The 144,179-nt window shown below is 45.6% G+C and overlaps 2 protein-coding genes and 2 long non-coding RNA genes across 7 annotated transcripts; 1 reads left to right on the forward strand and 3 right to left on the reverse strand.

Moving 5' to 3' along the window:
• Positions 1-3,850: 3,850 nt before the first annotated feature.
• On the reverse strand, positions 3,851-37,199 carry LOC126526374 (F-box only protein 6-like). 4 transcript variants are annotated; one of them, XR_011895979.1, is made up of 7 exons: positions 36,790-37,199; positions 33,024-33,113; positions 27,633-27,759; positions 24,921-25,056; positions 20,250-20,470; positions 13,410-13,575; positions 3,851-6,711 (listed from the first exon to the last, which is right to left on the reverse strand). XR_011895979.1 is itself a non-coding variant. In XM_072289669.1 (6 exons), the coding sequence occupies exons 1-5, from the start codon at positions 37,130-37,132 to the stop codon at positions 20,297-20,299; spliced, it is 870 nt and encodes a 289-aa protein (XP_072145770.1). In that variant the 5' UTR covers positions 37,133-37,199; the 3' UTR covers positions 3,851-6,711; positions 20,250-20,296. The 4 variants fall into 4 exon arrangements, 2 of the variants coding, with proteins under 2 accessions (XP_072145770.1, XP_072145769.1); XR_011895978.1 differs by having other exon boundaries at positions 3,851-11,618; XM_072289669.1 differs by lacking the exon at positions 13,410-13,575.
• Positions 37,200-41,367: 4,168 nt separating this feature from the next.
• On the reverse strand, positions 41,368-94,600 carry LOC129383470 (uncharacterized). Its single transcript, XM_072289670.1, has 7 exons — positions 94,052-94,600; positions 93,576-93,947; positions 75,840-75,965; positions 69,175-69,477; positions 68,910-69,006; positions 64,625-64,770; positions 41,368-45,020 (listed from the first exon to the last, which is right to left on the reverse strand). The coding sequence occupies exons 2-7, from the start codon at positions 93,589-93,591 to the stop codon at positions 44,953-44,955; spliced, it is 756 nt and encodes a 251-aa protein (XP_072145771.1). The 5' UTR covers positions 93,592-93,947; positions 94,052-94,600; the 3' UTR covers positions 41,368-44,952.
• A 2,210-nt stretch (positions 94,601-96,810) lies between these two features.
• LOC140219796 (uncharacterized) lies at positions 96,811-100,252 on the reverse strand. Its single transcript, XR_011895981.1, has 2 exons — positions 99,818-100,252; positions 96,811-97,012 (listed from the first exon to the last, which is right to left on the reverse strand). It is a non-coding gene; the product is annotated as an uncharacterized lncRNA (long non-coding RNA).
• On the forward strand, positions 97,019-98,781 carry LOC140219795 (uncharacterized). Its single transcript, XR_011895980.1, has 2 exons — positions 97,019-98,332; positions 98,401-98,781. It is a non-coding gene; the product is annotated as an uncharacterized lncRNA (long non-coding RNA).
• Positions 100,253-144,179: the final 43,927 nt, after the last annotated feature.

A 144,179-nucleotide genomic window follows, 5' to 3' on the forward strand; every position in this document is an offset into this window, starting at 1 on the left:
ACAGCCAATATACGTATAGTATAAAACAAGCCAAGCAGCACTGTACGCAACTGCAAGTAGGTGGGTAGCCCAGCATAAATCTCACTGTCTGAAGTATTGCTCTCTCTGCTGTACCGGCAGGCCAAACAAGATGAGAAAGCTTCGCTGGATTTTAGCTTTCAGTTCCATTAAATAGATGGTTATCTGTGTTTCTGTAGGTTGTAAACTTAGTGACCGACAGCATTCAGTCCACCTGACCTGTACAAAAACTGCGAGCATGTACTGCTTCATTCACCATTAACAATCAACAATGTAAGCTTACTTGTTTCAAGTGTTTTCTTTTTGCCAGTTGAGGCCTCTAGGTAACCTGGCGACATAATAAGGATAACTGCAGTCATGTTAGGGTACCGTACGCACGAATACCCCCCCAAAAGCGGTAACAATATGCCCAAAGCCAGCAGGCGAGCAGTGCGACAAGCCCCACCAGCCCCTACCGCAGCAGCCATATTGCTCATTACGTAATGATGATGATATTGGTTTTGGTTTTACCAGCACCATCTCTTGGTCGTACACTTTAGTTCACAACGCCACCACTACTCTTATTTTCGTTGCATTGTGGAAGGTACAGTTTCCCTTCTCCAAGTTTATATAGGTATTCTGTGGCTTCATCAGCTTGAGTTTATGCCTTCACCAGCCCGTCGAAACACTCAGCTTGCCTGTGGTTACCGGAATACCAGACACGTTCGTCGCTGTGACAGAATGCTCGCAATGCACACTGCTTCGATAGCTCTCGCTTGGGGTCCACTGCCAAGCAGCTGCCGGAGAGGTTGGAGATGCTGCGCGCGCGCGTTCCGAGAACCAGAAGTAGACGACATGACGTGCCATCATGACACAGAGCCAGTGAAGGCAGAGCTTAGCCCTGATCACTCGGCAAACGAATTGAGGAGAAAATGCATTGCTATAGAGGAGAGTAACTTGTAATCGTCCGTAGCTCTCTTAATATGAGACGCTTCAGACAAATTGTGGTGCGAATGATTAACTTGAGCTGTACCCTACACGTCTACAAAATTTGTCCGAACTGTTTCGGAGGCCCTTTAAGTTTCACTGTCAACGGGCTGCATACAGCCGGTCTCTTGCTTTGTGTGTTGAAGGTTTATTCATTGTTTTATTTTGGTGTTCAGCTATCGGAAAAGCACCTCCATTTGCCTAGAGTAGCCTGTGAATCATATCGTCGAGAGTGCGCGCAGCTTTAGGTTAACCATGAAAAATGAGTTGTCACTCATGGAGCATGCGAATGACTACTTTTTAGGAGAAAAATGCCACACAGAAATTTACAGGACCTAAAGGAATTCCTGATGGTGAAGCGGCCCACATAATTAAACGATAGTTCATATAAAGCAGTTGAAACTGTTTCAGAACACGCTGCTGAGAAAACAAGTGAAAGAAAGTGGTTCGACTGACCTGGCACAGCGAGTCAGTTGTGGCAATAAGATAGGGGACTGTACATAAAAAGTGGTGTTTTAACAGCCATTGTCACATATCTTACTGTGAACAAATGAATGACAACAAACGAAACTGTTGCTGCAGTGTCGTTCTTTCTCCGAATACTGCGCGTCAGCTCTAAGGCTACAGACACTCACAGTATTAACTCATTGCCATGTCTGGAAATGCACTTTTGCGGCATCAGCACGCTTGTGGCTGGCAGTTTCAGCGTCAACACATATCATAGCCGGTCAAAGTGAGTCGATGTGCTAATCCCAGCAGCTTATTATATCAGTTTGATTAGTTAACCAATTCATTGTTATTGGGCCACGGTTCTGAGTTGGTGCTCGTGCTGAAGCGAACAGACACATATTGCAGAAGCCTGCTGTTGCAGCTTGGCACTGCGTGACTTGAGCAGCACACGCATTAAAGCGGCAGCGCACCGAAATGGCGTCTGCGATTTCTCGTGCACAGTGCATGCATTCGGCATAGTGCTTTACTTCCTCAGCGACAGAAGGCATGCTACAAAACCTCCCATGCACGAAATTCTCCAAAATTCCCACCTCAGTGGAGCTGAGAAGAGCAGATATACAGCGGCACCATGCATTCACCAGCAGGGCATCGCATTTGAACTACCTGAAACTTATATGCGCACCATGGAGGGCTCTGTTGACCGGCATTTCCACAGCGCCACCTGGGCAGCTAGTCAGGCCCATCTTCCGTGCGTTGACAGACAGGAAGCGCGTTGACCAAGCCTACGTCATCAGCCATTTGATGTGTGCACAGGCATACGTACATTCTTCTGTCGAGCATTGTTCACTCTTGTACCTCTCCGCCAAGCTTCACTTCCCTGAGCCCTTAGAGTACACAGATATCTGCGGTAAGGAGGGCTCGTCCCTTAATCACGCACCTTGAAAGGGCAGCGCAATACGACAAAGACAGAAGGCAGGAAAGAAACAGGTCAGTGCTGTCCTGTGTCTTTCCTGCCTTCTGTCTTTGTCGTCTTGCGCTGCCCCTTGAAGATGTTCAACCAGTACCAAGTTGCCTAAATGTCGTCTTCTACAGTTAATTACACACAGCCGCCGCTTCTTTCCCATCGTTCTACATGGCTGTTTACATGCCACAAATGCATCATCCGCTGTCAAAAGCAGGAATACTGCACATAGCACTGACCTGTGAGGCGTTTGTCATACATATTCTGATGCCCAGAGGTTTCAGTCAGTGGTGACACGTTAGCATGAATCCACCGAAGACAGGAAATATATTTCCAGATTGCAGTGGAACAAAGCATGAACGTACGCTATCCTGCACACGTGAAGCCTCTGCCATGGTACGAGACCTACAGGGCAACACACGCATGAGCACACCCACCATAGAACAGCACACCGCCATACAAAATTGTTATTGTGCCCCAAGAACAGCGTAAAATATTATGCAACTTCCTCTACACTTTTCTCCCAGCAGATGGAGGGGGTAGGGCCTCTTCAGTTTTCTTTCCTTCCTCCATGTTCCGTGGTTGCAACTCGTCGCCCATAGCTCTACGAAACTTAAGATGGTTGTAAAACAATGTCGCAGATTTTTTGTAGTACCCACAATATTGCATGAACGTTAAATCGCACAACATTTTTAACCAGTCATCATAGCAGCACTCTCTTTCGTCACATCCTGTTTACGAAATACATAAGACCGCTGCATCAAGGCGATGTCATCGTTGCTGCTCAACCAAGCTTTCCTGTAAAACTTTTTTTTTTCGGCAATACAATATTCGCAGCAGTGTGCATCATGGATTGCATGATAAACTAAAGGCTTTGTTAATTTGGCTCGTATGTATTTGAGAACTGGAGCCAGTAAGTGCTTATGGGGTGTCACCACACCGGATACATTTGTCCCAAAGACCTGCGACGGAATATGGTTGAACGTTCCCCATCTTATCGCACAGCATGTGGATGGCTCTGTGGCAAAATGATTTGTGCAAGATCAATGTTCTCAGGCCAAATATTGGGCGTGAATGTCGGGTATCATAGTCTCAGGATTACTCTAGCACGTCCTTCCATCTCTGAAAATACAGTAGACACTGAGGAAACCCAGTGTAGGTACTTGTCCGATCAAAAGAATATCTGGTAAAATTCTAAATCCAGTAATTATTTTACAAAGTTGCTATGAAACTTCGATGCCATTTGTAAATTCTTGCGGCCGGCACTTTAGGCTTTCACTCACAGGTGACAACGATTAGGCTTTTGTGAAAGTTTCATTTTGAGAACTCCATCAACAGTCAGGCATCGTTACCACTGCATACTCTACCCATTGCATTTGTCCATTCAAAATATTGCACCAGGCTTAGGGTCCTTTCAAATGACAGTGTCGCATAAACACATACGGAAACAACAAATGCAAGCAGCAACAGCTTTATTTCATTCTTTGCAAAGCCAACATGTTTACTGAATAAGAGGTTCAGTATCTCTGTGACACAGATAAACAGGTACAGGTTCCTAGCACACTGAAAAATTTGCGCGGCTAGTGCTTTTTTTTACAAAGCCACATGGATTTTTTTATTGCAGGCTCTATAGAGTGGCTTGGATATACCTTTACACTTCAATAAGTCAACTGCTACATATTTACGGCTGCTTTGTTGAGAAGATTTAAAGCCACACTGTGAGTGACAAGAACTCGCAGCAAGACCTGTGGCAGGCCTCCTGTAGTAGTTTTTTACCTTCCAAAGCTGGACTGGTCTGTCTGGCTAATGCAGAAAATTGTGAGGGAAAACGTCTTACTTTTTTAAAGGACAACAGCACTGTCCCACTGTCGTGGAAATGATCTAGCAGAAAAAAAGGAAAAGATCTGGAAAAGCAAAAATTACTTAACATGCAGAGCGTCAAAAGCTTTGCAGGGGCTTCAGTATGCAGCCAGAAGAGCGCTGTGGTCAGGCACACAGAGACTTAAAAGCTATTTGAGTAGAGTTCCTTCTAGAGACATATCAGCACTTTTAACATTTCCTATCTTATCAGCTGCCAAAATGAACTCCTAAAGCAACAATACGATATATTTACAGGCCCACTGGAGCAAATAAACAATCCACGCGTACAGATGATTAGGCAAATCAGCAGTAATGACATTTTTTACTGAGGTTGGTTATATGCTGTTATGATGGCCATTAGATTCCGTGTCAGCCGAGTCAAGCCGAGACAGGCCAAGAATGCAGGTCCACAAATGTGCGCTACTCCTGCTCCTCACAGCATGGACACAAGCATGGAGAAGTAGCACTCGCGACAAGTACACCATGGTCACACCCAAACATCACAAAGTGTGGTACACAGTAGGTAGTGCGCCCCATGAAAGAATGCATCCAACCATTGACTACAACTCTCAATCTTCTATAAAGTCCCAGGCATTTGCGGACACGCATATCAACATTAGGGCGCACCGAGAATGTATCTCGCTTTCCACAAAAGCCTTATTTTCATAGCTAATGCCAGTGGACTACATTGCAATGTTCATGTTGACTCATTGACCCTTCATCATATTCTTGTGCACGTGGAGTCACATCTGTGATGGAGAGCCAGTTTCTTATCCTGTAGATGTCCCTCCTCAAATGCCTCTCAAGGTTCTCTGCATACAGAATCAATCTCAATGTGCTACTTAAGGTCCAACCACAAAGAACAAGTTTCCGATGAATTTTCATTGTTGGCACCGTTTAGCCCATGCCAGATCACAGCACCAATGCCTGAAGTGGCTAGAAAAGCGTAAAAGCTGCCCAACAGTGGCCGGTATCGACGAAAAAAATTTGTTGGAAACGTCTTCCTTGTGGTTCGGCCTTTAGAGCAACACACGGTAAAGGGAATAACTTGTGCTACTTAAATATGTGTTTCTTACAATAAGAAGAGAGACATTTAGGAAGACAATCACAATAGTATGCCCAAGCTCTCAATAAGTGTCAAAAAACCCAAATTGAACAAGACCTACCACATGTGCCAGAGCAACATTCAAATTGTCTCACACGTATCCCACAACTGAGAAGCAAGGAAAACTGCACAGGCAACGGGGATACGGTGGCTTCTGGTTGGGTCAATGTGCATTGCTTATGAACATGTGTGTTGACACTGCTTCCTACATACATTTTAAATCAAGGTGGCAGACTTTTGCCACATCACTCAAACGTGACAGTACATTGTATGGGCCAATGTATCTTGACAGAAATGTTGTGTACGCTCTTTTTTCCATGCAGGTGCCCAAAGCCAAACAAAGTTCCCAGAAGCAAATGTGACGAGCATGGTCTTGAGAGGAGAGGGTCCCGAGGTGGGCCAGTCAAAGTGCTTCTTTGGCACAACAAAGTCTGCCCATTGAAGAGTTATCATGTAGGACCAGAGAAGGATGATATCGATAAAGGTTTAAGGGCGGCAAGCATAGAGAAGAAGGAAAGGTGCAGACCCTGTGACTTAGTGCTTGGCAGTATTGTAAGCTTACGTGATGAATGGTAAAATAAAATCCCAATTTTTGTGGTTTGTGGAGCATGCATGGTAAGCATGTTGGTAAAAGCATTCATGCACTCAGTGAAGTCGTTTGTCTGCAGGTGATACGGTGTTGAGTGGCAGTAATCAGATACACAAAGATGTAGTAGTTCTTCAACAATACCTGCCGTAAACTGCCATCTACAATCACTAATCACAATGCGTGGAGCACCGTGACAGAGGATGACAGAGTACAGCAGGAAAGATTACACATCAGCTGCTGTAGCCAAAGCAAGCACCGCTGTCTCAGTATAGCAGTTCAAATAGTCTACACACAAAATAATACAGTGACACGCTGTACTAGACTTGGGGAAGGGACCTAGTAAGTCAATACCAACTTATTCGAAGGGCAAAGTCAGCGGCTTAACTGGCTGCAAGGCGCCCACAGGAGGTGCCGATGGCTGCTTATGGCACTGGCAAATGGCACTACTGGCAACCTGTTCCTTGGCCGTCTTCCAGAGCTTGGGCCAATACAAACACTGGTGCATTCGGTGCAGTGTCCGAGCAAAGCCGATGTGGTCTGACATGATGTCATCGTGCATGGTGCAAAGGAGAGAAGGCCTCAATGTCTGGGGTGCCACGTGGAGAAGTGAAGCGCCTTCAGCAGAATAATTTTTCTTATACAATAAATCGTCAAAAATAATAAAAGGTGAGCCCTGTGCTGACCACCTAGGGTCGTCAAGAATAGTTATAATAGAAGGGTCATGCTGTTGCTCGTGCTTGAAGGCGATGGCATCGGGAAACTCTGCGGAGATGGCAAGAAGGCATTCATCTAGATATAATGTGGTTGAGCGGAAATACGGGTGGGAAGAAATGGTATGGATAGGACCAACACTCACTTATAACTGATGAGTTGTTTTTAGCAGTCCATGATGCGATTGACTTTCATGGAGTAGCGCCTTTTCAAAACACCTCGTTAATAAATGTGGACAAATTTTTAGGGTTGTTGAAGTGTTATTTGTGCTCCACGATTGTAAGCTATGATAACAATACCTATGTGCAAAAGAGGGGCATATGCATTGGCTTTTGTGTTGCACCTGTGCTTTGCAAGATTTTTTTAGCCAAATTGGACCACCAGTTGCAACCAGAACTTGTAGAAAGGCACGTTTTAAAAGTGTATCAATACGTTGATGACTTTCGTGTGTTTTTTAAGTATACCAAGTGACCAAATGCCCCTATCAGAAGCCAATGGCATGTTAGATATTTTTAGTAATACTTCATGTTCCTTGTATTTTACCCTTGAACTTCCCGCCAGTGGCGTGTTGCACTTTTTAGACCTTGCTTTGTATATTAAATGGAACGACCATTTTTGTTGGGAATATTTACCATGTTCCAAGAAAAGCCTACTACATGTACCTTATGACTCCTCACACACTAAGCTCATCAAATGAGGGATTGCTTCATTGAGCCTGAATTCGGCTTTGAGAAAGTCCTATATGCACAAGGTCAAGCACAGCTTCAGTTTGCAGGTGTAACGGCTCAAAAGCTCGGGCATTCCCTTCAGCCTTTTGGTGGCCGTGGGAGGTTCGATTTTAAAGAAGCTCAAAATGGGAACCGCTGCAACCGCACAGGAAAAGCGGAAACCAAAAACGGTCGTGGTGGTGCCGTACATACATGCAGTATTGCACAACATGAAGAAAGTAGGATGCAAGCATGAGGTGGATGTAGCTTTCATAGCCCCCTGTAAGCTCACGAGGTTGTGCTCTCTAATACGTAATCGGAGCAAAAAGAAAAGTGCAAAAAAATGCATGCAAGAAGAGACATGTAAACCCCTTTGTGACTTGCGCCACTAAGGTCGTTTACCAGATTCCGCTCCGCTGCGGTGAAGTTTACATTGGCCAAACGGGTCGATGTATAAACGACCGACTCGGAGAGCACTCAGCGCCTTTAAAGGCTGTTGCGGGTGGTATGCACCTACCTGCACACATAAAAGATTCTGGTTGCACTCCGCTGTTTAGAAATGCCACCATTTTAAAAAAGTCTAACGACAGACTGGCAAGAGAAATTATTGAAGCTGGCCAGATATACGCACAATCTGCCAGATATGTCAGTGCCCCGTCAGTTGCCTTGATAGATAAAGAAATTACGTATCTCCTCGGGTGTTAGCATTTTCTACAATTTTTTGCATGTCACTACGCATGAGCTTGGTATCAGCCTTTTGACTGTGCGTGTGCAGCCCTCCACTCCACACCATTTCTTCTCGCCCGTATTTCCGCTCAACGACACATCATGCACCAACTGGCCCAACAGTCTATGCTTCTGAAATTCATCTAGATCATTGTCCATATCTTGCGTACTTGCTGATGGAAAGCAAGATAAATAGTCAGCATTGGTATAACAGTGACCACTCTTCTATGTGATAGAAAAGTCGTATTCTTCAAGCCGTAATGACCACCAAACTAATCAGCTAGATGGGTCGCATGGTCCAAACAACCAGCAAAGTGAATGGTAGTCTGTCACTATCCTGAAGTGGTGGCCGTACAAGTATGGTCGAAACTTGTGGGTGGAAAATATTACCACGAGGCATTCCAGTTTGGTTATATAGTATAATTCCGCTGTCTTGGTAAGAGTACGGCTTGCCTAGGCGATGACTTGCTGGCGTACGCCATGTACCTGTACGAGTATTGCTCCAATTACCCAGACCACTACCATCAGTGTGAAGCTCAGTAGGGGCCTCAGGATCAAAGTGATGCAAAATTGGAGCTGAGGTGAGCAGAAATTTTAGTTGGGAGAATGCAGACTCGCACTCAGTAGTCCTTGTGGACAGTGTGTCCTTGTGAAGGAGTGACATGAGCGGATGAGCTAGGCATTCAAAGTCCTTGATGAAACGGCCCAAGTACAAACATAGTCTCAGGAAGCTGTGGAGGTCTTTTGACATTTCCAGCTGGTTCATCCTGAATCACTGCAAGCTTTTCGGGGTCTGGGGGAATGCCTTCTTTGTCAACGAGGAAACCAGAAACAAATGTTTGACACTCACTAAAGTGGCACTTTTTGGAGCTTAGAATCAGTCCAGCTCGTCAAATGCAGTCAAGAACAACTTCGAGTTGTTGGTTGTGCTCATGAAATGTCTTGCCATAAATAATGTCGTCCAGGTAATACATGCATATTTCCCATCGTGTTCAAGAATCGTTCAGATGTTGCCGGAGCATTACACAAACTGAAAGGCATTATTTTAATTAAACTTGGAGTCCATCTGGCATTATGGAGGCAGTCTCCTCCTTGTCTGGCGGTTGCATCAGTATCTGCCAGTAGCCTGAGCGCAGGTCGACAGAGGAGAAGTACAAAGCAGAATGTAAACAGTCAATGGCATCATCTGTTATCTATGTGGGAGAAGATACACATCTTTCTCTGTCAATGCAATTAAGCATCTGTAGTCAACACAGAATCGCCATGAATCATCTTCCTTCATGACCAATATAACTGAAGCCGCCCAGAGACTACTGGATGATGCCTTTCTGCAGTATGTCTGTAGCTTGTTCAGCAATCACTTTTCACTCGGCAGGAGAAACGTGGTACGGCTTCTGTTGTATGGACAGCGCTGTTCCAGTATTGATGTGGTGGCGTACAATGGAGCGAGGTGGTGAAGATAGACGCTCTTGTGCAAAGTCGAACACTGACGCATAGCAGGCAAGGAGCTCTTGGAGCACTTGTTGGTAGGAAGAGGGGAGCAATTTGTTAATCATGCTCCTGAATTTGGAAGAGTGGTCACTGAGTGGTAAGCTTGAGTTCGTAGAATTACCAACCGCACAAATGCTGACAACGCCATCTTTCTCAAGGCGTGCTACCTTCAGTCTGGCAGGCAAAATAACTGGCTCAGACATATTAACCGTCCACATGCGAGCACAACCATCTCCGACTTCGACAAGTGACTGAGGGACAAGTACATTCTTTTTTAGTGTTGACATATTCGAGTTCAATTAATCCATGGCAGAAACCAGCGTGGAAGTGCAACGAGGTCACTGGGATGAACATTGCCATCTGCGCAAGCAAAAGTATATTAGCTGACAAGGAAAATACCTCCTGGTGGAATGTTGTCAAGGCGTCAATATTTAGCATAGGTCAACAGGTGATTGGATATTGCTGCTGAGTAAAATTTCATCAGCCCTGCAGTCTAATGTTGCTCCACACTCTTGTAAGAATTAAATATAAAGAATTACGGCATGCGTGCTAGTACAGTAAGTTCAGTTCGAAATGCCTTTCCACCAACGGTTATCACAATGGAACATACTCCCACAGGACGTAACAGTTCACCACCAACTCTGTGAAATGTGGCATTTCCCTCCCAAGCAAACGTCACTTTCAGTCCGAGGTAGTTCTTGAAAGAGAGACACATCAATGACATGGAAGCACCAGTACCTACCAAAGCCACAGTATTTACACCATTGACACAAGCGCACACTTTGTTCTTTAATATGACGACAGACGGAGGCAATTGCAAAGGTGACCATCCCACAACTTCACCACCACTGGCCGCACCAGCCCGTTTTCCAGTGGGGGTGGCGTAGGCAAGCAGAGACGTGGAGATGGTGATTGATTTGTCCGAGTCAGAAGTGGAGTCAGGCTGCAGGCCAGTCAGGCTGAGGAGTCATTCCTTGGTGTGTACGTGTCTTCCCTAGGTAGCTGGCGAAAAGATACAAATGGTTGCCAGGACAGCTTCTTGGATGCGAAGTGGATATGCGGGATCTCACGGAGCACATTGTAGGCAACGGCAGCAATACCTGGCGATGTGTCCCTGAGGCCCGCAGCTGTAGAACACAGGTGTGCTGCGATTTTCATTGAAGTTGGGCACAGATCTCGAATGTGTACTGTAGATGGGAGACCCACACCGAAGTTGCCTGTCACGTCAACATTCAAATCTTGTAGATTGTGGCTTGTTCATGGTATTCTGGCCATAAGTGCTGTAAGTGTGGCAGTCAATGTTAGAAGGTCGTGACGAGGTCGCTGGTGGCTCCATGTAGCGCTCATCAACAGAGCATTGGTGGCACACGTGGTTGGCATCTGCACCTTGAAAATCAGCAAGTTCATCTTTAACAACTCTCTGTACTAAAACAGCAAACCTGTTAGAGGCAGATATCTACACACTTGCTATGGCAGTCATGTTGCCCAGCTGACCAGACTGGAAGAATGTGGCATGTTTTAAGAGCCTCGAACGTACGACAGTCGGACGTGGCATTTAGGTCTTCCTTAGAGATAAAAAAAAAAGTACACATGTTGGGCAATTCCCTTGAGTAGGTGCCCAACCTTGTCCACATCCAACATTTTTGCGTTCAGGATTCCACGAAGCTTCAGGATTTCCTCAATATAAGTAGTACACATCTCTCCTGGTAACTGCGCTCGTAATGAATGTGTCTGCTCAGTCTTTCTTTTTCGAAAGTGAATTACCAAAGCACTTCTTGATCTCTTGGACGAACCTGTACCAAGTTGTGAGCACGCCCTCATTCTTGTTGAACCACATAAGGGCTGTTCCGGCAAGGAAAAGACAATCTTAGAGAGCTGCGCAAATGTGCTCCGTTAATTGTGGTGGCTCACCCTCTGGTAGCGTCTCAACCAGTCTCTGACGTCCCCATTCTCTTTGCCTGAGAATGTGTGTGCTTCTCGATGTTGGCCTTGGAGCTCGTCTGCAATCTCGCTTTCTCTTCCAGAGGTCAGTTCCTGCAGGAGACTGTTTACAGCCGTAGTGGATGTCTTCTCTTCATGTTGTAACATGAACATTCAGAGAAGCCAATAATAAAAAAAGAACATACTTTGCAGTGCCGATAAAAGACCCATGTACAGCATAACTACAAGGAAAGCCTGTTGCAATAAAGCTATGTTCCAATGGAATTTTGTGTTTTGTAAAACAGACAACCAATGAAATCAGCAGTCTAAATGTGACAGTTATTTTTCCTCTGGGCCCATATTCTGCAACGCTTCGGTTTTCGAATTCAGTTTGGCGTTGGGGTCATGTTTGGGTGGTTCCCTGACATAATGAAAACAAGAGGAAGCACAGAGGCCAATCGGCGCGCAGGTATTTTCAGGATGAGAACGTTGCAAATTAAAGGAAAATATAGCAAATTATGAATGTTTCTTGAGAAAGAAAAAATAATACATTCATGTTATTGATGAGGTTTATGTTTTTCATTATGAAATGTGTGTGTCACATACTGGCGGTGAGTGATTTGGCATATTTTGATTACTGCGGTTGACCTATTTATGCCGCATGGTGGGACATTGTGCGGTGGCTTGCCACTTTCAAGGAACCTTTGCTTGACCACCACCTTTTCGTACGTCGTCCTTGGAAACTGCACCAACTCCTTTTCTTGAAGCCATGATTTTTATGGCTTCAGCAAAAAAAAAAAGGCTGACTGACGGCTGGAACAGGGCGAAAGTTTGCATGTTGGCCACGCACTGTTGGAAACTTCCAGTCGCAAAAAAGTGCAATATGCGCAGCATTCTGGCCGCAGTATCAATGCCGCTAGTGCGTTGCGGTCCCAAACCAACCCCAAGCTCCTCGCACAGGCAGTGAACTGTCCCTTTTGAGAGCCTCAATTGCCTCCTGAATTCTTCGTCTCCCATATGAAACGTGCCTTGTTGATGTCAAGGTCGTCATTGTCTCTCACGGACGCTCGCTAAAAGCACCAACCCAGGCGCCACAAAGATCACCATCTATGCCATTTTGCTTGGAACAACGACCTCACCAGAGCACACGGCACGCACAGGCTCTGCAAACGGCGCTTCGGATCACACCGAAGCACCTTGCGTCACTTTGCTTCATAGCAGACGACAAATTCGGTTTTCGCATGATTGATAAGTGCGTGACATCACCATAATATGTGTGCGTGCCCCGAGGCGACGGCGTCCCCCAGGTGGCGACCAATTGCTGCTCACAAAGCGAATTTTTCGGAAACAGGAGCACTACAGAATATGGGCCCTGGCCAGCAGAACAGCCTTCCCTATAGCACTGAAGCCTCAACACTTGTAGCACATACAAGAAATGCAGTGAATTGAAGGAACTGCCAAAGTTGAAATTCAAGCTATTTCTAGTTGCAGCCATTCACTGATAACACCATCACAACACACTACAGTAGTTTTCAGTGGAACCCTTATGCCGCAGTGTTCCCAAATTGCATGTTGTGCAGAGGATTCACATTGATGAAGACAAAAAGACTTTGTCACAATTAGGGCCTATTAAACTATTCATTTAGTTTTATAATAGTCCTGCATACCACTATACAAGGTTCAATATGACTGCAGTAAGCATCTGGCGCAGTCTGGAGTGATTTACTATAAAGTGGATCTGTGTACCACAGAATTAGCAACAGTATAGTGTCCCAGAAAAGGAATATTACAGACAAGTATATTAAGTGGGTGACGGTTGCATTTCGGGGCAGGGTGGGAGGGGCTAAGGTTCCATTATTCTCTGTTAAGTTTCCCATGCTTGGTGCATAATAATACAATTATTACCTTGAGCAGGCCCTTGGTTTCCCTGAAGGCGTGTACCATCCTGGACTCATCACCTGAGGCAGGCGCTCAAAGGATATGCGCCTTTGTTCATAGGCAGGTCGCCAGCCGGAAAAACTGGGAGCGGGGAGTGCTGAAGCCCACTCAGCAAGCTAAGGCTTCCCACCTGCTGTAAGTTCAGGCAGCTAGGTGTATGTTTGGCTTCAAGGTGTTGACACTTGAGCAATATCGTCACAGTTATAGTAAGAATATACAAATTTGTTAGATAAAGGGCCTAGTAACACTCATTCTCAAAGATCTTTTTACTGTGAAATGTGCACGAGGGTTTTGGAAGGAATCACATTTCCATAGCCTTAGCATAGACCACAAGCCCAGTCGAAATATCTGCATCAATCCCATACTGTTAGATCACATTTGAGTGGACCGCCATGACTACAGTATGCTGCATGAATACTGCAAGACCTGAATGCACTCCATAGAAATGGATATAAGGACTGTGCACAACATCGATTTCAAAGCAGAGCGCCTCCAGATGTCAAGAAAAAAGCCCAAAATCATGTCGTTACAAGTGCACGCTGCAAATGGATGTTTCACTTCATTGCCACATTATTCGGAAAGTGAATGCATAATGCACATCCGCACTGTTGTGCTGGACACTGCAGAGCATGCTAGAAGATAATGAAGAGAAAGTCGTGCAAAAAGATGGGTCCATCTTGTGAACCGATGCAACTGCTAGAAAGTATCAGCTCTAAGCAGGCTCCAAATGATAAAGACAGAAAGGTCAACTTTTAATACTCATGGTGCATGTTTCTTTGCCAAAATGGTTGTTCTCAACATAACAAGCCACTCCAAAGTTACATTGTGGCAACCCCCTGACAACATGTGCTAATGCAAAATACGTTGAAAATTGGCACTAAGACACAAGTGTGATTTTGCATTTCAGCCAGAGAATTTATATTTCACAAACACATGACAACATCTATTACAGAAAGAAATCACACCAGCATTGCAAGGGTACTGTTACAAACAACACAGGGTAGCATTTACCTAGCTGTCCAGCCTTTCACATTTCACACAGCAGAATTACACTTGCTGGAGTGTGCTTTGTGTGTGTCCATCAAGAATACTGCCATGGTTGCCCTCATCAAGAATGTGCAAGCTATTTGAGGATTTCCCCAAAGTTGTGCACCAGATGAAAACGTCCTGCACTAAAACAGAGGTACACAAGCTCATAGCATGTAATGTGCACAAAGTCTAACATTTCTTTCACTAAAATGTCATTAAAATATTAATAAAGGCACAGTTATTAAGAAGTTGACCTTACCTCATGCCCAGCACATCATACATTAATTTTACAAGTGTGACTCACTGCGAGCACTTCCTTCTGTTATATTGCAAATGTGTGTAAGAATCCTTTTCTCTCAAACTAGTTTCTAGTTTACGCATACACATGCATCAGCATGAAGTGTCAATTAGGAATAAAGCGAGTGGGCACTTTCCTACTCGTTGCTTGGCCTGCCCGGGTAAGCCGATCCTGAAAGAAGTTAAGACATTGTGCCAGTGCCGAGATAGCCGGGCATGAGAGTTACGCGAGGCATATCATATAAGAAAGAAGGGAGATGATGGTGTCGGTGACACCTCAGTTTATCTGTACAACAATGAGATGAGGTTGTGTGTTGCTTGAATAGAAAGTTTTTGGGTGGTTATGCTTTATCTGCGCACGCGCAGTGGTATATTTCTGGGATGTACTTATATGTGGTCTTTGTGGAATAAAGATTAGTTGCAAGTCTGCGCCTGTCCTTGTGTGCTCTCTCTTTGTGGTCTTTTGTTTGCACATTTAAAATATTGTTTGCTAATATGCACCAACTAGCCCAACAGGAAGTTCTTCTCAGCTAGTTTCTAACAGTGCAGTGAAAAGATGGGTTTCAAGAATATCTGTCTACAGCTGTAAAGACACATTGAAGGCACTGGCAGAAATCTCTGGAGGGAATCATCATTTATGATGGCCAATAAGAAACAGACAAAAGGAATGGCACTCACAAAATGATGAAACATAAATACTGAAACTCTTCCATGGTCCACTGCATAGCCAGACAGAAATTGCATGAAACTGCCCTCTCTCAAACACACCATGCATACCTCTACCTGCTGCTGGCAGCCATGGGTCGTGAATGCCCTCTTTTATTCCTCTTTATGTCGCCAAGGCACTCAGCCGTGCTCCCTAAAGCACCTCTCCTTCTCCTCAGTCACTCTCTATCAAGCTCATCTTAAGTACTGCCTCTGGCCTCTGGCCCCACCAGCGAAATTTTGCAACAGGATGAAATAAAATGTAGCTCATCGCACCAGAAACTATTATTCCAGACTGAAAAATATGCAATTAAAGGCAGCACTATGTCCCAACATAAACAAAGAAGTATGTAAACTGTAGTTGTTGCAAAAAAGAAAAATCTGAAATTTATGGAGACCCAAGCACATAATGTAATGAGTGCACTATGGTGTTGCCAATTTCAGACTATACTTCTTAATTACTGCCTTAGGCTGCGAGTAATTCAGCTTTGTCATGGCAACTGTAATCCATATTCTTCCATTCATGGGGTTTACATGCGTAAAGTATGTACAGCCAAACTCTATTGCAGCAAACCTACTACAGGCTGAATATTTTACAAACAAAAAAGGTAATCGTCCAAAGCAAAACCTTAAACAGTTTTGTTACGAATTCATTAGACCCACATTAGCTAAACTTTATATAATCATGCTATTTGATCTGCATTTCTATATAGGCTTCAATTATGCCAGAGTGAATAATATGTAATCAAAGACAAGATTATGTCCCAATATTGAATGCACTATACTCTTTTTCTGCATGTTTCTACAGAGCCTCAACACTAAATATATGTACATAAAGATAGTAAAAGCTTGTCTGCAAGGTTGTCCACAGGCTTTGTCAACATGTGAAACTTAAATATGCTAAATCAGTTTAGACTGGTAAAAAAAATTCTTTAAAAACCTTCTTTTCATTAATTTGGTGGGAAAATGTTTATAATTACTGAAGAAAATGAGAGACACCTCCCTTTTATGAATTCTGAGCAAAAACATAATGAAAGCGATAATGGCAAGCAGGTTTCCCTTACTCATGACAAACTGCAAATTGATAACACCTACTACATGTGAGATGATGCATCGAGTACACACGCGCCAGCACCTATTAGCACAGGTGATAGTTCTGAAAGATAGCGGTTGCAGGACCAAGCACAAGAACTATGCCTGTTGGCTCTAAATGCCAGAAGTATTAAGAATAAAACTAACGCCCTTGAACTACTACTCGTTTCCTATGACCCGCACATTCTTGTTCTTTCAGAAACCTGGTTACATGATCAAATAAGTAATGATGAAATTATTCCCCCTGGCTATCATGTTTTTACAAGGGATCGTGGTTCAAGGGGCGGGAGTGTCGCAGTTATTGTGAAGTCCTTTGTCCAGGTCACTGTCCTTGACAAAATTCCAGATCACGAAAGCCTGTTTTTAAATGTGTCATGTTGGGCTTGACCTTCTTATTATGTGCGGTTTATCGCGCTCCTGATTCTCAATTAAAATTTCTGGAAAGCTTATATGATCACTGCTTAACCAAGCTTGAAAACAATGTGATTATGACGGGGGATTTCAATCTACCAGGCTTTAACTGGAGGAGTTTAGCTCACGAGAGCTGTGCTTCTGGTGACTGAATTGTGGACCCCATGTTAGCTTTACACCTTAAGCAAATTGTGCGTGACTGTAGCCATAAAAATGCTCTTAGATTTGTTCTTTGTCGGTGAATTGTTCTCTAACGGTGAACTCAGAGTTGAGCCTCATGTTTCTGATCACCATTTGCTTTTTTTTTTTCTTGTCCTACTGATCGCATTGAGAGTACTCGAAATTTTTCTGTTGCCTACGTCCAGGATTTTGACCGCGCTGACGACGCTTCTATTATTGATTATTTGGATGATGTACTGCTGCGTACTAATGAGGGTGATGTACACAGTTTATGGGAATGCCTCAAGGAAGGCACCTTATTTTCTATCACAAATTTTGTACCTCGACGAAGAGTGAGAAATAAGTGTCGAAACCCTCGGGTGAGTCGCGATATTATTCATTTGAAGCGGAGACTTCAACGTCTTAGGCGACATCATTCTATATCTTCTTAGCATTTGCAGAATTTAAAACAAGAATCAGCACAGAAACTGTCCACTTCAAAATCAGACTATTTTAAGGTTACTCTTCCATCATTCATAAAAACAGATCCCAGCAAATTTTGGAGTTACCTTGGTCATCAAAATGAGGTCATAAAAGAGAAATTAAAAGTGATAATAGGAACCTTGTTACCGATGAGAAGGAAATAGCTCAGCTCTTTAATGGATACTTTCAAACTGTTTTTGGGGGCCTTTCAGATATGGTATTTGATGCACCGAAACGATCCATCGATCCTAGCGAGGTTCCTGTCATTACCACAGAAGGGGTTTTGTCTTTGCTTCGTAAAATAAACATTCAGAAAGGTCATGGTCTTGACGGCATTCCAAGTGCTCTTTTAAAGCATTATCCGGACCAGATCTCGGAGCATCTTGCTAAAATTTTCACTTTTCTCTACAAACCGGTGAGTTGCCTAAGGATTGGAGGAAGGCTTGTGTTGTACAAATCCATAAAAAAGGGGATCAGTTACTCGTGACTAATTACCGACCGGTATCAATTATTTCTACATCCTGCTAACTCCTAGAGCACAGCATGGCCCGCTTTATAAATTACCTTTTAAAGGAAAAGAACATCCTACCACCTTTTCAACATGGATTCAGGAAGGGCATGTCAACCACTACTCAACTAGTTACGACGGTTCATGACTTTCTCAGCGTACTGGGTAACTCTGGACAGATCGATGTTCTTTTTCTGGATATGGCGAAAGCTTTTGACAAGGTACCACATTCAAAGCTTCTTTATAAATTGCAGTTGATTGGTCTTCCACTGTATCTTGTAGAATGAGTCGGAGCATACTTAAATAGTAGAACGCAGTCTGTTGATGTGAATGGCACCCTTTCTGAATCGCTTGCAGTTACTTCCGGTGTTCCTCAAGGTAGTGTGTTAGGACCTTTGCTGTTTTTAATATATGTAAATTATTTAATAAATGTCATTCCATGGTCAGTGTCAATAAGAATGTTTGCAGATGACTGCGTTGCATATAAAGAAATAGCATAAATAGCAGACCATCAATTGCTTCAACAATCTTTGCTCAAAATATGTCTCTGGTGTGAAGAATGGAATATGGGCTTAAACATTGTAAGATTGTGCTTCTCTGAGTTACGCGAAGAAGAAATGTTAGCCGTTACCAGTATTGCCTCCACAACGGTCACATTAGCGAGGTCTCACAATATAAGTATCTAGGATAACTTCACAACCGATTAACCTGGGGCACTCATATCTCCGAGATCTTTTCAACTGCATTCTCGAAGCTCTGTTTTTTGAGACGAAAATTAAAGCATACTCCTAGTCATATTAAGCTCTTCGCTTATAAAACTTTCATCAGGTCCAAACTTGAATACTCCGCCGTAATTTGGGACCCGCACAAGGAAGACATCTATCAATTAGAGCTTGTTCAGAGAAAGGCAGCACTTTTCATTTTTCATAAATACAGAGGGTCAGACTCCCCAACACAGCTTATGAAGGACAATAATATCCCATTGCTTAATACACGTACAAAACTGAACCACATTTTTTCCCTTCATAAAATTTTGGCAGGGAAAGCTTAGCATTGCTCCCCCTTCATTCCTCAGGCACTCCACTACTCGAAGGACCCGCCATAATAGGGAACATTCATTACAGCCTATTTTTGCGAAAACAAACTCATTTAAGCACAGTTTCTTCCCTCAAACAGTAGCTGATTGGAACACGCGTCCTGAATCGGTTTTTCGCTCCCCTGAAGTGGAACAGGCCCTTCAAACTTTGTCTCTTCAGTAGAAAGGAAACAACTTTCTTATGACGAATTTCAATATTCATTACTTTTCGTTTCTGCTCTGTCATCTTTTAATTATTTATTCTGTTGTATGTCGCATGCAATGTAACTTTCTTTTCTTTTTTTGCATGTACGTGCTGTTATTATTTGTGCTTTCATGGCCCTCCTGCTTGGGCCAATCTGGCGTGCAATATTGTGAAATAAATAAATAAATAAAAAATAAATAATACTTCATTGTCACTACATCAGTTGGACATCATGAATTCTACATTATTTTCTCGCGTTCTGACTGTTTTGGAGCAGGAAGTGTTCTCAAAAAATTTATGTGGAGTCCTTGCCTTCTATGAAATGAAATATGGTCTTTCTCTACAAAAAAGCACACAAGTAGACATCATTGCAATTGATTACATAATGTGAGAGCTTCACGATGATAGCACCACTTTTCTTCCATATTTTAATATTTTCTGGGTTACGAAGCTACCTCCTGCAATTAAGAGAGGCTAGATTGATATTTCAGAAGTGTTGTCCAATAACGCAGCTTCTGCAAGCTAAGTTTTGATTATTAGACTTTATGAATAACTTCTTTTCATTTGCTTTTTGCCATAGAAGCCCCATTAATTTGTTGATATAAGCAAGAGGTTCAATTTAACTCACAATGTTATTTAAATAACATGGTCATAAACTCTACAATTGTACAAGGGACATATTCAAAAGGTTCATGCAAATTAGAAAGTAGAACAATAAACTAATCAAGTCTGATATTACCAATCAAGTGTGTTTAAGCCAGGCTCATTACTCGTATAAATCTGTACATAAGAGAATATCACTAATGGAGGAGTACACCCACACAAAACAGCAGATACACATACATGAGCGGGTACTTGCAAGCAGCTTCAGACGGGAGAACCAGGAAAGATTACGCAGTGATGATTTCAGCAGCTACAGGTTCCTGCTTGTTTCCACGAACACGAACCACACCTCCTGCCATCTTGGATCCATAGTTGCCTGCCCAAAATTGAGTGTCACAACCATAGTGCTGGAACTTAACAAAGCGCACCCCTGATGGGTAGTCGCGAAACACATGTGTGACCTGCAAATAAACAAAGTAAATTAATAAGCAAAGAGAAGGATCCCTGCGACTGGTTATAAGTTGAAGTTAAAAAAAAATGCAATGCTTTTAACAATGTTTTTCATAGTAACTATATTTGTTACAACCACTTTGGCAGTACAATGTGTTAAAATAAAGTGTGGGACATAATCAACATTATACATCTAATCTTAACAAGGTGATGAGCCAGGCACATTTCTATTTGCATGAGCTTCAATTAAAATTATTCAATATGTGTAGAAACTACAAACTGATAATGTCTGTGTCATTTAAAATTTTCACATTAGTCGCTCAATGCAGTACATCCCTTTCATAGGCCACATCTGTCCATGAAACACCTCTGACGCATTTCTTGCTTCTTCAATATTGCCACGTAGCCTGCATTCAAGGACCACACAGATCACTTTGGACACTGGAAGCGTTGCAACAAAGCGAAACGCCACCAGTGTCCGCCACGACACGCGGAGTGCGCCTGCCTGCCAGCCTGCGTGTGCACGAGCTCCCACCGAACTGCTGTCCCACAAATGGGACACGACCGCACGTGGTTTCATCAAGAGAGGCCTGCAAACGGTGTTCAAGGCCAGTGGCTCATGGCAGAGGATGTTTTTCATCTGCCTTCGCTGCGCAGGCGACAGAGTGATCATCTTTAGCTCTGGGCACAAGTTCGCCCCTTAATAAGTAGTTAATTTTTATAAACCTGTGTTGACTAATGTCGCTACAATATCATTAAAAAAATTAATGAAAGTAGCATACCAAGTATAATGTTTTAAATTCTTCTGCAAGTTTCATTTTGCACTATGAATTAACGAATTAACATTAAGAATATTTTTGGTACAGGAACACATTTCGTGTGCAGTGTGTTTTGAAAACACCCAGGCGCTGTGTCAAACACGCAGAACAAGAGTAGTGCACCACACGAGTACATACTCAAGCTTTTAGAAGCACTTTTTTTCCTAACCAGCTTCACAGGTATAGTATTTGCATTTTCAACACAGGCCTAAAAAATATTTATTAACCACATTGTTATTTCTTTTTTTCTTTCTGGCTTGCTCTAGAACTACTAGTACGTGCAGGGAGAGCCCCCAAAGCTAGTTTCAGACCATTTGCTATCCAAAGGTAAAACTTGCAGGTTTGTTATGTCAACCTGAAATAGGTGCCCAGCATAAAAGAATGCCAATGTAAGTGCATGTTTTCTATGCCCAAGTCATTTGACTTGAAACGCAAAGCACCATGCATCTGTAAAGCCATTTGGTATTGCAGAGATGACAACTGCGACTGGTGCACCTCATGGGATGTAGCCATGCGAGTTTCAGAGCCTCATTAGCACTATTCATACGCTGACACTTGTAACACAGCTAAGATATTTGCCCACCCTTAGCGGAAACGTCCTGTATTAGGATAGTAGTGAAGACAAATGCCGCAGTTTCCGCAGCATGCCCGCCATGTGTTTCTATGTCACTGGCAGCTACGCGCACCCATCTCTGTTTCTGTCCAGACTCGCCGATATTAACGTTATTATTCATAACTGATACAGAAGAAACTGTTTCAATGCACACAATGTACTCATAATAACAAAAATCGCATTCAGCACGTTCGGCTTGCTCCGCCGGCCACCATATTCGGCAGCCGCCTGCTTGTCATAGAGTTTCATACAATAATTATTGTATGAAACTCTATGCTGCTTGTTGACCTGGCAAACGCGGGATGAAAAAAATATATATACTTTCGCGGGAAATTTAACCAGCATAATGACCATACCCCTGAATTTGCGTCAATTTTTTTAACAAGAAAGTGTGATAATTATGCAAGTAAATATGGTACATGAGCAGCCTGATAGGCCTACATGGTCCAGCCACCTGGTGGCACAGAGCTTCACCAGCCAAACGGGGAGATAATATAGGTGGTGTGCGAAAGGCCACCTTTCTGACATGTTTCCGACTCCCGAAATCGCTTCTGGCACGTTCAACTAGCAAAAGCATAGCCTTTAATATTCGCTTTTTAAATCCAGAGGGCGCCACCCTATAGGACGTAGATTTGGACACCACCTACTGCTGTAAGCAAGTGTAAAATATTTTAAACACTTAAAAAGACGTGTTTATGGTTATACTCCTGACAAAAATTTACGCCAGCAGCTAAGTAGAATACACATGGTTACTGTTATATTCGTGTTTGGTTGAGCTCTGTGCCACCAGGTGGCCGCTCCATGCAGGCCGTTCACGTCTGCACCTCCGCTCATCCCATGAAATGCCCAGTCCATTTGCACTTGCGTTTATCCGAATAGCAGACATGTTAAGCTCTATTGTGGTAGTAATACCACAATAGAGTTGTATACAGTTGCCGACCGTTTATTCGGACCTCGCGGGGACTGCGGAAATGTCCGAATAAACAGGTGTCCGAAAAAGCAGATTGAGAAAAAAAATGAAATCTTATTTCCACGCACTTATTCGGGCTCGGCAGTAGGCTTGAAATCGTGAGTGCGCCATTGCACGCTATGCCGTTTACGCGCAATCAGATAAGCCTGAATCTCGGAGAGGGTCGAACGGTCACTATAGGCGGCTGAAAGCACAGTCACTGCTTGTGCACGCTCCGCCTGCGACGGCAGCGTAGCACATGGTGCGTCATCTTCCGACTCGGAGTCGTCGTCCGGCGGTGCAGCAGAAACCTGATGAATGATCTCGCCGTCGTCGAGTTCTGCGCATGTCAGTACAGCAGTGTCAGCACCTGTGAAACTGTCAAATGAGACGGTGTCCGGAGTCGCAATGCAACCACTGCGCAGGTCTCGGCAGAACATTTTCCGCGTCAGTAGGGAGCACATCGGAAGGCGACAAATCTTAGGCCTCCCAGCACCCGCTTGCCGGCATTCCCCAGCGCACTCTGCGCTGGCACTGTCGGCGCCATTAGACACTTGACGCGATGTTTCCGTACGCCGCGTTGGATCACCGAAATCTCGACACAGCACACAAAGCAAACACGACCGTGCCGACACCAGTCGCACAAACGAAAAACGTGGCCTGCTCGCAGCGTCGTGCGCGAAAGAAACAAATCAGCTGCTGGATTGTCTTGACATGGCTTACTAAGCTGAAACCGGAACTGCTGTACGGCCACTCTATCGAACCAGGCAGAAACGATGGTGATGAGCGGGGATATTCAGTAGCGCCACTTCGTGGGGCAGCAAGGAGGCTCCGTTCAAAACAAAAATGGCGTTCAGCAAGTCGAACTATGCGCCGGTCAGAGTCGGTGCATGATGCCCTCGATCGAGTTGGCTCAAGAAGTGTCCGAAAACTCAGACGAGAGGTTGTAAGGTGTCCGAACTTTCGGCAGTTGTTATACATTATGGTCTATGGGGAGAATGGCGGTGCCGCGAAGCTGACCGAATAATCGGTTGGCGACTGTACTACATTGGGCTGTTGTGGTAGTAATACCACAACAGCCCGATGCACTGCATCCACTCTGCTTGCATGTTGCCTTGCGGAGGGAGAAAATGGAGAAGTTGCAGCTTGACATGTCAGCAATTGCTAGATTTGCAGCCCACAACGTAACATGGCCGATCTATGGTGCTCGTGAAAAGAAAGCTCAAGATCATCGACCATGAAGCTCACGTTAACATGGAGAACGTTATAACACAAGTAGACACTTATTGTGTGCCAAAAGTGCTTGAGTGTATGTAGTGATAAACTGCCATTGCGCATTCTTTCTGTTACTTATTTTTTTATTTAAACAAGTTTGTCCACCATAAGCCTAGAAAAGCTATCAATGATGTGACCTGGGTAGCCAATTGCATCCCTCGCCCAAGTGATCTCACTTGGGTCAAACACGTCAGTCGGAATGGGGCGGCTGAAAACTCAAAGGAGCAGCATTGCTGCGATCGGTAGCAACGCAGATCTTTAAAACAGTATAATAAATGACACACTTCATGTGGAGCGCTTAAATGTGTCGCTCAATGAGCAGAAGGACCTACTCTAACGACTCAGTAGGTCTGTACAAAATAGTCAAAATTGTTTCAGGGTCCCTTCAAAGGTAACTTAGACACAGTAGAGTGGCGACAGCCACTCAATTTCACTCACAATTATTTAAGAGCATAAATAGTAAACTGCGAGATAAATTTTATGTCTTCATGTGAGTAAAGTATGCACCCGAAAATTCAGGTTGGGCTTTTCCGTGTCACCTGCTCTTGACGTATTGGAGCCTGAGGATAGATGGCAGCACATGGGGGTAACGGATGTGTTAGTTGAAAGCCAGACGGACACTCTTGCAAAGTAATTACTGAAAAAGTCAATGAAAGGTTCTGAATGAGTTCTATAAACTTAAAGTGGTGGTAAAGTTGCACTGTAGCCCAATCTATGGGATATTGAAAGCTGTTTCACACGAGTAGAGGTCCTCTTTGTGGAATAAGCTTTTTGTTCCGAGACATTTCTGAATGCCAAGCACTTGCCTGACTCCATTCACGGCCAAGCCACTGTTCAGTCACAATAGGGCCAGTAGTGAACTCGTGCAGCACTTTCCTTTTTTCATTGAGGAGTGAGACTGTCAACGTGTACGCACAGCCACAATCAAATCGAGCTGCATGCCTATAAAAGAATGCAAAACACAAAAAGTTAATTAAGCACGTTAAACAACAGGTATTTAACAATAAACTGTTTGCCAAGTGCATGCTGTCACGAGACCTAATTACTCATGAATGATGTGTCCAAACACTGATTTTAATAGTAAATGTGCGAGAAGGCATGTGCCAGTGTGTGCTGCCAGTACAACACTTCATCCAGCACTGAAATGAACAGTGTAATGAAGAGTTCAACAGAAGCTCATCTGGTCGGGATGAAGCATGACAAAGAAAGACATACACCAACGAAATAAAACTTTAAAAGCAAGACATTTCGGATTCCATACGGAAGCCTTGTTCATACGGAAGCCACATTGTGTACAAGGCTTCCAAATGGAAGCCGAAAAGTCTTGCTTTTAATGTTTTATTCGGTTGGTGCCTGGAACGGACTTATCTAAACTCTGCCCCTTTGGCGGTGCATAACCTCCAGCTTTCTTATCTTAAAGGGCTCCTCAACAGGCCACACAGCAAACTTCGGTTACATGCTGATAGTTGTAGCATGTCCTTTAAGGAGCATTCTGCTGCAAAAAGATTTTCATATCGGCTCATTAATAGCCGAGATAGTAATATTTCAGTGCCACGGACCCATGATTTCAGGAGGTGAGCTACACTGCCAAGCGAGAAACTCTCTCCACTGGCCTCGTCTAGCCTTCGCAAGTGAAATTCCTTCCCTGCGTTCTCCCATACCGGACCTCGAGGATCACATGATGCATACATCATGGGTCCTGCGTTCATTTTTTTTTTTCCTCCGCACTTTTTGTGGCATGGAGCCACTTCAAATGACAGCGTCCTGTGTGAGCTGTTGTGATTGTCTCATTTCGCGCAGTGCACAATTTTGCGCGCTGTGCTGAAGGTGTGAGTCAGTGCTACACGAATACCGAGACAGACACAAGTGGATCACAGAGCATGATCCCACGCTGGAACATGGTAGAAAATCACATAGTTTCAGTGTCTGCGTGAGTGACTACATAACATGCGAACAAGCAGACAAAATGGAAGTACATGTCTCTTGCTGCGGTGCAAAGTAAAACAAAAACACGCAGACATTCGGTTTGTGTGTTTTATTATTTCTCTAAGCTTTAATTCGTCTATTCAAGCAACACATTACACAAAGAACAGATGTTGCATTGAATAATTCCCAAAGTCACAAGTCACCATGAGCGGCATCACAGCACAAACAAGTGTACGTAGCCACACTACCACATGTACGCCATCCTCCTGTTTGAAGCGTGGCTGCCACAAGGAGACGAAAACGGCATTTGGTTTGAAATTTCATATCTTTCCACAGCGCGTAGCAATGCAATACTTTGCAGACACGATCATTATCGTGCACTGTATGCTCAATGCTTGTCAGCTCAAGATGGCCAGACCTGGGATGGGCCCTTTAACATTAAGCAGAAACATTAAATCTGTTTATATAGATAAAATATTCCAGTAAACCTATTTTCGTTAATTCCACAATAAGGGGTTGATAACCAGATGGCAAACTTCCATTGAAAAAAAAAATCGGGTCGATACCCCAGCCACTGCAGTGTCATAGGTTTTGAGATATTTTTTTTTTTTCTATCAGGGCTGTTGTGGTTTAGTAAAAGTTCTCGAAACTTGCCAAATTCAGCCTTTGGCTGCTTTGCAATTCAATGCAGTCCATCTTGACTTATTACAAAATTAACGAGGCTTGAACAGGTGTCGTCAAAATCCATGATGTCACTGCAAGCTGGTGCAAGAACTTAAAGGTGGCTTTGCCACCTGTCTTGTTCTCGCACATTCACTGCCTTCAAGCCTCCTTTGCTTCTACAGTACCACAATAGCCATTCTTGGGGTACTAGTACAGCTCCACTTACTTTTCCATTAGTGTCCCTTCAGACTAATCTGTTGTCACATATTTACAAATAAAGGAAGTGATTTAAAATATGCAAAATAAGTTCAACCATGGTAAGTGTTACTTGCAACTAGTGACATGAGCACTCAAAGGAGTCGATACTTATTTATGTGACAGAATTAATTACCTTCAAACTTAAATCACTGGACTGCTCTAGAGAGATGTGGTGTGGCTGGCATGCAATACAGCTGAATGACAACGGACAGTAAAATAAGCCCCAGTGCTTTTTCTCAAGTCAGCCATGCTAAAACGCAGAAAGATACAGATATATTATTTCTGCAGAGGTTGAATGGCTACAGTTTCACATTTCTCCCTAGTAGTGTTGTGCATTCAATGAAAGAAGGACGAATGTGATCGGTCTGACACACACGGTGTGCCACACAAAGGCTGCATTTTATCACTAAGGTCCAAGCCAGTCCAAGGGGAAAACACTGCATGCATTGTGTTTCATTAGATCCATTCCAAAAACAAGCTTAGAGCCACTTCGAAGTCAAGACCTGTCCACATAGTGCAGAAGCGACTAAGTTGTCACAGTAAGCGCTAAGATCAAATGACAGCAACAAGCTGATGTTGTTAGTGGTTAAATACTAACAACTACACCCAGCTTCACTGCATTTCAGGTGTGCTCAGAGAAAGGATAAAATGGCTTGTTGCCAGTCACACACCATTCTGAGACTTCAATGTGTGGCTTGAAGTTGTCCATTATTTCAGGAAGGACACCCTCGCTTGCAAGGCTGATGACTTGCTGCTTCGTACACGCACCATAAGAAGTTGAAAAGCATCCCTGTTTATCTGTTGGGAAAATAAAACATTTGTCTTCAATTTGCTTAAAGCATGCTGTGCGAAAGGGACAAGAGAGAAGTGATGGTGAAAAATATAGAAATTGCAGAAAAAATGGTTTGTGTCAAGAAACTTGCTAAGCAGCATGGTTCTACTGCTGTCACACAATTCTACGAAAAAATGCAGAATGCAATCTATGTGAACTAGTGCAGAATGCAATCTAGTGTTTGCACTCTGCGCAATGAAAGTAGCCTGCAGCAGACTAGTCAGGCAAACAAGCAGAACTTTTCCCCATGCTGCCTAGATTCGCAGAGCGTAACTTATAAGTGATTAGGATATAAACCAGTTATACTTCATCCACTGACTACTGTATTGGTGTATTACACTCAAAAAAGCGTAAATATTTAACCTGTACTGAGTGAAAGGGCTTGGTATGGCAGAAAACAATGTAATCTAGAAAGGTAATGGTGCCACAACCTTCAAGTTCTTACAGCAGCTTAGTGATATGCAGGAGATAGTGGCAATGACTGGCTAAGGCTTGTGTATTGATGATCGGCATATTTACTTGTGTAAGGCCCACACTTCAACTCAGCAGTGCAGAAAATTGAGGATGAACGTCTCGTTAAGCATCACGTACATGATCACATGCTGGTTAATTTCTGCAAGCCACTACCAGACGGTACGAGTAGAGTGTACTAGAAGGGGTTAGTGTGTTCAGGAAGGCCCGTGGCTGACGCTCCATTTGTAGATTTTACTAGGTGATGCAACTTTAGCATGGGCTGTATGGAAGTGGTCGTGTTTCCCCTGACACACTCTGCAATGACAGCTCGTTGCACCAGTTGTGCTTGTGAATGTTCGTAGCTTAATCTTTTTATTCAAGGTCCTCACATGCTTCAAAGTGGAATATTGTGTGAGGGGGTCTAAGAAAGGCTAAACATATTGAAAAGGAGATCCTGCCAGCCCATTATATAAATGAAATACAGTGTTATATAACAGTTAGCCATAGAAGTCACAATTGTTGCTTGTACATCGTTCGGCTGCAGAAAATCAACAAGTGTCAAAATGCACATGCGATTCTTACAATTACATGTCGCACATGAAAAAATTTATGAATGAAAGCCTACTCCTTCATATGCAGATACCACTTAAACAATACATGGACATTCTGTAAAAAGTCTGGCTACTTAATTTCTAAAATTCCCAGGATCAACACTCTACTGGAGACAGTAAAAGTAATAATAGCAAAATGATTATTTACCTAATTATTCAATTATTTAGGTAACATGAGTAATGCAAACCAAGAGCAAACTTAGTTTTCATTAATTAATTACTTAATTTGTACATCAGACAGTTGAATACTTAGTTAACTTATTTGAGATTAATTGAATAATCCATAATTTTATATTTCACTTACATGAGTTGATTCAAAGCTGGATAATTAAAAGTAATCTAATACTTTATATTGCATTCACATCTTTATATTGCGGTGACAACAGCCGTGTATAATTCACACTGGAACACCTCAGGAAAAAGAAAGCCTTTATTTTAAACGACTGCGTCGTTTGAACCACATAAACTACAAAAAAAAAAAAAAAACACCACAAAGCTTGATGTACACGCTAGCGGCGCACAACCAGCACAACCGACAATAGCAGGAATGAGCGATGGGAAACCCTATGAGACGGATGTTGACACCGGCGCTGCTGTCGCATAGGCGGCTGGCATCCAAGTGCCACACCTTTCCACGCTTTCGGCCTCACGGCAACACACGGTGCATGCTGTCACTGAGCACACTACCCCCTTGTAGTACACTGTAGTACTGGTCAACTAGTTACTGTTCTGTCCTGCTGCTGCAATGGCATCATCATCATCGTCAGATCACACGGCGTAGATCCAGTGCACTTAAAAAGTATTGGGTGTGCTGCAGCACACTGTTCAGCCCGCTGCATCACACTTTTGGGGATTTTCAGCTGCAGTTTTGTTCGTGACCATCCTCAAGAGTTTTGGGGTGACAGGAATCGGACAGGTATGAATGGCATAGTGGACGACCAGCTTTGAGAAGGTGCTGATGAGGCAAGCTCACTAATAACAAGGATGACTGAATAAAATAGTCCATAGTTGGTTGCACCAGTGGTTGCATCCTTCTGCACAACAGCCCGAGTCCAGTTCGAGATTTCAGCAAGTAGCCATAACCCTGCCTCATGTAAAGCCCGCACACTGTAGAAGATGTAAAGAAGGCTAGCCTCACACGAGTAAATAGGGTATTTGAACATATGCATATTGCTTATGATCCATTAAAGGGACATTAAAGTGAAAAATGATTTCTTCTGCATCAGTAAATTACCGTTCTACAACACCAAAAACACCACTCTTACCACGATAAGACGTTTGGTAAGCCAGAAAAAGCGCAAGAACGAAATACGGGTGGCGATGCCTACTTAAGTTCCCGCACCTGGGAGCTGTGATGTCTTGGATTTTGATGGCATCTTCTAGGGCCTACCAATTATATATAGCCATACAGATTGACTACATTGTGTTCTAAAGGAACCAAATATTGAACATGGCAAGTTTCGGGAACTTTTATTCAGCCAACGCGGCCCAAATGCGAAAACATACTTTGGAATCCCTGACGTCATGCTGACGTACCGGCGCTGGGGTTTCGGCACGAAATTCAAATACTAATACTTGGACCTTCATTTTCTCATCTTATAATCAAACTATTTTTTTTAAATGACTGCCTGCAGGGTCCTCAAACAATGCCTCATTAGTCTAAACTGATTTATTGTTTCGCTTTAGTGTCCCTTTAAGTATCTCTGGTAGGAAAAGGATAAATATTCATAAGAACACTGAAATCTGCGACACCACGCAACAATGTCATCTCTTCGGCGGCTTATGAATGGGATAAATTACAAGTTGGCCTTCAATGGCCATTTTCTACAGAAATGCTGTGAAGGGCTCTCACACTGCATGTACCTAAATAAAATCATGGTGAAATATCCATGTCTAGCTATACAGCTAGAAAAGTACAGGCACTCTTTGAAAAATTGAATAGTTGAAAAAAATCAAGCTTTGCATAGCTTCGACATAAGGGCCCTAAACTGCAGCCACCAGACACTCATTAAAAGCCACACTGAGGAATCTTATCGCAGCTCCCATTCTAACCATATTATCTCGAACATCATTTTCAGAGCATGCTGATGGGCTACTAAACCAACAAAAGGAGACCATGAAAAATAATTTTTGATATCCTTGAGCGACTACAACTCCCGTATTTTCAAGTGATGCTGCCGAGCTCATATTTTACATGTTTATTTTACAGCCTGCTGAATTATCCGATGGAGTGCAAGTCACATGACTCAATTGGAGCTGCACACTGGCAATATATTTTGTTTTCATCATAATACTCTGAACAGATGCAATAGCTTCTTTTTCAAGTCATAAAGCTGAGACCAGTAAAGAGCAGGTTCTTTCCAGCGCATCCAACAGAGAAGACACACTCTATGTCAACACAAAAGATATGTGCACAGTAGCTGGCATCATCACTAATTTCTACCAGTCTGTTAGTGGCCTTCAGATTGGCTCAGATAGGCTTAAAGATGACTTCATGTTTTGGAAACACACAGCCCCATGAATAATTTATCACTGGGAGTCTGTTAGCACTAGTCTGTGACCGCATCAAGCACACAAAGCAGATCAACATCTTGACCTGGTGTTCACAAAACAATGTCTTCACTCTGTGCAATAGATTCACACGACGAGGTGACATCCTCACGCATTGTACAGCTTCACATGCACAGTGAGCTGTTTTCAGTATTCTAGCTTAATCCTTACCCCGGCAAATAGGCTTCAAATCACCTTTTAAATCCCTTCCTCTCATCTGATAAGTCCACTCCTTAAATGCCAAAACCCAAAATCAATGATCTTGTCTGCTTTACAACTGCAATAAAGCCTACCCTTCACAGCAGCCTGAAGCAACAGCCCCTTTACTAGTGCCTTGTTCTACACTGTTACTCAGTGATGGATGAAGATTGACCAATCACAAAATATTGTGGCAGAACCCATGTCACGATGACTGTCCATGACAATGCGCTAGCAGCGAACATGCATAGCCACTGTCGAAATGAGTTATGTATGAAGCATGTACTGCGGTGGGACTCCCCTTTCGCACATCCTTAGGAACACTCGTCACCATCTAGCATAGCCACTGCAAAGCCTACGCGTGGCCCCCGAAATGCATGCCATGCCAGTGCGTGTGAATGCCGAGAAATGCGCCATGAAGCAACCGGGCTCCTCTCTCGCGCTTCTTTCTGGACACACTGCACCACCTAGTGGCACTGCTGAGAAGTCTGCATGTTCCCTCTGAGACAAGCTGTGTGACACGCCGGTGCCTGCAAATGCTGAGAATTGTTCCCTTGCTTGCCGCACACTCAGTGGCGCATATTCAGTGACCCAAATTGACGAGAGGTTCATTGGAGAGTGGCACATACACAGTGCATCCATGGCACAGCTCACTAAAGCGTTGGCCTGAAAGGCATTAATTGAAAAGCAGCACATGCTCAGTGCACTTGTGGAACAGCCTGCTCATTTTTTTTTTAAATTTTGATTTGAACCTCAAGGGTCCCCAGACGGGACTTTACTTTAGGGTAGCTGTTCTTGAGGAATCCCTTGTGAACTGGTTTCAATTCCAATCAGCATCTGAGAAATATAAAGGATCATTCTCGTCATTGCAGAGCAGCACATTTCCAGTAGCACATACCTAGTTATCCAAGTTGGCGTCAAAAATGTTCATTTAAGAGTACTGGCACACACTCAGTGACCCAAGTTAGCATCAAAGAGGTTAACTTTCGAACAGCACAAACCAAGTGGCACATACCTAGTATTCCAAATCACCGTCAAAGAATTTCTTCGAACAGTGGTAGTACCTACCCAATCCCATGTCTGCAGTGACCCATGTCGATGTGATAGACATTTGTTGACGAGCAGCAGGTATGTACACATTGCCATCTACTCAGTGATCCAAGTTGATCCAATGGTTGGTTTTTAACAATGTTACCCCAACACAGCAGCCATTCGACCACTGATTACCCAGTGACCCAGGTAGGTGGGAAAGCAGTTAGATACACACAAACATAGATAGACAGATGCATAGCTCCCGAAGAGTGTGTGAAGTACCCTAAGAATGCGGACGCATTAAAAGGGGTGCATAGAGCAAAGTGTATGGTGTAAAGCTCACTAGCAACATGCAAAACAATGGTAATGAAGTAAGTTTTGCTTACCTAAAGGCAAGGGATCAGCACCTTTTGGTGTTTCTTCATATTTCCATCCATCACCACCGTTTTCCGTTATACGCCATGAGGCAAATGCACCTTACAAAAAAGAATGAAAGACTGGCAGTCAGGACTAACACTAATAATGTAGCATCTGATGAATAGAATGAATAGAAATGTTCAAATTTGAGCGAGCCTATGGGTGCTCTGGCTTGTGTTTTCCAAGTAGTGCATATGAGGAGGGACCAGAAAAAATCCGGACTGTCTCCAAAGAAAGGAAAAGAATATGTTTTCATTTGGGACCAAAAGGACTTGGATCTCTTCAAAATATTCTCTAATGGACTCAATGTACTTGTCCAAGCTTTTCTCCCACAGTTTGAAGCATCTTTGGAGCTCCTCAAGCTTCATACTGTTGAGTAGTCCCAGGGAATGTGTCTTCACCTTGTGCACAGTGGGAAATCCTTTCTTACTAATTTTCTTCTTCAAAAATTACGTCTCAAGACGTGCAGTCCAATAAAAGGGATGTGTGGGAAATGTCGGCTAATCTTTTTCGAGTCATATGCAATATGATTTTTCAAATCCCGGCACAAAATCAAACAAGTTTGCTTTGTTTTCTGCACTCAAAATCCAAGATCCACTCACAAGAGCTTCTACTCATGCCAGTAGCTTCTGAAATTTTGTCAGTTGTGTAACGATGACTTTCGATTATTTAATTAACCTTTCTTAGAATCTCATAAGGTACAACTAGTTGAAGGTCAGCCAAAATGAGAATTCTCTTTACCACACATTTCTTATCTTGGAACAACCAAAACTCCTCAAAAGCTTGTGTACAGCTCATTGCCTCCTCCATTAACGTAGCTGGAAGCATTTCAAGTGTTTCTGTGGCCTTTTTTCCATGGAGGAAAGACTATCAAAGGCTGTTTGTTACAAACAGACATCATGATTGTGCAAGAGTAGTGCGACAACAGTCGGAATAAGTGACACCAAAAACCTGTAGAAAATTTTTTGATGATGTCGGCTTGACTACTGACTTGGCTACTGGGTGTAGGTGGACTGAAGTGTCCACCTACACCCACCTCGTGAGAGATCACAGCAATGCAATTATGAAGAGCTCCATAAAGCTAGTATGGTCTTTCTTTCTGGCAGGGGGGGGGGGGGGGGAGGGGGGATGAACATCCATACATGGCTACCTTTACTGCCACAAATGAACAGCCTTAAAGCCAAACCCAAACAACAGCACAGTAGGGTTGGGCTCAAACAACTAATGAGCACTCTTAGGCACCTGCTTGCTTAAATAAAGGCTCCGGCCGCAAAGGTGGCACTTAAAGTTATGAACCCTGTTGGCACACTGCCTGCTACTCTATAGCACCGTACAATAGACTTACAGTCTACTGCGCACATGGAAAGACACTATGAAGCAAGTGTGCACAGATTGTACTATACAACTATGCACACTGTAGTGACGCAGTCCTCTTCAACTCCCAAACCACCGCGGTGGCTATGGCATTCTGCTGCTGAGCATGAGCACATGCCATTCCCAGCCAGAATTCTGACAGAGACAGAATGCAAAAACTTTCATGTACCAAGCTTTCAGTGCTTTATTAAAGAACCCTAGGTGGTCAAGATTAATCAGTAACCAGTCACTACTGTGTCTTGTGCATAGTACCTGTGTTAGTGTAACACGTTAGACCCCTTAAACCTTTCCCCCTTTCTCAACATAAAAGTCTTCTTCCACACATTAAGTGTGAAGAATGGTAGTTAGCTCCTTTAAAGTTAGCAGCAGTGGTCAATTTTAACAGCCATACTTTTCGACAATCAATACTTTTACACTTGCAAAAGATTAGTTTACAGTACAATCTTTCCCGACTTCACCAGAATCTCTCTTGGGCAAAGGGGAATTCCCTGCCGCACAGCACCTAAAAAAAAAAAACACATCAACATGACACCATAAGCTTTGGTCACCACTGAGGAAGTCCTCAAAAAGAAAGATGTGTGTGTGTGTGTGTGTGTATGTTTGCACGAGTGCACGTGCGTGTGTAATTAGTGGCTGCTTTATTGTGGACAAGTCACCTTTTCTGACTGCAAAAAGTAAGTCACTAATTAGCGGATGTGATGATGAAAAAGACATTTGAAAAGATGCAATTACGAAGCCTTCTCTGCTACTGCGCTTTCAAGTCGAATAAACAACTGTTCCACATAAAAAGTGATTTTGCTCCGTCCTGTGCCTTTTGGAGGAATGAGGAGCATGATCAAATTAAGAAGAGGATGTTGTGACACTCCTTCTTAACTGCACTGCATGCTTGTGTCCTCATTTGATCTGCAATTTTACTCTCTATAACTAACTGGTTATTTATCCTTGCAATTTATATCTTTCTTTTAACTCCTTTTCTAACACAAAATTACGACATGTAAGCATACATATTGTGGGACAAACAAACTGCTCGAGATTCGTGCCAAAGAACAGTACACATTCAAGAGGTAGGCAGCACACTTAGTTATAGGTCTGTTTCCTTGACATCAGAATAAACTGAGTTGGACAGTAACTTGACCCTCCTTGACATTGAACCGCAGAGCCTGCCAGCAATTCACTTTCGAGGGGCCCCACAAAAATTAAAAGAAGGCTGTGGATAAAGTTAAGTCTGGTGTCTCACTGCAACTTTCTTTACAGATACACCTATGAGCAAAAGTACATGGACCAGGGATAGCGCATTAAAGCAGTTTTTTCCTCTGCCTATGAATGTAACTTGAAATTGAGCACTGCAGTCCAAACTTGGCATTGTGAACTTTCTAGTGCGCTCGTCAATTTCAGTTTATGCATGTTAATTACAATAAAATATAGTTCTTTTTGGTGACCCTTGGGTCCGTATACTTGTCCGGAACGTGGCTTCGACACTTCATTAAAAAAAAAACATTACTTTTTGTATGATTGTGCTTGTACGAACTTGCAGAAATGTATCAGTCATATTTTTTTACAGGCAAAATTATGAGCACTGATGTCATGGATATAGCTGTGAAGGCCATGAAAGGAAGACAAGAAACATATTCTTCTTTCCTGTCCATCCTGACATATGCGCAGCAAAGACATCACGTCAACATTGCATCAAAGCTGCCAGAGCCACATGTGGCAGGGGGGAACAAAGGTCCTTGTCTGTGTTCAATGTCTGCTCGCATATACAAGCTTTTAAGGTATGTCTAATTTGTCCTACTCCTTCCAAGAGGGCGCAGTCGGACACGATTTGTTGGTCGCAAATTATTTTTTTGACGTTTCCCTCACTTCCTCAAGGAAACTGTCCTGTTGTAGCCGAATGTCTGGTGTAAATTCAGAGCTGTCAAGCTCCTGTCTACGTGACAAACAAACTATGCAATACATTAAAAAGTGAAAATTGTCCCTTCTTTCTCGTCTCTTCCTTACATAATTTTTCCCCCTAGCGTGTCAGGCGCAAAACGAAAGTAAATCGATGATTACTACGGAAGACAGTCGTCGCGCACTGTCGGGGGGTGGTTGCCCTAGTGCTAACAATCAACACGTATGTTTTCTTTAGCCGAGTTGTTCATCTGCATGTGTTCGCTCGAGCTATCCGACACACGATGCCATCACCCGCACATAAACTCTAGCGTCAGCGCTGCCTTCTGAAACGTTAAATAACGTTTTCCCGGAACAGTTCTGCAAGTTCAAACACTCGACAGTGCTAATGAAATGCACAGTAGCTGAAATTTCGCGGTAGGCGATATGTAATAAAAGAATGCATCCGCCTATGCGATGACAATTACGCACCTTTGGGAGAATCTCCGTGCCCGTTGCGAAGCAAATTTCTGCCGTACGGGTTCCCGATGTAAATACGTTGGTAGTAACGCGGTGGAAGCTCCTCTAAGTGGAACGAGGGAATGCTCCTGCCGTCCCGCAGGCACTTGATCTTCCAGAAGCTGTTGCTGTCGATTATGTCTCGGAAAGGCTTGCATGTATTGCGGCAACTTTTCAGCAGATCCGTGTGACTGACGAAAGACAGCACGTATTCGATTAACTGCTCGGGAAGGTTCATCAAAGGAAAAGGATCAACGGGTTCCATCGGTCTTTCAGCACTCCGCGCCGAAAACGGGAAACGCTTGGTGTGCTTCATGTCTATGTCAGATGTCAGATTACAGGCGGACTAGCGAAACATACGCAGTGGTTGGCGCGTCTACATGCGGTACAAAAATCCCTCACGTGACCTGATCCTAGGTGCCTAGGGACAGTATCGTTTAGGGACTTTTGAGAAGGCGATCAAGCGATGCCGTGGCGCCAGCGCGTTGAATCTCCGGTCCACGCCGACCGCTGGTCGTATGATGTCTCCGCAGTGGTTTCAGTATTTGTTGGCGAAAAGCCGTGCAGTAGTAGTAGTGTGGCATGTAGGCTTTCGGTCTCGGTGAACTCTGGTGGTGTGAGACCCGTATTTCTGAAGAATTCAGTGGTGCTGACAATCGAAATATTCAAATGGCGTAGCGCCTCGGCAATGCAACTTGCGAACCAGCGCTGTGCAGCGTCATCACATCGCATATGCAACTTTACTCGACGGGCGTCGTAGGCGGAGGTATTGTACGTGTTCTTCGCCACGACTTACATTTAAGTAATATGATGCTTAAGGTGGTGTTTGATTAACTGTTCATGCGTCCTTGAAATGGGGCAGCGCTGTTTTCAATCGTTTTCAGCGTTAGTGCGCTATCCGTGACTTTTATCGTGGGCTTTACGACAATTATCGCGTAGTGCTGTGAACATAACGGAGCTTTAGTGACATCACCTGGTCTGCCAGAATTCTACGAACTAAAATGCAGAGTCGATCTTTAATATTGTTGTTACTAAGGGCACGATAAACACTGAGGTGAAGCTTAATATTGTGCCTTGTGATGTTCAGCTGCATCTCTGCCCGTTTTTCGCGCTCTGAATACCCGTGTGACGCGGGCGTTTGGAAGGCCTTCCAACCGATAGCCAGTTGACTCAAAGGCCAAGTTCGAGCTACTACACGGGCGGTTTCCAAGGCTGCCGAGACGACAGCATGTCGAATCAACGGAGCACCTTACAACTCTATTGAAACCTCGATCATATCTCGATGGGCCTTGAGCAACGGAAACGGAAGCAGCGCGAACATGCTCTCTCTTTCACAGTGTGCTCGTGCTCACGGTTAGAAAGAACAAATCAAACCAAAATGCTCTAAAAATACTATATATGAGTGTTATTAATTATTCAATAAAGTATTTTTGCCACTTGATATGTGCGAACTGCACATACTCTCGACAACAGCGACGCAAGCGTTGCCGCAGTTTCGCTACTCAACAACCTAAATATAAACATGTATGTATGGCAATGTATAAACAATTTTTTTTTAATGTATAAAGAAACATAAAAGCAATTATAGTGCTTTTAAGTGGTTTTAATGTTTAACTTTTCTTCACATAAAAACGAAAATAGAGATCCGCAGCGCCACACAATTTGGCGAGAAACGCCGGAACCACTCAACGGCCTTTCAAAAGTGCCGTGTAACAGCGCGACAACTCGTTTGAGTCGACAGAGTTGTGGCGTTTCGAAGGCCGTCGACTGGAAGGCCTTCCAAATGTGCCCCTGTGACACAGGTATAACATGTCCAATACAACAGTGCAGACCTTCACCTGAACAATTTTGTTAGGACTGTCAAACTAATCTTACAGCACAGAAAAACAATGCAAGCACCTCAAGAGTTCATTAGCAATACTGGAAAGCACATGTCTAGTGGCCAAGGGTGTGGTGAAGTGCTTTAAGCACTCAATCGACACACCTCAAGTGCTTAAAAATTTCTAGCATATTGATGCAGGTTGATCAGACTTACTGCGATATTGGTTGCTTTACAATGAAAATAATACTATTGGATAAGAGGATGCAAGCTACTTGTGTGCTGCTTGGTTATGCAAACCACATGGGTCCTAGAAATAACCAAACAGGGTTCTTGTTTACGCACGCTGCTTGCGTCCACTAATCTAAAGCTCTCCAATGTCGGCAGTATAAAGAGAGCCTGTAAAAATAGGGCTTTGAACTTCACAACTCCAATTTTGTTTCTTCTATACTTGTACAACCTAAACACTGTGCTGTCACGACAGCATCTGCCTACCTCATTGCCACATTTTGCGACAAAAGCAGTGATGACTCAGAGTTGCCTGTCCTAATATTACTCTAAGAATTCTTTAAACAGCTCACTTTTTAAGCACAAAGCATGTCACGCCCAATTAAAAAATTAACCTAGAAATAAGCAACTAGAAGTGGCTAAAAAATCAGCAGTCTTCCGAAGTCAGCTTGATTTGCAGCTCCTAAAGTTGGCTATTATTGAATTAGGGCAAGGAAAGAACGGCTTGAATAAACATATGTCTCATCAGAAATTTGTGGTGGTGTGCTGCAGCCTAAGGCAGGAAGCCGTTTTGGCATTGGTCTACCTCTGTTACAAAACGAGGCACCACAGCCAACGTGACTTCACTTGGCCTTGACATCTTCAAATTCGCTTTCCCGAGCACAGAATACTCAGTCGAGGTGAGGTCAATGCACATCACCCACGTTGGGGATGCAAAGACATACAGCCAAGAGGAAGCCACCTTGACGAAGCAGACAGCACAGACCTCAATTTAACAAATGACACGAACTATCCCAACTGCCACACCCTCCATTAAAACCAGAGGGGCAGTACACTCACCTAGCATGGGCAACTGGGGCCTTCATTCAGAGTGTCAGTGCAACTCTGCCTCTAGATGCAGTGACCACTATCCAATATAATACTTGATGTAGCGGTGAAAATGTGTCACATTCACAAAATCAGGGTTTCAGGCTGGGACCATTTCCGTAATGCACATTGGTCTGCAGAATGTGAAGGTGTTAAAGAATCGCTAGCAACACACATCCTTTACACACTGCAAAGAGCAACATCCAGCCCTGACAATCACCTGCTGCAACTTTGGGGTGAGCAAGCCAAGCTGCATACTGCATACTTAAATTGTGGCTGCATGCAACAAACCCTGATCAATGTTCTGCACAAGACTGAGCAGGCAAGATGTCATGCTAAGAAACTTGCCAGAGACTAGTGGATGGACCACTGCATGTCATTTGAACATATAGGTCTCAGTAAGTTGTGGCACATTCTCGGCTGTAACAGGATAAAACGAATACTATAATACTATTGAAAACACGCTGCTCGAGCTTCAGTGTACATCTGAGAAATTTGATTAACAAGCTGCAGATGCTTTCCCCTACCACCTCACAGTGACTGACGTCACCTGTGTTGTACGTACCTTAATGACCACTTGCCAAGGAAGGAATGGAAAGCCTCTTTACGATGGCAGAACCTGTTGTTGCTCTCGAGCATGTCAACACCTTAAAGCACACGTGGGAAAGATGGAGTCATTTTGCAGATGTTGAGGAATCTTGCAGAAACGAGAAAGCAAGCACTATTGCTTGTAATCAATGAAATCTGGAATATTGGAATTCCCCACAGAGTGGAAACACTTGGTCATGATGCCACTACCGAAACCAGGCAAGAAACCTGACACCATAGCCAATCTTTGATCAGTCTCACTCACATTGACAGTGTGCAAATTGACTAAAGGAATGTGCCTCGCAAAGATGAACCACCTTCTGGGAAAGACCAGACTATTTCCACCTGTGCCAGATTGGTTTCTGGCCTAAGGTTGACATGTGTGACAATAGCCTCTTTCTGCATCAAAGCATCACCAATACCAGCCACTTCGGAGGAGACATGTGGGTTCTTAGTCACAGTCGAACCAACAAGGATGTTGAGCACAGTCTGCAATGAGGAGGTACTGGTGGCCTATCGTGAAGCCTGCCCAGGCCTTAGGGTTGCCAGTATTGCCAAAGCCTCTTATGCAATCAAATGTTTGAAATATGAAGTTACAGTAAACAGCCAAAGACTTTTGCCAACTGCACAGGTGGAAATGCAGGTAAAACCTGGACCAGCACACTTGGTTGCAGGAGTGGTTCGCTGATGAGGTAAGAAGGTGACTTAACAGTTGGTGACTAGGCACACCGAATGCAGGTATGTGCAGTATGTATATATACTGTTAGGGGCCGAAACAGATGAATTTTCTTCGAAGCAATATCAAAAGCTCATTTTTTTTTTCAGGATGCCACTCATGTGCTTTAGATAAGTGTGGACAGGGTTATATAAAGCTGCATAGGCAAAGTGATACAACTAGATACAGCTGTTAAGCGTAATATTTTTTTCTGGGCTAAATTCTTGCTCCTTGAACTCATTCGAGATCATTAACTGTAGCACCAAAGTAGTAGACCTCTACCAGAACAAAGGCATGTAGTGTGCCCATCCCAATTCTTGTGTTTATGCCAGTCTTCTTTTTTACAGCAATAGCTGCTATGGGCTAACTCCCCTGGTTGTTATGATGTCTGCTGGTGTTGTCACTGGAATTCCCAAATTTCTTGCTAGAATGTTGCAAATAATGTTCTCACTGTGCTGCAAGGATTCAAACATACGATCAAAAGAGTGGCAGTCCACAATTCTACATTTCAGCCACTCTGCTAAGGTACCGTCATAGTGAATACTGATCCTGGAGAGCGCGATCTAGCCAACAGGTGCCGTGATTGGCTAACACCTGCTGAATGTCTGTGTACTGTATACAGAGCTGGCGTCCATGCCTTCAAGTTCTTAAACATCAGCTTCCCACTTGTGAAGGCAGTTCTATGTTAAATTTTCTTCTTACATGTAATGACAGTGATTTGGGTGCATCTGCTTCATTTTTTTCTAGTGCTTGGCTTTTCAGATTTACTGGATGGGGCTGTGGGTGTCTTGTTTTCCCCAAGCACAGCGCGAGACCTAGCAATGGGCAGCCCAATGATAGCTTTGAGAAAACCAAAACGAACTCAGCAGTAAGAAAAAGGGTTGTTTTGGTGGAGACCAGTGGTCAAGTGCGGATATGAAAAAGGAGGACGAAAAGTCAAGTCTTTCCACTTCAACAGTGGGAGCCACAACTCCCACAAATAAATATGACTCGTACTTATTTTACTTCTTTAAAGGAGATTACTGACTTGCATTGGCAAGTGTTCACTTCAACAAATACTGCATGAAGCAAGCTTCCTGCAGATATTTCACCAACCACTGCATCATTCTTTCTCATTTTGAGTGAACCTGCAATATTATTTATGCCACAACTTGCCCAATTTTGTGTTTTGCAGTAGGATGTTAGCAGTGCTATAAAGGCATTTAAATACTAGTGGATAGTAGTAGATAAAAAAATAAAAGTAAGAAAGCAGTGGCTTGTCTTGAGCATAGACTATGCATACACCTGGTGCTCTTATGGTCATTCTTTCCCTATCTGTAAACCGTTCTAAACAAGAAAAGCTTATACACAATTATTGTGCAAAGTCAGACCGCAACTGAGCCAGAGGTATCCTTGGTAAGCAAAGTATATTTATTTGGTGACATTTTCTGCGGCCCTGCTGTTGAACTTTCTTTCCTTCCTTCCTTTTCAGCTCTGCAGGTTCATTAAAAAGTGACGAGACAGCTTGACAATCTTAATCGTTGAATTAGCAAAATCTTTTTTGGGGGGATTGTTCTTTCTTGGCTTCAGACTCTGCACATCGCATTTTAAGGCTTCTTTTCAGTGTTTTTTGCTTTTTCTGTATGGGTAGGGCATGTTAACATTTTTTACGCCATGTCAAGTATGTGGTGCCATAGTGTGTTCTTGGATGGAGTCTTGCCCTTTCATTGTGTGCAGTATGATGTCGGTTTTTTGTGTCCAAGGCAGTTTTACATTCGAGTGTGATTGAAGCATTTTCCCATGTTTTTCCTCTGCTACTGGCATGACACGACATTTTTTGTTCAATAAAAGGAAGTCTGTCACTTATCCTGTGCATTGGTCGTCTTTTTGAATTACAGTTTGTTGCATTTCACATTAGGAATGGCTATCATAGTTGCCATCATATAACCATATTGCACACAATGTGGATGATATGTATTTCCAATATATGGCCACCATAAATATAATAAATAGAAGTTAATAATTCAAGAAAAGTGTCTGCATGGTGGTGCAGCCATGTATTGTGGCTGTAAGGTACCAGTGCTGCAGGTGGCACTGCTTGTGCAGAATATAGTTCAACTCTACTACTTTCAAACACCATTATTTCTGTCTGCATTTGTATAGCTCCAGCTCCTGTCACCACACATCTGGTGGAAGAGTGGCTTGCAGTTGCAGTTGGGCCCAATGAATAGCCAAATATCTGCTTATCACATTATTAGCATATTAGTAAAGGCAGTCGTTTCTATAGTAGCCTGTTTGCCCAGTGTAGAAGCTGCTACGGGGTGTCAGGATCTCTTGCACATCTTCAGCTTTGCAGGGCACACAGCATCTAGCATACAGTTTTTCACAGGCCATATCTTCGGGGCAAGTTGAGTTTACTCGCAAAGGAAGAACCAAGGTTGTTGGATATCAAGTAAACCACCTGTACACTCAGTGGCCTTCTTCATTTTGTGTAACATGTGGTTATAGCGACCCTTGCTTTAGGCACTTATTGTCCAGCAGCAGTCTTGCTTTTGGAACACTCAGGTTAGCTTTCAGCAAGCTGGACAGGAATAACACTGAAAAACCAGCAAATGTTGATTGTCGCACTTATGCGAAGCTTCATAGACTATGATGAGGGCGTAAATAAATGAGGGTGTTCCTCAAGGCCTTGTAGCACATGCCACGAGTTTGGAGCAACATGATGTATAGCACTTTTCTGATCGCATGCTATATATTCAGCAGGTGTGACCATGGTTGAAGTGCAGCACAAAGTCAAGAAAACATATCTATGAGCAGCACACTGGTAAAGGAGACAATGGGAAAACTAGTGGGAAGCCTGTTGAACATCTGGTTGACCCTGTTGCTAGCTTCATTGGGCAAAGTGTGATAAAGAGAAGGAAGTCATCAACACATCAGAAGGTTTTTACATATAGACAATGTGCTAAGGTTCTCAGGCAGGTCTCTGTCGTAACACGCCTACAAGTCTTAGTGCGCAGGTTATGCATGACCAACTACATATGCCTTCTGTTCAGACAAATAACTGCTCATTGTAACTGACGAAGATGGAGTGGGAACAAAAACAGCAGCTCCATTAATCTGGTTTCACTGGTATCAGCAGTGTTTTGTAAGTGTGCATCGCCATACTCCCCAATGCCTTCTTGGGTGACATCTGCACGGACCAGCTTGAGGCAAGGGGTAATGGATATCTTTACAAGCTATAAATGCATGCATGCATGGTGAGCACATTGCGTCCAAAAAGTAGGCACTTTACAAGGAACAGATTATTGAGAGTGGGCAAAGACAAGCTTCTCTGCTACTATACACCCAGCACTGTTGCCATGTAACGACCTCTGAAACAACCCCTCTTAAAGAGGAAACAATCTGTGTATACATAAAGAGGGCAGACAGGCAAAGCCCCTTCAGCAATGCTGCCAGCTTCAAAAGGCCCACTTTGCACATCCAGAATGCTTCCTTCTTAGACTTCGCTGGGTGCAAGCATTCTACTGTCCAAAAGTTGTCATTGACAGCACTGTTGGTTTGGTGGCAATACAGTTCAGAAGCGATTGCAACAAAACCTCCCTTCCTAGTTGGTTTGGAGGCTCATGGAGTGACATCATGAGACAAGCAAGGTGACTCTAAGCCCTTGTTCGTTTATCACACTGTTCTGTTAGTAACAATCATGAGACATGAAACCAACAAGCTCAAGTTCAGCACTCGCGTGGTTACTGTGGAGGATCTATAATAAAAAGCACAAAAACAGAAAACTCAAGGGAAAGGATAAAGCGCCATTTAAAACTTTGTATTGCTAGTACCTCCTTTTATTTTGTCTGGTTGGGCTACATTTTTTTCCATAGATAGGCATGAACTTCTCCTGTGCACAGCTTACTGCAGAGAGCATAGGTGATGTTCCCAATCAGTGTCAGATGTTTATGTACACTATGTGCTGGCTCAAAACACTGCAATGGAAGCTTCTAGTATAAAAGGTGCCTGGAAGAAAAAAAAGAAAAGAAGCTGTGCTGCATTCATCTTAGCAACATCGCCCTGTAATAAAAATTGTGCTTCTGTATCAACTTCAGCCCTCCAGTTTAGAGTAAAGGACTAGTGCACTTATGAACAACGAATCAATTCTCAGAGAGCATGTGCAGGCCAGCCAAAAGCATGGGCATGAATCCACATTGTGCTCCTGCATCGAAGGTGAATAATGCGTTCCCTAATGGCGAATGTGGTTTAGTAAGCTTCCCTGATATATGAATTCGTAATGTACGAAGAATTGTCAATGAAGTTTACCACGAGCACAGATGCACTTGCAAATTATATCACAATTGAAAGTAATGAACACAGTGTAAACCTATGTGCCCTCTCCACTCTTAGTATGCTTTACTGCACGATGCTTATTTCCACCCCTGTATTGTAGTGTAGTAAGCTACAAAAAAAAAAAAAGGAAAACGTTGCAAAATTCGCCCCTTTTTAAGATTACTTTTCTCGCAATACACCGATGCTTTGCGGTGAAGCCTAAGCAATGTACTGCGGTGAAGCATATTAAAAGTGCGAAGGGGCCACTGTCACTGGACATAAGAGTTATTTAATTACACACTCGCGCACCCGCCGCAGGTCGCCTAAGTGGACATACTATGCTGGGTGATAGCGACCCCCTCCCACTTTTAGTATGCTTCACCGCGCAACTAAAATATACTGCGGCGAAGAAGCTGTACATCTGTATTGAGTGAATAAACAAATGATTTTGACAACAGTACAGAAATAAACGCGCACCATGCATCACATGGAAGAGCGTCGCAACAAAAGGTAGCCGATTCACACAGGCTGTGTAGCCCACTGATCAGTCGTAAAGGGTATTATGGGTAATTCAAAATTTCAGACACACAGAAATATGTTTATATGTTTACGTTCGTGCTCCTGCCAGAGCTTCCACAATAGAATGTAATTACAACACACAAACCCAAACACAGACATGCTTCGTTTGCAACTCGGTCGTCATGCAGATGACATATAACACGGAAAACGTGAACATGCTGTGTGTTAGCATCGTGAACTTCATACTAGGCAAGGAGCACACCAAAATCCCGCGACAGCCACTAATGAGACCAAAACGGGAACACGTCTGTGAACGCGCCAATGGACACTCTGCTCCTCCACCTCCAGCTGCGCGCCTGTACCACTCATTACAAGCACAGCACACCAAACACACATTCAGCGCTGAACAGTGGGCGGTCGACGCAGTCGCATTTATATGACTTGTAGCGAGCAGCACATCCCCCGATGTCCGTTAAGCAAAGTAGGACACGGCGACGCCACATCGCGGCCCGCAGAACTTCGCTGCCGTGGCGCTAGGCCACTTCGACATTTCAATTGTCACCACCGCCGAGTTGTCAAGGAAGTACGGGTCACACAACGCAGATTCTGTACTGCCGGGGCCCACCAAGGCCAAAGCCGCACCGCTGCACCACCACTACACACGGCTTTCTGCCAAGTAACACATAACAGGCATTGACAGAACCTACAACTAACACACAAGCATCGCAAGCGTAATCAGCGTAATCGCATGAGCAATGTTCAAGAACACGCCACGGCGTCGCTCGGCGCCACCATGGCGCCTTCTCAAAAATCCCTAGATAGTCCTGTCCCTAGGTACCCTGGGCACCTAGGATTAGGTCACGTGAGGCATTTTTATCGAGATTTAGACGCACGCCAAATAGACGCACGCGCCGGCCAATGGGGCCGATTTTCGGCGTGCGTCTAATGTCGCACAAAAATCCCTCACGTGACCTGATCCTAGGCACCTAGAGAGATGATCGTTTCGGATTTTTTAGAAGGCGCGATGGTGGCGCCGAACAACGCCGTGGCGTGCTCGTTCTCGGCATGATCGTTGCCATTCAACGAGACAGGATAGCTGACACGAACGTAGAACACGTAATAGTCCAAATAATTCCGAAAAGGAAAAGGGCAGGAGGAAGCATATTCATAGTCAATGTATATAGTTCTCCTAAGCAAAAGAAGGCCAAATTTGAAGAGCTATTTATAGGAGCAAACAAAATCGCAAAAGGAAATGCGCTGGTTATATTAAGCGACTTCAACGCCAGAGAGTCAAGTTGGGTGTACAAGACATCAGAAATAAAAGGCAGGACAGTAGCCGACGCGGCAGATAACACGGGGTGCGAGCTAATCACCGACGCCCAAAACCCGACAAGAACCGGGAACAGCGTAACCGAAGATACCTGCCCAGACCTCACCTTCGTCCTGCGAACAAAACAAGCAGAGTGGGAAAACCTACGAAGCGACACTATATAATAAGAACACAAATCACGACAACAGATAAAATCAGACGGCAAATAGGCGAAGCCAGAATCATGGATTGGAGAGCCTTCAGAGAGTAGCCGCGGACAGCGACACGACAGGAGGGGAAATCCAGTCGATATCCGAATGGGGAGAAAAACTCAAAGAACAAGTAAGGAAGTTCACGAAAGAAGTAGAACGCACGCAGCAAACACCGGACATGGACTCTAGGCTACTCAGACTATGGGAAGCAAGAAAGGGACTCACGAAGAGGTGGAAGAGGCAGAAATTCAACAGAAAGCTCAAAATAAGAATAGCGGAGACCACAAGGAAAGCGGAGGAGTATGCGGAGCAGCTTGCGAGACAAAATTGGCAGCAGTTCAGCAATTCACTGAACGGGACCCTGAACACAGCAAAGACGTGGAGCATACTCAAAGCCCTACTAGACCCGACCAAAACCACATCAGAGAATAACAAAACCATCCATCGATTGGTTCACCAGTATGAAGGGACGGACGAAAAACTGCTAGAAAAAGTACGCAAGAAATGCTGTGGCGACAGCAAGCCGGCGGCTTACACAGAAAGCTATAAAGGGGAAGAAAACGAAGCATTGGATAGGCCCATAACTAAGGAAGAAGTTTATGCGGCAATAGGAAGAGCAACAATTAAGAAACACGGCAGCGGGTGCGGACAAAATTAACGCACTTATCCGCAACCTGAGTGACGAGTTAGTCGAAAAATTAACCGACTACCTCAACAAACACTGGGGAGCGGAAACAGTTCCAGAAGAATGGAAACACGCTGAAATCATCATGATTCCAAAGCCAGGAAAGAAACTCCAAGTAAAGAACCTCAGACCAATCTCTAGCTCTCACATCATGCTTGGGCAAGATATACGAGAGAGTGGTTACGAAGAGACTTCAAGAATACATGGACGATAACGAATTATACCCGCACAGCATCTTCGGCTTCAGAGCCAAGCTGTCGACGCAAGACGTGCTGCTGCAGATAAAAGAAGAAATAGTCAGTGAAATCCCACGCTACAGAGAAAATATCATCATGGCACTCGACATCAAAGGGGCCTTTGACAATGTCAGTCACGAAGCCACACTAACGGGCCTAGTCAACCTGAACTGCGGCAGAAAGGCACACGGCTACGTCAAAGCATTCCTGTCGGGCAGAACAGCGATCATCGGGCTAGGAGCTAAGATCAGACAAGTTCAGCACTCCAAACAAAGGCACACAGCAAGGGCCAGTTATCTCGCCCATCCTTTTCAACGTGGCAATGATAGGACTGGCCAAACAATTAGAGGAAATTGGGGGTATACGTCATGCGATGTACGCCGACGATATCACCATCTGGGCAGAAAGAGCTCCGTTAGGATACCAAGAACTCAAGTTGCAAGAGGCCGCAGCATGCGTAGAAACATATGTCAGGGCAAGAGGACTCGCATGCTCAACGGAGAAATCTGAGCTCCTGAGAGTATGCCGGAGACGTAAGGCCAGCGACGAGGACGAGCCCCTGAAAATCTACCTGGAGGGACACCAGATCCCGGAAGTGACGCAATGCAGAATACTGGGGATGTGGGTGCAAACAAACCAGCGTTGCACATACGCCCTGGCACTAACCAAGACTGCAGTCAACCAAGTGGCCAGAATGATAAACCGGGTGTCGAAAAGAAGATATGGCATGAATGAGGCAGACACACTCAAGCTGATAAAAAGCCTAGTAGTCAGCAGAGTGGTGTACAGCCTACCGTACTACAACTGTGTCAAAAGCGAAATCCAGCAAATCGATACCATCCTAAGGAATTAAAGCACTCAAGACGGCGCTTCAAGTAGCCCAAACAGCATCGACCGAGAAGCTGCTAGCCCTAGGGCAGCACAACAGCTTTGAGGAACTGCAAGAAGCCCAAAGGATCGCACAATTCCAAAGACTACAGCAAACTGAAACCGGTAGAATACTTCTAGTCAGGTACGGCAGCAAATCAACCCTACGAGAAGTACAAGATAACATGACGATCCCGGACGAGTACCGCAGTACCATCCGGGTAGCACCAATACCCAGAAATATGGACCCGAACCTGCACAAGGCACGCAGGGAGGCGAGGGCAGAGTAAGTGCAAAGGACACTGGCCACCCGGAACGAAACGGTGTATGTTGACGTCGCAACAAACACCGGCAAAGGGGAAGAAGGCAATAAGCATAAAGTGGCGACGGTGATTGGCTCGGACCTCAGGGAAATCACCAGCGCGTCAATACGGAACTGCACGGTAGTTGAAGCCGAGGAAGCGGCCGTAGCTCAGCGGCAGTGGAGGGCTATCGACTAGGCAAATCCCTAACGATTCTAACAGACTCGCAAACAGCATGCCGGAATTACATGAATGGCAGGATCAGCCGCAAAACGCTGAATATTCTCCACTCTAACGGCCGACCCACAGACCAGCAAAGCAAACACGCGATAGTTTGGATACCGGGACACACGAGTGTAGAGGGAAATCTGGAGGCAGATAGGATAGCTCGAGCGTACGCAACAAACCGGGCGTCCAAGAACATTGCCGCCACAGAGGACCCAGAACCGGTAGGCCAAACGTACGCTGACACGCTAAACTACTTCAGGGGCGCCAGAATGAGATATCCGGCACCAGACAAACAACTCAACAGAGAAGAAGCCGTAATCCGGCGGCAACTACAAACGGGGACATACCCGAACTTATACACACTAAACAAAATTTACCCTACCCAATATGAGAACACATGTCCCTGGTGCGGGGAAAAGCCCACGCTACATCATATCACGTGGGCCTGCCAAAAAGCAAAAGAAATAACCATAATAGAAAACCCGGGTACGGAACAGTGGGAGAGGATGCTTTCCAGCGACATCCTGAAAGTCCAGCAAGGGCTAGTAAGGCGTGCTCGCACGGCAGCTACCCTCAGTGGGGCACTAGCTGGACTAGGGGCACCAACCCTGCAAATCAAGATGGAAGAATCCATCTGAAGAACCGCTAAATCCATATGTAAATAGAGCAAAATAAACGTTTTTCACCACCACCACCATCTATAGACCGCGCGTTCGACATTGCTATGTGATTGCGCTTGCGTTGCTTGCGTGTTGGTTGTAGGTTCTGTGTTACTTGGCGGAAAGCCTTGAGTAGTGGTGGTGCGGCAGTGCGCGGCTTTGGCCTCAGTGAGCTCTGGCAGTACAGAACCTGCGTTGTGTGACCCGTGCTTCCTTGAGAACCTGGCGGTGGTGACAATTGAAATGTCGAAGTGGCCTAGCGCCTCGGCAGCGCAGTTAAGCGAACCGCGATGTGGCGTCGCCGTGTCCCCCTTTACTCAACGGACATCGAGGGATGCGCTGCTAGCTACAAGTCATGTAAATGCGACTGCGTCGACCGCCCACTGTTCAGTGCTGAATGACTTTTACAATAGCACAGAAACAAACGCGCACCATGCATCAGTCTACCACATCGAAGAGCGTTGCAACGAAGGGTAGCTGATTCACACAGGCCGTGTAGCCCACTTATCAGTCGTAAAAGGTATATTATGGGTAATTCAAACTTTCAGATGCACACAGAAATGTGTTTATATATTTACGTTCGTACTCCATCCGCAATAAGGCTGCCAGAACTTCCACAATAGAAAGTAATTTAGCACACAAACGCAAGAACACAGACATACGCCTCGTTTTCAACTCGGTTGTCATGCACGTGATATCTAGTACGGATATCTAGCACAAGCTGTGTGTTAGCATCGTAAACTTCGTACTAGGCAAGGAGCACACCACAATCCCGCGACAGCCGCTAAGGAGACCAAAACAGGAGCACATGTCTGTGAACGTGCAAATGGAGCCCCCTAAGCCACTCATCTGCTCCACCACCACCTCCAATGCACGGCTGCACCACTCGTTTCAAGCACGTGCTTGAAACGTGTGTGCAGTGAAAAGGCCAGCGTTGACGAAAGCATGACCACCCAGTGGAAAAATGTGAAGCTGCTTAAGCACATCGCTGCATATGAACCAAGTGACGTGTTCAATGCAGACGAAACTGCTCTATCTTGCAAAGCTATGCCCGACAAGACGGTGAATTTCAAAGGGGACCCGTGCATTGGTGGCAAGAAGTGCAATCAAAGGATAACTGCTTCTTGCCGCCAATATGACTGGCACAGAGCGCTTGCCACTTGTTGTCGGGAAGACGCATAAACCGCGTTGTTTTAAAAACATCAGAAGCCTTCCTGTTGAGTACAGACCGAACAGGAAGGCTTGGATGACCTCAGATAGTTTTCGAGGCTGGCTGCAGCAGTTAGACCGGCACTTCACGTCTAAGGACCGCAGGATAATTATCGTTGTTGACAACTGCAGTGCACATAACTGTACAGTCGAACTGAACAGCGTGAAGGTAGTTTTTTTGCCGCCCAATTAACACTACATGTGCCCTTCAGCCGATGGACCAGGGTGTCATTTCACGGTAGTCCTGCACTTATCGTCATCTATTACTCCCCCTCCTTTTCTGCCTTCTTGATTGGATTGGTGCAGCTCACTACGTGCTTGCGCGCACTTTTCCGAGCGCAGATTGGTGTGCGCCTGGTTTCTGCACTGGACACATCGCTCGCTGCTCACGCTTATACATAAAGACGAAGTGAGCGTCGCTTAGCGCGGAAGTACTGTGCCGCGGGCGTACCGTGTATGTAAGCGCACAGCAATGCCGGGAAACATTCATACAAAAGCAAAGGGTAAGAAAACTGCGCTTTATTTTCCATTACTTTGTGATGGCTTTGTGAGCAATGGCTTCTAACAAGCGCCGGAAAGTCTTCATGCAGGGTAGCGCCGAGCGATGGTTTCTAACAAACGCAGAAATGAGTCTGCAGCGCGTGTGGCCATTAATTGACTCCTGCCTCAGCCATATGAGGTGCGACTCCAGCAGCGGTGCAGTTACCCTGTAGCCAGCGGAGAGGAGGCGGCGCTTCACTTTCTGCCAATAACTTTCTATTTTTTTCGTGTGAACACCTGTGATTGGGTCCACAAAGTTCACACCGTGGTTTAGTGTTTCCCATTGCAGATTGAGGCTCGCTCCATTAGCATCCACTAAGTTTGGGATGCAGTTGTATGCCGCCCATTCATCACTTTGGATGGTCGTCCCTGGTTCAACATTTGGCATTGCTGCGCGCTTACATACACGGTATGCCTGCGGCACAGCACTTCCGCGCTAAGCGACCCTCACTTCGTCTTTACATATAAGTGCGAGCGCGAGCTGGAAGAGCTGGGGCATCTCGGATTCTTCCGGACGCTATCGAGGATACAGGAAAGGTATCACTGGCTGCGCCTGATGCTGACATTTCCCGTCACGTCAAGACATGCTGAGACTGTCAGTGACACAGGACACCGCTGACAAGGCCAGCGGGATTACTACAGCTGATCGAGCCTCCTTGGAGACCGTTTCTGCAGATAGGGATGGATATGTTGGGGCCCTTTCTGATGTCACCACCAGGAAATAAGTGGATTGTCGTGGCTACCGACTAGCTTACCCGGTATGCCGAAACAAGAGCTCTGCCTAAAGGTGGTGCGGGTGAAGTTGCTAAATTCGTGGTGAACATCCTGCTGCGATATGGTGCCCCGGAGGTCCTCATCACCGACAGGGGAACTGCCTTCCCTGCAAAGCTCACACAAGCCATTTTGCAATACAGCCAGACAAGCCACAGGAGGTCAACTGCCTACAACCCGCAGACGAATGGTCTCACGGAGCGCCTGAACAAGACCCTTGCCGACATGCTTGCAGTGTACGTCGACATCGAGCACGACATGGGATGCTGCCCTGCAATACCTAACCTTAGCTTAAAACACGGAGGTGCAAGAAACAACGCAGATCGTGCCGTTCAAGCTGGTTTACGAAGAAACCTGGCGACGACTCTCGACGCCATGCTGCCATCACCGACAAAGAGAATCTCGACATCGCGGCCTATCTCCAGCGTCCTGTTACGTTTCGCCTACGACGCGCGGTATAGCCGGCGCGGATGCAACGGACGCCGGGGCTTCGTTCAAAGCGGCGGACATTTTGGCCCGTTCGGAGCTGCCGCAAAGCCTCCCCGCCAAGCGCGTCCAGGCGTGTTTCAGTGCCACGTGTCTTCTTGTGTGCGTGCGTGTGTGTGTGCCCACGCTTGTCAAAGCGCGGCAGCCGGGGAGAGGAGCTCCCCAAGTGTGAAGCGAGGAGGTCTGTCCGGCGCCCGGCCGGCGGATGCGTCACTACACTCGCCTCAACATGTCTCTCAGCGTGTCCGTGCCAGCCGTCACGTGGCCTCGTCACGAGGCCTTCCTTCTTGCCCTCAACTGCGAAAGTATAAGAGCAGCTGCTCCCGGACGCCGAGAGAGGCTCCGATTTCTTCTGTCGAGTTACGTGCTCTCCCGTCTCTCACTTCGGTCGACCTGACCGCCCGCTCTTTTGCGATGTTAGAATAAACCAGTTGTTCTGTTACCAGTCGACTCATGCTTTGCCGGGACCTTCGGATGCTTCCAGTGCCCCAGGCCGCCAGGCCAACGCTACCCTTGGGGCTTACGACCCATTTGCAACAACGGGCGTCAGCACTGAGGTTCCAACAACTCGTGCCAGCGGTGCGATTTACAACAGCTGGTTGCCAGCGGTGAGATCGCGACAACGGAGGCCAGCAGCGAAGAGATGCGGTTGACTGTATGCTGAGCAGCACAACGACCATCCGGGAGCAGTGCAACGAGCCCTGTGTGATGACTGGTTGCCTGCAGCGGAACGACTGCGCTGAATTCTTGGCTGCGAGGTTTGGTGAGTGCGGGACTTTCTTCTTCTGAGTTTTGCCAGGCTTTTGTTAGTGTCAGAAACAGAGCTGGTAATTGTGGTTGTCGTTGCTGCCGGGTTAGTTTGCGGCAAGACAATAGTAGGCAGTAGAGAAAGCAGCATTCAGAGCAGCCATGGATTTGAAGTCGTTGCGCAAACCGAAATTGCTGGAGCTTGCAAGAGAGTTGGGTCTGGATGTCTCAGACAAACTCAGAAAACCGGAACTGCTAAGGGCTATTCCTGAGTTAGAAGCTGAGGATGACGAGCTGTCGGAATGCCTTGAGACCATTGAGGAGTGGGCAAAAAGACAGGAGCGCGAACTTAAAGAGCAAAAAGAAAGACATGAGCGCGAACTTCAAGAGCAAAAAGAGAAACAGGAGCGCGAACTTAAAGAACAGAAACAGGAGCGCGAACGAAAAGAACAAAAAGAAAAAGAAGAGCGCGACCGTCAACACGCTTTGGAAATGAAGCGTCTCGAGGTAGAGATGGAACGCGCTCGTAATGGAAGTGAGGCACACGGTGCAGGAGAACGAGTATCGTTCAAAATGACTGACCTGATGCGGCCGTTTAAGCTTGGAGAGGACATTGGTTTGTTCCTGGTTAACTTTGAGCGAACGTGCGAGAAGCAGGGGTTCTCTCGGGAAACGTGGCCACAGCGCTTGCTCACTTTGTTACCCGGCGAGGCGGCCGACGTAGTCGCTCGCTTGAAAAGAGAGGAGGCAGAGGATTTCGACCAAGTGAAATCGAGTCTGCTAAAAAAGTACAGGCTGTCCGCGGAGGCGTTCCGTCGGAAGTTTCGGGAAAATGAGAAAGGCAGAAGTGAGTCATATACAGAGTTTGCCTACAGGCTAATGTCAAACATGCAGGAGTGGCTCAAAGAAGAGAAAGCGTTTGGTGACCACGAGAAAGTTCTGCAGTGTTTCGGGCTGGAACAGTTTTATAGTCGGTTACCTGAGAACGTGCGGTACTGGGTCTTGGATAGGCCAGACGTTAGTACGGTGGCTAGAGCCGCTGAGCTAGCCGAGGAGTTTGTGACGCGTCGGGCTCGCGGAGCTGACGGTCAAAAGGGTGAATTTGGCTCCAAGTTTGAGAGGCCAAAGTTCACACCCATGAGAAAACGGTTCGAGACGAGGCAAGCGCGCGTGTGTTATACGTGCCAGAAGCCGGGTCACTTTTCGGCGCAGTGTCCGACCGAACCTAAGGAGACGGCGGCAGCCGAAGCCGAACGCAGAAAGCGGTTCGAGACGAGGCAAGTGCGCGTATGTTATACGTGCCAGAAGCCGGGTCACTTTTCGGCGCAGTGTCCAGAAACAAAAACAAAAGTCGTGTTTTTGTCTTTATGCAGCACTGACGAGAACATGAAGCTTCTCGAGCCTTACATGCGAGACCTCCTCGTGAACGGGAAAGAGTGCCGAGTGCTTCGCGATTCCGCAGCTACAATGGATGTAGTTCACCCCTCTTACGTAGAACCCGATATGTTCACGGGCGAGTGTGCATGGATCAAGCAAGCCGTGGAAGCTCATAGCGTGTGTCTGCCCGTAGCAAAAGTGCTTATTGAAGGACCTTTCGGAGCGCTTGAGACGGAGGCCGCAGTGTCATCTATGCTGCCCCCCCAGTACCCGTACCTATTTTCGAACAGGTCGGATCACCTCCTGCGCGAGAAGGGGCTTTTGTTTGGTGAGGCTAGCGTTCAGGCCTTAACCAGATCAAAGGTTCGGGAGCTCGCTGCAAAGGCGGTAGTTGCGGGGCCGACGTCGAACAATGAGAAAGGGTCAGAGGCGCAGCAAGCTGATATTCAGAGCACGCCTGAACTGAATAAAATTGAGCCTGTAGCGTTAAAGGCACCAGATACTGGAGAGGAAATGCCCGACACGGGAAAGTTAGAAGAGCTATCTGCAGATTTGCTCATCGCGCCTACGTCAGACGGACTTAATAGGTTGCTAAAAGTCAGCCGGGCGGCTTTGATAGCCGAGCAAAAGAAGGATGGCAGCCTAGAAAACATACGCTGCATTGTCAAGGAAGGTATCGCCAAGAAAAATGCTCGCTTTGTGGAAAGAGGTGGGGTCCTGTACCGGAAGTATCTAGACCGCAGGGGAGTGGAGTTCGATCAGCTGATCGTGCCTCAATGCTACCGTCAGGATCTGTTGCGCTTGTCGCATGGGGGTTCGTGGTCCGGACACCTAGGAGTTAAGAAAACTAAGGACCGTCTCTTGCAAGAGTACTATTGGCCAGGGTGTTTTCGGGACGCAGACCACTTTGTGAAGACATGCGACACCTGTCAGCGGGTGGGCAAACCAGGGGACAAATCGAGGGCGCCGTTGAAGTCGGTACCTATCATTACGGAGCCTTTTAGACGGCTCGTTATTGATACAGTGGGACCTCTGCCGGTAACAGCCACGGGGTACAGACACATTTTGACTGTGATCTGCCCAGCGACAAAGTTTCCTGAAGCAGTACCGCTTAAGGAACTCAGCTCAGTTGAGATAGTCAATGCACTACTGTCCATATTTGCGCGAGTTGGTTTTCCTGCGGAAATCCAATCAGATCAGGGCACAGTGTTTACTAGCGCTTTGACGACAGCCTTTCTCGAAAGGTGTGGGGTAAAGCTGTTAGACAGCTCAGTGTACCACCCACAGTCGAATTCCGTTGAGAAGCTCCATTCCGTCATGAAGCGCGTGTTGAGAGCATTGTGGTTTGAACAACAAACTGACTGGGAGCTGTGTCTGCCTGGGGTGACGTTGGCATTAAAGACCGCGCCGCATGCGGCTACGGAGTTTCGCCAGCTGAGCTAGTGTACGGTCGCTCGCTGCGATCTCCGCTTCGCATGCTTCGAGACGGATCACTGCCCTCTCCAATGACTGCAGACCATCTCTTCCACAAATGGCCGCCTCCTGCGCTGGAGCCTCGCTTTGCAACAATATTCCTTTGAGGTGCGTTACAAAAAGGGGAGTCTCAACGGTAACGCCGATGGCTTAAGTCGAAGCCCCAAACGTGGGAATCAGCCTCAAAATTGTTTGTTACTGATGTTTTTCTTCCTGAGGCAGGATTTTTAACATATTGCTTTTGTGTAGTGTTTCAAAGTGATGATGTGCTTTCTAGTGCAATTTTCCGATTTGTGGACGCGTTCTGAGTGCTGCTAAACTACTGTAAGGAACTAGCCAGTAGTATAAAAGGGGAAAGAGCCTGGCAGGGCTTAGTGAGGGTTGTGCCGTGCTTGCTGACTGAGCGGTTGACTTTCGGCGTAGTTCTAACGCTTGCCGGGAACGAGAACAAAAATGTCAACTCTCCCGAAGTCACTTTGCAGTGTCCTGTGTGAACCTGAACGAGAGAACGAAGCCTTCTCTGTGCGCTGCGCTCAAGAAACGCCGAAGGACGACCGACTTCGGTTATGAGCATCATCAAGCGACATCCCTCCGGACAGCGGATGCAGTCCCCTGACCATCGGGATCTCCTTCCCCCGGCGGGGCGGTCTGTTACGTTTCGCCTACGACGCGCGGTATAGCCGGCGCGGATGCAACGGACGCCGGGGCTTCGTTCAAAGCGGCGGACATTTTGGCCCGCTCGGAGCTGCCGCAAAGCCTCCCCGCCAAGCGCGTCCAGGCGTGTTTCAGTGCCACGTGTCTTCTTGTGTGCGTGCGCGTGTGTGTGCCCACGCTTGTCAAAGCGCGGCAGCCGGGGAGAGGAGCTCCCCAAGTGTGAAGCGAGGAGGTCTGTCCGGCGCCCGGCCGGCGGATGCGTCACTACACTCGCCTCAACATGTCTCTCAGCGTGTCCGTGCCAGCCGTCACGTGGCCTCGTCACGAGGCCTTCCTTCTTGCCCTCAACTGCGAAAGTATAAGAGCAGCTGCTCCCGGACGCCGAGAGAGGCTCCGATTTCTTCTGTCGAGTTACGTGCTCTCCCGTCTCTCACTTCGGTCGACCTGACCGCCCGCTCTTTTGCGATGTTAGAATAAACCAGTTGTTCTGTTACCAGTCCACTCATGCTTTGCCGGGACCTTCGGATGCTTCCAGTGCCCCAGGCCGCCAGGCCAACGCTACCCTTGGGGCTTACGACCCATTTGCAACAACGGGCGTCAGCACTGAGGTTCCAACAACTCGTGCCAGCGGTGCGATTCCAACAGTCCCGAAGAAGCCAGACAGCTCGCCTGCCTGAGCATCAAGACCCAGCAGAGGACTGACAGCATGCACTACAATATTTGACGGCACTGCGTGGAATACCAGCCCGGCGACCGTGATTGGTCTGGACTCCGATACACTGACGAGGACCTACGACGGACGCTATTTCGGACCCTACAAGATCAGCCGATGTATTGGCGCACTGAGCTACGAGTCCTGCCAGATGGCATTTGGTAATCACAGCGGCGCCGCGCATGACTTGAAGTTGTCCAAGTGGTGTGTGTTAAGCCTTTCTACGCCCGCTGACGAACTTAGGGACTTTCTTTGTCGCTTTGTTGTTTTTTTTTCTTAATTATACGTGTTTTATGGTTCTATTCGCTGTCTGTTGTCACCGACCCTTGTGTATAATCTGACTGTATGCATAACGCGAATTGTGAAGTACTTCCTGGAAGACACACGGGCCGGAAACCAGCGATTACTCTGGAACATTCGATGACTCGTGTATAAAAGCCGATTCGCTTCACCTGCTGATGAGATTTTCGACGATCGCCATATGTATTCACCGCTATCGTTGTGCATTGAGTGTAGCTTGTTTTTCTGGGCACATGTTCGTCCAATAAAGAGTTTCGCCATTCAGCTTTGTTACTGTGTTCTTAACCGTCACTACCATGGGACAAAAGTGCACTTGGCGTGCTGCATATTATTTTGTTAGGTCAGGCTTCGAGCAGTGAAGTAGACAACAGGCTTATGGGAAGTCGTGAAGTGTGAGCGTTGGCAGCTGAGTGCAAGGCTCGTGTTCTGTGTGTGTGTTACTGTACCGTTTTTGCGAAGGTTGTGGGATCGTTTCCCACTTGTGGCAAGTTGTTTTTTCATCCACTTTCATTTCCATTAATTTATGGTTTCATTTATTAAGGACAAGTAATTTTCCCTATGTTGTCCTTGGTGTCGGTGCTTGTTGGCTTCTTATGATCTGACTAGTAGAAATCGGGCCCCTCAGTTAACCCCGTTTCTTCTCGTTTGTAGTTTTTGAAATGTTATATAAATCAAGTTCTATTTCTCTGTGTGTCATCTGTCTATCGTCAGTGTGCACCTCGAGATAGGTACCGAAGTGAAGAAAGAACCTTGAACTTGACCTATTTGTGCTTTGTACATACAGACTGCAACACTGTTAGCACGAACAAACGATAGGTGCGCTTTCACGTTTTTACAGTGAACCTGTTTACTTCTCGCCACCGTATGGTTGAGCCACATGTGCGCACTCGTAAGGGGGTGGGGGGAGGTTATGGGGGCTGGCTAACGTCTGCATAGCGAATAAAAATGTCTTACAACAAAGCCAACCTTACTACGAGTACTTTGCAGAAAACGGCTATAACTCTTGTTTTATCAAAATTATCCTCCCAAAATTATGTGACAATTGGCCGGTAAGACGACTATCATTACACCGAGTTTTACTTTTCATAATTAGGTAGTTCACAGTGAAGTAGTAAAAGTTATGAAATTCCCATCTGCTGTCAATACATGGGCTCCTATGAGAGGGAAAAGGACAGCCCCATGTTTGTCTGCTAGGATAAAACTCTGGTCATTCCAAGTTTCATTAAGCTAAGAAGTATGCTCAATTGCAAATTACAAACAGAAGTGTTTTGTTTTGTGCACTTGTTTAGCTTTGCTGTCTAACCACGTTCACACCATGCATTGGGGTGAATTTGGGAGCACGACGACAGCTTTGCTGGCATTCCATTTTCACAGAGTGAATAGGGCCGCAATTTCTTTCTTTTAAACTCGAAATACACTTTTGGCACTCCATTCTTTAGTGGTCTTACCTTCCTGGCATTGTATTTCACAAAACTGTGAAAAACAACGGACAGATATCTTGTCAAGAAGAACAGACACAGGGTGTCTACCAAGCTGACATTTCCAAATTCCCGGGTTTTCCAGGTTTTCCCTGAGCACTTTTGCTAAATTCCCTGAATGAGCCAGAACTTTGTTTTATGTCAAGACAGGCTGACACCATGTTGCCCGATGCTCTCACTCTCTAGTAAGCATGTTGAAACAAAAAAAATGACTTAATCCAGTTTGAATAGTAAGGAGTAATATCTATTTTATTTAAAAAGAAAACAGAAGGAAGGTGTTAGTAAAATGCAGTGAAAAAATGATAAAACCCATTGCAAATTGGGTCGAACATTTTCAAATACGAATGTAAGGAGATGCATATATAAGTAAATATTTTTTGAATATGAGCTATTTCTATCAATTGATAGCAAGCTCATCGGTATGAGGCCTGAACTTTGTCACAACTAAGATTCTCTCTCAGCAGCTGGGAAGTCAATCTCGATCAACTGTCCTGACAATGACATACTCTCAGCCCGAACAAAACATCTCAGTGTAGGGTTTCACTGCTTTAGTTAAATAGCTTATTTTGGTTTGAATGAGGGACACCTGCATCTCGGCATCAGCCAACGCTTTGTTTTTTGAGCTCAAGCTCCTTCAAAGAGGTGGCGGCACGCTTCATTTCCCGTTAATTCCTCAGGACGTCGGTCCTTCCTGTTCTCATCCTCCTTCTGCCACACGTTCACCCCATGGATCATTTGAAGCATCCTCTTGGTCAGTTGTACAGTCAACGTCCGATTGTTCGGACTCCCTAGGGGCCGCAAAAACATCCGAAAAATCGGGCAGTCCGAAAAAAATGAATGCATGTCACTAACTGCCTATAAGGGCTAAAATTGGCACAGGCACGTCCGCAAAAGTTCTTAAGGCCTGCCAGTACACTTATTAGGCATATCAGTGCTCGTGCTGTGACAGGGGATGGGGGTGCACGCGCGTATATTTAAAGAATACATACTGTGTCCCGTGACAATTGCCCCTTCCCACGCTTGTTAAGCTTCGCCGCCTAACACTGCTGTATTGAGGCGAAGCTAACTTTCGGAGACTGGCATTACGAAACGCGCTGTATGTGCTCTGCGAGCTTCGAAGCCAATGGCGAAGATTACAAACGTGGTGTTGGTGCCATTGCTGACAGTGGCGAATTCTTTCAATGAAAAACACGGCACCGCAAGGCAAGAAACTTAACAGCGAAGGTAGAAGCATCTAGGCCTAACGTTGCCGTGGTGGTGGCTACGGCTGCCGGCGGATCTGCGTGCGATAGTGCCAGTTGGAGGCGGCGAGATAATCAAAATGGCGGCGGTGGCGGCTTTGATTAATGCCATTTCAGACCTGCAGTCAGGGCAATATACATTTACTATATGGAGTACGTGGTGGTGCCGCAAAGCCGTGCAAATTATCGGGCATGTCCGAAAAAGCGTCTGGAAAATCGGTCGTTAACTACTCTGGCATCGTGCCGATGACACGGCGTCAATGACGATTCATTGCGATTCCTCTGTTACTGGAGCCAGCATTGACACGACTTTCGTTCCCTTTCAATAAAGTTACAGCTAATTTTCCCTGACAGAAGCAAATTCCCTGAGTTTTTCCAGACTGTTCCAATTCCCTGAGAATTCCCGGTTTTTCCGGTTGGTAGACACCCTGAGACATCTCAAAGAGGATGACGAAAGGACACGCAATCCACCTGGCATGGGACCTTCAACGTCCACTTCTGAACCTACTGATGTTTGCCTTAGCGGCACAGGCTCGACATCTGCCATTGTAACCACTGCCTCCGCACATGTGCGAATTGTTGGTGAGGATCCAGTCCCTAACATTAAAGCACAACAGGGACGACATTACCAACCAGCTTGGAAACATGCATACAAATGGCTTCTGTATGAAGCGTCAGTGGACAAAGTATTTTGGGAGAATTGTCGCTCTGCTTGTGAGATGAACATTTTTCTTTCAAATACTTCTAGTTCCAGGGATACGGGTTCTTGTTTGATGTTTGAGCAATATCGATGTTCTAACTGGAAGAAAGCTCTTGTAAGATTTAAAAGCCATGAGGCCTCAAATCTGCACCGTGCGGCCATGAGTGGAACCGCAGCTGTGAAAAGGGGTGTGAATGTAGCAATGCAGGTGTAGTTGATGGCCTACCAGAAATCGCAATCAAATACACCCATTGCCTCGGTTCATATGCAGTGAACAGATGCTGTCCCATGATTGCAAAACTAGAAGAAAAAGATTTTGTTGTAAGCAAAAACTTTTGCCCACTAAAAGCTGCTCAAATCACCACTCTGCTTCAAGAATGCACACAGCATACTCATCCGATACTAGTTCCATGAGAAAGTATTGATGAGACTCGACATTTCACTGAATAGCTCTGAAGATGGAATGCTGAATTGGAGATAGTTTCGAATACCAGGCCTTTCCGTTAATGGCATTTTAGGTTTCTGTAGGTGGCCGTATTGAATAAAACTCCAACCCCATTAGGACGGATGGCTTATACGACAGTTTGGACTTAACAAAACTGCCATACGGAATATCTGCACTTGGCAGAAAGACCTTTGCGGCAACAGTGCACAAGACTCGTGTATGCCATGCGATTCAGTCCATGCCGAACACATTTTCAAGCAAATAGCATTCTTTGGCACTTTCAACCGTTTTCGTAGTTGATGGTCAAATTTGGCAAGAACAATGTTAGTTTGCTCTTTTGCTTGCTCTCGTTCAGGCTATTTGCTTGCACCAACAATCATCCTTGACGGTTTCTGCACAAAATTATTTGTTCTTGCTAGAGTACATGCGAATGGGAACAGATTATGATATTCTGGAAGCAGAAAGCCACTTTCAATCTAACAACACATGTGTAGTCAGCAGTCGCCCATCGACACAGTGGCCAGTAGGAAAGGGCCAGGAATGAAAGGACTGCGAGTTGTCGGACCCAGCGTCGCATAGCGAAAGACGGGCAGTCTTGGGACGGATGAGAAGCAAGCATGACTGGTTCAGCCAGGATGTCGGGTCCGATACTGAAGCTCGATAACAGTCTGCATGGATTATTCATTGCCAACATAAAATGATGAGTTCTGTAAATGGCTATTACAGGTGTCACAAGGCACATGCTCAATCATGTGGAGATGGAATTTCTCGGTCAAGATGGGCTCCTTTGAGCAATCTGCAGGAGGGAGCTATTTGTTACCCAGAAATTCAATCTTGACCAGGCTCAGTCGCAATTGAAAGTGACCATGCGACACCGGTATTACTCCTGACCTGGTACGTTCGCACGTAAATCGCAGTACAAGTGCTCTGATGGTGGCACAGTGCTCATCATATAGGCTGGTCTGCTTCTGTACTGTGTCGAATTTAACTTTACCTTGACATCAACGTGCAAGAGGTGCACTGTGATGTGGGCTTTTAAGGCCAGCACTGCAAATGGTAGAACACTCTGCCGAATGAGAACAATGGCGTGAAAAAATAAGAAAACTTTTGTGTGCATGACATGGTGTTGGCAAAGTGAAACTAAGTTCTTGCTTTTTACAATCTTGAGAAACTGTCTGACACCTATGAAGCTTCCAAAATCAACTTCAGGTAGGCATACTAGATATTTTGAATTATCTATATATCAAACTATTTTGCTATCATTTTTGATTTCAATATATCTGGGTTTAGCTATACACTGCTATGGTTTATAGTATTCATGTGTTGCCTGGCCTCAGATGTTTCCTGTTAGTTTTTCTATTATGCGCACTTAGTGTCTTGTCCTTGAGCATTTAATTTATCAGAGAAAGATAGAACAGCAGTGGCAACGAAATTGCTATTGTCTTAGATGAACCAATGTAAGAATGAAAAAAAAAACCCACATAGATCTTAAGAACTGGCTCACATTAAATTGCTGATGAATAAGTCATAGCAACGGCATTAAATGGCAATAAGAAATAAAACTTCCAAGTGACATCGCTGATATTCTATAGGAGCATTGAAGAGAATAAAATGCTGAGGAGACTATAAAGGTAAGAAAGAAAAAGATATTTATTAAGAAATGACTGCAACAAAGGTAATCATTATAGTGCAAATAAAAATAAAACATTTGACAACAATAGCAATGCACTTATCAAGCACAGTGATTGATAAAGTCCTCAAGGAAGGGCAAGTGTAAATTCTTAGTGAAGTCAGGTCATTCAACTGCTGTAAAAGAATGCTTCCATACATGAAGATAATGACATGGCTAAGAGGAATAAAAATATTTCGACAAAATACATCCAAAGGCAATAAAAATGTCTGATGAAGAGAACAGATCACATCTTTTCATGCCCACAGAGCATAAACTGAAGGTACCAGTCACACAAATGAAGGAAAATTCCCAAAGGCACGCCCGCTAACAAAAGCTATTACACATCCTACATAGTAGGGTTGCGAATATAGCATTCCTAATCTACTAGTTATACACATGTAGACAGAGAAAGTGGAGAGCGAAAGTGTAGCCAATAATGAACCTCTCACGATCTCAATAATTCCGACAAACCATACCTGATGCTTTGACTTCGGTGCAAGATGAGGCTTTGCGATGACCGATTTTGCACCTTGTTTCTTGCTCACAGGGTGGAGAGCCAGTAAAAAGCACAAATTTGGATTGAAGCGGGTGGTTGGTGCTGTATGCATGCCCTGGTATGTTTCTATAAGTGATCAAAGTTATAGTGGCTATTACAGTAACAAGCGGGCATGTGCAAAGGATACATGACAGTATTCTTTGTGCATGCACATGACACTATTCTCACGCACTGCGACACATGCCATGTATCGCTGTGCAGTATCATGCAGTGAGCAAAAAAAAAAAAAAAAGAATTTCCGGCGATTGCAATACTCCCTAATGCGAAATTTAAGTACAGTTCTATACGTGTTTCATTTTGCAATATATTAGCTGGTGCAGACAATCCATCTCGTGCCACCTGTTGCAAACAGAGCGAAACGTAGCGCAACTGCTTCACTAATCAGGAGATCACGAGAGGCAGCACGTGACACGTGGACACAATTCACAGCAGCCACCGCAAGCAGACCTCCCTAATCCAGTGCTTTGTTTTCATATAAGTATCGTTGGATGTGCTCGGAGCATGCCATCGGTCAACAGACGATTCGCACTACAGTGGCCTCATCTTGTAGCCATCATCACTACAGAGAGGCACTACGCTTTTCTCCTCACGCTTCTCCCATACCCGCCTGCTCCACTTTCTGCCTCATGTTTTCACCGTAGTTTCCCCGTCCGCTTTCCTCCTCATGCTCTCTTCGCTTTTTATCCCCTGCTGCGCTCACCATTCACTTTCGGACCCTTGGCTTTACCATGCCAACATGCCATGGTGCAGGCACTGCGGACACACATGCTCACCCTCATCAGTGAAACTAATAGCTTATCTTGCATTTGTTTGCCCAAAGTTATAATACGCAGCCACTGTTTGGGACCCTCATCAATCTAACCTATCTAATATTCTCGAATCAGTCCAGACTCGTGCAGCTCGCTTTATTTACTCTATTTATTCTTATGATTACAGCGTTTCCAAGCTTAAGGTTCGTGGTCACCTTACCAACTTTGAAATGCGACGTCACATATCTAGACTATGCCTTTACCACAAATTTTATAACACTCCCTTCGAAGTTCCAGCTATCTTGCCAGTTCATCCCTTGTCCAGTCGCACAAACCATCCCAGAGTGGTTTTCCCTCTTTCAGCACAAACGACCACTCATCTTCACTCTTTTTTTTGTGATGACCGCATGGGACTGGAACCATCTACCGCAATTGCCGTGCACCACTCCGATCCGCATCAATTCAAGGCGGCACTCGAATCACACTCACTGTAATTAAAACCCATCCCTCATGTTATACCCCAACTGGGGCCTTTGAGGTATAATAAATGAAATGATATGCCCATATCTGCACTCTAACACAGGTACGGGCACTTAAGAGCTGCGCTCCAAGATCAAACTCTCTAGTGTAGCCAATAATCAGTCAGTCAGGCCCAGAACTATATAACGCTGCAGAAGAATATTACCTGCGTACGCTTCGTAACTTTGCCAGTGCTGCAAGGTACTTGTGAGATGGAGTACAGCATCTAACAGTCCTCCAGCACTGCAGACTTCCTAATGAGAAAGCAGCATTTGTGCTACTACAGGCGTCATCTGTCTTGGCAAAGGTTGTACATAATTCAGGTTCTGAAACTCAATAAAGGCCCATGCACTGCCGCAGTGTCCTCACATAATCCACAGCATAAAAACAAAGAGGATGAGATACCATGACTGTATGAATCAAAGGATCTTTGTTCTTCAGCTTGAGAGCACCTTAATTCACTTAGATATATACAAATTGATCGTGCAGAATAAGCATTCCTACAAACAAGATACTACCTGGTACTGATGCAGAGGACCATAATTTAAAATTGTGTTTTTCTATCAATACATTTTCACTAAGGTGAATCCCATAGAACAGGGAAACCTCACGCACACTACCTCATGTTTGAAGAGAGGGAAAAAAAAGCACATAGTCAAGCTGATAAACGAGTGTTTAAAGGTGTCTTCTTTAGAAACGATCATAAAATGACAAAATGTTGTAAACAGGTTCTCCTATGAGTGCACCTATAAGTTCTTGAAGACTGGGAAAGACTCTTTAGCTCCAAAAGAGTAAGGCACCCACACGCTGGACGTACCTGAGCAAGCAAATTTTTCCTATGCCTGAGAGGACTAAAGAAGCTCCGAGGACTTTTCTAACTAAATATAGAATTACCTCACTGCTAAATTACATTTCCTTATGTGACCATTTTTTTCTGGATCCTTCAAGTACAAGTGGAGTTAGATGTAGTTATTGCACCGATGAGCAGCTTTCTCTTTCCTTTCATCCCAATAGTCTCTTGCCCGAAAATTGAGTGCCTCCGTTGCAAGAGGGCTCATCAGAGCACCCTAAGGTGGCCACGGTAGACCACGCTACAAAGCATGCTGTTGCTACCTGGGAGTCCATGGACAGCAGGCACAGCTATGCAACTCTTGTGTATAGATCGGCAATACAGAGAGGAAGATCACAGACATTTACTCAATTAAAAATTTGCAATCATAGCATTAGTACTGAGAATGTTGACGCGATTACAAAAGCAGTCAATAGCTGCCGGTGGGTCCAGCTGTTGAGATAATGCTGCAGGACGATATAGTGGAGGCGAGAGCAAGCATTTTTTTTACAGATTTTGACGCGACAATGAAAAATTCCCAGCTGCCAGTATTGCAATGACATTTGGCTCACATGTTCAGAAGAGCCTCTTTCTAAAGATAAGCAACATTTTATTACTAAGTTAAGAAACTGTTTCCGGACCCTTTTAACACTTATTAAAAAGAATATGAATGGAAAAAAAAGCATTCTCCATCTCACTGTAGCAAGAAACTCAAAAGGGAATCTATATGGGTTTCTCAGAAAGCTTCGCAGTTGAAGAAAAATTCATCTTGGTCTGGGATACGAACTATATGCGGTCAGCTTTTCTGGTGCACCTAAGTACACACCTCTTAAAACGGCTCTCACTATGCTCTATCAGAAATTTTGCTTAAACACTGGAACTTGTCGAAATCCATCTGGGGAGCATTTTATTGCAATGATTTTTAAAACTTATTCATGATTACAGAAGATAGAAGGAATTAAAATGTGAGGTTACCATGTTGCCTGGAGGTGAGCTTCACTGCCAACATAGGACCCCCTTTTACCTATAACAGTGTCTGGATGTCACATTTCTCTCTAGCCTTTTCCGATACCAGAGACGAGAAACCATATTACATGTAAATCACGAGCTCCCAGGCCCCCCTTTTTTCCCCTTGTTTGCCATGTTTTTATGAAAAGAATCCACTTCTGTCAGAAATGGTGCTGACTGATTTCCTCATCCCTGCCGATGGCTTTGTACCGTGGAGTGCATGGCAAAAGTCTCGTTGCGCAATGCCCGTTCCCAAAATTCAGCTTCACCGCACCACAGCAATGTATTGCGGTCAAACATACGCAATGTATTGCGGGCAAGCATACCAAGAATGGAAAGGGGCCATTGTCACAGGACAGATGAAGGGTTCCATAATTTTGGATGTGGCAGAGGAAATTTGAGCCCTTAAGGCCAGTAGATGCCATCGATTTGTGTTTTCGCACTGCACAACTTTTTTAATGTCTATCGAGTCCCTAGGAAGTTACAAAAATTGGACAAACTGATATTGGTGATGTCTTTATCTGAGTGACCACGATTTCCCACCTAAACGCGGGGCCCCCTCTACAAGAGCACATAGGCTTTCACTTAAGGTTAGAGCTGTTTTCATGCTGTGGAATGATGCAGTTGAATAACTGTAACTGTGCAACCAATGCACCATGCTTGCCTGTTAGCCCTGCCCAAACCTGGTGAGGGGCCATTACCCTTACAAGGTTCACTTAAGTAGTAGTATATTTCAAGGAAACCAAGAAGTCCCGATGACTGGCCTAACATTCAGAATTTATCCAGACTACCTCATTGCAAACAGGAGTGTTTTGAAGACACAGTTCTGGGATTGCTTCTCAATTGGTTATGCCTGCACATGAAGGCATACCCCAGGAATGTGGCTAGTGCAATGAAAGGGATTAGATCATGCTGAAACATCTCCTGAAGTCGCTTGGCAGTTTAACTGAAGTCGCTTGGCAGTTTAACATATAAAAACATATCAATACTTGCTTCCTGATGCACCACAATGAAATGCAGCATACTGCACAGATATATAAATTCATAATTTTTGACTTTGTCTAATACATAATGCACTCCCTACAAGGCTGGTGACTTACTCAGGTTTGCCATGGTGCAGTTTTTTCATGTGTCTCTTCATGTCATTAGACCTTGCAAAGGACTTGGAGCAGACGGTGCAGCGGTATGGTCGCTCACCTGAGTGAGTGCGTAGGTGAACCTTAAGATGGCTCCTATCCACAAAAGTCTGAGAGCACGAAGGGCACTCATATGGCCGCTCGCCTGAGTGGGTGCGCAAATGAACATCCAGAGCAGATCTCTGTGAGAAGCTCTGAGGGCACAAATGACATTTATATGGCCGCTCACCAGTGTGGACTCGGAGGTGCCTATTAAGAGTGGGTCTTTGTGAGAAACTCCGAGAGCATGAAGGGCACTGAAATGGCTTCTCGCCTGTGTGAACGCGCAGGTGAATAATCAGATGGCATCTGCGTGAGAAGCTGTAAGAGCACAAAGGGCATTTAAAGGGATGCTCGCCTGTGTGGGCCCTAATGTGCGCTTTCAGATCAGACGGTTTTCTAGTTTTATAGTCACAGCGATCACAGTGGTGGAGGTGTCCTTGCTGTGACTTGTCGTCATGGATATTTGTTGCAGAGGAGGAATCCTTTGATCCTGCACAATGAAAACAACATTGCACTTAATGCAAAAATAAGATGCTACTGCTAAGGATGAGTCCTCATAGAACCTCATAAAAAGTGCATTAGGTGGCAAAAGTAAATGAATTTCCGAGTGCGATCACTCCACTTTTCTGGCCCACCCAACAATTAATTGAAAATATAGTGGTATTAGGAGAAAGGAGGTTTGGGTTTTTCACAAAAAATTCCAATGAAGGTTATTTCTATATAAGCGCAAGCAAGCAGCAACCATATAACAAATAATTACAATCACAAAGCTCAAACATATAAATATATATCACTCGAAAACAGACAGTCAATTCATAATGAATACAGATCATTCAATTAGTGTAAAAGAATGCTTACATACAAGAAGACAATGACATGGCTCAAACTGCAGTGGAAGAACAGACACGTGTCTCAATCACACCGCCTACCTGCAGAGTGAGCCGACTACAATTCTGTTCAGGCTTCCTCCCTTTACCGACAGGAGTGCTGCACTCTTGAAGGATCCCCATTTTCTGTCATCTGCTAGTGGCAGGAGGCGCTGTGATCACGTATTTTGCTACAAAACGGCCTTGGAACGCCTGATGTTACCTTTTCTGTTGCACCAATAGCTCTTGCCACCTCTGTATTAGTGCTTCCCGTGCCATTTGCAAAGAAAAATTGAATATGCAAATAGAAACCCCCTAGCGAACTCTCTCTTTGATCTTGGCTTGCAGTGCAATCATGCATCGTTGAACTTCTTAGTTGGTGTTTTCAGCAAGTTTCCTGCCTGTACTTGTCTTGATGTGCTTGTGTTGCATGTCAGGTGAAAACTGCTGCACTGTAATCTTGATTGTGCAATAGCGTGCAGGCAGAGATAGAGATCTACTGAGCTGAGAAGACGACTAATGCATTGCGCACATTGTGGTTTGGATGTGCAAGAAAGTTCGAAGTTTCTAATTTTTGAGTACAGCTCCTTTTTACACATTGTTTTGGTCGCAAACAGTTATGTATTATTCTAGCTATCGAGTGCATCAGTCACACATTAATTATATACCATTGGGAAATGTTTGTACAGTCATGCGGTTGTGCTTACTGAAATTTCGAACTTGCACTTTTATTCCTCCAGTGCATGTATTTCGAACAATCCATGCAATTTAATACTATGAGTACTATATACCTGGTGCTCAGGGTATGCCCTCTCGCTATTGAGCATTGCAAAATGTTTCATAGTGAAAAAAATTATCCGGATCCCATGCACGGAGCAAATCAATGTAAACGAAGCCTTTCAATCTGTTTGTTTTGACTGACAATAATTAGCGGTGATGTTGACTGCAAATGTTCAATTAAAAAAAGTTATATTATGGGGTTTCACATGCCAAAACCACAATCTTATTATGAGGCACACTGTAATGGGGACCCCGGAAAATTTCAACCATTTGGGGTTCTTTAACGTGCACCTAGAACTAAGTACACGGGTGTTTTCGCATTTCACCTCCATTGAAATGCGCCCACTGTGGCCGGAATTCAATCCCGCGACCTTGCGCTTAGCAGGCCAACACCATAGCCACTAAGCAACCACGGCAGGTGCGAATATTTAATTTCTTCAGCATTTAGTGCAATACAAGTAGCAAAGTAATAATAAATGGTATCTTGTGTGCACCACTGCTGTTTGTCTCCTCGTCTCCACATCTCCTTGTGTGTCAGAACACACAAGAAGACGTGTTTGCTTGAGGTGGTGTTGTGCGGCATTGTTTACCGTATTTACTCGAATCTAACATGCACTTTTTTCCTGATAAAACGGGTCCGAAAATTGCATGCGCAGTAGAATCGAGTATGACCCTAAATCTGTGTTACCATATCGCCATCGGTATTTCAAAATGGCTGCCTAGTGCGTGCTTCGAGCCTAGCTGCCGTGGCTTCCTCCATGTGCTGTAGTATGTGCGCTTAGGTTAGCCTACTGTTCATCTTCCCGTTTTCTGCATTTGCTCTATAAGCATGCTGCGAGGCGCATTTCATCATGACGTCGCAATTAAAAGGGAAGTGATCACGTGTGCGGAGACAGGCAGAAATCGGGCTGTAACACGGGCATTCGGAGTTCCCAAAACTTGCGTGTGGGACTGGCGCAAACAGGAGAGGCATTCTACTCTGGCGGCTGCCGCGTAGGCACGGCCGCACGGCCCCTATCTTGAAAGTGATCTGCGATAGTCTACGCATCTAGGCTCACCACGCTGTGTTCTCGTTGCTTAGTTCACATTGAAGTGAGAGGCCGCACAAAGGTCAAATTCGCTCGCTCCTGCTATCACACTTTCTCACTCCAGTATTCTGATAAAAAGTTTCCGCGGTCATTGAGTGAGACGTGTCCATGTTTGCTAGTGCGCGCACGACACCATGCTTGTTAATTTAGTTAGTGAGCGAATGTTTAAAAGTTTATACGGCCGATAAAACTACTATCCTTACTTTTTGTATAGCTTTCTACTATTTTGATATCGCAATCGATGCTTCGCCTTTCCGGCGAAACTACCACTTTATTTATTGCAGCTTTAGTGCACTGGGGGTAAATATTATGTTTTTCCGAATGAGATCAAGTGGTATTTGTCTATGAAATAATGAGGTGCACGGTAATGTAAAGGACTTTCCTTTTTCTATGTCACGGCAAACGGGTGCGCGCTGCAATTGAGAGCATTCCCCCCCCCCCTTTTTTTTCGGTCAAGGAAAACAGGTACGTGTTACAATTGAAGGTGCGCTAGAATCGAGTAAATACGGTATAACCTGCGAGAGGGTCGAGCGTTGTCATTGCTGCACATGGCACATCGCATCACGGCACAAATGTTGGCACAATTATGGGGCTGTAAGTGCCAACCAAAACCACATTCGAATTATGAGGCATGCCATAGTCGCAGACACCAAATTAATTTTGATAACCTGGTGCTCTTTAATGTGCACTTAAATCTAACTGCACGACTGTTTATGAAAAATTTGCATGTTGTTCATTTTTCAGAAATAGCAGAAACATACAGCACCCTACCTTCAGTTTACCCGCTACTGCTGTCATGACCATGAATCACTCAGAAACCACCTTTCTGTGCTTCGTCTCACGTGTGACCATGAAGTCATATTGGAAGGCTCTGAAGTTATGGCCTAGTAGCCCCAGAAATTATTTCTTTGTGGCGCCCCAGTAATCACTAGTCTCTACAGTAAGGTTTCACGAGTTGTGAAGCACATTTAGGTCTGAATAGGGCTACTAAGCTTAGATGTTTACGAGGATATACCTAAGCTTGCTTTCCAAAGGCTCACTGGAAGTTTAGACTGGTACACTATATGGGATAATTTACTAGTCTTTTAAGCAAATGCATGGCAGAGGAGCCTCGAGCACTGCGGCAGCTGCTGTGATTGACCCCACGGGATCCATGCCACGTGCCGAGAGAAATGCAAACCAGGACCAAAACAGTCATTGGCGCGGCAGCCTCATTCAGACACCTAGTCTATTCTTCCACTGTGACTGAAACAGCCATAAGAAATAAGAAACGAGAAACAGCCACACATAAGAAAGAAGGCTCCTGGCAGGAGCACATCTATTATACATAACAGGCAGTAAAAATGCGATTCAATAATAACTGAATTCTGAGATTTTATGTGCCAAAACCACGATCTGATTATGAGGCACGCTGTTGTAGGGGACTGAGGATTAATTTGTACCAATTGGGAATCCTTAACGTGCACCCAATGCACAGCACACAAGCATTTTCACATTTCACTCCCATGAAAATGTGGCTGCCAGGGCTGAGATTTGATACCAAGACCTTGTGCTTAGCAGTGCAATGCCATAGCTGCTAAGTGACCACAGCAATGTATACAATATGAATGAAAAAAGAAAAAAATTTATGCCCCCTAGAAAATATACGGAAGAAACCAGTTTCACAGATGAATAAACATTCACAAACATACAATCACTGAAATGCCATCAAACATTATTAAAGATGCACACAGTGTGGATGAGAGTACAGCATTTTTCATCATTTAGAGATACACAAAATAGGCAGAGAAAGTGGAGAACCACAGTGTTGTCAAGGATAAACATCTTACGCTGGCCACATAGCACAACACTAAATGCACAGCCTATTTTGAAAAATAAGAGCCATTATGTTATTAATGACAGCTGAATACAAAATGCCACATCGGCTTTCTGCTGTGTTTGCCAAAGCATCAAAGCATACTCATCACAGCATTCCAGCACCGACAATCCCTCAAAGACAAAAAGCATTTGCGCTCCTATTGGCTCCATTTCTATCTTATGAAATTGCACATAATGATCAGTATGACTGAATAAAGTCCTATTATGCTCCTACAATGTCATCACGGAAAGAAAGGGAGGGCTAGATACCATGATAATATGAATCTATGAATCTTCCATTCTTTAGCCTTGAAAGTATCTGAATTCATTTAATTGTATTTGACAGATTGCAGTTCCCTGATGCTGAAGAACAGGAGAATCATTACAACACCTGCAGGAAAAGTTACACATAAGAGAAGTTGATGTTCTACCAAAAGCAGTGCAAAGAATAAATCCTTATAGTAAGTTTTCTAAGTGACAAGCCAATAAAATTCCATGAGTAAATAATGAATTGAAACATTATCGGTATTATCCAGAATGAAGCCTATAAGCATCGCTAGGAACAAAGTGCTACACGGTATTGTCTAGAGGACCACGAGTCTAACCGATTTTTTAAAACCAATTTGGCTTCACTAGGCTGTATCTCTGCAATTCATGAGGGAAAAAAGCGAAAGTGGACAGACAAGCTGAAGCGATAAATGAGTGTTTCAAGCTGCCTTTTCTTTAGAAGATTCACTACTGACAAAAACAAGACAACAGTGCTGATTACTTTCAGTGTTCAAAATATTGTGCACAACAAAGGAGTGGCTGCTGCAGAGAAAAAGATGCTGTTTCAACAAGCTGATGAAACAGATTCTTTTGTGAATGCAGCCACGTCATTTAAGTCCCGAGAACTAGGAAATATTGTTCATGTCCAAAACAAGGCACCCACATACCGGTCATACCTCAGCACACAGGTCTTTTCTATTACTGAACAGTACCAACTAATGATAAGCAGTTAGCTTTTTTAATATGCATGTAAACATACTTTAAATGGCCCTTCACCAAGCTCAATCGGATATTTCAGTTACCCGCCCAATGTTGAAGCGTCACCAGGCCGTTTTCCTGCAATAATTTTTCCTGTGGGTTCATTATTAGGGGAGATAGAAGGAATTGAAATGTCGAGTTATTGTGTTGCCAGGAGGGAAGCTTCATTGCCAGCACAGGCACCCCATTTGCATCGACTAGTGTCCGCAAGTGACATTCCTTCCCTGAATACTCCAATACGAAAGACGTGGGATCGCCTCTCGAGTATCTTAGAAGCCCAGCCTACTTTATTCTTTCTTCTCATCTTTCAGAGGACGACAATTCAGCATTTGATGCTTTACCAGTCACAAGATTAATTGATGAAGTTGTGGACAGTGCATACATCACAAAGGCATTTATGTGTGCTACTTTGATTTTCGAGCAGGAAGTTAGGTTCCCTCGAGGTTTAAAAAATTCTTATCATGTGACCTACGCACTGTGCTTTTCTGTTAATGATGCAAAAGGATAGAAAGTTGGGCGGGCTGGCACGGTAACATATTCTTGGTGTGTAGTGCAAAGTAACATACACACAGACCAGAAAAAGCGCTCGTCCTGTCTTCTAGTCTCTGTGTGTGTGTCACTTTGCTGTGAATGATGCCTAAACCTGGTGAGGGGTTTTTAAACTCACAAGAATGTTGATTTATGCAGCAGTAAATTTGTAGGAGACCAAGAACTTCTGATAATTGGCCATACATTGAGAACTTATGGCTATTTTAACCGAAAACATGACTGTTGTCAAGGCATAGTTGACGGATGGTTGCTTCTTTGTTGAGCTTTCCCATGCAAGATAGCACATAAATATTGTTACCATAATGCAAGCAGTGTCATTACAACAAATGTTTTTAGACTGCAGTGAAATAAAAGTTCCTTGGCAGTTCAAAATATACCAAAAACAGCCATACTTGTGGCACCTTCGCAATCCACAAGAACATCACACAGCCTACTGCACATTTACTAAGTAGATTCCACATTCTGACATCTATCCTAACAAGTACAGCAAAGTCGCTGCTGCCTACTCTGCGGCATCATGGTGCTGTGTTTCCATGTGCCCTCAAATTATCGGCCTGTACAAAGGACTTGGAGCAGACAGTGCAGTGAAATCATCACCCGCCTGTGTGGATGCGCAAGTGTCTCTTGATGTTGCTGTTTTTCACAAAAGCCGGAGGCCATGAGGTGGCACTGAAATGGCTTCTCACCAATGTGAAACCTGATGTGTGTTTTCCGACAGAACAGTTTTCCACTTTCAATGCCACAGAAGTCACTGCAGTGGAGGCATCTCGGCCGCAACTTAATAGTTGTTTGAACGTATCGATGTCTTGATCCTGCATATTGAAAACCAAACCGCAATTATGGAATGGCAAAATCAGAACACACAGATGCTAGTGCTAATAAGGAGCATTTTGCTAGTCCAGTACCTTGAGGGGGATCTTAGAAAAGACATGATTGCCAGATGAACAAGTTTCTAAAATCTGAACACATTTTAACAAATGAAAGCTTTCAACTATGAACTTTATTAAAGTGAGAGGACGGGCAGTGTAGCAATTGAATGGGCTGCCATTTCAGCTAAATAATATCGCAAGGTTTTCCATGAGTTGTAATGGTGAAGTCAAACGTTTACAACTTTGATAATAACATAGAATTATATACATACTACAGTGCACCAAAAGAAATGTGTAACGGTTGGTCTCGAACCCTGTTCTCTCGGTGCAGCAGCTCAATGTGCTACCCATACGTCCAAGGAGTACCGAGTCCATTTTAATGGATTAAAGGATGCCAATAAGACAACAATGAAAGGGCTTCAAGTGCACCCATGCTGTTCCTGTTGACCACTCCTTAACCCTTTCAGTACCGCCTCAGGGACCAGTTTGTTCCTTAGTTTTTCTCTCGCTGTGTCACTAACGCTAGATAGGAATGGGAGGACTGTAACTGGGGAGCATTTGTCATTATTCATGTCATTTCTTCCCTTCTACACCACTAAAATTACACTATTACATTAGTTTTACAATAGTATCTAAGAAACACTAACCTCATTCAGGAGGTGCATCACCTGTGTAAGAAACTGCCATTGAAAGGGTTAAAAGTACTGTCAGGTCAAACCCAAGGCATCCACATAATCATGTACCTCAACAAACAAGACTTTCCTACAAGTGAAGCCACTAAGAGTTAAGAAAAACAACACGCAATTTGCTTTTCTTGTGCACTGTAAATATTAAGCAGTTTAGTAGAAGGTCTAAACAGGCAGCAGTTCATTTTGAGAACACCAACCTGTTTCAGTGAGACATCAGAATTTATCATGATTGAACCCTTTGCTACACACGATGGTTTTCTGAAGGAACAGTTGATTGAGGAGCTTTGTTGTGCCTTCACATAAAGGAATACCACATTAAGATGGTTACAATGATGCACTGCAATGTCCCTACAACTTGCTAGATTATGCTGAAGCATGCCTTGAAGTTTCTCTATAGTTCAGTACAACAGGGGATATGGTGACACTTGTGCTTCCAGATGCACCAGAACATAGTATGTAGATTCCTTATTCAGAGTGCATTTAACACATTTGGAATATTTTCATGGCCGGAGGCCCACTCCAGCAGTATCACAGTGCTGCATTTTCATATTTCTGCCCAAAAGAATGGTCAGCACAAAGGACTTGGAGCAGACAGTGCAGTTGTATGGTCACGCGACCATGTGATTGCACAGGTGATCCTTCAGCTTCCTATACAATTCTTTGCATTAAAGATTTACTAGAATTGTCAGTGTGTGATCACTGAAATTATAAGGAGCACACAAAACAGTAAAATGTTTAGGAGAACAAAACTAACAGTGAGAAAGATTGCTGTAAAAAAATGCTTACATGCAAAAAGACAATGACAAGGCTCAAACATGTTAAGAAGAACAGAAGTCTTACAAGGAGTCTTGTGTATATGCTTTATGTATAAGATGTGAGACGGCACAATCAAAATGTGAGATGAAAAGAAATTGTGCCCACAGAAGTACTTAATGCCCTACCTTCAAAACTGAAGAAAAATCCACAAAGGAACCTCCACTCATGAAATTTGTCAAAAATTCCTAAAGTGCTACATAGTTGGATTGAGTTAATAACATACTTCATCGAAAAGTACAACACATGTAGGCACAGAAGGTATAAAACAATATTATTGCCAAGGATTAACTTCTCATGCAGGGTGCAAGGCACTATACTAGATGAACTGTACTTATCAAAAGAAAGCCACTATCTTAATAATGGCAGCTCAGTATGAAAAGCCTTGTTTGCCTCTTGATGTATAGGCATCACTCAAAGCATGAGAGGCTCAGTAATGACTTTTCACAACTTCAAGTTTTCCAGCACCAGGCGTACTCAAGGATGAAGCACCATTTGTACTCTCATTGGCTTCATTTCTTTTACCAAAGGCTGTACATAAAATACATTATGAAATCTCGTGCAGTATGTTTCAATAAACTTCTGCGTGCTACCACAATGTCTTCATACATTCCACTGGAAAAAGAGAAGAGGATTGAGATTATTTCAGTTATGGGGTTTTACGTGCCAAAACCATGATATAATTATAAGGCATGCAGTAGTGAAAAATTCCAGATTAATTTTTGCCATCTGCGGTTATGTACTTTACACCTAATGCATGGCTCACGAGCATTTCTCCATTTCGCCCTCATTGAAATGATGCTGAGACTTGAATGCACAACCTTTTGCTTAGCAGTGCAACAAGCAGCCATAGGGGGTAAAAAAAAATTGGCTAGGACAAGATAGCATCACAGTACGTCTTAATTTAAGGTACCTTAAAGCTGAAGAACAGCAGATTAACAGAAGCAGCTGCAGGAAAACTTACACTGCAAAAAAAAATTTCACCTTAGCCGAAACGCACTGAAGAGAATAAACGCCTAAATAAGACCCCAGAGTCCCAAGGGACTGCATTTTACAGATAAATATTAAATGGAAGCAACGTTACTGGCATTATCCAGAAATAAGTGTCATAAGCATTGCAATGAACAAAGTGCTGCATGCTAGTTATGCCGAGGACCACGAGTTGTTTTCCTATCAGCCCATTGTGACTATGGTATTTGTCATAACACGGTGCAACCTTACTCATATTACCTTCTTTCGAGTGGAAAACAAAGGCAAAGTGCACACCCAAGTTGGAATGAGTAATAAATCTTTCAATATTCTTTTCAATTTGTTACTATTTGAAAATGGCAAAATCATGCAAATGCGAGACAGGATGTCTGGTTACTTTTCACTTTTAAATTACTGTGTAAAGCAAAGGAATGGTCAACTCAGACAAGTAGATGCCTACAAAAAGATAAAATAGGTTCTTCTGCAAGTTCAGCTATATTGGTTAAGTTTTTGACATGGAAATACTGTTCAACTCCAAAACAACAAGGCACCCACATATACTGTCTTACTTTAGCGCGCTGGTCTTTCAACACTGAAAGATTAAAACTTAATAGAGCAGTAAAGTTTTTATAATGCACATGTAAATATCTCTTGAAGGGTCCTCCACTAGGCCCCACCAGAAATTTTGGTCACACACTGGAACTTGAACAGTGCCCTCTTAAGGGCACTTCACAGCAGGAATGTTTTTCGATGAATTCATTATTATAGGTGATAAGAAGAATTGAAATGCCCCGTTGCTGTGTTACCAGACGGCAAGCATCGATGACAACATAGACAACCCTACACTATGACTAGTGTCTGCAAGCAACATTCAGTTTGTGCCACATCCGATACTGAATATGAAGGCTCCTATCACGTGTATAATTTATCAAATGAGGCTCCTGTGTTCTTTTTATTATTCCTTTTTGTTTTTTACAATGTGGTACACTCATGAGAATGTTCATATAGGCTGCAGCACATTTGAAGAGGATCAACAAATCCTGATGACTGGTAAAACATTCAGAAGTTATCATGCCTCTTTTACGGAAAACATGAGTGTTTTGAAGGCATAGTTGATAAATTATCGCTTTAACATTGTTGCGCCTTCAATGAAGGCATATGACATGAATATGGTTAGTGTAATGGAAGAAATATCGATACAACAAAGCTCCCTGCAATTTGTTTATGTTGTAAGATGCTGTGATGTTACTGGGCAGTTCAGCATACGAGAAGAAATAGCAACACTTATGCTTCCTAATGCACCAGAATACCCCTATTCCCAATTGAGACCCCATTTATGTATTACAAGTACACCGTCGTGGCTGGTGACCTACTCAGCAGGTTCATGGTGCTGTTTTCATATGTATCGTCAAACTATCAGCTTGCACAAAGGACCTGGAGCAGATGGTGCAGCAGTACGGTCGCCTGCCTGCACGGATGCGCAAATGCCCCTTGAGGTGGCTGCTATTCACAAAAGTATGAGGGCACGAGAGGCACTGATATGGCTGCTTGCCTGAGTGGACGCGCAAGCGACCATTCAGGTTTCATTCATCGGAGAAGCTCTGAGGGCACAAATGGCACTGAAATGGCTGCTTGCCCATGTGGATGAGCAGGTGTCTTTTCAGAATGCCATCTTGCAAAAAGCTCGAAGGGCATGAAGGGCACTGAAATGGCCTTTGCCTGTGTCCTGCAGATTGTACATATGCAGGAAATTCTGCGGGTACAAATGGCATTTAAATAAATGTTCGCCTGACTGGGCCCTGAAGTGTTTTCACACATAAGAGTTTTACAGTTTGACAACCACAGAAACCACAACAGCCTCTTTGCAGTGACTTCTCATATGTGGCAGTTCTTGGAGAGGATGAATTGACTCTGCACAATGGAAACAAAACAGCACTTAGGAAACGCCAAGGTCAGAAAAGACAAATGCTAGTGCTAACATTGAGCATTTTGTTCATCCAATCGTTCTTGAGGGTGGTTTCAGAAAAGACAAAACAAAGCACAGCTGGTTGACTTTTCTCATTTACTCAATAATTATACATGCGATTGCTTAATGAACAGGTAGATAGGCTCGAACCATACTTTTAAAAAATGATGTGTTACACAGTTCAAGTTATTGAAGTGAGAGATGTGTAGTGCTTGCATGTGGCGTCGCTTCAGCAAAATAAAGCAGTAAATTTTTCATGCTATGTTGCCATGGTGGAGAATTTTTGATATTTCGATAATTATCATATAAAAACAATACACATATGTAGTACAATGGAAGAAGAAAATTTATGTCACTGTGACCTATTAAGCATTTTTTCTTTCTAAATGAGAAACTTGGAACATTGATATCTGTACACCATATTTGCATGTGCTATTCATTATGACCATGTTGATGCTTTCATTAAGTTTTATGTTCTTTACTACAGCCTACTTGCCAGTAACAATTTCAATATAAGGGATGTTGCCATTATAGAAACCATTGAAGCATAGCTGTGGTTCCCATTTGAATACCAAAACAAGAACTTTCCTGGACAAATATAACATCCTACATCACAGAGTTGCTCGTAATGAAAACATAAACGTGAGGTAAAGTACCCCTTTAACACTGAGCACACAAAAGCGAGTTGCTTCTTTCTTTTATAGAATGCACCACCTGAAACAAGAAGAATGTTCATGAAATGAGGTCTTGAACTGAGACAAGATTGCCTTGGTCAAACAAGCACCATTATTACAAATATTTTGGGGTTTTATGCTGGTATTTCATCATCTGACCTATTTACTACATGCCTTATGCCTAAAACACACAGCAAAGCACAAGTACTATTATCTCTGCATAGTGTGGTCAGATGCTGCATCAGCATTTCCTGTTGTTTACTATCATCATCTGCATTGTTTGATGTGTCACTGTGTTTTGCTAAGCATGAAACATATCAATAAACAAGAAACAAGTATGGGGATCAATAATGAACACTGAATAATGAGATGACTAGCATTTCCAAAATTGTAAACGAGGAATGGCGTCTCGTAATACAAGAGGTACCTTAGCTAAGAAAAAGCAGTGCACTCCATCAATGCACTCCAAGGCCATGTCCACTGTAAAGAATGCAATTAGCAATGTGCCATAAGGACCATTGTTTTTAGAAGACAAAAGAATGCAACACAACAGGCATCACACAGGATAAAACATATTGTGTAAGCTATACTTTCAATACTCTATACAGTATCTAAGTGGGTCAGTGGGCGTATAACGCTCTGGTGCTCCCATGTTTATTTTACCGAAACAGATGCATTATTGCATTGTGTAAACATAGTAAGCAAAGAACAGCTAATTCGTGTAAATTACGAAGAAACAAACATGCGCTGGTACGAGTTCAATTCTGAAAGAACCTTTCCGAAGTATAGAAAACAAAATTGCCAAATACTCTACTTGTACTGCTACGATCAAAATGAACACAAGAGTGAGTGGCCTACATGAGCATTCATGCCAAGAAGTGGCAACAGCTGGAGTTGCAACGAAAGTGCGGCCAGGCACGCAGTATCTGTTGACAGTATATGTAACAAGTTCTCGCTCAGTATCCTTTCACATTACATGCAACAAGTTCTTACTACACTGATCTACATACAGGTGGTGGGTGCACATGCTCACATAATGGCAAACTGCTGCACTTGTGGCACTCTGGCAGGCACAGTCCACGTCGCTAAAACTAAATGCGTAGGCTAAACTACATGGCCTCCTATTTCAAGCGTGAAGCATATATATGCCCCAATATCTGATCAGCTGCCTTTGTTTTGTGTTGTTGCGACAGCCCTTGGGCCCACCTTGGGCAAGCGCTGATGCAGCGCGTTTGTGCCACCTCAGCGAGAGACCACGCAGCTTTCAGGTAATGAGACTCAGAAATGAGGATGTACACCCATCATCTGTCTCTGGGTCCGCGGAGCAACAACTGTTTACGTATACTGTCAACAGGTATCACCTATCTGGCCAAACTTTTCTCTAGATTCTAGCTGGTACTACTTCATAGAGCTGACAGTCATGCAGGTCCCTTGCTCCGGTGTTCGGGTTAAGTTTGATGGTGGTAGTATGTAGTAACAATGGCATAGCGTACGGTGTATATATTATTGCATGGCTCAGATAAAATATCGCTTGATACATACATAACAGAAGCAATATGGCACATCTGTGACGACAGGGCTTCTAGTACTGTAATTGAGCCTGTGAAGGAACGAAATAAGAACGAGCATCAACAGGCTCAAAATTCTTACGAGTGCAATCAACGGCAGTAATGAAGCAGCTTTCAAGTACCACCACTAAATTCTCTTGGAGAATGCAACCCAATAAATAAGTTAATGATAGCGAAAGAAGATTAGATGCTATTAGTGCAAGCATTCAAATATCAACAAGAACGAACAATGCGCATTCACTATACACAATCATTAATTTCACTATGAAACACACAGAGTCAACTGAATTCTTAATCACAATTAAGTATTACATTGTTCTAAAGAAACCACTGACTAAGAAGACAATGAAAAAGCTTGATGTCACTAAAACAAAAGATCTTCAAGGAGTAATACCAGCACTAGAACTTAGAGACCAGAAAAAGACGAAAAATACAAAGATTGCATCATATCACACACCACACAATAACATCGAAAAAACCAGTCGCACAGGTGCTACCAAGCTACAGCCACTAACAAAAACTGATATTCTTAGGTGTAAATATCTTGCATAGTAAGAGTGCAAATACATTATTTTTCAATATGGGTGACACACATGCAAGTAGAGAAAGAGGAAAAGAAAGGTGTTATCAACAATCAACTTGCCTGGCTATAATTAAGGTGCAATACTGAATTCACAGCCTTTGATAAACGTAAGAATAAAGTAATGAATAAAGATAAAATCAGACATCCACCCGTTCGTAGCAACTGCTGCAAAGGGTACCCATATGGGTTCCTCGAAAGAAAAGCCTCAGAGTAGAAGAAAAATTCCTCCTGGTCCGGGACTCAAACCCGGGACGGACCATTGGCTTTCCGGGCAGCCACTCTACCATCTGAGCTAACCAGGCAGCTAGCAGATGGCAGGGCGAAGTCGAATTTGTCGACAACACGAAGCAAAGGCAATTATTTGACGTAGTAGTTCTGCAGAAACCCGCAAGGTGGAGAGAAGTAATGAAAGGCGGTGATCCCGGGTTCGAGTGCCGGACAAGAACGAATTTTTCTTCAATTCTGAGGCTTTTCTTTAGAGGAACCCGTATGGGTTTCCTTTGTAACAATTGCTACGAACGGCTGGATGTCTGATTTTGCCTTTATTCATTACTTCTCTCCACCTTGCAGGTTTCCGCAGAACTACTACATCAAACACTTGCCTTTGCTTCGTGTTGTCGACAAATTCGATTTCGCCCTGCCACCTGCTAGTCGCCTAGTTAGCTCAGATGGTTGAGCGGCTGCCCCGGAAAGGCGGTGGTCCCGGGTTCGAGTCCTGGACCAGGACGAATTTTTCTTCAACTCTGAGGCTTTTCTTTAGAGGAACCCGTAAAGGGTTTCCTTTGTAGCAATTGCTACGAACGGGTGGATGTCTGATTTTGCCTTTATTCATTACTTCTCTCCACCTTGCGGGTTTCCGCAGAACTACTACGTCATACATAAGAATAAAGTGCACAGTGGGCAAGGTAAGAAAAAGGTACATACACATGTACCTATGCAGCTTTCTTCTGTCTTCTAAGGCCCATGCTATGCTAGCATTACTGCATGAACATAGAAAACATGCAATTTTCTTTCGAGTCTTTCTTCTGTGGTTGTTCCATGTCTATTTCACACCAGTTACTAGCCCAGGAGCAAGTATTACTCTGCACTTCTAAGTTTCTTATGTAGTCCCATAAAGAAATACCACATGAACACGGTCTCGTAAACAGACAATCTTATTAAAAGAAGTGCCCCTTTAACCTTCACTGCAGCCAGTCACGGCAACGTTCTACCGTGATGAAAGACCTTATTAAACAGTGCTGAAATACCCTTTGAAAAGTCTTTACACTGCAGTTTATGATGGCACATAATCACACTTATTCTCCTCGGTGCACAAGAATGTGAGCTGGATGTTAGAGTGCGTTGTCAAAGGGAAGTGCACTGCACGGTGGCACCGACATACGAAAAATTGGTCCAATAAATGTCAGTAATGAACTGTCTTTAGCTCATTGTTTTATATGTCGGTACTGCCGTGCAGTCTAAAGTTCTATAGACCATGGACATTGTGTTGCAGCTCGTATCCAACACAACTACTCAGTCCCAATTCCAGCTGTTTATTCCATGAGGTGCACCAAGACTGCTAGTTGTCTACTTTGCATGGTGCCAAGTTCTCACAGTGCCTATTCAGGTTAGTTACCAGCCTAACACAGATATAATGGCAGTGTGTGGTTGCTCAGGTTGTCAGACTGTAGAAAGGACATAAGCGGGTAAAGTCACTCAACTATATATGTGCGCGGTGCGCAGGTGTGACTTGAAGTTGCTCTTGTGCAAAAAACTCCAAGGGCAGTACTCACAACATGGCCACTTGAAGTGACCATGTTCTCAGTACAGTGACTTGCTATTAGAACACCCCTTGTGACTGCCTTTCATTTTCTGCGCATACCCCCCTTGTATATATACACACGATGTGGCAATGCAATAAAATATTTTTGGAAGAAAGCGCTGTGTATGTCGTCTCTCGCAGTCCTTGTCCTTCGTGCTGTACATTATTTTTTATCATCAGCTTTTTCATTTCCTTCAATTCGTACGTGGGATGGGATCCATTGAAACTGCCTTGTAAACTTGTCTCGAGGTGGGCCATGGTGCAATCATTGTTTCTTTATTTTGATTCCGCCAACACCATGACATCACATGTGGAATAAGTACATAGTTTTCGCAAGGCTGCAGCAATGGCAGCGCTTTTTACTGTTGTACATGACACTACGTGATCCAGGTGGCCTCACAATGACACATCAAGGGAGGGTATGCAGAATGCCGCTGCACAGCTATCTGTCTGTGCACACACTGACCCATCTGTGTACACTTGTAAGTGGCTTTGAAGCGTGCTCAAGTGGTCCAGCACAAGAAACTTTGCTTCGGCAGTTGAAATGGTTGCATTATGCCGGTAGGAGGGGTACACTGAGGCTGCATGTAACATCCGAAAAAGACCATGGCGGGTCGAGGCGAGTCCGTTTAGGCCACTCCAATCCTAAAAATCGAAGGGTGTTTAGCGCCGCATGGAAACGGGAGCGAGTTCTTGCTCTTAGCCGCCGGAGAAGCACCGCGCCTGCGGGGGACTCACCCAGCCTTAAAAGGTGCATCAGCAAGGCCTGAGATGCCAAAAGGTGGAGTGGAAGACTCCGCTTCATTATTAACTTTCTTGTTTGAAGCTGCCTGAGGAACTCCTATGGCCAAGCGAAGTCTCTTTCTGTGCACTGCCTTCAAGTGCTCGAGTTGGCTCGGTGATGGTGACATCAGTGGCAGCTGATAAAGAATGCGGCTTGTTATCAGTGCAGTGTTCAGTTTAAGCATAGGCACAGGATTGTTTCGCCAATGTACACCTGCCATGCAATAAAGTGCATTGACACTTTGCACTGATGCCGCCACAACACTTTCAACTGCACCTCGCCATAGTAGCTTGCTGTCAATGGTGATGCCCAGGAATTGAACCCTAGTTGCATGGCGAATTGGATGGTCTCTAATGTTCGGCAACAGACGAGTTGACTTGCGCCTCACTCCTGGGAAAAGCATGAAGGCAGATTTTTCCGCTGATCAATATAGGCCAAGCGCAGATAAGTGACGACCGATGACGGAGATCGCTTCCTAGACTATCCAGCCGAAACATTTGTGCTGGTGCTTCGAGATCCAAATGCAGCGTCAGCAGCGTAGATGGACATTTTAGCAGCCGTCCAGCCTACCTTCAGTGTGTCTGGAAGGGTGGCCATGGCACCGTTAAAAAGCAAAGGATACAGGACACTTCCTTGTGGGACGCCGAGGGAAGTGGATAGCTTTTAGGTCATTATATTTCCGAGCTTAACTTGAACACGTCGCTCTCTAAGAAATTCATAGAGGAATAGAAGAGCATTTCCTGAGACACCCAGGGCTTGGAGTCCGTTGACGATGCCAGTATGAAGCACTCAGTCATATGCTTTGGCAATGTCCATAAAGATGGCAAGTGTCGAAATGCCGTCGATGCGAAAGTGCTCGATGTGGCTTAGTAAGTCCAAGGCACTTTTCTGAGCACTCAACCATGGGCGAAATGCGGTTATACATGATGGCAGTTTATTTCCTTGCTTAAGATACTAAGTTAATGTCATACACATTAGTCTTTCCATCAACTCTGATACGCATGATGTTAGCGATACTGGCTGATATGAGGGAAGGTTTGCAGGATCCTTTCCTGACTTGAGCACTGGTACCAGCCATGTTGTCTTTCCACGTTGCGGGGATCTCTCCTGTGCTCCAGACACGATTAAATATGCCCAGAAGGGCTTGCCTTTGCTTGTATGGTAGATTTGTCAGCATTTGATTGCTGATAAAATTGGGACCCACAGCACAGTCTCTTTAATCTGCTAAGCGCCAAATCCAAATCATGAAAGGTGAATGGTGTATCCATCGCATGGAATTCACACAGAGGGCTCGCCATTCCTGCTGATCTGCCAGATGTGTATACACCTGCAAAATCTTCTGCTAGTGTTGGTAAATCTTTTCCTTGTTTTAAAGCAACTGCTTTGAATGGCTTGTGTGGGTGAATCCTTCCAGATAGGCTATTGAGTACTCCCCATATCCTTGTCATGGGAGTAAATGCCAACAAGCTCTCACAGAAAGCAGTCCACTGAACTCTTCTTAAGCTTTTTGTGCGACGATGGATGACGGCGTTTATCCTGTTCTATTCAGTTCTCACAGAGGGATTTCCCTTTTTTCTCATTAGTTTCCACTTTGCTCTCCTACACGTTGTGCAGAGATTCTTTAGTTTCAAGTCAGGAGTAGGGAAATGACCTGGCAGTTTCAACACTGTAATAGCTACTCTCTTGCTCCCCACATATCTACGAACAGCTTACCAGGGAATTCATGCAACACTTCTCTGCATGCATCTCAGAATTTCACAGTACAGCATTGTCGACCAGCAGTCTGAAATCCGATGACGTTTGCGAAGATTGGAAAATGGTCGCTGCCCATCCTGTCTGGGGCCATTGTCGATGATACCAAAAGGTCTATAGAGTGTAACACAAGGTCTATGGCACTCCATGAATCTGGTGGCCTGAAGAATGTCAATTTGCCATCATTTGCCACACATGTCAGCAGCACCCGCGGCAGCGACAAGTTCTTTGCCGTGAAAATCTACAATCTTATCTACCTAAGGCGAATGACGTGTTAAAGTCCCCACAGATTATTCTAGGTGAGGGGCAAGGAGTGCAAACATCCTTTAGAAATGCCTCCGTGGATACCTTCCTTCATGGACTTACATACACTGACACCACACTGAGTTTTCGGTTTCCTAGGCACACTGCAGGTGCCTAGGAAACCATGAACCATGGACTAGAAAACATGAACCACGTTAGGTGCAAGACATGTGCATTTTATGGTGTAAGCTGTTATAGGCTCATTCCAACAGCCATTTCGGTTGGTGATGGTGTCCACCGCTGCTGCCACCTCCGCCGCCAATGTCCATGGCAACTATCGCCGAGAATGAGAGAAAAAAATAATACCGAGCTCTCACTGGGATTGAACCCAGGCCCGCTGCGTGAAAGCCAGCTACTGTCAGCCACGCCAGTGCTTCTTTTTCTTTAACATGGTATTTATTACAAGGAATGAAATGATGTACGTACAGGAACTATTTACAATATTATGAGCACCAGGGGGTCGTAAGTGATCACAGGTACACGAGCAGTACGTACAAAGAAAATGACACACAAAGCAACATCTTCCATCACAAATTGAAAGGAGAAGTTAAACACCTAATCAAAAGTCGATACCAATCCGGCTGACATTCTCCTTGATCATAAATTCCCTTTAAAAGCACAATCATTTGAGCGAAATGCGATCTTGACGAAATTGTTCTTTCTGCATTTCAGTCTTGCATACGAGTTTTCCATAGGCTATGCAAGCCTATCAGTAAAAACATATTGTATGGTGCGTCATCATATGGAACAGCAAGATATCGGATACTGTGAAAGTTTAGATCAAAAAATATTTTTGTGGATTTCTATGGAAGACATCCCAGAATAAAATGGCACCTGTACAAACAAATAAAGCAGTGTTCAATAGTTTAAGGCACGTCAAAAAGGCAGCAGTTAATTGATGAAACAAAAATGTTCTTTTTCCAAAGCCATGTTCTAACTTGCAAGGTTTCAGTGTGTAATGTGTAAAAAAAGTTTTTGCGGAAGGGGAACTGGCATTTTGCACACTCTCGCAAGTACATCATGTCCTGGTAATCTGATGTATACTGATCAATAAAACAGCAGTGGGAACAACATCAATATTAAATCTTTGTAAAGATATTTTCATGACACACTGAATAAATAATCTTTAGAGAAACAAACAGTCAGAAAAGCAATAGAAAAATAAACCTCACGCATCGACTTCATAAACAAGGTCTAGAAATAAAATGTGAGGACACCACCAATTCTGGTGGGACATGAACCAAGTTAGCCTGCAAGAATGCTCTTAATACTGGACGAGAGATATGCTGAAAAAAAGAAAAAGCGCGACACTAACTGTCACATATACAAATGCACCAACCCTAATCCTACCGCACTCACTGGTCGACAAATGTCGCATATCATAGGTTCAAAACTGGAAGATCATATAAATCCTGTAAAAATGTTTAACGTAATGCCTTGCGCAGTAAAGGACCTGAAAGTCATAGAAAGCTTTGGTAGCCAAAAACATGCTGCAGGTGCCACTCATATGAAGTTCTACACCGGCACCAGTGTTTCAACCATTAATGAGGGATGGTTCACCAAGCCTTTTCCATTGACATTGTTGTAGCCGTCGAGTGTGTGGCTGAGAAGTTTAGTGAGGAGTAAAAGGTCACCTCATTTTTACTACGAAAGATAACCAATTGCCAAATTCAGCTCATCACACCGACCTACTGCAATAAATTCCATCAACGCTATTTTTCATATTCTAATCTATTACTTCATCTTAAACAATATGGTTTCGTGCATAGTAAGATTGCGCTTCACTTCAAGGGTGCCTTCGACAGCGTTTGGCAGCCCACAGCATCACACCTTCTCAGGTTTCATAACTGTTCCAAAAATTCCAGGAGAATCCATCTCACAATGAATGACCCTTAAAGCTAATGCAATTAGCATTTAAGCATTGTAGCAAGTCACTGAGCTGCTGAAGACACATTGATTTAGAATCTGTAGTGGTCAGTGTGAAACCTCCACTACTTTGGCTATGTGCAACACTGCATACAGTGGCTATACACTGTCTCCGGGATAGGCCCATTTCACTATGACACTCACTCACTAGTGTCTGCCATGACCATGATGGCAACAATGCAGTCACGATGGTGTAATGATGTCGATGGAATGGCGAAGGCCATCATGCAGTCATCATGATGAGGGCATGATGAAAATGAGATGATTCTGAAATGATGATGATATAATGACAATAGCGTGAAGATGACAGAATAAAGACCATAGGATGAAGATAATCATGCGATGACTATGACGACAGTAGCATGAAAATACGACGAAAGTGGAATGCTGACAATGGAACAACCGTGACAGCACCACGATGATGGTATAGCAACAAATGTATGACAACTGTATGATGATGATGCACTGAAAACAATGGCTTGATAATGGTGCATATTCACACTTGAATGAAGATAGTGTGATCATAAGCCGAAGGAATGATGTCTATATAACAACAAAGGCAGTATAATGACAAAGGTGTGATGACAATTGGACGAAGTCTCTGAAACGATGACATTGGTACAACAATAGCGTGATGACAATGGGGTGGCAATGGCTTCATGACAACAATGGCATGACAAAAGTTAGATGACAAAGCTGGAATCTCAATGATAGAATTACCCCAACATGATGACCATGACCCTAGTGGCCCAAGCTGGATATTTTTTTTTACACTGCACCGCCTTAAACAAAAGTGTTTGCCGCAGAGTGCCTTTATGGCAAGATCGGTATATAAACGGCTTACAACTACCCGAGATGATCTGGAGAAAATATTTTTAGTGCAATAACTTCTTCGTGGCCATCAAATACACTTAATGTGAAAGTAATCTTTTTTTTTTTAAAGCTAGCAGATTACCTTGGTCATCGGGTCAATGTATGAGGCTTGATAGATAAACTCAACGTGCCTGAGATAGACAAAGAATGCTTGCTGTGTTAAATCCTTTACCAATTTTCTTCAAACACCACAGACATTCACTGCTCTGGCAAGGTATCAGTCACTCCAATTGTATTTTCCCAAGGCTCACCATTACCACTGGATGCCCTGTGCAAGAGTGTACAATCAAGCACATAAACCACTATCTGAAGAGGACCACAGGAGTGGTATATCAGGTTCTGCTAAGCTGTGGAAGAACCTACATCAGGCAAACTGGCTGCACCATCAATTACCGAAAGCGGGAACATGGAAACAGTCTAACGCAGTGTTTCCCAAACGTCCAATCTGCAGTTGCATACTTCGAAACATTTTGGAAACTTGTCTGTTTTAATGGCCTAATAACTGCTCTCTTGCTTTAACCCCCCTCTTCTACATTGTAATTTCGCAGCCCTTTCATGTGCTTCTTCATTCGCGGAAACAAAAAAAAGTTACACGAAGTGACGTCAGGCTTTTAGGTACACCCCTAATATGTGGGTGCAACTTGCAATACCTTTCTAAACATGGTAACAAATTTGATTAAAATATATATATATATATGTTTGTCTGCTTTGATTTTATAATGGATGCAGTTTATAGAACTGCAATATCTGTTCCTGGTGCAGAGTTACGAATCTGTAAACTTTGTGTTTCTACATTTCTTAAACTTACCAATTTTCAGCTACATATGTAAAAAAACATTCAGGGCCTAAATCAAATCAAAATTCCACTTCAAACAGTCATTGGAATTTAACAGTCTCTTTCATATGCAACAAATTTTATTAAAACCAACTGTGGAGTTCTCTCAGAAAAGCAATTCTGATTTTAATGTGTATTTGAGTAGGCAGCATCAGAGTTGGGCTCGAGCTAAGCTTCCTCTTAGTAACTGGGCTTGGTCCACCTTGCTCAGCACAGGACTACAAAACACATCTGGTACAACAACAAGAGTCTCAAGGTCTTGCTTTGTGGCACTGTTGCCATCAGTGTAGTCCCAAAAGTTGCATTATAAACAGACCCGTCGTGGTTCCTGGGTGTTGCACTGCTAAGCATGAGGTTGCGGGATCAAATACCTATGTAGTGGCCACATTTAGGTGGGGGTGAAATGCAAGAGTTACGAGGCACTTAAAGGGACCCTGAAACGATTTTGACAATTTTATACAAACGTACTGAGTCGTTAGAGTAGGTCCTCCTGATCATTAATTGACGCATCTAAGTACTCTACGTAAAGCGTGTAATTTATTATAAGGTTTCAAAAATGTACATCGCTGCCGATTGCAGCACACTGCTTGGCGTAATTTTCAACCGGCCCTACACATATGACATAAATCACCAAATTGACGTCAGTAGTACGAGCTATCCGATTGGCTGCCCAGAGCGCGTCATCAATATTTCTTCCACCTTTATGGCGAACAAATGATGTTTGTAATAGTTGGAATGTTAGTTAATTTGTTTCTATAAAAAGAAAGTAACAGAAAGAGAATGCAAAAGAACAATTTCTCACTACACTTAAACACTTCCGGCACACAGCAAGCGTCGTCTGCTTGTGTTACAATGTGTTCCGTCTTGACGATAGCTCTGTGGTCAGTGTCGGTCAGTCTTTTCGTAAGCACCACGAATCACCTTTGTTGCGTTGTGGGCTGCAAGTGTAGTGACTGGCAATATGTCAAGCTGCGACATCGTGTCCCTCTGCAAGACAGCAGATGAGCGGAGTGGCTGCAGCGCATGTGACTGTTGTTATCCAATCGGCGCCAGATTTCGCGCGTTTGCGGCCGTCCCTTTACATCGGAGGATTATTACCACAGTAGTGTTTCGCGAATCTGGTATTCGGGTAAACGCAAACGAGAGGACAGGGCATGGTCGCTTGACCTTGCCGTTTCACGGGATGAGCAGAAGGGCAAACGTGAATGATCTGCATGGTGCAGCCACCTGGTGGCACAGAGCTCAATCAAACACAGTAGCAGTAACGAAGTGTATTCTTTGCTGCTGGTGCAAATTTTCCACAGGAGTGTAATTGTTAACATGCTGTTCTTGTAAATGTTTAAAATATTTTACACTTTGTTATAGCAATATTAGCTCTTTGTTTGGCTGGTTAAGCTCTGCACGAACAGGTGGATGGACCATGCAGACCAATCAGGCCGCTTACGTACGTCTACACTAAAGTTCCTTCATCAGCTTGAGTTTATGCCTCCAGCCATTCGTCGAAAGGACCAGACCGCCTGTGGTTACCGGAATACCAGACAGGTTCGGCACTGCGACAGAATGCTCGCAACGGACGCTGCTTCGATAGCTCTCGCTTGGGATCAACTGCCAAGCAGCTGCTGGAGAGGTTGGAGAGGCTTCGCGCGCTCACTCCTAGAGAACCGGAAGTAGATGACACAACTTGCCATCATGACGCAGAGCCAGTGAAGGTGAAGCTTAGCCCCGATCGCTCGGCGAACGAGTTGAGGAGAAATACATGGCTATGGAGGAGGGTAACTTATAATCGTCCGTAGCTCTCTTAATATGAGGCGCTTCACACGAATTGTGGTGTGAATGATTAACTTTAGCTGTACCCTACGCATCTGCAAAATTTGTCCGAACTGTTTCAGGGGCCCTTTAAGTCTCCTTACGTGCACTGAATGCAAAAGTATTCTGACTTTCCTGTGCGATACTTCTCACTTCGTCACATGCTCAAATTAAGCAATGTTGAATGAATCAATTCCAAAGTTTTACTTGCCAGAACCACGCTTCATGAGGCGCGCCGTAGTGGGGGACTCCGTATTTATTTTGACCACCAGCTGATCTTTAATACCGGTGTCACACGGCCACTTTCTTCACGATCAAGCCCGATCTGGATCGAAATTCTCGACTGCACTTGGCTCCCTCGCGCATGCTGCGCAAAGGAACCAATCGCGACAGAGAAATTCAATACGGATCGGGCTTGATCGCGATCAAAAGTGCACCGTGTAATACGGGTGTCACACGGCGCACTTCCTGTTGCGATGGGGCCCGATCGGGATTGGCTCCTTTGACCAAGCTACGGTCAGGAGCCAATAGCGGTTAGGGCTCGATGGCGATCGAAAGTGGCCGTGTGACACCGGTATAACGCCTCATGAAGCGTGGTTCTGGCAAGTAAAACTCACACAATAACACTCACACAATTAAGTGTGCCTCTTAATCAGGCAGTGGCTTTCGCATGTAGAACTCCAAAACCCGTATAACGCGCCCCCATGTTTGACCCTTGGGCAATATCAATTTTGAGGTTGGCGAGGTCGGTCTTGACGGTGTGACAACTAAATTTTCGAATTGGGCAATTTTTTTTTTTCAGTGTGGGCCACGGCGTCCGTCCGACGCCGGGTTTTCCGCTTCATGGGGCACTTAAAACGGACGTATATGGTGTGTTGCGTGCACGTCAAAGAAAAGAACCTCAGGTGGTCAAATTTTTTCAAGCCCTCACACACTCACACAATAACACTCACACAATTAAGTGTGCCTCTTAATCAGGCAGTGGCTTTCGCATGTAGAACTCCATAATTCAATCGTTATAAACGGGAGCTTTCACTATGCTATGACAATACTGGGTTTTGGGTGCCTACACCAAGCCAAATTGGTCTGTTCACCGAACTTCTGCCAAGTCGCAATATGCACAGTGAACTCATTGAATAGGCCCAGTAGAACTCACACAGCAATCTACTGTACAAATGAATCTGCATTCGCAATATCATAGGGCGAATTGCGTGCACTGTCTCATAACTTGACAGCACTTACACTTACCGGCGAGAGCTCGACACTTTGACACTGCAATTTCAAGTACAGCGGTTTCCGCAGGATTGCCGTGTTTTGCGTGAAGTGTCGCTGCTTTATCACTGCACTTGTCAAGCAATATGAGGGCTCGTAGCTCTCTAGAAAGCGTAGAATTGCAGCACGCACAAGGGTCGCCGGACCTATGGGTTCGTAGCGGACGGTAGCGGGTTCCTATGGGCTCCCCGTAGAATAAATTGGGCAGTATCTCGTCCGTACGACAAAAGAATGGGAGAACCAGGGACGCTTCCGCAATGACGCCACCAGAGAACGCTGCGATCGACGGGCGCGTCTAGCGCGCGAAATTGAAACAAGTTGTGCGAAACATTCTCCATTTATAAACTAAAACGCCCTCAAAACACAATTAAAACTATTATAATTTGCAAAAAAAGTTAATAATGCAAACTGTTAGGATATATAAATAACGCCGTCAAGCTTGCACTTTTCCAACCACAGATCATGTAGTGTTCCAGATGGTCTTCCCAGCCCTTGGGATAGGGGACTCCAAAGTGGGGAGGGATGAAGAAGGCGGCATAGAGTTTCTCACTATAACACCTAGAGGGTAATCTGGCGCCACCGTCTATGGGAGTTTCTTAAGGGGGCACCGTGCCGTCATGGGAATGACGGTATATGTGTCTGCGAGGCTCGTGTTGGCTGGTGTTGTAAGAGGCTTCGTCTAAAACGTGGATATGGCTACGAAAATAACGCGTTCTCAAAGTAAGATCTTCATAAAATGTTTCCATTCACGCATATTACATCTTTACTCACCCACGATGAATGACCAAGCGAAGAAAAGCAAGAACAGACGACCAACTGTTTCAAAGCGAGCGCGAACCTTGTCGTCTGTCCTCCAACTTTAGCGGCACGCTGATACTTCTTACGTAAAATGTAGTCGTACACACAATAACAAGTTCTCATAGTTAAACAAAACATGTTTTCGCGTAATAATAAAGCTAAAACAGCTTTTTACGTGCTGTTCTAGTAGAAAATGAATCATTGTGACAGACGGAACGGTACTTGAGGTGTACTTGCCAAGCGCGTCTTCAAGGTGTCCTGTCTCTACGAGAACGATGCCAATCCGAATCCACAATATACCGGCATTCCCATGCATACCACAGCGCAGAAGCACCAGATTTCCCTCTAGGTAATGTAGTGAGAAACTCTATGGAAGGCGGATTGCGAGAGTCATAGAGTTGGAGAGTCATAGAGTTAGAACAACTCTAGAGGAAAAGCTGGGCCGGAAAAGTGGGAACCTCTAGGGCGCCGCCCTGTTGCTACTGGTCAATGTGGCCAGCGCAATTATTATTGAAAGAGCTGAAAACAAGTACAGGTCACCGTATGCTTTGTCATCTAAAAACGCATACCTGAGGTTTTATGAAGGTGGTGGGTTAATATTAAGTTTACAGAAAGCGATCACTAAGTCCGTGACTTATGTAAATCACGAACTACGCATTCATTTAATAAAGGATGACCCGAATTTCGGTTTCGAATCTGTTTTTTGGATGCGTAGTAGTTTCGTACAGTTTAGGTTTGACATGCGATCGCGCGTCGACATCGGACGCTATGGCACACTCGTGCCTTCTGTGCCACCGAAGCCCCGAAGTGCCCAGGCATATACCTTCACATGTAAGTAAACGAATGTATCTCCTTGTTGAGAATATCACGCAAGTAGGCAGCTCTTGTGGGGCATCACAATCGTTTGAGAAGCGTCACAGTAGAGCATTTTTCTACATGCGGAGCGGCGTTTTTATTTGCAGGTTTCCCTTCAGTAGGAAATTGCTGGACAGGCGGACCAGCGCACCGGAATTGTACTGGCGAAGCCACAAGCAACTCAAAGAATCTGTTTAATTGTCGCACTTTGAACAATCATGCTTCTACAAAGGCCACAGCAGAAAAACAGTCTGATGCCGAGTATTTCTGTGCCACGAAGTAATCAAGAGGCGAGTGCCTAATGCGGACGAAATCGAGTGCATCGAGACTTAGAACGACAGAAAGCTGAGCTAGTTGGTAAGGATTCATCATGCAAAACAGAGGTGAGGCGTGCAGACAGGACACAAGAGTAGAGAAGTGGGCGGCGCTCGTGTTGCATGTTTGCTTGTAAATACTCTATTCTTGTGTCCTGTCTGCACGCCTCACCTCTGTTTTGCATAACGAGTGTATCAACCCACATATTAATAGCGTAGGCGTTTTATTAACTGTGCAATATTTTCAACACTTCCTTGCATGCCATTTCATGTGGAATATCTTTTTTGGTCACAAATTTGTGCAGCGAATCTATTTGCATGATCGACTTCGGGCCTGTAGGTCCGTTCACTTGCACTTGATGCTGTCTTTTACATGTATCCATAAACTGCAGATATGCACATCAGATCCCTGCGAGCATTTTCAAAATTCAGTTATTTTAGACAACAGGCACATATGCAATACTGACATAATCTCAAGTACCACTAAGCAGCTGGGACACATTTTTGTTGACCATACTCGCAGGTAAAATGAGTAGATTATGTGGACAGCTCCAGCTCATTTTCCTAAATCACTGTGTACAAGGGGTATGCAAAAATAATTTTTTTCTCGCGCACCGATTCTTTTGCTGTATAAGCAAGAGAACCCACCACGTTAGTGTAACGTATCTTGTACATCACACTAATAAGTGCTTTAATTTACCAAGTGAGATGAGTTACTCTTATGGGTCATTCAGTCATATCACACTGCAAGCTGCATTCATCAATCTTCAATTGGATTTCGCAAGAAACATGTTTCCCTTTTATGCAGATATGCAATGGCAAGCCCTTCCGTGTGTTCCAAAGGTAAAATTTAAGCTCGAAATTAAAGAAGACATTTCTAGTCAGAAACAAGCAAAAATGGTGAATGCAGAGTATCAGAAGCCCAAGGTACAGAAATTATGAGAAGTGTCGAATGATTTTAAGGAAAGAATGGTATTTGAAGATGCAAGATTCTTTAGTGGAAATCAAGCAAGTCAGTATAGGTAGAATACTCTGAGAAATTATGCGAGTAATGGGATAGCACACAATGGGTCAGGAAATGCGTTGTTTTTCTGAAAAACTAAAGCTGATGACTGTCATATCATGAGTCACTTTAGCATCATGAGACTGCTGTTTGATAAATTCAGAAACAAACCAAAAAGCAAGCCATGCAAAAATAAAAAAAAAACTATTTAATGATGCTCTCTCCACACTGGGATAAATAATAAGAAACGGATCACGTCTAATGTGGACATATCAGACACCTTGTGAAACACTAAAGGAAAAATTCAGTTTCGAGCTATGGCACTTGCCGCATAGATGTGGGGGGCCTTGCACCAATAGTAATAGTTACCACTGCATCTAGAAATTTAAAGCATTCATGCAGACAAGGATGATTCTTTATATTTTTGGCTACCACTTCAAATGCCTCCACTAAGTGTTACAATGCTGCACGCAGCCATACTAAGGATCTCACAGCAACACTTGCAGGTAAACAGCAAAAGCAGTCAAAGTGCTGGTGTATTCTGGACACTGTCTTTGAAAACTTTTAGGCAAGAACAGTGCAAGAAACAGACATAAGAACTGCATTTATTTCTATAATTCCCCATTTGAATGGCCTTTTCTTTTTCCTTCGACAATGCGTTCGCCTAGCCACAGCAACTCCCTCATACAGACTCCGCAAGCCAAGAGGCCGTGGAGGCAAATGCAGGTAAGAGGCAAGAAGCAATAGCACTGGTATCGACATTCATCTAATTTCTTTCTTTTTCTTTCGTTTAGACAGCCAGCACACCTCGAACAGCCACCTTGACTGCGGGTGTGTCACCCTAGTCGCCAAGGAAACATTTGAGGGAAAGTGACAGGCAATGTGAACAGCCACTTCTCCATGTAAACGATACTCTTTCTCTCGGATGACTGCTACGTTCGCCACGCCAGCACACTTGTGCACAAAGATGCCGCGGAGGCACGTGCAGGTCAGAGGCAAGAAGCAGTGGCACTGGTGTCGACATTCGCCCAATTTCTTTTTCTTACACTGAGGCAGCCAGCACACCTTGAACAGCCACCTTAACTGCGGGTGTGTTAGTAGATTCCTGTTGTACATATGCTCATAATAAACTTCAGTAAACTTGAACTTGATAATAAACTTGAAGGCAAATGGGACATTGATGCATTGTTTTTTTGAACATTTATTGTACACATACAAAATATGTTATACTTTGCAGTGCTATAGAGCGTATTTTGAAGCTTCCCCCTATATTTTGCACCTTTAATTACGTATGTGTTGTGTGGCCCTCAATTCAGTTCATGTTGTAGCAGTTGTTTTGTCTGTGTATCGCACATTGGCTTAAGCTCGTGATATCCACATACTTCTCTCACATATACAAAATAAAGTTCTATGTAGTCCTCAGTGTTACAACAAAAAATGAAAGTAAACAATCCGATCGTGGAATTGTGTTTATTACAGTCATTCCTATGACAGTTACTGACAAGTTGACAACTTGAACTGGTCAATCCGTCCATAGCCTCCTCTATTTTTCAAAAATAAAGGAGGCTATGATCCATCATGGCAAGGAATTGTATGTATCCATAAAAAAAAAGGGGGGGGTATGTGTGTGTGTTTGTAGTGGGGGGTATAACAGGATTAGGGCGGTACGAAAAAAATGTACCAACACCGTCCTCTAGACCCATTCCGTTAAGGTACCGTAACAAAGCGCATTAATATGATGAAGTTCATACAACCAACTCTGATATTACTACACACGCCAGGCGACGCGAGCTACATTTGCCATGACGCATTCGCGACTGCACCGGATGCCCTCCATATTATTCTCATTAATCGTGCTCACTGCACCGAGGCAAAAGAAAGATCATGGGCGCAGGTGCCTTTAAAGTATCTCGACCTTGCGAGGCACTGCTGCGCGTGCCAGGGGAGCTGTCCGTGCGAACACTCCCTGGCACACACCTGCCTCGGCGGCCCCAACCTACGTACCGTTCTGCTTCGAGCTTTGATCCCCCCACTGTCCCTTGGGTGCCCTGGAGTTCCTGTGCCGCCTGCTTTATTATAATCTCAGGTGCTCTCCTGAGACTTCCGTTTGTCGGCTACATGTGCCCTATAGCTGGATCAGTACTTATAATAATAAAGAAACCCGATCTATCGTCGCTACGATAGATCGCGAAAGCGGCTTTTGCAACATACCGCGCCCGTGCGAAGAGAATTACGGAACGCCAACGAAGAATCTGACCACAGCTTCGAGCTCGTAACCTCGTCGAGTACGTGACACTCCTGCAACAGGCATGACCGCTGAAAACCGCATACCGCCGGAAACTTCAACAGGATCATCCCTCGGTCGCATAACTGCCACCTGTACGGCCAACATGGACCACACCCACACCGTCCCGCAACATAGAATAAAGAACCAACTTATAAAGCCCAAACACACGGCTGCACGCACACATCACGACACTACTAGCGAGGCGCCATGCTGCTACGCTGCTACGGTTGCCGGATTAAAACTGACTACTGTCACCAAGTCTAGCAAGCGTCTCAGGAGCTGGCAACCTCGGCGCGTAGCAACATGGCGGCGCTCTTGCGGTTCCCGATTTCAATGCATGGGCCCTATGGGTAGCTTGTCCTCTAGAGTCAGTATAGTAACTCTATGGCGAGAGTGAATGCAGACGGGCGAGTGCAGGTGGAGGCGCAAGCGGGGAAGGGCATGGCGGAAGCGATGACCAAGGCGCGGGAAGTGGTAGGCGACAGCATGGAGGGCGACAGCCTGGTCATTATGCATGCTGGGCTCAATGGTGTGCCTATATATAAAGGGACACTAAAGCGAAACAATAAATCAGTTTAGTCTAATGAATCATTGTTTGATAACCCTGCAGGCAGTCATTTTAAAAAAATGATTTGATTATTAGATGAGAAAATGAAGGTCCAGGTATCAGTATTTGAATTTCGCGCCGAAAGCCCGGCGCCGGTACGTCTGCGTGACGTCAGGGGTTCCCATGGAGGAAGGAAACTGAGGAGAGGCCCTATCCCTCCGCGCGCTAGGAGAAAAGTGTGGAGGAAATGACGTAGTAGGTTCTCCTCTTTCTGGCTGTTTTTTTTTTATTTCTTTGCTGTAGCGGCCACGGCTTTCGGGCCACAATGGCGGCTTTGTTATGGTTCTGTGCACTCACACATGTCGCTCCGTAGGTTTCGTACCGTGGCAAAGGCGCCGTGCGGGCAGGTTTGCGTTGGTCTCCGTGTTTTGTTGCGCTGTGTTATCTGGACCGTGCTCTACCGGATGTTGCTGTGGCCGGTGGGACAGGAGGAACTAAAGTTCGTGAAATGAACGCGCATGCAACGCTGTACGCAATGTACCACGCCGCAGCAATGGCTACGGACGAAAATATATCCGCGAGAAATGTTGCCCTCTTTCGCGGAATCATGCTAACGTGCTAACGATTGCTTAGTATTGCTGCGGAGCGCGCGGGTCCAAGCAGCACGGTTGCGCGCAGCGCGGCGTGGTTTCGCGAGAAATGTAAACAAGAGAGGCTGGCCCGATAGGCGGAGCAACGCCATGAACAACGCCAACTTCCGGCTTCACTTTAGCTTCACAAAGAGTGACGTCAGGGCCTCTCCTTAGTTTCCTTCCTCCGTGGGGATTCCAAAGTATGTTTTCGCATTTGGGCCGCGTTGGCTGAATAAAGGCTCCCGAAACTTGTCATGTTTAATATTTGGTTCCTGTAGAACACATTGTAGTCAATCTGTACCGCTATATATAATTAGTAGGCCCTAGAAGATGCCATCAAAATCCTAGACGTCACAGCCCCTAGGTGCGAGAAACATAAGTAAGCGTCGCCACCCGTATTTCGTTCTTGCGCTTTTTCTGGCTTACCAAACGTCTTATCGTTGTAAGAGTGGTGTTTTTGGTGTTGTAGAACGATAATTTACTGATGCAGAAGAAATCATTTTTCACTTTAGTGTCCCTTGAATGGGAGAAGCCAGGACCTTGAGAGGCACATTGAGACTGGGCTGCGTAAGCTTAGAGAGTCCTCCGGGAGGGTGCATGTGACCATATGCACTATCCCAGAGCTCCAGGGCCAGACTGACCAGATAGAAAGGACCAGTGGTTAGTGCCAATCGGGTCATTAGGAGTCTGAGCCGACGACTCCAGTACAGCGTGATGGAGATCAACAGGGACGTGTACGGAGCCAACTCCCGGCCTTTTGTACAGGATGGCATTCACTACAGTGGTGCCACTGGCAAATGGATAGAGGGCAGGATGGGTCGGGAGGCAACAGCTTTTTTAGGGGAACCCAGAGCCCTGAAGGAACCAGTGTAGGCGTGGACGATTCGAGGCAGAAGCCACAAACACGCAAGCATCACTACTGTAGGAGAGGCAACAGATGTAAGTACCAGAGCCAAATTAAGTCAGACATAGGGTTTATTAACATGCAAGGTGGCCGAAATAGGCTAAAATTTGAGGAAATCGAAGAGCAACTAAGGCAGGAGAACTTAATGGTTTATGGGTTTGTAGAGACACATCCTAGGGACATGGAACAACCGCCCTGTAACCCTGATTATGCATGGGAATACTGCAACAGAGCGCAAGGAAGCAGAAAGGGCGAGGGAATTGGCACTAATTCATAAAATACAAATTGGCAAATTGGCAAATACAAATGGCAAATACAAATTGGCACAGGGTCAAACAGGAATGCAAGGAGCATTTATGGCTGAAAGGAAAAGTAGCGGGGGAGAAAACACTTCTAGGCTTTGTATACCTTTGGACAGGATCAAATGCTAAAGAGGAAAACAAAAAAAAATGTTGTACTGTATAACAGCGGACATCAATAAGCTAGGAAAAGGATGTGGGATAATTGTTTTAGGAGACATGAGTGCGCATGTTGAAGGTATGGATGGGTACACAGACTTCACAGGTAACATGCTGTCGGATATGTGTGAGAGGCATAATTTAATTGTCTGTAAATCTACTGAGAAGTGTGACGGGATCATAACATGGGAGGAAGGGGTCGCCACTCGAAAACAGATTATGCGTTAATGTCACATAGGATGTATGATAGATTAGAAGCGATGAATATAGATGAACAGGGCTCCAGAAGTATAGGTAGCGACCAGAAACATATCAAGTTGAATTTTAAGGGAGAAAGTAAAGCAGGAACGAGACATGAGAAACAGCCAGATTGGATTTCTTACTCAGAAGAGCAAGTGGAAATGGCAGCCAAACAAATTGAAGAGGAAATATCAAAGGGTACTGAAACTGATTGGACTTACCCAAAGTTAACGAGGCTATTTGAGCTTGGGGTAGGCAAGGTGCGAGTCAGGAGAACATGGCAAGGGATACGAAAACTCAAGAGCTTGTGGGATGAAGAGGTTAAGAAGGCCATAAAGAAACGCGAGGAAGCCTTCAGGGAAGCTGAAAGCATATTCAGCGCCAGCAAACAAGGACGGAAGGGAGACGACACCACAATGCGCTAACTTCAACAACTTGATTTTCAGGAAATACACCTATATAACCCATGCACAGTGGCGCCACCTCATCCAAATCTTAACCATCCAAAAAAGCCGTCTCCTTATCTAACAAGTCGACCGAAGGGGCACTAACACACGTATCACTATTCCGCCAGATAGCCTGAGCCTCAATAATCTCTCGCACATCTTTATCTTTGTGCTTCACAAGAACCCGGCAGGATCCATACACCGGCGCACAGCCGCATTCCTGACAGTGAGTTCACAGATGATCGTATTGCTTATTTTTCACGTTTAGGCCATGTTCCCGTAATCCGATGTATTTTTTCCCACAGGACAGCAGAAGATCATATACAACAGCTTCTACGCAACCCACTGGTGCTTTTCGATGGTTCTTAGAACATCCGGCAGATGGCTTACGGTACGGGTCCGTTAATCGACATATTTTTGCCAGCTTTTCTGGTGCTGAAAAGATCACTTTTGTGTCCACCCGGCTAGCCATTTTCTTAAGACGATGTGCCGTTCTATGCAGGTAGGGCACTAGCGCTAACTTCCCTCTGCGTTCCGTCCGTTGATTTGCCGCGTCCCAAATTGTGCTATCTGACCCGCACCTTTTTAACAGCCCCTCTATGACCGAAACTTGCACTGATTCCGGAAATCCTGCTGCTGATAACCTTCCCGACTGATCCGTAAGACTCGATCTTATGGTGGCAAGATTTCTTTAATGCATTTCCAAAGCATAAGTTGGCAATGCTCCTATTGACGAGCTTCGAGTGGGCTGACCGATACGGTAACAGGGGCTTATTAGCTCTAGGTTTATACTCCCAACACGTGTGCCGTTCCATGAACTCGAGCTGAATATTTACTAAACGCAGCACGTTATCAGTGGGCTCTTCAATCGTGAGAGTGGGCTAAGGCCTGCAGAAAGAACTTCGTAAAGCTTGCCTACTGTAAAACGTGCGTCTGGTTCAAAAAGGACGAGATAGTCATCAATGTACCTGACAACTTTAACAACCCTGTGCTGCGACAAGGTACAGGACAGGTTTTTGTTATGGTGAGCTAAAAGAAATGTCACTTAGTATAGGCGCCAAACATGAACCGATGCAAACCCCCTGCTTTTGAATGAATATGTCGTCATTCAATGCTGCATATATAGAGTGAAGGTAGCAACTAAACATATCTAAAAAGCCTTGAACGGATAAACCGGCTGAATTTTGGAACGATACCACGCCATATTCATAGTCCGAGAATGTCCATCCCGATTTGGGCTAATGGGATCGTGGGCACTTGTACTGGTAGTAGTAGACCAGCTGGTTTCATAAATGTTGGTTTGCGTCGCTGCCAATCGAGGCACGTGCGCACGTAATGTTTCACAAAGCTGGCTATCCTTGGCCAGTAATATTTCTATTTGACTCGGGCCAGTGTTCGCGTGTAGCCGAGATGGCCAGATGTCGGTTCATCGTGGCAGGCTTGCAAGACCTCATGACGGAGGCACGTTGGGACGAGAAGTAGGCGGCTGCTTCCGCTTGCAGAGAAGTTCTTGTAAAGAATATCATTACGGAAGCACAATGATAGCAAGGTCCTTGCAAATCTTTTGGGCGCGCTTGTAATCCGGCCTTCTAAAAATTCAATAAGCGGAATCAGTTCGATGTCTTCCCGCTGCTGACGAGCAATCATGGCCGTGTCTAGAACACCTATAAGAACCATGTCTTCGTCATCTTCTGTGACTTCCTGCTCAATCGATGACGTTGAAAGGCAGTAGGCGTCGGAGTGCTTTCGTTCGGACTTGTACACCACTGTCATATCGAATTCTTGAAGCCTTAGGCTCCAACGCGCTAGTCGACCGGACGGATCCCTCAAGTTCGTCAGCCAGCAAAGTGAGTGGTGATCGCTGACAACACTGATGGAGCGGCCATAGAGCTACGGGCGAAACTTCATAACTGCTCATACCACAGGAAGGCATTCCTTTTCTGTGGTTGAGTAATTAAACTCAGCGTGTGAGAGCGTCCTGTTTGCGTATGCAATGACTCTCTCGGCTGAGTCTTGCCACTGCACGAGCATAGCGCCTAGACCTACGTTGCTAGCGTTCGTATGAATCATGGTAGGAGCGTCCTCGTCAAAGTGAGCCAGTACAGGAGGTGTTTGCAGGCGCTGCCTTAGATCATTAAACGCTGCTTGTTCTTCGCTCCATACGAAGGCAACGTCTTCTCTTGTAAGGCGCGTTAACGATGAAGCTATATGTGAAAAATTGGCTATAAATCTTCGGTAATACGAGAAGACTTAGGAAACGCCTCACATGCCTTCTTATCCGTTGGCATTGGAAACTTTGCGACAGCCGTGATCTTGTCGGGGTCAGGGCGGACGCCTTTATGACTTACAACGTGACCTAAGAACTGGAGTTCCTCAAAACCAAAGTGACACTTTTCTGCTTTCAGTGTTAAGCCGGCTGACCGGATGGTTTGTAGAACGGCCAGCAGCCGTCTCAGGTGTTCCTCGAACGTTTCCGAAAAAAAACTATGACGTCGTTGAGGTATACTAGGCATGTCTGCCACTTCAGGCCTGACAGAACCATATACATGAGTCGCTGAAAAGTTGCTGGAGCTGAGCATAAACCGAAAGGCAGGACCTTGATTTCGTAAAGCCCATCAGGCGTTACGAAATCAGTCTTTTCTCTGTCTCTCTCGTCAACCTCGATTTGCCAATAGCCACTTTTGAGGCCCATCGACGAGAAGTAGCGGGCATGCCTCAGCCTGTCGAGAGAATCGCCGGTACGCGGTAATGGGGATACGTATTTCTTTGTCACCCTGTTCAACTTACGGTAGTCGACACAAAAACGTAAACTGCCGTCTTTCTTTTTGACCATCACAACCGGCGATGCCCACGGGCTTTTTGATGCTTGGATAACGTCGTCGTCGAGCATTTTCTTCACTTGCTATCGGATCGCTTCGCATACCTTTGGTGCAACACGGTGCGGGTATTGTCGGATTGGTCTCGCAGTCTCCTCCGTGATAATCCGATGCTTCGTCAGTGGCGACTGACCAACTCTGGATGTCGACGAGAAGCAATCGCGAAACTGGTGAAGAAGGTACAGAAGGCGTTGCCTTTCCGCTGGTGATAAGCTCGCGCTCACCTCAAAAACAGGCAACGGTGCCGAAGCGTCTTGCTCCCCTTGTTGTAATGCAAAGCATTCGCCGAATCCCGCAATATCGCCGATATAAGCAACTGCTGCGCCTTTTGCAATGTGTCGTCGTTGATTGTTGATGTTTGTTAGCAGTAGTTCTGTTTGCCCATGCATTACTTTGACGAGACTTCTGGGCGTGGCAATACCTTGAGTGAGCAAAAGCGTAATTATCTGCTCGGCAATACCTTCCCCATCGTACTCTGTGTCGCACCTGACGGAAACAAGACGGCAAGATAACAGTGGTACGGTCACGTCGTCTATGATGCGCATAGACTTGCGTTGTAGTTCTGCACTTTCGTCCCCAGAAAAGGTATACCTTCTGGTATGTTGATGACGGCACCGTACTCGCGTAAGAAGTCCTTACCTAACAGTACATCTCTGCAGCAATCGGTGAGAGTAAGAAAACTTGCGACGAATGACGAATCCCCTATGTAGACCCTTGCAGTACACTTGCCGTCGGTGTCAGTAGCTGGCCTCCAGCACCTCTAATACGCGGCCCTGACCATTTCATTTTCACTTTGCGAAGTCTGTCCGCCAGTTTTTCAATTACGATTGAAAAGTCCGCGCCAGTGTCTACTAGCGCCGTCAAGTCGTGGCCGTCAATTGATACAGTAACATCGGCGCTAACAATCTCTCGTCTTTCGTCAAATCATCCGGCTGTATCGGCTTCTCGTTCGACGGCAATGGGGGATTTTCGGCACTTCGACGTGTGGTAACCTTCCCCCCTGAGGTCGCGGCCTTCAGTTTCCCCAGCGTCGGCTGGGAGATTACCCTCGGGCCACGTCGGTCGGTGCAACTGCGTCTTGCAACTGGAAAACGATGTCCTGGAGAATAGGAGCGCGACCGGTAACCGGAAGAATTGGTTTACCAGCTCGTCGAATTCGCGTCGATGTTCGCTCGGCTGCCGTCAAAAGCACGACGAGAAGCAGCGGATGGGAACGCTTGGTACCCTTTGACGCGATAAGGACAATGACGGCAGATATGGCCCGTTTCCCCACAGTGGGAGCACAAGGGCCTGTAGTCAGCTGTGCGCCAAATGTCGGTTCTGCGAAGCGCTGGTCGCGTCGGTTTTTCCATATGGTACCAAGGTGATGCCGGTGCTGACTGCTGGTGATACTGCGGCGTCGGCATCGGAGGTGGCGGTCGACGGACAACACCTACGTAGCTGGGGTGCCACGTCTGGGAATTTGGCTCGGGAGCCGCAAACGCTTGCTTTATTTTTTGGCCCACAACTTCAGCCACCGACGCAGCTGTGCATTCATTTGGCGTGGCAGTGAGCTTCTTAATTTCTTCTTGAACAATTTTGCGTATCAGCCGGCGCAAGGAACCCTCGTCTGTGACCGTCACTAGTGCGGCGCTTGCCGGTCCAGTGCTGGTCAGGTGATCATGCTGACTACTGCGTAGGTGCAACGCCCGCTCTATGGCCGTCGATTCTTTAATAAATTCATCGACGCTCGTCGGCGGGTTCCGCACAAGACCGGCAAACAGCTACTCCTTTACGCCGCGCAGGAGGTGGCCGAGTTTTTTTGCCTCGGGCATATCGGGGTCTGCACGACGACAAAGACGAGCCATGTCCTCAGCGAACATGGCAAGTTTCATTCGGCTTTTGAATCCGTGATTCGAGAAGACACTGCGCATGGTCTCGCCTTTCGATGCTCCCGAACGTATGGAGGAACTGGCGGCGGAACTCATCCCAGCTTGGCCAGATCCCCTCGCGATTTACGAACCACGTGCGGGCTCCTTCTTCAAGATAGAAATTCACATGGGATAGCTTCTGTCCAGCATGCCACTCATTGTACTTGGCTACGCGCTCGTATTCCTCGAGCCAGTCTTCTGCGTCCTCGTAGGCATTGCCGTGGAAGCTCGCGGGATATCGAGGAGTTAAAAGAGTCACCTGTGCAGGGCCTGGGTATGCCATGGCTTGGGCACTCGTGGTAACAGGCAGACCTCCTGGTAGGGGACCAAATTCTGGGCTCAGGCCTAGTAGGCGACGGCTGGCGCGGTGAACGGGTGTTTCGACACGCGGAAAACGCCTTGGGCTTGATGTGGGGCTGTTGACAGGCGTCCCAAACATTTACCCAGCGCCTCCACCAGTGTCAAGATTCACAAACAGCAGGAACTGACAGAAAAGGGTATAGGACACTTTAATTGCAGGCCAACTGAAAAACAATCGCACAGGGACCTCTTGTCTTGTCTTGTGTCCCAGGCAGTGGCGCGTACCCACTATGGGGGATTGGCCAAGAAGCAGGCGGTTTTCCGTATGGTTAGAAGTACAGAGAAACTAGATTTGAATAGTGGAGCGTGGGACGATAGGACGGTAATTTAGACTTGCAATGAAAATATTGTTAAGAATTTTGATAAAACAATTTAACGTAAAGAAGTGAAATAATAGAAACTATGGATAATTGTAGAAAATCAGCAAGATATTCTTTTTGTCTCTCTAATAAAATTGTAAACTGCAAGAAAAGCATCCCTGTGGCTGGATCCCAGTGAAGTCGCCCCAAAAGAAAGAATGCTTGTCGAGGTTAGGGACAGGCCAGGTTTGGTAAATGAGTATTCTAATATTTTTCTTTCTCTTAGAAAGCGGCGGCATGAGAGAAAATAATGTTCGATAGTTTCAGGTGCACTGCAAAAAGAACATAAAGGGGACATAGCGAGACCAGACCTGTGTAAGTAAAAATTTAGAGGAGGTATACGACATCTCAATTTTGTAAAATATACTTCCAATTGCCTTGAAGGACACCAATTAATATTCCATGGGAAACCAAGATGGTGGAATTCAGAACACGGTGTTAGCATGGCTATTGCAGAATTTTGAGATATAGCGAAATTTCTGTACCTAGCCGCGGTGACATAAGTTGATGTCGGCAAAACAGATATGATAGGGCCGTTCAGGGATGCTCGTGCGAGTGAATCGGCCATTTCATTCAAGTGCAACCCATGATGTCCCGGTACCCAAAACAAACATACTTTTCGTAAGTACGGAGGTACCATCGAACGAAATGTTCTTTGAATTGCTGAATTTAAAGATGCGGTTAGTGCTGTGCATACAGATAGCGAGTCGGTCACAATAACAGCTAATGGGTCTTTTTTGGGGAGTTTTCGTAATGCTAATATAATCGCTAATAATTATGCCTGAAATACAGGTGTGAAGTTGGGAAGGTGAAGGGAGTAGGACCATTGAAGAGATTCAGAGAAGATCCCCACTCCTGCCTTCTCATTGCAAACAGAAGCGTCAGTAGCTATTACGTTGTCAGTGGTTAGCTGGTGTAGGCGGCCGTGTAAGATATTAATGAAATCTCGCCTTGGTAATAGTTTAGCATGATTAGGAAATATGTCCTCGAACTCAATTTTGAGGTCCGTAAAGGCATCATTTGAATGGTAAACTTGGCGTATGGATACATCCAATTTTTGTAACTGTGCTTGTACGAATAGTATCTGAGGACTGTGGAATCTCGACCACGATACTTGGAAAAACTCAGCAGGTTCAGTGATAAAAGCATATTGCGTACGTCTTTTTAAATTGTCATAAATTTTTAAAAATGTCTGAACCGTAAGTGTGCGGAATCTGCAATCTAGGGTGGGTATATGAGCTTCCTGATATAAAACTGCGTTGGCAATAAATCTAGGTAGCCCAAGGCATGACCGTAGAGCTTCTCTTTCTAAAAGTATGAGAAGTTTAATTTTGTAGGCGGGGCCACCGGAAAATATCACGCAGCCGAATTCTAATATGGGCTGAACATACAATTTATAGATCATCAGTAAGGTATCCCTGCGTAGTCCAGAGCGACGGTAGCTGAGCCGGCGGAGCATAGCTACGGCTCGTTCTGCCTTTGTTTTAATATGTTCAATGTGACTCCGCCAGGTGAGTCTGCCATCGTAAATGACACCAAGGTACTTGACATTGTCAACTTGAGGAATGGTTTCTTGTCGGTATTGTAAAGATATATGCACCTGTGCAGTTAATGGGAATACCAATACCGCACTTTTGCTAATATTTAACGATATGCATAACCCCTCTAGCCATGTCTCCAGCATTCCTAAGTAATTCTGCAACGACTGTTGTAGTGAATGTATATTATTTGCGGACGTAAAAAATGCGATATCGTCCGCGTAAACATAAACATGTACTTCCGGACACAAAGGAATTGTGCTTAGCAAAATGTTAAATAATATAGGGGAAAGAACGGAACCCTGTGGTACACCTCTTGTCTGCTTGTGTTTGGACGTCGAAATACCGTGTTGGTAACAATAAAACTCTCTATCTCTTATAAATTCATAGATCATCCAAGCGGTTATATATTTTGGGAAATTCGTAGACTGAAGTTTAGCGAAAAGAATACAATGTTCTACAGAGTCGTATGCTTTTGATACATCTAGCGTCACCAAAGCTGCGTACTCTCGTTTGCGGCGAGCAAGTTTAACGCGGCTCTCTATATCTACATGGGCGCACCATATGGAGTGGCCGGGACGAAATCCAATCTGGCAAGGACTGAGAAGGGTGTCATCCTGCATAAAATTTGTTATACGGCCGTGAAGAACTCTTTCTATTAATTTGACGACATTGGAAGTAAGAGAAATTGGTCTTATGTTGTCTAAGTCAAGTCCAGCTGATTCTTTCTTTAATAGTGTAACAATTTTAGCTACTCTCCACTCTCTTGGAACCCATGCATTCTTGAGAGAGAAATTAATTATTTTTAGGAGGTCCGGAGGCGCATAATCAAACAAAACTTTTAGCATTCCTGTTGTAATTCCATCTGGACCGGGGGCTGACGCTGGCAACGAACTAATAATGCGTTCAATCTCTGTCGCTGTTACTGTTTCAAAGTCGTCTGCCAAGGGAGGTTTCTTTAGGCCTAAGGGTAACTTATGTTTGAAACGTCGCGCAAGTCCTTGAGCAATTTTCTCAAGTAATTCCGATACTTCTTTTGTTGATAGAACGACAGAATCGACATTCATGGGCGCCTGTATAACTTTACGAGATCTAAAAACAAGAAAGGGGCTGACAGATGGAATAGCACACTGTGGTATAAAGTTTGTAAACAGGGATGAAGTGCCTCAGACAGGCTGGCCAACGTTTCGATAGGAGGACCTATCTTCGTCAAAGGCGGCCTCGTCATCCTCGGCGTGTTAGTTTTAAAGGGTTAGTGCAGTGACGTCACGTGCGGGTGTTGTCGCTGGCGGCTGGTTTTAAAGAGAGAGATTACAAGAGGAAACAAGCGCTGTCGTCCGACGTCTGTGAGCTTCATTCTCAAGACGAGGGGACAAGAGCGTGAAAGTGGGCCCGCGGGGCGAAAAGAAAAGGAATAGAAGCAGAAAAAAAGGAAAAAAAAAAGAAAAAAGAAGGGGGAGGGTGGGGAAAGCCAGGGCGGCACCAAGACAGACAAAAAAGGGGAGGAGTGAAAGAAAAAGAAGGAGAAAAGTGAAATCTAAGAAATACGGGGGCTTGGGAGCGTGTTGGGGATGCGAAAGGTTAGGAGGTATTCAGCGGGAGTCGTTGGCGGCATGTTTTTGAGGCATTAAAACGGCCGGTCAAGCGGTCAGCGCGCGAGTAACACAAAAGAAAAAAAAAAGAAAAAAAAAGAGAGAAGGGAGAAAACCCAGACACACACAAAAAAAAAGACATGAGTTGAAAGTGACTTGAGTAGCATAGTAGTAATACGTCGACTAATTTTGAAATAGTTAAGGTGGCGACGAGGAGTCTGCGGTGCAATGTATGGGGTGACTGAAAGGCAGCGGCATGGTCTTTCAAGGGGCACTGCCCCACGCGCTTAACGTAGGTGTCGTTACGGCGGCATCCAGAGATGTCGATACTCTGGGTTGAAGCGCCGAAAAAGGCATATTGACTTCGGAATGTGTTGTCGAGGGGATTTCAAGGAGAAAAAAAAAGGATTAAAAAAAAAGGGGGGGAGGGAAGGGAGAGGGGGAGGGGGGCCGAAACCGGTATAACAAACAGGAGGGTGACGCGCACAGAAGGGGGCAAGTGTACATGGAAGAAGGGGATCTTACAGTTGGTATAGACGTAAAAACCTGAAAGAGTACATTAAATTGAATAGTAGGCAGGAAAAACTTTTTTTTTTCCCCGAAATGGAAGAGTAGGTGAGGTTAAGAATTAAAGTTGGCTGGTGTCCTAATGTGTTTTGTGTATTGGTTGATGATATGAGAGTTTCAGATTTAAGTTACAGCTTTTAAAGATTCTAAGTTGCCGCGTGCCAAATTAATTCCTGTCGGGTGTAGGCAATTAAACTTGTGTATGAGGTATGATTCCGTATACTTCCTTTCGCGAGGGGAACGGAAATTTGTTTGTAGTATATAGAGCCTTGTTTTGTCAAACATATGTCCATGTTCATTAAAGTGAGAAAAAGAAGGCCGCACCTGGAATATTTTGGAACCACATAAAATTATTAGGCAGGCAGTCAACAACAATACAACAACATATCCTAGACGAAGATGAAAGCAGACTGGAAGGAGGAGCGGCAATAAATTACATCCGGAAAATAACAGCCGAATCTTTCCAAGGCACCCGCCGTGGTTGCTCAGTGGCTATGGTGTTAGGCTGCTGAGCACGAGGTCGCGGGATCGAATCCCGGCCACGGCGGCCGCATTTCGATGGGGGCGAAATGCGAAAACACCCGTGTACTTAGATTTAGGTGCACGTTAAAGAACCCCAGGTGGTCGAAATTTCCGGAGTCCCCCACTACGGCGTGCCTCATAATCAGAAAGTGGTTTTGGCACGTAAAACCCCATAATTTAATAAATTTTTTTTTTCTTTCCAAGGCAATGACGAGGTTGTATTTGAAGAAAAAAAGAGCATGAAAGAGACCCAGGAAAGGGAGCTGGTTCTGACAAATTTAAACTGGAAGAAAGCGGAAGAGAAAATTCCTAAGCGCACAGCAACAGGGCTAGACGAGGTTCCCGTTAGGCTGATAAATGAACTAGGACCAAAAAGTAAGGAAGCTATGGTGAAAGCAGTGGAAAAAACTTTAAAAGATAGACGAATACCAGACAGTTGGCGACAAAGTAGAATGAATTTAATGTATAAAGGTAAGGGGGAGAAGGACAGAATTCACTCGTATAGACCGTTGACCATTACATCGGTAATATACAGGTTAGCAATGCAGGCAATCAAATTAAAGCTTCAAGCATGGACAGAGAATAATGGCATTTTGGGAGAGCTTCAGAATGGCTTCACAATAGGTAGGCGTTTGGACGATAACTTGTTTGTTCTTACTCAGTGTATTGAAATATCAAAAGTAGAAAGCAGACCGTTGTATCTGGCCTTTTTAGACATTACAGGAGCCTACGACAACGTAGACCGCAACATTTTGTGGGATATTCTGGAAGCGGAAAGCTTAGGTAACGATTTTATACAGCTTTTGAGAGAGATTTACCTAGAAAATACCGTTTGCGTTGAATGGGAAGGGATGAGGAGCGCGGAGAAAGTTCATATCAACAAGGGACTGAGGCAGGGGTGCCCTTTATCCCCGCTGCTGTTTATGATGTACATGGTGAGGATGGAGAGGGCTCTAGAAGGAAGTTATATCAGGTTTAATCTCTCATACAAACAGGCAGGTACAGTAATAGAGCAGCAACTCCCAGGTTTATTTTATGCGGACGACATTGTGTTGCTCGCTCACAAGCAAAGCGATGTGCAACGTCTGGCTAATATCTGTGGACAGGAAGGCAACAATTTAGGTTTGAAATTTAGTGTTAGAAAATCAGGTGTTATGGCATTCAATGAAAACAGTGAACAGACAGTGGAGATACAGGGCCAAGAAATACCTCGGGTAACAGAATATAAATACCTTGGTATATGGATAAACGAAGGCAATGGATATATGGAAACACAGGAAAAAAACATAACAGTCAAGGGGAAGCGAAATGCAGCCATAATGAAGCACAGAGCGCTATGGGGATACAATAGGTACGAGGTCCTCCGAGGTATGTGGAAAGGGGTAATGGTTCAGGGACTTACTTTTGGAAATGCGGTTGTTTGCTTTAAATCAGGGGTACAATCAGGACTCGACGGGAACCAAAGGTCAGTGGGTCGCCTCGCATTGGGCGCTCACGGGAAGACTACAAATGAAGCTGTGCAGGGGGATATGGGCTGGACTAGTTTTGAAGTGAGGGAAGCTCGCAGTAAAATTGAGTATGAAGAACGGCTGAGGAATATGGAAGATAGTAAATGGGCTGGGAGAGTGTTCAGGTATCTGTACAGGCAAAACATTGATTCACAGTGGAGGAAAAGAACTAGGAAGCTTACCAGCAAGTATGCGGCCTGTGGGATGGGCAACACAGCAACAAGGAAGGTCAAGCGGAAAGTCAGAGAGGCTGAATTAATCTCATGGGTGGCGGCAATGGAAAAGAAACCTGGCATGAGTAACTACTTAAGAGGAAAAAACGAAATCAAGAAAGAAACCATTTATGATAACTCAAAGGGAAGCTCATTACTTTTCGAAGCGAGATCGGGATGCCTTAGAACACGCACCTATAAAGCGAGATATAAGAAGGAAGAAGAAGCATGTGCTTGCTGCGGTAAAGCTAGGGAAACGACGGAGCATATTTTATTAGAATGTGAAGACGTCTACCCAGCGGTCCATTTAGGCACCACTGGCCTCATTGAAGCCCTTGGGTTCAGCGGGAGCAGTGGTAAAGCAAACAGGTCCGCAATAGACATTAGTAAGAGGCGATTGGAGGATTGGTGGAAGAAAAGTAGGGAAACGACAAAAGACCGAGACATACAAAAGCACCATTCGCAATAGGGGATCAGAAAGTTTGGACGTGGTAGTTCATAGTGTCTTTTTTTTTCATTGGTTAACCTAGGTAGGATATTAGGCAGCATAGTAGCAAGAGCTTGGTGGCGCAACCCACCGCCCCGTTCCAAAGGGGACGCTCATAACATCCATCCATCCAGCATATCTTACGACGCAGAGAAAATTGAGTGTTACCGCACCGTCGGCCAATCGATACTGGAAGATTTTGTAATGGGCACGCTGGTGAGGGAAATGTTTGTCGGCATACACGGATTCGACGGATGACTTCCTCTTAGATGATTCACTGTAAGCCGTAACACTAGCATAACCCAAGACTACCACCAGCCATACTACCATCTGATCCGAGAATAACACACTATTGCTTCGCAATCACCAGGCTTAACCAAGCTAAGCCACGGCCGTTTTTTTTTTTCGGCGCCGTTAGCATCAGCGTTGCCAAATTACGACGCAGTGTGAGGGCGAGATTGAAAAAAGAAAAACATAACATGGACATGAACCATCGAAGCTGATTGTGGATTTGAAGTGATAGAAGCCCGTTATACCTGCTGAGATACAGGGGTAATGGCGCTTAAAAATTAGCATTTTTGGTTAAGGCCGTGAGTCGTCTGATTGCTGTGGCGTTCCAGTGGTTCCAGGATTTTGCGCAATGCAGGTTACATTACCTCCTTTCAATGGGCGTATGGTGCCTAGGCATATAATTAATATTGTCACGTGGTGGTGACGTTGAAGAACACAGTAGTAATACTGTGAAAGACAAAACTAACTTTTATTGGGCGAACCTGTGCCCACAAAAACAGGCTACACTTATAGCACAACGATAGCGGCGAACACGGTCGGCGATCGTCGAAAATCTGATCGGCGGGTCAAGCGCGTCTGCTTTTATAGATCAGTCACCGAATGTTCCAGATTAACCGATGGGACCCGCGCGTCTTCCACAAAGTTCTACACTATTCGCGTAGCGCATACATGCAATCAGATTACACAAGTTGCGGTGAAAGACAGTGGACAGAACCATCGATAACATTCCAGAAACATATTTTACATGCAGGCGTGTCCTGCGCTGCGCGATAACATTTGTTAGGCGGCCAAACGTGGTCGCCCGATAAAGATAAGTACACGTGTCAATATAATATATAATAATATAATAATATTGTTGCGGTGCAGGGAAGGAAGAAGTTGAATTAGACTAGAGGAAGACGAAGTCTGGCAGTTGCCTGAACGCCATATACCTCAATTGTAAACATACGTTATTTTACACTCGTGGGCCTGCTTTCGTCCTGCAACATTTTGGTGGAAGGTGCGTGGCACAATCACGGAACTTCGCAGTGGACGTCATCTACGTGCCCCCACAATGGCAAATCAACCGACACAAGTGACAACGCCTCAGCAGCCCGTGCCAACGGTCATCCTCACTCATCCGCGGGACCCAGGGACATTTTGTGGCACGGACAACGCCGACGTCGAGGACTCGCTTACGATGTACGAGCGAGTGTGCGACAACAACCGGTGGGATCCAACAATGATGCTAGCAAATGTCATATTTTATCTAAGAGGAACTGCGAAGCAATGGTACGACACACACGAAGCTGACCTAACGAGCTGGGATATCTGCAAAGAAAAAATGCGAGACCTGTTTGGCAGACCTGTCGGTCGTCAGCTCGCAGCAAGAAACGAACTTGCGTGCCGCGCTCAGACGTCCACAGAATACTATGTCATGTACATACAGGATCTGCTGGCCGTCTGTCGCAAGGCTGATAACAACATGACCAAGGCAGACAAGATTGGCCACATACTGAAAGGTATTGCAGACGATGCCTTCAATCTCCTTATGTGTAAGGATTGTGCCGCTGTGGATGCAATTATAAAGGAGTGCCGGCGCTTCGAACAAGCGAAGGGCCGCCGCGTCGCTCAAACATTCGACCGATTGCCCAATACCGCCGCGACATCTTGTCGCGAAGACCCGCCGCGGTTAGTTCAGCCCACAGGACCGGAAGATATGACGAGCATCGTTCGCCGTGAGTTTGAGGCCATGGCTCCGGCTCCAGTTCGTTCCGACTGTCGAGAAAGCGTGCCCGCTATCTCCCTCATAAAAGCGGTCGTTCGGCAGGAAATGGCAAGTTTGGGCATTCCATCGCTTTGCTCGGTCCGCCTTACAAACACCTACCAGATTTCTCCGGCCGCTCGATCCAAGACGCAAATCTTTCCGCCACTCCGTCGCAACCCAGCTGACTGGCGCACAGCGGATGATAAACCCATCTGTCTAATTTTCCTGGTATTGGACACATCGCCCGTCATTGCCGCAACCACTGGTCATCGCCTCATTGGTGGCCGTCTCCGAGTCACTACCACCAAGTACCAGACAATCGTACTTTCTCGCCCTATACGCCGACTAGGATCGTTAACGCCGACAGTGCTCCACCAAGATCCAGCCGATCTCCGTCTCCGCAAGGTTGTAGGTCCCGTTCACCTCTCGTTCACCGCTCTTCGTCCCCTTCTGCAACCGGTCGCTTCGCGCAACTTCCGGAGGTGAAGCTGCAACTCCGACCCGGCCCGTAAATCCTCTGTTCACCCTGCCTACCTGTGGAAACCTACTGGACATTGAAGTTGATAGCGTTCCTGTTAGATCTCTCGTTGATACAGGAGCGCAGCTTTCAGTTATGAGCGCTGCTCTCCGCCGAAGGCTCAAGAAGGTTCTGACACCCGCCGTACCGGGCACTGTGCGAGTCGCCGATGGGAGTGCTTCACCTGTCCTTGGAATGTGTACAGCACGTGTGACCATTGGAGGTCATTATACCGTTGTTCTATATATCGTCCTTGGAACACTGTCCGCACGACCTAATTCTCGGCCTCGACTTCCTTTCGAAACAATCTGCCCAATTTGACTGCTCCGCAGGTGTTGTACAGTTGGATCTGCCGCTTCCTGCCGATGAAACAACTTGTGCTTCACACCCCTTATGTTCTGCTGAGTTTCCAAGGCTGGCTCCACAAGCGGCTACAAATGTCCTCCTGACGCCCTGTCCTCCCGTACCTGATGGCGAGTACGTCGTGTCGCCGCTTACTATATTGTCGCGCAATATTGCCCTGCCGAGCACCTTAATCCGGATCCGCGAAAACTGCGCTCGCGTGCCCATCCTCAATTTTGGATTTTCGTCGCATGTGCTGCCACACGGTATCCCCATAGCGCATACCCCTCCTTTGGTAGAATTTGAGGTTTCTTCGTTGACCTCCGAATCCTTTTTCAGTACCAACGGACCTTTGTCACCCATTCCTCCGTACTCGACGCCTGCGGACGATGTTTCTAAGATGATCACCCCTGACATTCCTTCCAAGCAAACAGCAGCTCTTCGTCACCTCCTGTCATCTTATTGGGACATCTTTGATTTGAGCGACCGTCCACTTGGCCAGACATCTGTTGTCACGCATCACATCAGCACCGCTTACGCCAGCCCCATTCATAGGCGGTCATATCGTGTCTCCGCAACAGAAAGGGCCATCATACAGAAAGAGGTAGACAGGATGATGGACCAGGACATTCTTGAACCTTCCAGTAGCCCGTGGGCATCACCGGTTGTCTTAGTAAAGAAAAAAGATAACTCGTGGCACTTCTGCGTTGACTACCGTCACCTCAACAGGATAACAAAGAAGGATGTTTATCCCTTGCCTCGCATTGATGATGCTCTTGACCGCCTTCACGGATCCCAATATTTTTCATCAATTGACCTCCGCTCCGGCTATTGGCAGATTAGCGTCGATGAGATGGACCGCGAGAAAACCGCCTTCATCACACCGGACGGTGTGTACCAATTTAAAGTCATGCATTTTGGATTATGCAATGCGCCAGGTACATTCGAGCACATGATGGACTCTCTCTTGCGCGGCTTGAAGTGTTCTACATGCCACTGTTACCTCGAGGATGTGATTGTGTTTTCGCCGAACTTTGATAGCCATCTGCGGCGCCTCCCAACCATACTCTCCGTGTTTCGCAGGGCTGGCCTTCAGCTAAACTCCTCCAACTGCTGTTTCGGTCACCGTGAAATTAACATGCTCGGCCATCTCGTGAACCCCGCCGGAATCCAACCTGCTCCACAGAATGTTCACGCCGTGCGAAATTTTCCTGTACCTTGTTCAACAAACGATGTCCGTTGTTTTCTGGGCTTATGCTCTTATTTCCGGCGATTTGTGAAAAATTTTGCCGACATCACTCACCCTCTCACTGACCTTCTCAAGAAAGACGTCTCTTTCTCTTGGGGACTTCTGCGGGAGAAAGCCTTCTCTGTCCTGATTGAGCGGCTTACAACTTCCCCAGTTCTGTCACACTTTGACCCTTCTGCACCCACTGAAGTACGAACAGACGCGAGTGGTTATGGTATCGGCGCTGTCCTCGCTCAGCGTCAGCAGGGCCAAGACCGTGTCATCGCTTACGCTAGCCGCCTTCTTTCTACGCCTGAGCGAAATTACTCCATTACTGAGAGAGAATGTCTCGCGCTCGTATGGGCGGTCGCGAAATTTCGGCCGTACCTTTTCGGTCGGAGCTTCTGCGTCGTAACCGATGATCACGCCCTCTGCTGGCATGATGGTCGGTTGAAAGGACCCAACTGGACAACTTGCACGTTGGGCATTGCGTCTCAAGAATATACATTTTCTATTATGTATAAGTCAGGGCGCCTGCATAAAGACGCTGACTGCCTGTCCCGCAATCCCGTGGATCAACCGGACGATACCGATGCAGACTCGGACATCAGTGTTCTGTCCCTCTCCGGCTTCCTCCATATTGGCGACGAGCAGCGCAAGGATCCTGTTCTTCGAACACTTATGGAACGCCTAAGCTCCTCGGCCAATGACCCGTCCCTTCGGATGTTCACCTTGCGCGATGGAACTTTATACCGCCGTAGCGTTCGTCCTGACGGCCCGGAGCTCCTCCTAGTCGTTCTTAAGCCGCTTCGACTCGCCATGTTCCAGCAACATCACGACGCTCCTACTGCTGGACATCTGGGCATCACTCGTACATACGACCGCCTGTGGCGCTGTTTCTTCTGGCCTGGCATTTATCGCTCTGTGCGCCGTTATGTCGCTTCTTGCGACCTGTGTCAGCGCCGGAAGACGCCTGCTATGCCTCCCGCTGGTTTGCTGCAACCTATTGATATCCCTACAGAGCCCTTATTTCGTGTGGGCCTAGGCCTCCTTGGCCCCTTTCCAATTTATATCAAAGGAAACAAATGGATTGCTGTAGCAACCGATTATGCCACGAGATATGCCATCGCGCGAGCGCTACCAACCAGCTGCGCTACAGATGTCGCCGACTTCTTACTAAAAGACGTCATCCTGCACCACGGCGCCCCTCGCCAGTTGCTGACGGATCGCGGCCGCTACTTTTTATCGAAGGTCGTCGATGATTGCTCTGCTCCTGCTCTACAGAACACCAGATTGCTACCGCGTACCACCCTCAAACGAACGGTCTCACCGAGTGACTCAACCGCACGCTAACTGAAATGTTGGCCATGTACGTTTCCGACGATCACCGTGACTGGGATGTCGCTTTACCATACATCACTTTCGCATACAACTCGTCCCGTCACGACACTGCCAGATTTTCACCATTTTACCTGTTGTATGGCCGCGACCCCACCTTGCTCTTTGACGCCTTGCTACCTGCCGCAGTACAATCACCCAGCACTGGTTACGCTCGCGATGCTATTGACTTAGCCGCCCAGGCCCGAGAAGTCGCCCGTCATCGCCTCACAGTCTCGCAAGCTTCTCAAAAGCGACGCTACGAGCTTCGGCACCGAGACTCCCATTTTTTACCTGGTTCCCTTGTCCTTCTCTGGACGCCTTCACGTCGCGTCGGCTTGTCGGAAAAACTAATTTCGCGTTATTCTGGTCCGTACCAGATCTTACGCCAACTGTCCGACGTGACATACGAGATCGCCCTAGTCGGTCAGCCTTCAGTGCCTCCCAACGTCACCAGCAATGTTGTTCACGTCGTCAGGCTCAAGCCCTATGTCCCCCAATTAAGTGGGGCTCTATAACTTGCACCGGAACGGAGCTACTCCGCCGCGATGGTGATGTTACGGTGAAGGGAAGGAAGAAGTTGAATTATACTAGAGGAATACGAAGTCTGGCAGTTGCCTGAACGCCATATACCTCAATTGTATATATACATTATTTTACACTCGTGGGCCTGCTTTCGTCCTGCAATAATATAATATAGTAAGTCACAACCTATGATTACACTTTTTACGAAATCGAACGAGTTCAGTCAGCCAGATTACTCAGCCGATGTAAAGTCCGGAGGAAGCCTACATAAAAATAAAGGAAAAGCTTCCATTTCAAAATATGCCTGCAGAATCGCATAATCAAGCTACGTGGAGATTCTTGTCACCGGGTCAAATGCACCTGTGCTGTTCGATTGTATTTCAGTTACCATAGCCTCCCGTGGCGCAGCACTAAATGAGGCGTATTAACATAAAACCCTAGCGGACACTGACCAATATTTCTATGCATTAAGAGAAAACGTTAGCTCGGCTGTAACTCCGATTCCGCCTACTCAAATACTTGTAAAACGCCGATATGCTTTTCTCAGAAAACCCCTTCTCCGATTTTCTCTAAATTCGGTGCATTTGAGAGAGAACGTTAGGTTCCAATGACTGCTGGAGCGGATGCATTATTTAGAGCCAGATTTTTAACTGTGGAAAGTCGGTATGGTAGAAATATAGAATAGAAGCTCAAAGTTTACAAATCCATTACCATGTTCCGCAACAGATATAGAAGGTCCCTAACTGCATCCGTTAGAACATCTACAGCCGACAATTTTATGCAAAAATTTATACCTTACGTAATTTATTAGACTGTTTACAAAGCTTTTGCAAAGGTTCTTCTCACATAATAGTGGTGAATATAAGCGCCATGAATAATACACCAATTTTGACTGTTGTAGATGCACTGTTAGTGCAATTTACAAAATTGTTATCGGATTCTTTATTGCTGAGCAACAGAGTTGTAAACATAATAGTTTCGATTTATCAAAATTAGAGACTGAACAATTTTAATGAAGACTTGAAGCAGTAATTCGTAAATTTGCTACCAAGTCACTAGATTTTAACTTTATTTCTGAATTGAACTGAAATCTGGGGTTTTACGTAACGAAATCATGCCTTGATTGTGAGGCACCCCGTAATGAGAGACTCCTAATTATTTTTTTTCAAAATTAATTTATTCAAAAAATCAGTTTCTTTATCCTGCAGAGTGGTAGAAGTCTGGCTGACGCATGCGCCTGAGTTCACTTGCATGAAGTAGGCATGCGTCAGCCAGACTTCTATCACTCTCTAGGATAAATAACCTGATTTTCTGAATGGCAAGATGGGCTAACACCCTCGTAAACGTCACTTTACACGTGTTTACATTTTCTTTATATTATAGTCCGTTGCTTGAAAGAATAAACCAGTTGTTAGTCTGCGCTCGTATTGTGTACTTCCTCTCGTCCTTCGTCCGGGTTGCGCTGCTCACCCATAGGAACATGTTAAATCACCAACTCGCCCAGCTTGCCACGTTAATTCGTCCAAAATGAACGTGCGGAATTTTTCGGGAACAAGTACGCGCATTCCCAGCATAATACATCCTCGATGTACGGACAGTTCTAGTCTTGTATGAAAGAACGGTTTGATTTCATCCGGGACACTACGCTGCCAGCCTGACAGGATATGATTAGTCACAGCACGCAAAATAGCATCACGTGAAGTTTCACGACCAATATCATTGCTGTTGATCGGCATAGTGTCGAAGCGTAGGTCATAAAAAGATTCTTCCTGCTGTTTAACCGTCGGCTGTGTTATTGGCAGCCTAGACAAGCAATAAGCGTCAGCGTTCTGTGCAGAACGCCAAATCTTCAATGAAAAAAAAATAGGCCGACAAACCAACCGCCCATCGTTGTAGTCTTGCGGCGGCAATTGCTGGTATGCCAGTCTTGGGACTAAAAATTGTAGCCAAAGGCTTGTGGCCGTGATCTAAACAAAATACCTCGCATACACGTAGTAATGGATTTTTTTTTAACGCCGAATACAAGAGCTAAGGCTTCTTTTTCTAATTGGCTATATCCTTTCTCAGCACGACTCAAGGTGCGTGAGGCATACGCTACTGGCGTGTGTTTGACCGTAGGAAAAAATGTGTGCCCACACTGCACCTACCCCGTAGGCGGACGCATCACAATATAACTGCAGGGGCAGGCATGGGTCATAGTGCGCCAAGATGGGGGTTGACGACAGCAGCAGCTTGATGTGCTGAAAGGCGCGGTCCCAAGCCGTGTTCCAATTCCAGGCGACGTCTTTGTGCAAGAGCCTGTTTAAGGGGAAAAGAACGGTGGATAAGTTTGGAACGAACTTTCCATCGTAGTTGATGAGGCTCAGCAGCGATGGAAGTTGGTGCTTATCAGTTGGCACCGGTGCCTTAGGTTATCGCGGCCAGTTTTTCGTCCGTTGGGTGGATACCGTGCTTGTTGATTACATGGCCCAGGTAAGTCAGCTCGCTACGAAAGATCTCGCACTTCGATGGCTTGACGCGAATTCCACGTTCTGATAGTCTTTTGAGAACTGGGTCAAGGTTGTGCAAGTGTTCTTCCTTTGAGCGACCCGTAATTAGTATATCGTCAATGTAGCAAAACACAAAGTTGAGGCCCTTCAAGATGATATCCATTATTTTTTTTGGAATATTGCAGGTGCCGAAGCTATTCCAAAACATAGACGATTCACGGTATAAAGACCCTTGTGGGGGTTAAGCATAAGGTAGTGTTTCGACTCTCGGTCTATTTCTACCTGCTGGTACGCCCTGTTAAGATCCATTTTAGAAAATTGCTGTCCGCCAGCGAGGGCTGCAAACAGCTCGTCGGTCTTGGGTAACGAGTAATGTTCTACGTCTAGCATGGGGTTCAGTGTCAGCTTGTAATACCGCATACTCTTATTGACCCGTCCCGCTTCAAAACTGGCACCACCGGAGTGACGTAATCGCTACTCGTTACCGGTGTGTCAATATGCCCCTCTGTTCTTGTCTGGACAACTCTTGCTCAACAGTACTTTTTAGGGAAAATGGAAAGCTTCGAGCTTTGAAAAATTTTGGCGTCTTCCCATCTTTGAAAACAAGAGTCGCCTTCTCACCTCGGATGGTGCCTAGCTCATTCCTGAAGAGGTCCTTATGGCGGTCAAGCAAGTATCGTAGCTCGGGAAGTCGCTGAGCGCTTAGTAATGTCTCCCTCTGTAGCTGTTGCAGACCGCTAACTTGGTTCCAATCGACGCGCACTTGCACGTGCGCCTTTACATGTGCACACATCTATGTAGCGAACGTGTCACTCGCTTATACGGCTGTCCCTGCTTCGTATTCCTTCGGTCTGCCATAAAGGTCCACACGAAATTGTCAAGAATTACATGAAAATCTGCAGCAAGAAGACGGTCAACACTGTAGAAATAATAACTGACAAGGTGCCCGACAAAAACAATGAAACCGGCAGGAATATGACAAATTAGACTATAAGAACAATAAATGAGATCATCAGCGACCTGATGGAGACCGGCAGAGAACGTTACGAGTGCTAGATCGACCGACGAGCAATACGCAGTTCATATATCAGCCCAACGTTGGCTCGAGCCTGGACATCATAATGCTTCCCGAAGCAACCATGATGCCCCACAGTTTACCGTCCTTCGCCAATTACGTTATTTTCGTTGTAACATGGCAACGCATCAGGTTATGAAGAAAGTCCGACCAGATTGTAAACGCCACTTGTACCGGTCGAGTGCGTCTGAACGAAGCGGACTCAAAAACACTTAGAAGGGGAAACCTTTTGATATGAAACGCCGCTAAATGACAAGTTAGTTCTAATGAAACCCGAGAAGATGTGGAAGTTTCATCAAAGGTAAAGAAATTGGCACTAACTGGAGTTTAGTGCAAAACCACAAAAAAAATATAGAACGCCCCCCCCCCCCCTCTCCCCTGCCTGGCTTTCTCGCAAAGAAGCCTTCAAAGTTGAGTGGTAGTTTGCCCAGTTAGAGGAGAGAATCGGTGGCCCAGCGCCTTTCCGAGTCAGTCGCTCTACCATCTCAGCAAAGCAGTAATTTGGCAGTTTGCAAGGGGAGACCGAATTGATGGGCAACCGGAAGCTTCGCGACAGCGAATACGACAACTCAATTCTGGGAAAACGTGCAAAGTGAAGCAATTTTCCTAGAAAATGATGGAACTGCAAATAGGTTATTTTCCTTTCCTCTTCCGCTCCGTGTTACAGTAAAGGCGTATGTCAATTCTGCATTTCTCCAAATATTACAGTACCCGTTGCAAGTACCTAAGATGGATGGCTTAAGGAAAAGTATCGGTACTTACCATTCGAGCCTAACCACATTGCGATGCACCATTACAAATATTAGAGAGAGAGAGAGGTGTCTAGGAAACTAGCGAACAGTGCTTTTTAGGAGCAGCTTTAGCCAAATTCCATGCATACATGCAAATAAACATAGTCGTAAGCGTAAATATATATCCTTTAACAGTATGGATCAGGGGTTTTTCAGTCCATATTACTAGAAGGTTTCCGTAGTGGTAGTTATCAGTTACCGACACTGGTTCTACAAAAAAAAAAAAAAAAACACTCGCACTCCCATGCACACATGGGATGACACAAAATCAAATGCACAATCGGCTCATTGGCGGAGTTGTGGTATTGCAGAGTTGCCAATAGCGTCCACCCCGTGAAAAGCCGTTGGCGTCTGACGGTCAAGTTAGTCGACAAGGTGCCCGAATGACGGCTCAGTAAAGTTGTACTATTCAGCCACGCCGCAAAGCGGGCACCCTAAGGTCGGCGCTCTCAGCCGGCGCCTTCGTGCCGGCCTAAACAGAAGAGAAAAATAAAGATGCCACAGACACAGAAATAATATAAAAATAAGATATCCCAGACGCAAGCTCGGCACGCACATGTCTTTCTGGAAGCATGCCACGTTAGTAGCCCCAGCTGCCACCCCACTCGCCGCGTTGACTTTTGATGAAATAAATCTGAGGACGGCGCAACGCATCATTGGCCACCATCGCGTCCTCGTACGAGTGTTTCCTCGATGTATTCGAGCATCGGGTATCGCCTCACCAGGTACCAGCAAAAATCGTTCAGCATGTCCACTTGCAAACGGGAATCCTCGCGGGAGTGGTAGCGGACACGGCGTAACTGGTAGCGGACACAGGGCAACTATGTCCACACCATCAGCCGAACCAAGGCGCAGCCAAGGGTATTGCTTTCGCAATCTTCCAGGCTTAACCAAGCTAAGCCTTCAGCCAATTTTTTCAATGGCAGTGCAACCGCTCGCTCCCCAATGGGAGCGGGCGCCGTAACCGGAGCGTTCGCTTCAGACGTGCTGGGCATCGGCTCCACCAATTCTCGGCTGGAGCCACGGATAACTTCACGGTACGCCACCGAATTTGTTACCATCTGATAAAGCAAGTCACCCGGCGCACGTGGACACCGATTTCAACCAGGTGGGCCGGTTTTCGGCAATTTTAGAGCAGTTTTTCACCCCGCCACGTGGGCGACGCCGTCCAGCCTGACGGCGACGCCGATGCCCGGCGGCGTGAAGACTGCTTCCCGAGGCAATATGGCCGTCTCTAGGCTAACCCAGCGTGGCTACGACCCGGACGCGATGTCCTGGACGACGGTTCCGATGACTGAGGAGCCCAATTCTGCGATTCCTTCGAATATTCGAAGCCAAGCTCTCCTCAACGCGGCCGCTCGCCGCTTGCAAGAGAAAGCCAAGATGGTGGCGCCCGCCGCCGCCCCGGCGTCCGGCAACCCAGCCGGCAAGACGCAGCCTCCTGCCTCGCACGCTGCGGGATGCAAGGGCAAGGTCTTCACGAAGTGGAAGCCTCGCCCGCTACTAAAACCGAACCCGGATGAGTACGTGATCGTTGTAAAGCCACGTGAGCATATTTCCTTGCACGAAGCCTTCTCCGAGAATCGCTACGGGACCGCTTTCACGGCTTACCTCGGGTCCGAGCGGGCAGAGACCGCATCGATTCTCCCTTCGAGAGAACAAAATTTGATTGTGATCCATACCCCGGACCTCGAGACGGCAGACCGAGTGATCGGGGATTCTTCCGTCAACACCGAACGCGGAGCGGTCCCGCTCCACGGATACCTACTGCAAGATGGCGGAAACGTTTGCCACGGTGTCATCGTGGTGTGCAACTCGGATACGACGGAGACACTTCAGCAAAAGTTGCGTTGGAGAGCAGGCACCATTGTTGAAGTGAGAAAATTTGGCACATCGAACAAAGCGTGTGTTACCTTCGCCGGAAAGGACAAACCGCGTTTTGTTCACTATGACAACATGGTGCTACCCGTCCTACCCTACTACCGTACAATCCCGGCCTGCGGCAAGTGCGGTGCTGTCGGCCATAGGATGGACGCATGCCCAAACCTGAGACAGGACACTTGTGGTCTGTGCGGGCAACAGATTCCACTCGTGGAGGGGGTGCGGGCCCCTCACGAATGCGTGCCCAAGTGTTCAGTGTGCGGTGGTGGACACGACACGAACTCCCGCGAGTGCACTGCAAAGTTCCGCAACTCCAAGATAACCGCCCAAAAGGGCGGCAAGACCATAACGGCGGTCAAGAAAAAACACCGCCATCTTGAGCTTCCCGGTAGGTCGCCGCACCGGGACGTCACCAAGACCGGCAAGCCAGCGCCCCCTGCCGGAGAAGCCGGGAGGCAATCTACGGCGCCACCACACGGCGTGGCCGGGGCCTGGGCCGACGCCGTCAAAAAAGGAAAACAGGTGAGCGGCGCGGGCAGGGCTGCTTCCTCCTCCCCTCCCTCTACTCCTCCTGCGGCGCTCAGCGCCGAACAAAACATGATCGCGGCTCTCCAGGCTCAAAATGAGATGCTGCTAAAAAAAATTACAGCACTCGAAGCAAAATTGACGCAACCCCACCCTACCCCCGCAGTAGAAGTAATGGAAAGCGAGACAGAAGCGCCGGCGGAGGCACCTAGCGCGGTAGCCGCTCTCGAGGCCCGGATCAACGCCCTCGAGGCCCGTATGGACAGCCGGATTTGCGCTCTTGAAACCCAAATCTCCGCGGCCATGAATGCAGAGATTGCCAAATTGACAGAGATGATTCCCTCTCTCATAACTCAACAAATCGCGCAAACCTCTCGCACCACCCGGCGAGCCGGCCCAATTAAAGACGTGTCCGGCCGGTACCCCAAAATGTTTCGACGACAACTCGATTTCGATGACGAAGACAGTTGCTCACTCTCCGGAATGGAGGATGCTCCCCTCCCCGTGAGTGCTGGCGATGGAACATCGTCTTCGCAACCCCCTACCAATCCTACCGATCATGGCGGGCACCCCTAAATTCAGGAAATTCCCCCGATCCAAATTGGCCATCCCCATCCAATTACCCAGTGGAACTGTCGAGGTTTCAAGGCCCACGCTAAGCGGGCCAACCTACGATTTTTCCTCACAACATTCGAGCACCTTCCTGCTGGGGTAGCCCTCCAGGAGCCAGGGAGCGGCGCCACACTTACAAATTACACCACGTTTCAGCAGGACCCCCTCTCCTGTATCTGCGTGCATAAAAATTACACGGCCAACTTCGTTGACCTTGACCTCAAAACAGAATTCTCGTACGTGATGGTGACCCTCCTTCCGCTACGAAAACAGGACCCACCACTACACGTTCTCAACATTTATTGTTCCCCTAAGTTAGCCAACATCACTTTCGCAGACCTTTTTAGCCGCGCCTTAAAGGCTGCGGGCAGGGATCCCCTGGTGATCGTGGGCAATTTCAACGCCCTCAGCACACTTTGGGGATACGCGCGTGAAGAGAAACGTGGACGTAAGCTGGCGGAACTTATGTCCACGCTGGGCCTTACTCTCCACACCGACCCTGCCCACCCAACTCGCGTGGGTAACTCCGTGACCCGGGGCACGTGTCCGGACCTTACCCTCACCAAAAACATTCAATATGGAGACTGGGTCAACACTGAAGAAACCCTCGGTAGCGACCACTGCATACTCAATACAACTATTCGCACCCATCCATTGGCAAGACCTTTCGCACAGGCGAAATTGCCCGATTGGACCAAATTCCGACAAACATACACCAACTCGACCCCCATTCAGGAGCAAGGGTACCACGTCTGGTCCCAGCAATTGGTTTCCACCCTTCGCTACACGGAAACTCAAATTCAACTCTCAGAGGCGACCCCGGAGGTGGACAACCACCTCCTTCACCTCTTGGAGGCCCGGCACAGCCTTGTCCGCCGATGGCGCCGGCAAAAACACAATCGGAAACTCTAAATTCGCATCGCTGAGATCACCCAACGAGCGGCAGAGTACGCGGCCCAGCTCGCTCACTCTAACTGGGTGGACCGATGCAATACGGCCGCGCGACAAATGTCCAGCCGGAGTACGTGGCGCCTCTTCCGCGCCCTAATCGACCCCACCCAAACTCGAGCATAAACACAAAAACATCTCCAACGAGCCATTCACTGCTTCGATGGAGACACTTCAAGATTGGCATGCAAACTCCGAGATCAATACCTCTGCACTCAGCAGGACCCCCGAGGGCCCGCGTACTCGTATGCAGGTTCCGAGAACGCGGAGATGTACCAACCGTTCCAGCTGCGCGACCTGAAGGCGGGCCTAGCAAAAATGAAGCGAGGAACGGCACCGGGACGGGATAAAATTACAGTCAAATTACTTGCCAACCTTCCCGACTCTGCCTACTCCACACTCCTCGCTTACATGAACTCCATTTAGATCGGGGAAACACCCCTCCCAATTGATTGGAAGACCGCTCTGGTCACCTTCATTCCCAAAGCTGGTAAAGCCATCAACACAGACAGCCTCCGCCCAATCTCCCTTACTTCTTGTGTGGGAAAATTAATGGAGACGATGGTGCGCGACAGGCTGTCTGAGTTTCTGGAGAACAAAAATGTTTTCGCAGACACCGTGTTCGGATTCCGCCCATACCGGTCCGCACAGGATGTCTTGCTTCAACTTGACCGAGAAATTCTCGACCCGATCGAATATCCCCTAAGTGACAAAGTAGTACTCGCTTTGGATTTGAAGGGGGCCTTCGACAACGTGACCCACGAAATTATTCTAACACATCTTTCCCAAACAGATTGCGGCCGAAACACCTTTAACCACATTAGGCAATTTGTCACTGACCGACAATCATACATTCGGATTCAGGACAGCGAACACGGCCCATACCAATTAGGCACGCGAGGGACCCCGCAGGGAGCGGTCCTCTCGCCCCTCCTATTCAATTTGGCGATGATGAGACTTCCCGCTCAGCTGGCGAGGATCGACGGCATCCAGCACGCGCTGTATGCCGACGACTTCACCATCTGGGCTAAACGCGGCTCGGTAGGAGAAATGGAGGCCAACCTGCAGCAAGCGGCGGACATCGTAGACAACTATGCCCGTCGATGCGGCCTTCAGTGCTCCCCGTCCAAATCTGAATTTGTGCACATACGCCCCTCACCAAAGTGCACCACCAAAATCGACCTCTCCCTTAACAGTGCACCCATACCCGAACACGACGAGATCCGAGTACTGGGGCTCTTTATTCACAAAAATCGCAAAGCTGACACAACATTGGCCAAGAGAGAGAGAGAGAGAGAGAGAGAATGAAGAGGAAAGGCAGGGAGGTTAACCAGATATGAGTCTCCGGTTTGCTACCCTACACTGGGGATGGGGGATAGGGGTTAGAAAGATGACAGAGAGTAAAACGCAAAAAAAAAAGGAAAAAAAAAACACGCACACATGGAGGCACACACACACAAAAGGCGTTCCAGTTAAAGTCGTTCACACAGGCCGGTGGATCGCAAAAAACGCAATAGCGCTTGCACGGCCTTCTTCTGTGACGGTAGGTCCTTTCGATGTTGTAGAATTCTTTTTTCGGATAGCGCTTGGTCGTCCAGTTGGTCAAGTTCGTGGCGAAGGCATGCCCTCTGTGTACTGTACTGCGGGCAGGCACACAAAATATGGCCAATTGATTCTTCATGGCCGCAGTGGTCACAGGTTGGGCTGTCGGTCATCCCTATGCGGAATGCATACGCTTTAGTAAAGGCAACGCCCAACCAAAGTCGATATAAAAGCGTGGCGTCTCTACGGCGAAGCTGTGATGGCGCTCGAAGACTTAGTGTTGGATCAAGTGAGTACAGTCGCGTGTTTCTTAAATGTGGCTCATTCCATTGCGACGCGGTGCACTGCCGAGCAAGTAGGCGGAGCTTCCGTGCTGCGTCAGTTCTAGAATGAGGAATTGGGACGTGGCGCTCCTCAGTATGGGCAGAGCGGGCAGCGTGATCTGCCCGTTCATTGCCGATAATCCCGCAGTGACTTGGAAGCCACTGAAAGGTTATCTCATGGCCTGCTTCACTTATATGTTGCAACGTCTCTGTAATATGGAATATTAGTTGTTCGTGTGGTCCGCGTCGTAAAGGTGACAGTAGAGACTGCAGTGCCGCCTTCGAATCGCAGAATATTGTCCATTTATGTGGTGGTTCATCACCAATGTGATGAAGGGCAGTAAAGAGCGCTGCGAGCTCTGCTGCCGTCGATGTTGTCTCGTGGGTCGTCTTAAATTTGATTGTTGTAGCTTTCGCTGGTATGACGATTGCCGCCGCGGAGCTACTTGGAAGGACAGATCCATCAGTGTAAATATGCGTAGAATCACGGTAATTCTCGTACAAATGTAGTAGCGTGAGCTGTCTAAGGGCTGGCGATGATAGATCAGCTTTTTTCGAGATACCAGGTATTGTGAGGTTGATTTTTGGCTGAGCGAGGCACCATGGAGGAATTGCGTAAGGTGGGGGACCAGGTGGGCCGGATGGCCCGCCGGGTTTCGAACAAGCGCGGGGGGTTACGATGCAAAGACGCCTTGCGGCTGGCGCATGCATTTGTAACCAGTCGAGTCCTTTACTCGGCTCCATACCTCCACGTACGCAAACTTGACGAGAATGCACTCGAAGTCATTCTCCGTAAAATCTACAAGCGTGCCCTCGACCTCCCGGTCAGTACCTCCATCCTGCGCCTCCTGGGCCTCGGGATGGTGAACACCTTTAAAGAGCTGCGAGAGGCACACTTGATGAACCAATACACGAGACTCTCTAAAACGCCGTCGGGTCGCCGCCTCCTTGCCCGACTACACATCCATCATTCAATACATACGGAAGATCACGTACATATCCCAGCACAGTGGAGGTATGCCCTGCACGTGCGCCCTCTTCCGGTCAACATGACGCGAGAGGACCATAGTGGCAGACGCCTCGCGCGGGCGGAAGCCTTGGCTCGCCACTACGGGCACAAACACGGAGTCTTCTACGTGGACGCCTCCGGCCCGTACCATGGGGGTTGGTGCACGGCCGCAGTCGTCCACCAAAACACAGCAGTAAACGGACTCACTTTCCGTGCACACAACATTACACACGCGGAGGTGGTTGCCATCGCGCTAGCCGCCGCAGATCAACACTCGCGGGTCATCATCACCGACTCGAGGGGTGCTTGCCGCAATATTGAGCAGGGGCACATACCGTACCTTGCCTACAAAATTTTGCAAAACAGCGACTATCTCGGTGCCCCCTCGCACCGTACGATTATCTGGACTCCCGCTCACACGGGCCTCGAAGGAAACGAGACGACCGATGCCGTCGCCCGCGCGCTCACTTTCCGGGCATCACCTTCGTCCCCCACCGATCCGGACCCCGAACCCAATCCCGCCTATACTTTCAAAGAGATCGTTCAGCTCTACCAATCTGGCCATGCCATCTATCCCAAGCCCTGTAAGGTCCTCACAAAGGCGGAGGAGTGCATTCTCCTTCGCCTTTATACCAAAACTCTGCTGTGCCCGGCAGCCTTAAGATACTTTGACCCCGCTTGCACGGGGGAGCGCCCGCACTGTGGGGAAAAGTCCTCAGACATTTTCCACATGGTATGGGCATGTCAAAAAACCCCAAATCTAAGCCCCCTACCCAACCCTTCCCGGGAGGACTGGCAGGCAGCCCTGCTCGGCTGCTCTGACCTGACAGCCCAACGGGCCTTGGTCGAGCGGGCCCGGGCGGCGGCCGACGCCAATGGGCTCCCGTAAGGGGGAGCCCACCTAGTGTTGATGCAAAAGCTATCTAAATAAATGTTTTTCAGACAGACAGACAGACAATGGGAGCCGTTGGTGCGGTTCAGTTCAGTGAGATTCTGCGATGCGACGCTACAGAGACGTCACGACTAATTTAGCTATGCCTACTTGCGTACCACCGGCGTCTGACCGAGCGCCGCTACCGTTCTTCATGAGAAGTGGTAGACGCTCCCGTCCGTGCGTCCGCCAGGTATCAAGTTATTACGCGTCTGTCAGTCTTCCTCCGACTTCTGCTGTGACGCACCACTCAGATGTTGCTCTCTCCCACGACCGCGAATGAGGCACGAACGTTTGCCAATTGCTGTGCAATCACCTCGACCTTCTCTCTTGTCTTTTTTCTGTCTTTCCACTCTCTCTCTCTCTCTCTCTCTCTCTCTCTCCCTTTGGGGAGAGTAGCAAAGGAAGATAAGGAGAGGGTTGTGAACGGTCGGATCGGCCGCATCTGGCTGGCATAGAAAAAAAATTCGCAATTCCACCCGAAAGGTAAAGCACCGATTGCGATAGCAAATTAGTAGATAGCTGTACAAAGGAAGGATAGTAGTTTTATAGGCCTTATAAACTTGTAAACATTCGCTTACTAACTCAAATAACAATGATATAATGTGTAAGCGTGACTCACCGAGTACGTAGAAAGAAACATACGCACAAACACAGCATTTTCTTTGCGTGTCTGCTTCTTTCTACGTCCTCGTTCAGTCTCGCTTGCCCATTCTAGCATGGTTTCAAACCAGCTTGGCCGTCAACGTGTTTGAACTAATTTATCCAGCACGGTGTCACGCGCCCACAGGTAAACAGGAAAATATATCGCTCGATAACAGCGGAACCCGTCTGTGAAAACGCCTGGAGATAGGAATCGTGGCAGCAGCACCGAGCCGATTGGCCTTCGTGTGTCTCTCGCTTCAACGCGAATGAAACCTCGACAGCACAGCGTATACGAAGCTGCCGGCAATACGCGCACTCTGCAAACATCGCAGATCGCTCTGAAGATGAGGCCCGCCCGGGCGGAGTATTTCCAACTGCTCGTAGATACAGCGTGGCGTGGCAGTTGCGGAGACGACGGACGTTTGCGCGCATGCGCGACTAAGAGCGGGTGCGAGAGAGGAAATGTGGGGAGTTTTGCTCCTTGAATATAGGACTCCGCCTAGGTGCTACGGAGGAGTACCTTGGCGCGCGTTGTCTGCGCTTGTCCCGGGGCGCGGGACAAGTCGCGGGGCGCGGTAGTGCTGAACTTAGCATCGCAAGTTGGCGGCTCGACGCAATCATAATTATTCGATCATGTTTTAGTAATCAAAACAACGTGTCATTATTTCGCATTATTGGCGGCGCCTCCAGGACACCAAAGCGGCAACGGCGATACCAAAGCTAGAAGCCGGACTGGTCCGTGGGTTGGGGCTCGCAGAGGCCCCAACCCACGGGCCGCCCTGCTTCTAGCTTTGATTCCCCCGCTACCACTTGGTGCCCCGGAGATGCTGCGCTGCCTGCTTTAATATAACCTCAGGTGCTCTCCTGAGGCCTCCGGTTGCCGGTTACATGTGCCATCCTGGACAGTGCTTGTAAAATATTCGGTCTATCGTCGCGACGAAAAAAGCGACCCGCGACTTATACAAAACCAGTCAGAACATTGTCCCTTCAGACACAGCGATCACCAAGCGGCGTCCGCGCCCACTGCATCACCGCGCGGGCAGCCAGCGGCGGAACGTATAAACCCACTCGACCGCACTCCGCAATGCCCGCATGTCTAGGGGACAAACGAATACAACGCGCTCTAAGAAACCTTCTCCGTAGTGCCTAGGCTGAGTCATATATTCAAGGAGCAAAAGCCCCCAGATTTTCTCTCTCGCACCCGCTCTTACTCGCGCCTGCGCAGAAACGTCGAGCTCCGTCAAAAGTGCCGCGCCCCGCTGTATCTACGAGCAATTGTAAATACGCGCCCGGGCGTGCATTTGGGCCGCGACGCAGATCTCTTTAGAGATAGGGTGCCTGCACGGCCGCGCCGTGGGCAGCTGCCGTTGGTGAACACGCCTCCCCACTCTCCTTTCCTCGACTCAACCCCGTGCCGAGAGTGAGCCATGTTCGACGGCTCACTCTCGCACGCTTTCCCTCTCCCCTACACCATACCACGCGTGCCGACGATTTATTCGGCCTCGGAATTTATACGAAAACTGACGGCGTCGGCGACGGCAGAAATGCACCTGGAGGGTCCGTAGATTTCCTATCGCAATGAAAGAAATTTAGTAGGCACATCAAGCAGTCATCGTTCGCAAAGCAGCCTCGACTAACGCTGTTGGCTGCATGCATTCCGTAGCCAAATGCGCGCACCAGACTTTGAATCCCGGGGACAGCACGCCGTTCGTGACGCCGCACGTTGCTTGGTTTGTGGTATCGTTTTCAATAGCGCTCTCTGCTGTAGTTGGCGCCGGATTCTCCGGCTCATGGCGCACGCTTCCTGCTCACCACATTTGATACGTTTAGCTCTCCACAATTGTAGCCGGACGCACTGACGCCTCTGCGACGGCAACATTTCTCTCCGAGCGTTGGCACGGTCGGCTCCGCGCTACAACTTACGAGCGGAGCTTTATACAGAAGTGCAACCTATCGCCGTGGCGCTTTGTATCACCTCCCGCACCCTTCCCAAAAAGAAAGGGGGAGAGATGCAGATAAAACGTTCATGGTTGCAAAATTCCGTCGCTCTCCTTGCAAGGTGTAGTTATTTTTCACTTTCTTTGCTTTAGTAACTTGGCCTTTCCTGCATATGATGAAAAGATTTGAAAACTTAAACAAGCAACTGCGGCAATTTAAATTCTTTTGCAAAGCCTAGAGTTCCGGATGCTTCTTGCGCTTGCCCATAAGCAGCTTCGATTCATTTTCAAAAAAAACTTTTTGTGCGGAAACACACAGGGACGAAGAAAAGTAGCAACACAAGGACGAGCGCTCGTCCTTGTGTTGCTCCTTTTCTTCGTTGCTGTTTCTTTGCGTTAAAAATTTTTTTTTAAAAGATGAATCTGTTCCAACTAGGCCGATTCGCAGTTATGCTTCAGCTTTGCTTGTCTCATCACGATACTTTGAATTCATCGCCGTCACTTCGAGTTACCAGAGAGGAAAGTCGGCAGAAATTCTCTTTTTATTTTCCAGTAAGAGTTGATTTTTTCGGTGGTAATCAATATATTAGTGTAAAGTAAGTTCTTTTCTTGATTTCGTGGAATGCGGTACAGATAAAAACATTAATAGGTATTATTAGCATCTGCCCATCCGTTCACTTTATAGCATAGGCTCATTGGTTCGTGGCATCGAGATCAAATATCTAGCCATGCTGCTTCCGTTGGGCAAATTTTCTTTCGAGATGAGAATCTTGGACCCATGAAATAGGGGTATTAGGGCACGCTGATGAAACGCAATATTGGTGAAATGTTTTGTAGGGAGGAAATGTAATGCGTGTATTCATGGCGCGTAATGGCATAATTGGAAGAAGAATGACGTGAACAACACAAACACCGTTTCCCTCTCTGTACTCGCCAAATGTACGTCCCTGTTGTCACACGTGCCTTTACAGACAATGAATCCCTGCCACATCGCTCTCTTATTGCAGATATATTTATTTGTGTGTTTAATGTTGCATAATGACCAATGAAATGTAGTGGGGAATAGCTGTGAACGATCAACAACAATGATATGTGCTGTAGGTTAAAACTTCTATTTATTCCACTTCATACATGTAATCAAGTATTCCTATGTATATATCCTTTATTTTACTACTCCTCAATTTTCGCAATACCAGTGATATGTGCTCTAGGTTAAAACTTCTATTTATTGCACTTCATACATGTAATCAAGTATTCCTATGTATATATCCTTTATTTTGCTACTCCTCAATTTTCTCAATACCAACGCGGAACGGCGCTACCGACAATGAAGCGAACTTCTAATAGATTGGCTCGCTGATGTCACCATAAACGGCCATCAAAGTGTGCATGGCTGCATCAGCAGTTTTAAAATAATAATTTTATGAACATAACACTCTTTCCAAAACATCTGCAATTTTCTTGGTAAGTTTTTTGATCAGCATATGTCTTTTATTCTAATGTTTGGAAGAACGAAAGAACTTAAGCGCGCCATTATCTTTGGCAACATTTATCTAGTAACGCTAGCTAATGCGGCTGCTCCGGCTTGGCACCCATTCCGTGTTTCCCTGCCGTGCCTACACTTGCGGACAGTGGCAGTGAAGGGAAAGCGACGGGGCGGAGCTTCTGCACACGTGTTAACGCGCCACGTACTCCGTCATCGTTTAACAGTGCTTTTGGTTGCCGGAGCAGACGCTGAATTGACGCAGCTTCCACTTCCGGCGCTTTCTTTTTTGCCCAGACACGGAAGGGAAAAGCCGCAAAATGAGTAAACGTTTACATTATTTTGTGTCTTCTATCTTATTTAGCTGTTGCTAATCAGGTGTTTATGTTTTCTCTTCCCGTGCTTAAACTAACGTAGATGAAAACACGCGACTATTTTCAAAAGCGCTCCCTCCTGGGCGCGCTTTGCCTCCGTAGCTTTCCTTTCAGTGTCATAGAAAGTTGTCCGCGACCATAGAAATACTGAGACAGCCCGGGTGGGGTCAACACCTTCTAGAGAGTTTTCCGTCCCTGCGTCTTTCACCAATCACATGCTACTGCGACACGCCGAATGGGTTGTTTGCACACTGGCTAGGCGGCTGCCTGAGCTAACACATCACAGCTACTCGATGAGCAAATAACCATTCTGCGCACAAAAACTATGGAATCATCGAAAATCAGACGAAGAATTGCAGGAAAATTTCTGACACCGCAATAGCAAAAAAGCGTTATCGCAGGTCTACGTCAAAACATTGAAACCGGAAGGAACGTCAGAGATTACGCTACGCAAACAATAAATGAGGAGGTCGTCAGCGACGGGATGGAAACCGGCCGAGAGCCTTACGTGCGTTGGACTGGTGAGCTGGGGCGCTATTCTGGACATCGCGCCATTTTCTTCTATGCGTGAATTGGACGCGATGCGAATAAAATGGCGCTGATGGCCTCATTTTGCTTTCGCAACGTGACGCCGACTTGACGCTTTGCCTAAGAAACTGAAAGGAAGGCACGGAACGTAAGGTTATCGGTAAAGCAAAACAGTTTTCCTCCGCAGTACAAATAAAGCAGCTAGCTCTAAGCAAATGATTGTCCCGTCGAAAACGCTTCTCGCTTCCGTCGTGTCGTCTACTGCGTACAAGCCGTCGTCTGCTTCATTAGCTAGGATGCGTGTCCCCGGCAAATAGAATGAGTCATCGTATGTTGGCGCCAACGCTCTTGTTTTCTTCCTTGAGACAACATACGCGACCTACCAGTGGTAATGCGTGCACGTTCCAGGCCACGTTATCACTCTCTCGTGAAACGTGACTCAGCCCGATCATGATGATGATGATGATGATGATGAAAAACGTTTATTTGCTATATTTTACAGTGGTTTTTGCGGCTTCAAATGGAGTCTTCCATCTTGTCTTCATGGTCGATTCCCCTAGTCCACGGCTCCGCTAAGGGTAGCTGCCCTGCGTGCACGCCTTACTAGTCCTTGTTGGACTTTCAGGATGTCGCTGGATAGCATCCTCTCCCACTGTTCCGAACTCGGGTTTTTTATTATGGCTAGCTCATCTGTTTTCTGGCAAGCCCATGCAGTACGGTATAGGGTTGGTTTGTCTCCACACCATGGGCACTTGCTCACGTACTGTGTGGGGTAGATTTTGCTTAGCATGTTTAGGCACGGGAATGTTCCCGTTTGTAGCTGTCGCCATGCTACGGCGCCTTCTCTATTTAGTTGTTTGTGAGGGGGCGGGTATTTTTCGTCTCATCCCTCTGTAGTAGTTTAGCATCTCTGAATGGCATTCGGCTACCGGCTCGGGTTCCTCAGCGGGGTCCGGTCTCAGCCCGATTCGGCTGGCTGAGAAAGGCCGAATATCACCGAAAGCGCTGCTCGCGCCAGAGATATCCGCTAGGGCGACGCAAGCGCCGGCGCTGCCATCTCTTGTTCACTTCGCTGGTTACTCGCACCGAGGGAGGAAACTTGAAGACGCCGCCTTACGTACTTTTCTTTTTATAAATTAAATAGACGCCGTGGTCTTAACTTTAGATTGTGCGAAAATTCATTAATCTTGATTACAACACAAACGCAGCCGGGAATAGTGGACAACGTTGCAGAAAGTTTGCTGTGTTCAACCGATATTATTTCGTATAAACGCGTTCTCTTAAAGAATGATGGCCCAATACGCAAACGCCAACACAACCCGAGAACGATACTAATACTATTAGCACGCGTTATGAATAAAATGTTTTCATGGCACCAAACGACGGGGAAAATTTGGCGATACGCATTGCTCTCGGCCGCCATTGCATATGGCTGCTCATTAGCATAATTCGCGCTGCTCGTCGCGCCACCAATTATGGCGGAAAACATCGGAAAGGCGGCCCAGCGCAACGTCACGCAGCATCAAATTGACGTTTACGAAACGGCATTTCCTGTGACGCTCCCCACGGCATATTCCTTCAGGCAATCAGCAAGCTGGCATGACACCTAGCTTGGATCGCCACCACATATTCGCCAAATAGCAGATGCATTGCAATAGTTTCTGTACGCTACCGCTCACTTTCTGTTTGAAGCGCTAACGTCGTAATATAGCTGCCAAGGACCAAAAAAATGTATTAGTTGATAAAATTTCCAGTCCCACGTCACCTTTGGCCATCTTAATGAAAACGCAAAATTGCATTTTGCAATACTGCCGTTTCCCTGGACAAATTTCACGGTACGTGAGCTCTCGACAGCCAATGATAGAGTAAACGTGGCGGGTAATGGCGGCCGTGCAGCCGCCATGCGTGTCGAGAATAGCGCCCTTGTACGCCGTTAATAAATCAGCCCTACTTTGGCTCCATGCTGGTTCACAAAGAAACCGCGATGCCTCACAGTTTGCGGCTTCCATCTTGCTCCACTGCCCACTCCCACTATCACCGACAAATCTTTCCCTAAGGACAAAACGCTGCAACAGGGAATTCACGGACTACTTTTCTTTTCGTAAGTTATCCTTCGCCAATTGTGTGGTTCTGGTTGTATTATAGCAACGCGTCAGCTTATGGCGACAGTCAAAACAGATTTTAAAGGCAAATTTTAATGGTTGAATGCGTCAGAATGGAAGCGAACCCACGAGACGCTGAAGAGTGAAGCGCACGAAGCTTTTGGGGAAGCTGTCTGATATCACAAGTCGCAAAATGGAAAGGTGATGCTGCGGAAACCCGTAAAGAGCTGAAATTTTAAGCGAAGGGGTAAAATCGGCGTTACCTGAACTGCAGCAACCGTAGCGCGAAACAACAACCACAAGACGCTCACGCGGCATTTCCACAGGGAAACCTGCAACGTTGAAGGAAAATTTCCCCCATGCGAAGATCGAATCCAGGACTAACGGATTTAAATCGGTCGCTAAGCTACAAGAAAACCAGCCTATCAGCAAACCAGGAGCCTGGCAGAGTGGAAGGGAGGCACAGTTGATGGTCAACCCGAAGCAACAATACACTGAATACGGCAAATCAGTTCTGCCAAAGCGCGCTAGGAAAAGGAAGTTGTGAAAAGAGAACGAAACTGCAGGTCAACTATTCTAGTTTGCTATTCAGCTTCGCATTACTGTAATAGAGGTTGACAATTTTTCCCATTCCCCGAATATTGCAGCACCCACCTATGGTTCGTAATATGCGTGGCTTCTGGACAAGTATGGCTACCTGCCACTTGAGTCTAATCGCGTCGCAATTTTCGAGTAAAAATATTAAGAAAAGAAATGTTTCTAGAGAACTAGCGAAGAAATGTCTTTAGAAACAGTTTTCGCTGAGTTTTATGCATACATTCGTAGAAGCGTAATCGTAAGCGCAAACATTTGTGTATTAGCAGTATGAATCAGAAGTGTTTCAGTCCATATTACTGGAACCTTTTCGTAGTGGTGGCTATGGGTGACGAACTCCAGTTTTACAGAAAAAAAAAACACGATTGTGCGTCGAAAATATAAAAGCCAAGACCAAAGGAATGTGTAAATCATATACAAACTTCTCAATTGTGTAAATAAAAGTTTGCAATTAGGTAAGCGTGAACACTTCGCTTATACATTCCCTTCTGCTGCTGGGTCTACTGAAAGAATGTGAAGAAGATTTATCTACTTTCTAAATAGCCAAATAACTTCGGGGGAAAATGCGAAACTTAGGAAGTTAGAGACAGCTGGCATTGCAATGAAGTCAAAGGCAAGAGCAGATGCTTCCAACGAGCACTTATTCTTAAAATCTCTAAAACCACTTCTTTGACAAACCTTGCATCGATATAAACAAATCATAGTTGTTTTGTTTGTATATTTATTGCACATAAAAGTAGGATAATTAGTGTTATTAACGATAAAAAGAATAGCAACGCCAGAGTTATTGATCGCATAAAAGGTCACACCATCACGGAAAAGCCGGTAGGCGCAAAAACCTTTTTGACGTTGGGCGACTTTTGAGTTGATAATCGTCTCAGTTTCTGTCTTTGCTGTCCGTTTCCTTGTAGGTACAACCGAACCACAGGGTCTCCGAAAAAGCTGAATGTCTCAGTAATTAACATGCATAAACAAAAACAGTTGACTGCACTAGCATATTCGTAATGCTAAGTTTGGACTGCATTCTTTAAATTGAAGTTGCATTAAATGACTGAGCCAAAAATGATTTTATTTGCGCAATGCTTGTTCCGTATGCTTTTGCTCGCGGGTGTGCATCCGTGTGCCCCCTCGCCTACATTTTTCTTTCACATTGAATCGTTTTGGTAAAAAAAAAAAAAGCCAATAAAAGTGGCATGGGACTCTATCGGCCAAGTCCTATACTACCTGGTTTTCTTTTTCCAAGGGTAGGTAAAAAAGATGTTTTGAATGAGTTCAGCATACACATATTCCAGTATCGAACTCTGAACATGGATTCCGCAATGGCCCCAGTAGTAAGGATGCATTGCTCTCCGGGAAATAGCACATGTTTTTCCAACTTGAAGATAGAAATAATGTATACAGAATTGTTGTAGACCTCTCAAAAACATTTAGCGATATGGTTTCATGTGTTTTGTTAAGACAACATTAATGATGTAAAGTGCGCGAGAAAGGCTCATCTCTAAAGCGTTATTACGAGGAATGACGAACGGAAACACTTTCAAATATTGAATCACTTTCCGACTCTCTTCCTTTATCCTCCATGAAGCTTTTTAGGGCCTTTTTAATTAATAATAATACTGAATAATAATGATATAGCGAGTAAATGAAACGTCAAAATTCGTTATGTACGCAGACGATACCTGTATGAATTCTTAACGAGCAAATGAGTTTACAATGAAATTTATGCAGTAAACTTACTCTTAAAAATATTAGATGACTTATCTCAACGCAACAGCCTTCACAGCAATGTTGTTAACAACAGCTTCTTCTTCAACACCTTCTTTTGTTATAGAGGTTACTATAGAGCTAAGAATTGTGAGATTGTTCGGGCAACCACGACGCATTAAAATTAACATAGGATAAATCAACTGCCAGAAGGATGCCTTAGGACGGTTGAAAACGTGCTTCTTTATTATTACATGAACAGTGTATTGATCAAATGTAATGTATTACGTAGGACCCATTTGTTGGACTATATCTTTTGTAGAACATTTAAGGCGCACAGAGTTAAGAAACATTTCTTAGCAACGCTTATCTATTTACAAGAACAAGTACGTTACAAATGAAAATGCACGTAGCACAGAACTATCGAAATTTAGAACGTTAGAGACAATTTAAGGTTTAGAAACAACACGTGCTATAGGCTACCTGGGCTATAATAGCTTAAATAAAAGAACATACATATATGAAACATGACATCAAGACAACTTTGAAGGGAAAGCGCTTTCGCAGGTTGAATAGTGGCGCCGGCTGGTGCCACGTTCCCGGCTTAAAGGGAGAAGGTCTCGCTGCTGTTTTTAGGTCCGTTCGATTTCTCTGAATCACGTGACCAGTTTCCGGCGGTTCACGAGAAGTTCGGAAATTGCGCATCTCGCTTTCTTCGGCGCAGGCACAGCGCGACACTCGGAACGAGCGTCGAGCTGCAGACACGGCGGATTCGTTTTGTTATTTTTTTCGACCAGAGTTAGGCAAACTGAGAGCCAAGAAGGGCGTGAAGCCACCGCTTAAGAGTACGGTTGCTTCCTCGGGGGAGCCTCATGGTTGTACACAGACCGAAATGACCGGTATCTCCAATGATGGCTGCGAGTAACGGTGCATGGAACTTTACGATCTGGCGATGGAACTGTGCGGCTTCTCTAAAAAAAGGGCGACCTTTCAGCAGTTCCTTAGAGCGACAAATTATAAACCCCAGATTATCCTATTACAAAGAGGTATTGATGGATAGTGTTTCTCTGTCGGGCTACAAATCGTTCGTAAAGAAAGGGCCGGAGGGAAGCTGAGTCCCCACCCTGGTCTCTAACAAACACACTTTTATTGAACGCGACTTAAGCATGGGAAAGTGCAAAATTGAGAACATTTTTGGAGAGGTTATCCCGAGTGGCGAGCTCACAACTTGCGTATTCATACTCAACACGCCCAATTCCCTTAGATGGGGTCAGCATCGCTTCTCTTCATTCTTGGCTAAGCACGCTCAAGGGTGACAACCTCTCGCAGGCGGCGGCGGATCTTGGCCTCGCGTCAATCACCGATTCCAACTTCCCCAAAAGGATTGGCAGCTCCGCCTCGCAGGATTCGACTCCGGAGCCCACATTCGTGGGTTCGGCAGTGGAGTTTTCCTGGGTTAATTGGGGGTTGGAATTGGGAAGCGATCATTATATTGTTAGCAGTGTACTGCAGGAAGAAACTCTCCCACGCCATTCAAATACATAGACTAGGATTATTTTTATTTATTTTTATTTATTTATTTATTGAAAAGAACCTTACAGGCCCTAC

The sequence above is a fragment of the Dermacentor andersoni genome, chromosome 8, assembly GCF_023375885.2.
Source record: "Dermacentor andersoni chromosome 8, qqDerAnde1_hic_scaffold, whole genome shotgun sequence".
Lineage (NCBI taxonomy): Eukaryota > Metazoa > Arthropoda > Arachnida > Ixodida > Ixodidae > Dermacentor > Dermacentor andersoni.

Coding starts and splice junctions, on each gene's coding strand:
- LOC129383470 (XM_072289670.1), bottom strand. Junction 69,478..75,839: donor ACACATCAGGTTTCACATTG/GTGAGAAGCCAT, acceptor TTCATTGTGCAG/GATCAAAGGATTCCTCCTCT. Junction 64,771..68,909: donor CTGCACCATGGCAAACCTGA/GTAAGTCACCAG, acceptor GATCACTTATAG/AAACATACCAGGGCATGCAT.
- LOC126526374 (XM_072289669.1), bottom strand. CDS start 37,132: ATGAAGCACACCAAGCGTTTCCCGTTTTCGGCGCGGAGTGCTGAAAGA. Junction 33,114..36,789: donor GCACGGAGATTCTCCCAAAG/GTGCGTAATTGT, acceptor CTTTTTTGTAAG/GTGCATTTGCCTCATGGCGT. Junction 27,760..33,023: donor TGCTGATCCCTTGCCTTTAG/GTAAGCAAAACT, acceptor TTTTCCCAACAG/ATAAACAGGGATGCTTTTCA.